The sequence below is a fragment of the Molothrus aeneus genome, chromosome 3, assembly GCF_037042795.1.
Source record: "Molothrus aeneus isolate 106 chromosome 3, BPBGC_Maene_1.0, whole genome shotgun sequence".
Classification (NCBI taxonomy): Eukaryota; Metazoa; Chordata; class Aves; order Passeriformes; family Icteridae; genus Molothrus; species Molothrus aeneus.
Window position 1 is genome coordinate 6,541,706 of NC_089648.1, and position 124,080 is coordinate 6,665,785.

The 124,080-nt window shown below is 48.3% G+C and overlaps 1 protein-coding gene across 1 annotated transcript; it reads right to left on the reverse strand.

The window, feature by feature from the left end:
• Positions 1-12,387: 12,387 nt before the first annotated feature.
• Positions 12,388-111,407, reverse strand: GALNT14 (polypeptide N-acetylgalactosaminyltransferase 14). Its single transcript, XM_066546184.1, has 15 exons — positions 111,245-111,407; positions 77,493-77,662; positions 56,418-56,516; positions 47,685-47,752; positions 45,126-45,191; positions 43,153-43,274; positions 38,729-38,816; positions 38,010-38,094; positions 36,534-36,637; positions 32,175-32,301; positions 29,094-29,186; positions 27,283-27,366; positions 26,030-26,174; positions 18,332-18,451; positions 12,388-17,374 (listed from the first exon to the last, which is right to left on the reverse strand). The coding sequence occupies exons 1-15, from the start codon at positions 111,371-111,373 to the stop codon at positions 17,216-17,218; spliced, it is 1,659 nt and encodes a 552-aa protein (XP_066402281.1). The 5' UTR covers positions 111,374-111,407; the 3' UTR covers positions 12,388-17,215.
• Between the last annotated feature and the right edge of the window lie 12,673 nt (positions 111,408-124,080).

The following is a 124,080-nucleotide window of genomic DNA, read 5'->3' on the forward strand; positions in this document are numbered from 1 at the left end:
ACAAAAGAATGATCGTGAAAATCTCATGACTCTCCAGAGCCTCAACACAGCTGGATGTGATTGGTCATTAAGTCAAAACAATTCACATGAAACCAGTCAATCAATGACCAGTTGGTGAACAACCTCCAGACCACATTCCAAAGCAGCAAACACAGGAAAAGCAACCAGGTAATTGTTGTTTCCATTTCTCTCTGAGGCTTCTCAGCTTCCCAGGAGAAGAAATCCTGGCAAGGGTTTTTTCAGAAAATATGACTGTGACAGAAAATTAATTCCCATTCATAATTCAAGAGTCCATCTCAGAAACACACCTGAAAAATCTTGTTTCTCTAACCAGGGATTGTCTCAAGACCTGGATCTCTGAATAAAACCATGCCCAGCTGGCTCCAGGATCTAACCCCAAGGCCACTGACTTGGACAGAATAATCCAATAACTTCAGTGCAGCCTAGAGCACACCTGAGACAAGGCAGCAGCACCCCAGCCCTGCCTGGGGGCAATGGCCACACCAGGAACCAGCCACAAACACCGAGTGCCATCCCTGCTGCTAAGCACCACAGGAGATGCTGAGGACCTGAGTCTGCCCCTGAGGCTGAGAGCCACTGTGCCCATACCACAAACTTCCTTTCTGCCCTAATGAAGGCATCTGATCCGGGCTGGAGGGGATGGGCACCTGCAAACTGCCACCTGGTAAAGAGATAACAGTGCTGCTTTGCAAAAAGCAACCTTTTGGGTTTACTTTCAGACTGAAGAAAAGCTCACATGCCTGGACATTTCCCTGTTTCCCCTCACCAGCATCTGTGTTGACAGCTTTAACACAAGATGCTGCATCACACCTGCACCTGTGCAAGGCCATTGATTTAAATTTGTGTCAGAAGCGCTTGAAGAGTAAATATTTGCAATGACCAGGTCCAGTGACTCTGCCTGCTGACTATTACCTGGGGCTGGGCTCCTCGTGGGCAGCAGGCTGGGTGTCACCAGGACACAGGGACACCATCTGTTGGCTGTGCTGCTGTCATTGTCTGAGGAAGGTGCTGGTTTGACCCACACACACATCTGTTTATCCTTGATCCAGTAAAACACCCACAAACACCCCTCATGGCACCTCCAGCCCAGGCAGCAGGGACACAGGAGTTGTGCCCCAGACCCACACTCAGCACCTTTGGTTTCACAGATCACACCAACTTCAACCCTTGCACAGAACCAGGCACCTCCCATTGATTTTTCTCTCTCTTCCCCCCATGATGCATAGAACTGATGCCCAGGAGGGTGGTGGCAGTCAGAGAGTGCCAGGGTAGCTCAGGAACATTTGTGTGTACATCCTCATTTCAGGTCACCAGGCTGGCATTCAGTGCAAGAGGCTTTTAATGTCTGCGTTGTTTTTCTGAGAAATTATTTTGCCCCTTTTTAAAAAGCTTTTATTCTGTTTTGTTTTTTTTTTTTCTTCCAGGTTCCTGCTAACTTCACGTTACTTTTCTACAAATGCACTCTAAATAATTTTCCTGGCAGTAATATATTCAAAAGTAGTACTCTGAGAAAAGATTTTAGTGGCAAAAAATAGTCACAGAAAACAGATTTCACACTGTGTAGCACGAGTCACTGAGAATAGATGGAGGTTCTATCATTTGGGCGAAAACTCACAAAATTTTCCCATCAACAGGCTAGTGCACTGTCCAGTCTGTAGCTAATGAAATGCAGAAAGCTTTGCTAGGAACAGTCCTTATTAGAGAAGGCATTCATACCAAAACAAATCATCCCCTTCCACCTGTGTCTTTTTCTGATATAATGGAAAAAAATAACAAAACAGATGGTGATAGCTTTACTCAGGGTTTTCCTGCAAGATACTCAGATATGGCAAGGAAAAGTACAGATCACAAAGCAATCCTGTCAAAAGAAGCTGGGGGAAAAGTTCACTGCTATCATTTGTCAATAAGCAGCCCACAGCTGTTCCTTCCCAGCTCTGGATAATGTTCCTAAGGCATAGGCCAACTACTAAGGAGTTTAATGGCTTATTATTTTTAGTAGTACAAAACATTTTAAGATCACGCTCATTTTAGTCACAAAATAGAAACACATCAAGTACCTCAATGCATTCAGACCAGCTAATCAACACATCAGCACAGGCAGGATTTTGAATCTCAAATACCTCACTTTGAGGTGCTCGCAGGCTGAAAAATTCATAAATCAGAAATGACTAATGGCTGCATTCAGCAAATCATTTCAGACAGCAACTGCATTGGAGAAGCCCTCAATCTGTCCCCACAAAGATCAGGAATGATAAAAGGAGGTGACTTTGGCTGTCCTTCTCTGACAAATGTGTTACCCATGGGGAGCCCCAGTTGTTTGGCCCCCCAAGAAACCAATCCTGAGGAGCTGGGCAAGCCTGTGTCCAGCTCAGGCTGTCCTCTTGGCATTAACAGCAGTTGCCCAGCAGGGACCCTCAGGGAAAAGTCTGCAGAAGTTATCAGATTTATTAAAAAAGAACTACAGATCTCTGACACTCCATCCCTGTGGTTGGCTCAGCCCTGCAGGAAAAGCAACATCTGCTCCTGTGCTGGCTGGCTGCTGGCTCCACTGAACGCACGTGGGGCTGTAACAAAGCATTGCGAGGATTTAAAATTAAATTTGCTGTGAGGGCAGACCTGCAGGGTGATCCCAAACCCTCTGTCCCACTTGCTGACCACACAGAAAGGCTCCCATTTGGGTGGGAGGAGGTGCTGCAGGCACGGGAGCAAAAAAGCCCCTTCCCCTGCCTGTCTCCTCTGCTCCCCCAAATCACTCAACAGGGAGAAACCCAAACCCCAGACATCACCAGCACTTTTCCCTGGCTCTCCAGAGGGGCTGCCAGGGAGGAAGGAAAGCCAGGGCACCCCTGGGAATCCCCCTTATGGCTTCCCCCACCATCCAGGGCTGTGCCACATCCCATCCTTGTGACAGCAAGCAGCTTTTTGTCTTCCCACCTAAGCCTGGCTCATGCAGCAGAGACCACACCTGAGGTGGAACACAGGTGACTGTGAACATTTAAATTCCACACACACAGAGCAAACACGTCCATCCATTCCTATCCCTTCCTATGGGGGACATCTCCTGTGAAAGAACACGGGGAGGCCAAAACGTGCAAAGAGCAATCCCAGAACAGGCACCAGTGCTGAATGAGAACACCTTGTGCCACGCTGAAGCACCTGCCAGATCCACCCCCTCTTCCCCCTCCTGCAGAGATGCAATTAAAATGAGCAGAAGCTGCAGCTCATGGCTGGCAGATCAGCCCCATCCAGCCATGCTGGGCATGGACTTTGGTGTCAGATACTCTCTCATCAGCTGAGCTGCTTTTCAGGAAAAAAGAAAAACAAAAAACAAACCCAAACTTTTTTTTTTCCCTTTCCTTTTTTGGGGTTGTTTTGTTCAGAGCTTTGCTCCACTGGTAGAATTCTGCCGGGCTCCAGGGCAAATCACTCACACCACAGGCAGAGGGTTTTCACTGGAGATCAATGTAATTGCTAGCATTTATCACTTTGATAGCCTAATGAAGGTGAGATGTAATTAGAAAGGGTGTCAATTGGAATATGGAGTTTGTTTTACAATTAACCATACAATGGGTAACCACTGGCACAGAACAGTGCAGTTTATAAAGCTGGTAATATATGGCATAAATGTTCATCACTGGGTGACTTAAAGTGACCTAAAGCCACCTTCTGCAATTGCTGCCTTTTTTTCCTAAGTGCTTGAAACAAACACGAAAAGGTTGAACTCCTCCCAAGGCAGCTTTTGCAGCCAATGAAGATGGTTTATGTCCGTGAAACTGAGCCCATATAACTGTCACCTCATCATCATTCCCACTTGCAGAGTGATCAGCAGTGATTTTGCTTGAGTGAGTTTTGTCTGTGTAAGCAAGCTCAAATGAATGCAACAATCATAAGAACTCCCAGCAGGGCCATTGCCAAAAAAAAAAAAAAAAAAAGAAAAAAAAGCTCCAAAAATCTCCAGAAGCACACATAAAAAGCTTTCTCATCACGCACACACACACACAAAAAAGGTAAAAATTCGCTAAGAATTAAAAGCAACTCATGAAGTTATTTTTCTCTCTGTTTTACTCAAAATAAGTGTTTGGGGTTTTATGCAGGATGGCTGACCCTTGTTTAAGGCAGAATGTCTTAAGGCAGAACACTTCTCCTGGATAAGGATCTCCTGCTGCTAAATAGACACCAGGGCTCGTTGCTTGATGGATATTGTGCAGTAATGAGGACTGATGGTGCTGTTAGCAGACAGCTTGACGCTGAATGGGAGACCTGAGAGCCACAGTCAGGAACCTCCCGAGCCCAGCAGCCACAGCACAAAGTATAGCTCTCCCTACAGAGCTAATCTTGCTTCTGAACGAGAAAACGCAGCTTTGATTTGTATAATCTCTCGAGGGTTGGTGGGGTTACTGGAAGAGTGATTGCTTCTGGGAAACCAGCCCTTCCCCCTCTGCACAGTGGAAACGCAGACTTTGGTACTTGCCTATTACCATGAGTGTACCCTAGCCCTGGCAGGCTTTTCCAGTGTTGTGGCTGTAGGATTAACAAATAACCTGCTGCGCTGCCACCCGTCTGACATTATCTCAAATGGAATTTAGTTTAGTGCAGGAGACTGACAAGAAGCAATGGTGAAAGTTTTACCTTAAAAAAGTCAGAAACAGCAGAGATGTGGCCTGGAGGTGTAACAATTTGTGCTGTGGATGCAAACAGAGGGTCTGTGAGGTGCTTCCATCTGGTTCATCCTAAGAGGATTCCCCAAGGTCCTACAAACCCACCAGTGGCTCTGCAGCAGGGGCTTAGATGGGGGTGCATTCCTAAAGCACTCCCAGATTGTCACAGACATATTTTATGAAAAATCCTTTCGTTAGGATCTTTTCTCCTGAGAAGCTGAGGGGCCTCAAAAGCGAAATGTAAACAATAATTATCTGCTGCTGTGGAATGCAACAGGTGCATCTGTGATTGGTCTCACGTGGTTGTTTCTAATTAATGGCCAATCACAGTCCAGCTGTCTCGGACTCTCTGGTCAGTTACAAGATTTTATTATCATTCCATTCCTTTCTATTCTTTGCTTCTGATGAAATCCTTTCTTCTATTCTTTTAGTATAGTTATAATATATAATTTTCTTTTAATATAATTTTCTTTTACATTTTCTTTTAGTATTTCTTTTAATAAATATAATTTTCTTTTAATATATACTTCTTTTAATATTAATAGATATGAAATAATATATATATTTAGATATATTTCAATATATATTTTTATATATTATAATTAATATTTATATAGTATTAATTTTATATTTTCATCTATATTTTATAATTAAAATTATTATATTATAATATTATAACTATTATAATTAATATCTATATATTAATTTTATAAATATATTCATTAATAAAATTATATTTTATATAATTTTATTATATAAATTATATATTTTTATATATTATTATAATTAACATTTCTATATTATTATAATTAACATTTATATATTATTAGTTTTATATATGTATATATTTTTCTATAGTATTGATATATATTTTATATAGATATATATATATGTTTCATATTATATATGAAATAATAAATCAGCCTTCTGAAACATGGAGTCAAGATTCTCATCTCTTCCCTTGTCCTGCGACCCCTGTGAACACCACCACACCAGATGACACCCCTGTCATTAGCTGACCATTCAACATTCTCACCAGATGGCAGGAAAGTCTCAGATCTTCCAGAAACATCACCCTGACAGCTCTGAGGGAATCCCTTTCTGCATGAGGTGAGCAGCTACGGTGCTTTTGAAGGGGGTGGTCACACCCTGGTCACTCTGGCTCCTGACACACAGTCCCAGCCTGGTCTCCATCTCCTAAACAAGGTGCCTGTCACCTCCAGGCGGCCCTTATTGTCATCAGGCTGTTTAAATTGAGTTTATGAAGCTCCTTAAGATTCAGTTTGAGACCTTATTCCTTATTTCCTGTACTTTGTGTAGCCATCTGAAGCAACAGAAAAAGGACATAAATAAAGAAATATTTCAGAGAGGCACCATTTTGCAGGTCAGCTTGCAGGGTTTTAGGTGCCTTCACAAAGAAGGGGTGTGAGCTCAGATACTCCCTTTCCTGTGGCCAGGTGAGCACAGCTTCTTGATATCATTACATGGACACCCCATACATCTGCACTGGGTGCCCCAACAGGTGGGACCCTGCCAAAATGTGGAGGCCACATGATGACAGTGATGGCTCAGAGAAAGTGATGCTGCTAATTGCAGCAATTAAACAGTAATGACATAATTAATGCAAAAATTATGCATGGCTCGAATCCAAGCTATTGCAGTGCAAGAGGAATTCATCACACCTAGATGAAAATCACTCCTGTGGAGATGGTATCATATCTGCTTTTATGACTTGATCAGGGATAATGGTTATGGGGAATTCAGGGAACAGTGGCAGCAGCAGAAGCAGCTGATGGGAATGGCAATGAAACACAAAAGGACTTTAAATGTGAATGGACAAATTGAACACTGAAGGTGAAGAGAACTGAAAAAGTTGTGTTACAGCAAGACCCATCCAGATCCATGCCCCAGACCAAAAAATATCTCACAGAGTGAGATGCAAAGACTGCCTTCAATTGCAAATAACATTCAAATGGACATTTGGTATTTCCCTTTCCAAGTGCAAGGCAATAATGAGGAAGAGAAAAGTCAACTGGTTCATTTTTCTTTTTACAAAGCAACTTTTGATGAAGAGAAGGTTTAAAGATCAGCATTAATTCTGTACAATCTACATCCTGCATTTCTAGTCTAGTATGTTCACAAATCCCTAATCTGAGAAATTAAAGAAAATAATTTAAAGTGACATAAAACGTTAAGAAATTTTGGTGATATTGTTTAAATCTCAGAAATCAGGTATTCCCAGATAGCTGATAAAAATAGGTGAAAAAATGAGTCTGATGTATTTGCTCCATCCCCGACTCAGCTCTCAGTTCATTCTGCAATTTGGCTTCTAAATTTTGAAAATCCACTTTGTCATTTTTCAAGGTATCTCCCAACAGGGCCATTAGGAGGCCTTGTTAAAAATAAGGCTGATTAGGCCTCATAAATTGCAAAGAAAAGATTTTTCTGGTGATGTTCAAAGCCAACTGTGGCAGCCCACAGTCAGACAGTCACATCACTCAGAGGGCTGTGCCCAGGAGCTCTTTCCCATGTTCAGACCAGAAGATGTTCTGTGATTGCTGTTTGACTGTGCAGCAGGAGCAGAGCCGCAAAATCCAAGAGTTCATGCTACAGGTTGAGAGCATCGTATGTTTGTTGGCCCAGAAATACTCTGGATTTGCAAAGTTGGACTGAAAACATGGCCAGCCCCCAGCCTTTGCCACAAATCCAGCCTGAAGTATTACTGCATTAAGTGGTGGTTTACTTGAACTGTATTATTTATGCTTCCATACTGGGTGTCTTAATGTGGTGATAAATAAAACCAAAATGTTCGTGGTGTGTTACCAGACATTTTACTGATGGATCTCCTTGTGGACAAAGGCATTGGGCTCCAGGAAAAGGGAAGGACTGAGCAGTCTCTGAGCTGAAAGCACACGCTGCAGAGTTGCTTTCAGAGGGTTTTGTACCACGGCCCATGAGCATCCACTTTTAACCAATCCTGTGCTGAACCCAGAATTCTTTCTCTGGTTTCTCCACTGGAATGAAGTCATTGGGGGTCGGTCTCTTTCTCCGGGCAACAACAGACAGAACAAGAGGACACAGTCTCGAGCTGTGCCAAGGGAGATACAGGCTAGAATTAAGGAGGAAGTTTTTCACAGAAAGAGTGGTCAAACACTGGAATCACCTACCCAGAGAGGTGGTGGAGCCACCATCCCTCGATGTGTTTAAAAAAAGTCTGGATGTGGCACTTGGTGCCATGATCTAGCTGAGGTGTTAGAACATGGGTTGGACTCGATGATCTTGAAGGTCTCTTCCAGCCTAGAAATTCTGTGATTGATTCATCAGGGAGTTTTGCGAGTAAAAATCAGCATGTGGTGTACAGCTTTGTCCTCCAGTAGCTTCAGACACTTTGGTTTGTTAGTCTGTAGCTAAACACAGAAAGCCCTGAGGTCCAGTAAAGCAGACTGAGGGTTTGTGCTCAGGCAATACAATGTATTGGCCACGGGGCTTTATGAACATACCTTGTTTGGTGTCAGAGGAGGACTGATGGTTTTCCATTTAGACTGTGGAGTCTACTGCTTAATAATAAATACACTCCTGACATTGCTAAATGATAGCCTGCTTCTAATAAACCCCATGCTGATCCCTGTGTTGGTTAGAGTGGGTAATTCATCTTGCTGGGCTGTTAAAACTTTAGCTGAGATTACAGAGACGACATGAATCAGACACGATCAGCACGTCCCCCGCTGTTTTGCTCATTTTCTCCCCATAACAAAATGCTGGCTGGTTTTCTCTTCACATTGCAGATCTTGTTATTAGTTGATTTTGTTATTAATGGCTCCTGAGGCTTGGGAGGCCTTTTCCAGGCACATCCATAAGGGATCCACATGGTCTACAGTGAAACACACCCCTGTACTTTCATGCTCAGGCTTCTCCCAGGCTACTTGATATCAAGTTGTAATCCCTTTGTGTTACTGAGTACAGCCTGCAGCCACACTCTGAACACACAAGAATGAGCTGAGAGCTCCAATTTTTCCCTTGATTTTCTACCAGAAAGAAAGAGAGAGGGAAAAAAAAATAGAAGAAAGGAAAAAAAAAACCCCACCCTTATTATCCTCAAATCTAATTACAGCCTCAATAGCTCCTGAGGATTTGGCTTCATGAAGTGGTTCATAAAACCTTCCTTGTCATTATGCCCACTAACGCCCTTTGGTCTCACACACTGATAAGGGCTTGTGTGAGTAATTTTAAATTAGCTGATAACATGCAGGACGCTCCAGGCACAGCCAGGTGTCCTAGAAAGAGCAGCCTCCAAGGAACAATTCCTGACTACCTGAACAGACCTTGCTTCCCACTCCCCTGGGTCCCACCAAAGGTAACTCCCTGTGCTGGGGCTGGCATGGGGCCCCAGGAGTGTCACACCAGCAAGGGAAGGGGGCACAGGACACCACCAGGGACCCCCCCAGGGGCAGCAGGGATGGAGCCCCCACAGCTCCCTGTGGGCCCAGCACAGCCCTGCACTCCTGAGCACACAGGACACCTGATAGAGCAAGCAGCTCTCAGCTCTGGGGCCACTGCCTCTCACTAAGGCAGCTCAGAGCTGCCCTTTCCAGTCACAGACTGGGGAGCACTCAGTCCCTTCCTGCACATCTGCCCACCCACAGCTCTGCCACCATCGTTATTCGCCAAAAAAAGTTGAAGTCAGGTTAAGAATACGTTCTTTTTCTTTCCCCAGTCCAGTGACTCCTTACAAAATCCATTTGAGGCACCACAGATTTTTCCTTTCCCTTCTGGATGCTTGCATTCTCAGGCACCTTTTGACAACTACCATTAATTACTGTGATAGATGGACATGGCACCTTCCATTTCCACAGCCAAACCAACAGAAGATTTGCTTTCTACCATCAAAAGCAACAAGCCCAGCTGTGAATGTCACCCTGTTCCCTGCAGAACAGCCAGAGCTTGCTCCAGGCTTGGTCAGCCACAGTCTTTCTCCTGTAGTCTCATGGACAACCTCAGCTGGCATCTCTTGCTAGGAACCCATTGCTCCTGTTTGGAGGAACTTCTCAGTGTTCCTGAGCCAACCTGAGGGAAAATGGCAATGTAGGACCCACAAAACACACCCAGTCTGAGAACTGGAGCTGACAAACTTGTGCTTAGGGAAGAGAAGGGATGGCCCCAGCCCAGAGCTGGACTGCAAATCCACCTGTAGCTTCAGCCCCACTGTGGTTTCCTAAGCCCTGATACCTCGAGATACCCTACAAATTAGATGCTGGTACACATCAGGGATACCTATTTACAGAAGGCCAAGAGACTGGGAGAAGGAAGGGAGGAAAAAGTGGTGGGTTTGTTGTGTTTAATCTTTTTTCCTCACTGCTTTTCCCTTTAAAGCATACTTCCTGTTTTGCTCTTTCTGTAGGTTGGCTACCACACTACCTAAACAAACAGGAACCAGCTGAGGACCTCACTGGGAGGACTGAATCACACAGAAGATACAAGACACCAAATCTATCCAGAAAGAAAAGAAAGCCACATAGGTGACCCTCCAGAGCCACTACTTACTCAGCACCAGCACAGGCAGAACCTCACAGGCCAACTTCCAGATCAGCTTCAGATCAGCAGGAGAAGTTCAGCATCTCATTTAGAAGGCCAGACCCTCAAAGGAGATAAAGCTGCCTCACTTGCCAGGGTTATATGCTCAGTGTTAACACCACCAGGCCTCCCTAGTGTCTGTAATGTGATTGGGAAATATGATACACCTGTCCTGAATTAGAGGAGATGGGTTTATCTCATTTCAGAGCCAGCTCACGGATGGGTGGAGATCGGATCAGCTGTGAGAAATTCCTTTTATTGTGCGACTTGTTACTCGCAGTAGGGTGAAAATGTCTTCTAAGGTGATCTCGTGCACTCTGAGGGATATCTTCTTATCTCTAATGCAGTTTATACAGACCAAATTGGTTTTTGCTTCCAACAGCTTTCCGTAGAAGAAAATCAATTTGAAGATGCAACGAGTGCGATCCTTCATGCTGAGGATCCATTGCAAACGCACCAATGCATGCTGTGGCAGCACACAGCTGCAGAGACAGCACAAGCAATGCCTCTTACCAACACGTGGCTCCTGTCCAAATCAAGGTTTCATGTCCAGGGCACTGAATAAGCCACTGCCACACTGTTGTTAACAGTTCCATTAACAGAAGTGAAAGTATGTTGTAACCAGATAAACAAACTCCTTTTAACCCCTTCAGCGTTCTGGGGCAGCCATTTCAAGCGCTGGATCACTCATCAGTCAAAATAAATCCCCCCCTGGAAGTGCAGGGTGTTGATCTGAGATCCACACAGACTCTCTGCACCCCTGGGTGTAGATGTTCTCATGCTCAAATAATTTGAATTGTCCTTGGTTACTCCCCAGCCTCCACATCTTGTAAACCCATTCACCCCTGCAGTGTCAGCCAGTGCTTCCCACCACTGCCAAACCTCCAGGAAACCTCCTTTTCACCTTGCCTTCTGCACAGATCCCCCACCCAGGTCAACTTCCCAAGGATTAGTAAGGAGGTGGCAGCCTCAGTATGAAGTTTAGAAGTGCTCTCTCCCTTGTTCTTCTTCTTTTGGTGAGATGATCATTGCTGCACATCCTTGTTGTCAGCGGCCTCAGGCAGCTGGAGTCCAGTAAAATTTGGAAAAGCCATCTAAATTGTGTGGGCTTGGGCCAAGAGGGTCAGAGCTGATGTTAGTAATACCCTTGGATCTGGTTGTGACTACACACAGAGAAAACAACCATCTCTGCTACATAACACAGGCTGGATGTCCATGGGGATGATCCAGGAATTGTCAGCAGGATCAGAATTCAGGAAAACTGCTCAAAGTGCTTGTAACGCTGATTCTTCTGAAAACATGCCAAATGCCAGCATACCATCACAGCAGCAGGATGCCAATCTCCATTAGAAGAGGCTCACACAACCTCTCCAGAGCTGTGAGGAGGCAGGGTTTTTATCTGCCTGCTGCAGAGACACAGACACATGGATCCATCAGGTGTCTCCATGGCCAGAGTTATTCAGGACCACCGAGTCCATGCTGAGCCCCTGGCACGAGCACAGCTGGGGCCACAGGAGCAGTGCAGAGCCTTGGGTTCCTTCACAAAACTGCACTGGGGGGACTTTGTTCAGGTGCTGTGTTATAAACCTGTCCCCATGGTGCAACTCTGAGTCACTAGGGCTCTTAAAAATGACCCTAAAGAGATTCCTACTGAGTTGCAGACTCCTAAGCCTTTCACCCCGGGAACAGTCCTAATTTTGCAATATCATTCTTTTATGACACCTATCAGGTTACATACAAACTTCCAGTGCTCCTTCTCCTTTATCTTCTCTTTGGTTGGTTGGATGTCTGGTTGGTTTTACAACTGAATTTAACCCTCTGCAGTAGCAATACCTTGTCTGGACACTTTTTTATGTAAATCACAGGAAAATGACAGACATCACTCATTGTGATGGAGAGTTAATTATAGATAATTATAAATGTGTGCTTATGCAAAACCCAGACTTGGCTTCTTTTGTACATCACACAGAACCAGTTTGGGTTTCTTTAGTGACCAAGCAGTATTAGGGAAAACAAAACAGCCCCCAGCTCCACAAAAGAAGCATTCTTACCTGCAAATTTATGTGTTGCTCTTTGTCAGCTTTGTGCTAAAATGCAGCTCCATTCAAAACTTAATTAGACTCAGTTGGAGAGGCAGTAGCTTGCAACAGGTTTTTATTCTTACAGGGTTCTGAAGGCACTTCCAGTGAGAAACAGAACAGTGGACATCAGGAAAACATCCATAAATCTGGAAAAATGCCACTGGATTTAAGCATGTAAGCCTCAACAAAAGCTGGACACCCATACCACAGGCTTCCTTTAACTCTGCAGCCACGTAAAACAGCTGCACATTAAAACTGGTGCTGGATCATTCAAAATTAATTTAGCCAGAACATTATTGAGCAGCAGAAGTTTCTCCCATTGCTTGTGTGAAACCTCTATCCTTTGACTTTGCTTCCTCTATCCCTTCTATAAACAATAGTAACTCCCAGCTTTTCACTGAAGCTTTTGAAATCTGAAATGAGCAGTGCAGATCACACTGCAGGGTTGCGATCAGAGCCTGAGCCAGGAGGAGCAGCAGCCTGACCCTGGTTTGCTTAGGGCACGGGGCTGGGCTGGCCCTGCCTGGCAGCTCTGCCCCTGCTCCCTCCCTCCCTGCCCAGCAGCATGGGAGAGAGACCCTGAAAGGCAAAAGGGAGAAACACTTGTGAGTCAAGATAAGGTCAGTCATGAAGGAAAATGAAATTAAATGACCCCAAAAACAACCAAGTGATGCAAAGGCAGCCAGTCACCCCTTGCAGCCTGATGCCCAGCCAGGCAGAGACCTGCTGTGGCAGAACTCCCCCCAGTTTCACCTCTGAGAGTCACATCATATGGTGTGAGACGTGTCTTTGGTCAGCCTGGGGGAGCTGTCCCAGCTGTCCCCCCTCCCAGTCCTTCCCCCCAGCCCCAGCCCGCTCACATGGGCAGCAGAGTGAGGGATGGAGAACACCTTGGTACTGTGCAGGCACAGCAGTAACTAAAACATTGTTGTGTGTTACCAACACTGTTTTGGGCACCAGTCTAAACCACAGGACCTTACAGGCTGTTATAAAGAAAATGAACTCCATCTGAACCTTTTTATCTGTAGGCAGATAAAAAGGGTCCATGGAGACTGCCAGCCCAGCACTGCTGGTGTTACATGCAACAAGAAATAATCCTTGGCTTTTTCTCTCTTCAAGACACCTGGTCTTCACTAAAATTTAGGGGAACTGTGGCAGGGAAATGAAGTAAGCCACCCCAAGCCACTCCTAGAAGCAGGAGAAGGGATTAGCACTCAGGGCTGTGCTTGTCTTGAACCACCACCAGTTCTCCAGTCTTCATCCACCAGCCTCATTTTGCTGTTGCATTGCTGGATAAACAAAGATCCTTCAATTCAGTTTCTACCTCTTAACCACTAGATAACCACCTCAACATGTTGTAACCTGAGGCTCTGTGCACAGGTGATTTGTGCTGTTACCTTATGGTACTGCACTGGTGCAGAGGGAAGATGAGCTTGACACACCTAGAAATCACACAAGCAGCAATGTAAGGACTGCAAGACTTCTCCAGCCCAACTAAAACCAGACAGATTTGTTCTGATGGGAACATGGATCTTTGAGATCCCTTTGAGAGGGAGAGGATGTGCTTTTTTTTACTTTTTTTGGCGTGTTTTGGGGGTTTTTTCAGATAGCATTAGTTGGCTCTTTAAAAGCCAGTAGTAGTTCCACCCTTGAGTTTCCTGCTCTGAATCTAAATTTCCCAAGGCACAAGAAGTGACTTACCTGGAGATCATAAAGGCTGTCACAAAGCTCAACAGCCTGGATTAGAATCATATTTTCTGCTTTATCTTATGTTCTTTCAAGTCAGTGCAAAATGTTACCAAAAAGCATTACCACCAAATGATGCTGGGGCTTAAGCAGCACTGGTGTGGGAGCCCATCTAGATCCCAATCAATCACATTGTGCCTGCTCACAGCATGGCAATCATTTGTCTAGGCATTGAAAAAACACAAAGCAAGAAAAGTTCATCTGTTTTCAGTGAATTTTAATAAAGGAAAGAAACCTGAAGGTAGGAGTTGGATTTGAGCAGCAAGTTAACCTTTTCCCTGACACCATGCAAGGTCTTTCTGCAGGGGTGTTAGGCAGATTTGCTAAATGCCACACTGGGTTAACTCTGGAGACTGCCAGACCATGGCCAGCTTTATATAAAGCTCCCCAAGAGTCAGGCTGATACTCTCAGGCTTCTCTGAAAACACTGCTGATCCATAGGGATAATCTCATTTCCTGGAGCATGAAATAAGCTGTAGCCTAAGGGTTACAGCTGATGGCTGTGTGAGACACAATCACCAGTCTGACAAGTGCTGCTGCTCCCCAGCTCTGTGAGGTATGTGGTGGCTTCTGGGCCTCCAAGAGACTTAGCTGAACTTGGCTGCTGCTCCCTGGTAAGGGACACCATGCCTGATGCTCCCCTCTCCACTGCCCCAGACACGTTCACAGTGACCACTGAACACACATTTTGGAATATAGGAGGGGTTTGCTATAGCATTTGTGCTTCCCAAAAGGCAAGAGAGCTGCAAAGCTGGTCAAACAACTCCTTCCTAGAACACATCCCTGCAGGTCCCATGGGTCCACGTGCCCAAGCACACACATGAGGTAGCTGTTTCTGCTAAGGCAAAGAGCAGTTTAGAGAGCTTTGGCTGTCAGGAGAATGGAGATTTTCAGCTTTGGTGGAAAACAGTAAAGCTAGATAGGTCTGAGGCCCTGCTCAGAGTGTATCTACCAGGTGCTGAGCTTCAAAACCCATGCCAAGCTGTTCAGAAATTGGGATTTTCAGAATTGAACTGCCAGCTGCTGGGCAGCGCCAGGCTGTGGGCACAGTACAGGTGTGAACGTGTTAAGCTTCAAGCTCTTGGGAGCTGCCTTCCCTTGTAAACACACTAGACAGGGAGTTACCACCCCTTGCCTGTCATCACCATTGTGAGAAGAACATGTGATATGTCCCTGTTCAATTAAAAAGGAGCCCAAGGTCACTGCCCTCCTTTGTGAAAGGGGTCCATTCCTTTTGAAGTGCTCCCCTTTGTTTCCTGGCAGAGTGGTGGCACAGAAACAATGCCACCTCCCACCACGAAATGACAGCTTGCTCCAGCCCTCTCAGAACAGAAGCCCTTGAGGCTGGCACCAAGGGAGCTTGATGAGGTTAGTAATCACTGCAGCACATGAAAAGCATTTTGCACCACTGACCTTTTGCACATAAAGAGCTATACTAGTTTTGCTTATAAAGCCGGGAAGATTTATACACACGGCTTTCTCCCAGCACTGAGGGAGGAGAAACTGAGGCAGTAAAATCCTGAAAGCCAGCAATTTATTCAAGAAGGGATGCTGAGAGCACTTGAAGGCTTAAAGCTTATGGTATTTCACCTGCAGTTTGCAGCACAGGAAACAAAAGATAGGATTTTCATTAAATCCTAGCATTTTTAGACAGAAACAATGTTTTTTTTTTTTTTTTAAGTCACATTGACAGTCCTGTGGAAGTTCTCTTTGAGGGTTGTTACTACACAAGAGCTGTGTGCACAGCTCTTGCTGTTACCTGTGGCTGTAGTGACAGCTGGCCTGAAAGGCAGGCTGGAAAGGACCTTCTATTCCTAAGATCCCTCCCTGAGGTTGTCTGTCCTTCTCTCCCCTCAGGCAGTCACCCCACTTCCACACAGAGGCAGCACCTGGCATGATCTCTGGTAAAAGACATCTCCAAAAGCTGGGAAATGATAATAAATAAAAATAAAGGAAATAATTTCTGCCTGGTCTGGCTATGCTAAGTGACTTGGAGACAGAGGTACATTGTGGCCCAGGCTACCCTGCTCACCGGTGTGAATGGGGAATCCCAAACCTTTTCTTCAGTACTTCACATGGTGGGCTACAAGGTAACTGGGAAGCAAACCCAGGTAATATCCCTCTTCCTTTCTTGGAGCAGTCTCCAATTTTAATTAAAAATTAAACCTTCACTGTTCCATCAGTAGCAGCATTTTATGGGAGTCCCTTCATCTGTAGTTTGGAAATTGGGAAACAGAAATATGACACAGTTACCTTCAATTACCAAAAATATTACTTTTATGAAAGAAAAGTGAAAATTTGAATTAGTCCAGATCTGAAGCAGAGCAGTGAGAGACACACAGCAAAATTTTAGGGGATTTTTCAGTGACCCACGGCCTTCAGAGAGGAGAAATAATCACGTTACTGCCTTTCCTCCCAGCTTGACAGAAATGTGTATCCTTTAATCTCACACAGTGAATCCTCTGTTTGCTTGGGCTTTGGAGATTCAACAAGCACCGTGTGCAGTTAGCACAGAGCAGGATTCCCCCATCACTCGCTGCTCTGATCCTGGCCACAGCCATCAAGGGCTGCCCTGCCTCTGGATACACAACAGGGACGTGCACCAGGTACCAATTCAGATGTGCAACACAGCTCCACCCATGTTGTCTGCAGAAGACAGAAACATTCACAGCAAAGTACAAAAATAATTCAGTGTTTTCCACTTGATCCCTGGCGATGTTTCTGAGCATCCCTTGGCACATCTCACCTTGTGCACCCACCTCAACCCCCAAGAGCTACTGAGATGCTTGTTTTGCTCAGCCCAAGTCTCCTTTAGGCATTAAAAGTTCTTCTACCCTGCGTTTCCAGGGAGATTAACCAATGCTCTGCACACTGAGGTTCTGTGCAGCCCATGGCAGGAGCCCTCTAAAACACTTCAGGCTGGTTTGTCTGCCATCCCTCCTCCTTGACCATCACCAGGCCAATACCAGCTGCACGCCTGGCGGTCAGCATCCGCTGTTCCACCTGCAGTGCAGTGTCCCATTTTTATTTGGATGCTTCTCCTGCTGTCCCACAGCACACAGGGTTTGGATCCGAGCCCCCCATCCGGTGCCGCCTCAGCCGCGCGTGGCCACGTCCCGGTGCCCGTCCTCCAGCAGGTCAAGACATCAGCATGTCCCAGCGCTGGCTCATGGCTGTGCTCTCACAGGGGTTGATCACCAGCTCTCGGATGCTCTCGTGGGTGTCCCCAATGGTCTCAGTGTCCAGGCAGAAGCGTGTCGCTATGTGCTCGATGTGCGACCCCACCTTGCCCCAGCGCTGCAGAGGGGAGACACACGACAGGAGAAACAGGTGAAGGAGCTCCCTGCCCAGCCTGCTTGCACTGCACTGCTCCAGCATCAAGGGGACAGCTGCCATCAAGCCCTTGTGGCCTGATGCTGTCAAGTACGAGGTCCCCAAACCCACACTGTCACCGTGGTATTTTCTGAAAAATCCCTTCGTCAGGATTTCTTCTCCTGGGAAGATGAGAAGCCTCAGCTTCTCTGTGTTGTGCTCCTCTGGAATGTGATCTGGAGAATTCTTTACCCAGCATGTGAATTGTTTTTACTTAATGACCAATCCCAGTCCAGCTGCGTCGGGCTCTCTGGTCAGTCATGGGTTTTTAGCATTCATTCTTGTCCAGCCTTCTGATGTCTCCTTTCTCTTTCTTTAGTATAATTTTAGTATATCATTTTCTTTTAATATAATATCTTAAAATAATAAATCAGCCTTCTGAGAACTTGGGAGTCAGATTCTCATCTCTCACCTTGTCCTGGGGACCCTCACAACACCACAGCACACACCAAGCAGAGCTCACTCATGCTGAGCATTTCTCCCATCAGAAGCACACTCATTTAACTCGGCCTCTGCCTGGCTTCAGGGAGATAATATATTACTAACAGCTTTTTCCCCAGGTCACTGGCTCAAATGCCAGCTCAGTGATTAACTGCAGGGAAATGTTAGCATCTGCTGCCTGACTGGCAGCCCATGTGAACTAAATTGCCAGTTTGGGTTTGACTTCTGCATTGAAGTGTCCAGATCACCACCCTCACTAATAGACATCCTTATCAACACACTCATTTAAGAGGCAAAGGGCTGAACAGGCCAGAGTCTCTACTCCCAAATTGACTGTGCTTCCCAGATGAAGTCAGAGCACAGGCCATTTAATGTGCAGTAACACTGTGATGAAAGAAAGGGAACTCCAAAGAAAATGGGGGATCAGTGAAAAGGGCTCACCTGCTTGTTGTCACCTTCTTTACAAGGTGACAGCAGCACCTGGGAACCAGGGAAGAGGGTGTACACAGACAAACAGAGCTGCTGCTGGCGGACGTGGTGGTTGTATGTGTATGTCCACTCCTGCACAGAGGAAGAAAAAGAAAAAAGTGGTGAGAGAGCAGTGTCGATTCTTTCTATTCTTTTACCTGGAAAACAAAACACTTTGGCTTGGATTCTGCCCCTTACAAAATCAAACACAAACCTCACTGACTTCAAGAGGCATCAAGAGAAGTCATTGGGATGTTTCAAGCCTCCCCAGAATTGCAGCTGTCATTGAGGGACTAAAGGTACTCCAGAAAATGTCTACAAAAGCTGCTGGAAGAACATGTTTCATGATACAAAAGATTCCACTGCCAGAACTGGGCTGTGGTTGGAGAACAAAAGGATGGGAAAAAAACCAGAAGAGAGGCAGGAACACTACCAACCACACAATGTGCAGTCCTATTTTTTCAGGGAAGAGCAGCAGAGATGCTTTGCAGCTGTCAGTGGGAGACAAGAGGTGATACACAGTAAATGCCTGCAACTCCTGGGGTTCTGTTCCCAAATATCACAAAAATAAGAGGAAAAGCTCTGCTTTCTATCAAGGCACTGGGACCAAATTTCAAAGGTTTGCTGAACTGGTTGGCTGTAACCATTGCTGCTCTCATTCCACTGGGCTGTGGTGGGTTTTTTTTTTTCTTTTGCTGCTTTTTCATGTTCACCAGAGTTTTATCGGCTTGTCAGCCTCAAAAATAAACTCTGGAGGAGCAGAGACTCTTTGTCCTGTGTGATGCTTACCAAACAACAGGAGATCTCTGGGATTACCATCTTTTTCACCAGTGGATGTTTTTGGGAGAAGAAGAGGAGCAGCTGATGAGGATTTGCAAATGTACTGGGCAAAGCACCATGGATGTACAGACACACTGCTTAGCCCAGGAGTGCTTCACAGAAGTTTACTCCAGCTGAACATTTTCTATCACTCACCTGTGCTCTTGTTACCCAAAAGCACCTCCTGAGAGGATCCCAGCCAAGGGATGTCTGTCTCCCTGTTATTTGTGTGTGTGCACAAGCAGACAAGAGCTGGTTTGGCTGATGGGAAACCACTAGCCATGCTTTTACAGAACCCTGGAGAGGGACTTCTGGACCAGGTGTTTTGCTTGTAACTTTCTGTGAGCATCAACTTTGAAATTGGAAAGAGCCGGGCTGGAAGGGTTTTCTGAGGGCTCCCATCCAGGGTGCAAAGCAGGATCAGCTCCTGCTGTGTAAATGGCTCTGAGCAGCAGTGGGAGCAGATGGAAAGCAGTTTCTGAGCTGTGGCAGGGCAGGTGAGCAGGGCTGGAGGACCAACAGCAGGCTGGCTTCACTATCAGAGTGCAATAACCCTGCCAGAGACAGCAAGGCCAGGGAGCACAAGGATTCCCACAAGAGACCCCAGGAGCCGTGGCAGATGTTTTAGCAGGGTACAGGCTATGAAAACTCCGAAACTGCTGGGAAGGAAAAGGTGCCAAGAGGAAGCAGAACAGTTGGGAGCTCAGCTATGGAGAAGTCAGAGCTCCATGAGAAGTGATGTGAGCAGCAGTGTGGGCAGTGGAGGGGAAGGCAGTGCTCAAACATATGGCTGTTAGGCTGGGGCTGGAAAAACGGGGCTCCTGGGAGACTTCAACCCTTTCTGAGTGCTGGAGGGGAATGTGAAGAATGGCTGCCCTACTCTCAGAATGCCTGCAGTGCCCCTGACTTTGAATGGTGGAGGTTTTGGGTTGCATTAGCATGAGTTATTAGAGCAGGGACACGCTTCTGGTCCTTTGCTATTTGTCACAGTCAGCAGCTCTAACTCCTCTCCTCAGCTTCCAAACAGACAGCAACAGGCATTTAGCTCCTGGGAATATAAATCCCACTTTCATTCAGGTTCTTAGCCACCTGAAAGGGAAAACATGCTTTTGCATAGCAGACCCAGCTCCACAAGGGCTTCACACTGTGATCCTCATACTCTGTGCTTCTCAGCCCACTATTCCCCACCAGCTCATGGAAATCAAGCCTGGCTTTCTGAACAGCCTGCCCACAGGCTCCTCGGCAAGAGCTGCCCAGGATCTGGGTACGTAACAAGCATTCATTTTCAAAGCTGTAATCCACACCCTTCTGGCAACCACTTTTCTTTGTCACATGGAGCAGGGTTTACCTGATCCCACAGTGAACACATCCCAGACATCCCAACCTGTCAGCTGCTGTGTAAACTACCAGCCTGGGAAATCAGGTGCCAAATTAGTCCAGCATCTGTGAAGAACCAAACCCTACAGGGCAAGCTCCAACATCTGTTCTTGGCACCCATGCTGCTACAAGCTGCTTTGAAAACCTGCTTTACATTTTTAACCAATTGTTGGTCATTTTAGCTCAGGACAGGGTTGAAGCTGCACCCATGAGGCTCCTCAGCAGCAGCCAGTTAATGCTGTAACGTGTGTGTATGCTGAATTCTCCAACTAACCCAGGCCATGGGACTTTTTTGTTTGTTTGTTTTACATCTTAACCTTCTTGCTTCACTGAGGTTATCTCACAGAAGACTGCTCCTACCAGAGGTTCCCCATTATTTTTTTTTCCAGGCCAGGCTATGTTCAAACCTTCAGAATATTCACATCCTCTCAAGGCAGAGCCATCCTCATCCAGCAGGGGACCATGGGACAGGAAGGGTGGTGATACCCATTTTCCCTAAGCTGTTGTTCATCATAAAAACTGAGGGCTCCGGAGCTGGATGTTCCACATCCAGCAGCAGTTCCACAGCTGACACTGGATCCTACCCTCCTGCCCCCAGGCTGTCCTTCCACTGTCTTTATCTCAGCTGACAGATTTTCACACAGCTCATCTATCTCGGCAGAATGGCTTTTTATGGAAGCCAGCCCTGTTGAAAATGTTTTATCCAGCTCTAATCATGTCTTCTTCCCTTTCAGCCCTAGATGAAAGCCAAGAAAAATTATGCAGAAAATGAAGAAATTTGAAGGGGAAGGAGGAAGGAAGTCAGTTGAACACCACAGAATCCATGAAGGACTTTGAGTTAAAATACATCCCATGGCCACACAATTTTTTATCTTACCCCTTCTCCTCCCTTATTTTTATGAGTTGGGATTACATTTTTTTTCTTTTTTTTTTCCATGAGGAACTACTTTATCTCCTAATCCCTGGCACACCGACGTGGCCAGCACAGCAGAGGTTGCGGTGGATGGGGCAGCCCATGGTACTCCTAAGGAGCCCTGCAAGGAGCTAGCCTGGCTTCAGGGCTGCAGAATTGCCTGAGCAGATGCCATCAGGGTTTAGAGCTGACCCAGAGCCAAAGAAAAACAGATCTATGAGGTAAAACAAGATTTCCTGCCTTTTCAAAGGCACAGATGGAGGGGTGGTGGAGCCAGGAGGAAGAGGGTGGACTTGGTGAAGACAGCATGACCAGCTGCCCAGCACAACCAGCAACCCCCTTCCTTCAAAGCCTCAGATAACACCAACCCCTCATCTGGGGCTTGTGACTGTTTCTCAAGGCTTTAGCATCATCTGAGCCGGCACCTGTCACTGTTACTCAGCATTATTGTGAACTGAGGAAATTATTTTCCAGAGTGACCTTTGGCTTGGCATAGCCTGGCTGGCAGATGGAGCAAGGAGCCCCTCAGCCCAGAAGGAGCAATCCCATGGGAGCCCAGCATTCCATGACAGCGAGGCCTGTGCTGCCCAGAGAGAGGTCAGCCGTGCCCTAAAGCAGGGGTAGGAGCAAGAGAAAAGCTTTTCTGAAGAAGGTGGAACAATCTGATTATCCAATCATCTTCTTAACAATCCCAGGGAAGGACTTCCCAAGGCACGAGTCACCAAAGGACACCGAAGTGCTGCCCTCATCAAAGACCCTGGGATACAACTGGCACTTCCACACATCTCAGCAGAGGGAAAGCAAAGTACACCAGGTGCCCAGGACTGTCTCCCTGTTCTTCTGAGCCTTCTGATGTTTACATTTTTGTAATGGAGTTTCTCACATACTTTTCATGTAAATAATGATTGTTTTGCATTCCTTTCTGGAGGAAGAGAGATTTGATGGACTGTCGGTTTGACCAGTGTAGTTAGAGAGGCGGCAATTTCATCCTCCAATCCACAGTCACTTTTAGAATCCTGTAAATACCAAGGTCCAAAAGGAAATGTGCCTTTTTTTTATCTTGGACATCTCAGCGTGCCAGTGTCATTCATTTCATGTTGTATTGTGACACAGGACAACCTGGGTGCAGAGATGACACTGCTGCCCCCTGCTCTGCTCACTCAGCCTGGCTCCCACAGCCCCAGCCAGCCTACAGCTGGGGCAGGTCATGCCCATGGAGGAGAAGAACGAAGGCTTTTGAAGGGAGGAGGGTCAGAAGAGAATGATTATGGTTGAGATGTCTCAGGAGGGTCACTTCGTTTGGACAGATGCTAAATGCTCTCCAGAAAAAGGGCAGATCTACTCAGCACACAGAGGACCTCAAGCCAACTGGGATGAGCATCAAAGCCACACCAGGCAGGTCATCACACTGCCTTTCTTTCCATCACACTGCCTTTCTTTCCATCACACTGCCTTTCTTTCCATCACACTGCCTTTCCTTCCCAAGAAGAGCCAAGGTCATGCCACTCGAATGCAATGGCAGCCACTCAGCTGCCGAGCCCAGGTATTTTGGGGTGCAGGCTCAGGAAATGGATGCTGCAGCCTTTCCCCTGTTTCCTTGCTTGTCTAAAAGATGCCTGAGCTTTCCATTCCTCTTGCAGCAACTGCTTACACGTGTGTTATATCCAGGTCAAAGCATCTTCAGATTTTTTATCTGAAGTGTGTCAGGTTTCCTGAAGCTGCTAATGACTTAAATAAATCCCAGTCAGATGTCTTTTCCAAACTCTATGAACTAATACCAACTGACACTTGGTTTGAAAAAAAAAAAACCCAACTATTCATATCTTCATTAGATAGATGAGGACAAAATTATGATCAATTATTTTCCCTCAGATGCATTTCTCTTGTGAAAAACTAAATCAATCTGTTCATTTAGCAAATGAGACGCAACAAGGCATGGAATGCTCCAGTGGGCAGGAGCACAGGCAGAGCCTGCTGTGCCCTGGGCATGGGCACTGCACAAACATCTCTGCCTGTCACTAACTCAGGAGCCCCCTGACAGCCACCCTGAGCTCCCTCTGAGAGCCACCTCAGGGACAGAGCCCAACCTGACTGCTGCCTGGCCTTCTGCAGAGGAAGGAAAGGGCCAAGTGGATCCCCAGGATGAGAAGACAGAGCTCTCTCCTCCACGAAGATGAGGGGTCTTCTTGTGCCTCAGTGCCCCTGTCAGTAATTCAGGACCAACACCAGACACCACCAGGGAGGTATTTTGAGACCTGCTAAGGGTGTAAGTCTGATTTTACCACAGAGTACTTGCCTCAATTTACCCCAACTATGGATGTTGTGAGCCAGAGGGCTCACAACACCCTTCCCTTACACTACAGCTAGAAAAACTGAAAATAAAGAGCAGCTGATTGCCATCTGACAGCTCCTGTGCCTCTCTCCTCAAACCATGACAGCCCAGATCTTCTCACACCCAGTCTCAAGACTTCATGCATATAATGCTGGTAAAGGGCTGGGGCAGCCCAGCAGGGAGACAGCTACAGAAAGGCAATCAAAGCAACCAAATTACTGCTACTATAATAGTGATAATAAAGAATTTGGACAGCCAGGATATTTTCACGGTACTTACTGAGTGCCAAGGAAGCACAGCTTTGATTTAGCTAAGCCTATTTTTCACAAAATGAAGCTTAGGGTAAACAAGACGTGACTTCAGCGTGTTAAAAGTGAAGATTATTGCTCTATTCTGGTATATCAAATGCAAAACCAAGTAGCATTCAGGACTGCTGCATAATCAATCCTACACAGCCTGGTGACTGTAACAGCCACGTCATCCACAAGTTCAGGTGGTCTTGTGGCAACTGAGTCATTAAAATATAAGTTTCCATTCACAATAAAAGTTTAAATATCCTGCTTTAATCTGAACGATTCTCCATGGGTACAAGTAACAAAGAACTATCCTAGAAAGACAGAGAAAGATAAAAAGGAAAAGGCTTTTCTCTGTTCCTGCTGTGTACTGAGTGCAGTCATTCTGCAATCTGTTTGTAGTGCATTTTTCTGTTCCTTTGCAAAGTTAGTCCTGGATGTGCACAAGAAATAGAGTTGCCATCCAGTGGGAAGTGTTGACCTATTGCAAACTGCTGCAGAATCAGAACAGGAAGATGAAAAGTTCGTGGAGTGAAAAATTCCGAAAATTTACTGCACAGAAATGTCAAAACAAAATGTGTTTGATAGGAATGAAACAATCCAACTTGCTGGCATGACATTTCTCATTTTAAAATACCACATCAAATTGGTATTTCAGAAAGACCAATACCATTTCATTACACTGACTTGCAGCAGCATTTTTCATTCTGATTTTCCCAGATTTTTTTTTTTAGAACAGCAGATTCACTGGACATTGCTATTGTTGTTAGAACACTTTTCCTTTCTTCTGCAGAGCTAGCCCTGAAAAACATGATGACCTGCTCTCACCAGCTTTCTGTTTGTGTGAAAAGTCCATACAGCAGTGGAAGAAAAAAACCCCCTATTCGGGAACATGGAAACCAGTGAAACTGTAAGAAGTGCTACTGTGTGGCACTTGCAATTATATTAACTACATTTTCTGAACTGAACTAATATTCAAGTAGTCATTGTTGATTTTGCCATGCTGTGAAACAGATATTAATTTCCTGCCTACAGACAGGCATGCAACTGCATTTGAAAGAGATGCACATAATGACATGCTTTGTTTGCACACACAAATCAGGGGTGTTTTAAGCAATCTCCCCAAGCTGGGCTTTTTATATGCACAGCTACCTGGTTTGAATATGTAACCATGAGGGTTAAGGATGTACAGTTGAGAGGAAGCATGCACACCACACCATTTTCTACTGAATTATTTCATGGCAACCATGGAGAAGCAAGGGATTGTTATCCTCCCTGTTTTATAGATAGGAACACAGAAATTACTGACATGCCCAAAATCACAAAGGTGAGTTTTGAAGCTGTGTGTATCTTCAGGGTCTTGCTCCAGAAACCCTCCTGCAAGGCACATGTGCCTGCTCTTGGCTCTAAAATCTCCCAGGGAGTGCTTTTGAGAACATCAATTCATACAGCTTTTTCTCATCTCAGTGAGACTGAAAAAACTGAGATCATCCTCATTAAATCCTCGCTAGTTTAATGGGCAATCCAATACTGAGAGAATGCAGACTATGAAGTTACAAATGCCACTGCAACTCAGTCCATTCTGAGAGAAAGAAGGCTGAGAGATGAGAGGAAGTTATAATTCTCTTTGCCTTTGATCTGTGCAGATCAGCAGCACGTGGTGTTCCTGGGCAGTGGGAAGAGCTCAGCACAGGCTCCCACGGAGATGAGTGGGACACGCTGTCCTGTGGCTCCTGCACCAGGTCCTGCTGCTGCCCAGGGCCTCCACCAAGGTCAGGTGGAGTTGCCAGGGTTTAATGACAGGCTGCCTAAGGAAAGACACTGGCAGAATGGCTAAATCCTCCAACAGAGCTTTAGCAACCTTAAGAAAATCATCTTGAAGCTGCCCCCACAGCTTCTTCCCATCCAGCACCACAGGGATACACAACACATCTTACCTGTGCCTTTGGCACTGTGCCCTTGGTGCTGTTACAAGGATTTAAGCTCAGGATGGGGAACTCCTGCTCTTCAGACTTGTGTGACTCCAGGCAGCTCTGCCTTTGCCTGATGATCCCAGTCTGATAGAGCGATTCCTCGGGAATCCTGCGGGAACAGCGTGAAAACCACATCGTACTGCCCCATGCACAGCTGCCCCATGCACAGCTGCCCCATGCACAGGGAGGCATCTGTGGGGTAAGGCTGAACCATTTCACCTCCAGAAAATGAGGGGTGGCAAGGTCTACCACAACACTGAAGCACTGAGAGCAGCACGTGGACAGGGACGCTGCAGAAGCAGCGCTCAGAGACGGATGGCTGACCTTTAGAAGAGGAAAAAATAAATAACTGCACCAGGCAACAGAGGAGCCAGAGTTAGGCTGTGAGCAGCCTTCAGGAGAGGGGAACTTTATAACAAACTGTCACAGAGCCCTGGCATTGCCTGTGAATGCTGCTGTGCAACGCCACACATGGCAAAAAAAAAAAAAAAAGTAAGAAAATGGCTAAAATGGCTATAAATCATCATTTTCACACAGTGATTCTGCACTCAGCTATTGCACCAGCAGGTCCCTGAAGGTATCTCTAGAACTTTACCATCCTTTCTGAGGATGGCTCCTGATAGGGACCAGGGGAATGAATGCAATGGTTTCTGGAGTAAATTGGTAGCTAAAAGATGTCTGTGCAAAAGCAACAACATTCATCAAAAAGCATTGGGCTAGGAGCAAGGCAGAGCCAACTGAATACAAGTCATAAAATCCTAGGGTGAATGGTTTCACAACAGAGAAGCCTTGAGTGCCACAGAACAGTGTGAAAGGACTGGAAATTAGGTGCTTCTTTAAGTACTAGGAGTCATTCAGTACTGAAACACCCCAGCAGAAGCTATGGTGGATTTTCTGCCTTGGGATACTTATGTAAGGAAAACTCTCTTATTTCCCTACACAACCTGTTCCACAACAAGGGCAGAAGGACACCTAATGCATTCCTAGGAACAAATTGGAACAACTGATGCTTTGTCCCTCACCAGCCCTGCAGCAAAGAGCTTGGAAGAAGCAGATATCACAGAATGTCACCCTGTGGGCAAGCTGTGCAGCACAAAATTCCCTCTGCCCTTCTGTGAAGCCCAAGGGAGGGGGTGCCCATGTCTCTGGGGGGCAGGAGGGAGGGATGGAGCATCCCACTGGCCTGATGGATGCATGTGGAGGTGGCACATCCGTACCGAAGTTCGGGATAAACGTTTTCCAGGTACCACTTGAAGCTGTGGCATTTCAACTTCTTCCTCAGCTCCACTCTGCTCTGGATGCTGTGGGAAGAAAATACATCACAGAGATACAGTGGAAATGATGAAGGTGAGACCCAATACACCACAAAGGGAGGATGAGAGAAACCCATCAGAAATGCACAGGCAGCAAACGCAGGAGCATCAGCAGCTCTGGTTTCTCTCTGTGTGAGCTTGAGCAGTTGTTCTGATCTCTGTCTCTTTGGAGGTCTCACTTGGTAAAATGGCATGATGACATATTGTCATTTTAACAAGGAGTCTGGAGCTGAGAAGGTTCAGGGAAGAGCACAGTCATTTAAAAACTATTAGTAAAAAATGTATGCTACTATGCAATAACCCTTACCTGAGCACATTAACATATTAGGAAATCAAAATATGCTGTTTGCTATTCTAAGTTACTCTTGGTTTGCAGGACTACAGGAGGCCTTGATTTGCAAGAGCACCTGAACAGGCTGGTAAGCCAGCAGAAGTTAATCACACAGTGAAACACCTTTTTCTTTTATTAATCAGGACAACATTTCTGTTGAGGAAATTTGCTGCACAGTGACGTTTTCAAAACTCCAGCTCTTCCCTGGGCCAGCCTCCACCTGTGGAGCTGTTATGAGCTGGCTTTTATGGAATAGTCAGAAGCCTCCAGTACCTCCTTTTTACATAGGTCAACTTCTCTATACCCTAAGCAGAGGACAGAGCTGCTGCTTCATTCTGTGCTGATGGATGGGAGGAGGATATTAATTCAGAGGAAACAGGGGAATCCCCAGGACTTCAAATTATTCATCATGGAGATTGAAGAGTGGCCACAAGGAATTCAAGTCTGGACTCAGAACTCCCTGGAGTCTGAAGAAACTTTCTAAGGCAAAGAAGAGCATGTGAAAATGAGAAATGCAACACAAATATTTACAGAACTCCTGAAAGGGAGGCATTTCTGACTCCTCACAGAATGAATGGCAAATTCCCTGCACACAAACACTTGATGCCTTCCAATAAAGCATCAGCAGGCCAAAAGCTTTATGATTTTCCTGCCTGTTAGCTGCCACCAACACCTCTGGACTCTGGGATCAGAAGTAGCTCTGATGTGTTTGGTTTTACAGTTCTATGTAATGCCAAGGACAGGACAGAGGGTTTTCCCCCACCTGGGTTTGGTTCACTCACTGGAATAAACCAGCACAGCATTTAAACTGGCACTTTATCCACCTCACTGCTGCAGCACATGCCTATCACCAGTATTTTACTGTCACTGCAGAAGTGATGTAGCCACATTTCTCCTCACAGAGAAAAGCAAGGCACAATTCTTCCCAAGAATATTTCTGGGTTTCACATTCTCTGAACATCAGCGAAAGGAAGAACAATTCTTATCTCCTTTGCTGTGCCTGTGTTTGTGCCAAAGTTGAATGCAACATGGAGATTGTTTACCCACAGTGGTGGTGTTTTGTTTCCTTGGCCTGTCAGGGCCAGGTGTGTATGTGTGGGGACTGTTGGGTGACAGTCACGAGTTCTGTGCAGTGTGAGCAGGGTGGAGTGCTTAGCAGATTCAGTTTAGGTGTAATGTAATATAGTATGGAATATTATAGTCTAATAAAGTAATTAATTAGCCTCCTGATATCGATGGAGTCCTCCTCATCATTCCTCCTTCCTGAGGGCCCTCTCAGCACAGCTATAAAGCAACACAGGTGGGTTTCCACAGCAGGGGATGCCTCTGTGAGCACCCACTGCAGCAGGCAGGGCACAGGCAGCAGAGGCAGAAGGATCCTTACTTCCCAAAAGGCCTCCCCTGGGCTGCAGGCCGGGCAGCGTAGTAGTACTGCTTGAACTCGTCCATCCACACCTCGGCCGTGCGCTTGGTGTTCCTGGGGAGGGCAAGGGGACACGCTGAAACCAAGGGGACATCTTCCAGAACTGATCCATCTTCTGCCCTCCTCCCGGCCTCAGCTTCACCCAAGCCCCCTCTGAGTCAGCCCATCCCTCACTGCTACTGAAGGTACTCCTTCCTTCCCATTGCCCCAAACACATCGGGCCAAATAAAGCTTGGATGAAGAATTCACCATTTCAAACCCAGCTGGCTGCTTTGCATCCACCAGACTCAGAACTGTAGGTTGTCTCAAGCATCATCTCCAAGGCAGGAGTGCCTGGGGTTTTATTTAGTGGATGGGAAGGAGCTCTGAAAAGTTTGCCAAAGATTTGCAACGATTTCCTTTGTTTCAATCCTGAATGGACTCTCCTGCTTTGTGCTCCTAGATTTCACTGAGGCATTCAAAACTTAAAGAGAAAGTGGCCCCACCACAGTGCTGCAGCATGAATGCCACTCTCCCACATCAGCCAGGTGTCTGCAGAAGGTTTCTGAACATCAGCAAATCTTCTGCTGGCTTCAGATGGCTCTAACTCCTCTTGCAAATGGATTTCCTGCTCCATGCCTATCTGCCTGTCCCTGCCCTGACCAGAGGAATTCTCCAGTCTCCTGCTCCAAGGCAGGCCAGTGCCTCCAAGCTATTGCTGCCACACCACTAAGCTGCAGGTGCTGTGGGCAGGCTCTGGACCCAGCCAAGTGCCAGGGGCCCAGAAAAGGATTATTCTGCACAAGAAGCCAGCACTGCACTGCGCTGGAGCCTGAGCTGTCTCTCACACTGAAGTAGGGGCTCTGTGGAAAAGCAATCAGTATCTGGCAGAAAGGTGGAGATATTTTTTGCTAACACCTCTATTTAAATAGAAGTGCTACAGAGCTTCAGGTTGCCAGGAGCTGCTTCTCCTCCCAGTCTATACACTGTAACATTAAGGCTGATAGATACCCTAAGGTTAATAACATCCCAGCTCCTAATGCCTACAGGTACATTTCTCCAGACTGAGTCTCAGCTCCTTGCTGATTCATGGGCTTCTTCCTTTCTCTCTCTCTCTCTCTCTAAGGCAATAGTCTAAGTGCTCTTGCTCAAGAGATGACTAAATCAGTGTCTACATCTGTACCTAACCTTGCCCAACGTGCAGGGCTCCTTTGTTTGGCTTCCTGATCTCATTTGAGTTTACAAGAAACACAGGGATAAGAGCCAAGGCTCACACCCAGGCATGACACAGCCATCCCCCAAGTCCCCAGGGGCCTGTGCCTGGCAGGGAGTCACAAGAGCTGCTCCCATCCAAGCTCCCCTTGCTCCTCCTGCAGGTGATGCAATGCAGGTGCCACCTTCTCACTCCGGTTTTGACAGGAGAGGTTTTGCCACATCCCAGGCCCCTCTGAAGTAGTCTTGCTTCACTACTGAAAGCAAGAGCCCTCCTAGTGATCCTCAAATTTGTGCTCTGCTCCGTGATGATGCCCTGTGCCTGTCACGGCCATCCCCTTCCTGCTCCACCCACTGTGTGGCTGGAAATCACAGGTGTTAGTGAGATGTTGTCACAGACATCTTTTATGAAAAATCCTTTCATTGGTATTTTTCTGCTGAGAAGCTGAGAGGCCTCAGAAACAAAATGTAAACAATAATTATCTGCTGCTGTGGAATGCAACAGGTGGATCTGTGATTGGTCTCATGTGGTTGTTTCTAATTAATGGCCAATCACAGTCCAGCTGGCTTGGACTCTCTGGTCAGTCACAAGATTTTATTATCATTTCTTTCCTTTCTTTTCTAGCTTTCTGATTAAATCCTTTCTTCTATCTTTTAGTATAGATATATCATTTTCTTTTAATATATCTAATATATCATTTTCTTTTAATATAATATATATCATAAAATAATAAATCAGCCTTCTGAAACATGGAGTCAAGATTCTCATCTCTTCCCTCGTCCTGGGACCCCTGTGAACAGCACCACAAGATGTGTCATTTGCACTCCTCTTGTCTCAAGCAAAGGCTGAGGAAGCTGCAGAGAGCCTGGGTCAGCAGTAGCCCTGTGGCAGATAGCTGGGTCTTCACAAATGCTGCTTTCTGACAGTGGGAAGCCCACACTAAAAGGAAAGCCTGCTGTGTAAGCACTCACAGCTGCAGGTTAGCTCAGAAACAACCCTGCATTTACTGTAAGTGCCTCCAGTGCTTTTCTCTGTCATTCACTTAAGCAACAATGTTCAGCCTCACACTCTAAAAATGGAGGAAATCCTTCCTGACCTCACTAGCTGATCATCATTCCCATGCCTATTCCCACTTCTGGATTCCCTCCTTCTTTGCCTGACGTTTCCAGGATCTTTGCCCATTCCAGGATCTTTGCCCATTCCAGGCAGCCCTTTCAGTGCTGATTCAGCCTGTGTTGCTGTGTGTGAGGAGAGGTGCCTGCCCTTCAGCTGGTATGCCCTGGCAGTCCCTTTGGTCCATGGGGCAGCCCTCTGCTGACTCTGCTCAGGAGAGAGCACCAGCCTGGAGACAGAACCACCCTCTCCAGCAAGATGTCTGGCTCCCATCCCACAGAGGCACTGGGAACCAAATTTTCTGGTTCAGCTGAGCCACACTGAGCCCTCAGCTAAGGTCACTGGCTACTGACAGACATTGCTGGCAGCCTCATTTCAGGTCATTACAAATGTGTTCTGGTGACCTCAAGGTCCAAACCATTTGGTGTCCCAGCAGCCAGCACTCAGGGATGTGCTGGGGCCACCCCTCCATTTCTGTGCTGATGAAATCTACCACATGAATGTCCTATTTCTGTCATATTCTCAACACTGGAGAAATCCTATGGGACACTTGTATTGACTTACATTTTCTTCAACTCAAGAAATTCCTGCCCAAGGATATTTCAAAGTTTTCCTAACAAACTTTCCTGCCTGTCTTCTCTGCTCCCCTCTCTCTCTACAAAGCTAATTCACAAAAAAAAAAACAAACCAAAAACAAAAAAAAACAAAACAAAACAAAGTAAGTACAAACCACTTACTTGATGTATGTATTGGCATTTCCCTCTGGAAAGACGTAGGGATGTTTCTTCCTAAAGACGTGCCCAACACGGCTGCAGGGGATGATTTCCAGGCTCCCTCCACACATCCACACACGGAAAGAGATTTCTGTAAGAGAAGCAGCTTCAGCACTTTGTCTTTCTGTCCTAGAGCAGTCTGAATCCTGATGTTAGCTCTTACTTCATCCTCTGCAACATTAAACTGGGGTAAATCAATTACCAGACTGGCTTTCCTAGGCACAACGGCCTTAAAAGCACATTTCAAAGCTTCTTTGCAAGCTGTTTGAAGTCAGTGCACTTGAAACCTGCCTCCAGCACAGCAGGTGCAATCACAATGCTCTCACAATGTGGGACCATAAGCAGGTCCCTTTTCATACACTGCAGAATCCTCTCGCCAGTTTTGTGCCTCCCTCATTACTCCTGCACTGCCTGTTTCAGAGTCACTTCCCTCCAAAGGGCTCTCAAGTTCACCAGGAGGAGCTATGAATTCTCTCCATTAATGACTACTCCTGTCATTATCTTTATGAGCCCACCACTGACTCTGCAAAGTGGACAGAGAGCTGTGCATCCACTGCCTGTCCCAAAATGGACGGGAGCTCACCCTGCCCAGGTACTCTGGGCCTTGAGTGCCAATGCTGCAATCAAGTAAGGCACACACCTTCACACAAGCAAAGGTCAGCGGTGGGAGGCATTATCCCAAAAATCTGGGTAAGTTGTCAGTATGGGAAATGTCTCCCAGTCACTCCAAGCCACTCTGTGGCTGGCCCACAGGGCCCTTCTCAAGGAAAATGAGCCTGTGGCACAACTGACAGCAGAAGTTATAAAGCTCTTGGCAGGGAGCTGGATGAGGTAGGAAGGGTAAGCAGCATGGCTGTTCTAATGGGTCCATCTGCTCCTGATGCTTATGAAGCTATGAATCTGTAGCTCTATTGTCAGACAGTACCAGCGTGGAAAAGAAATGAAATTAAAATGAAAAGGCTTCTGCAGTTCTCCGAGTCCTATTTTATCATCTGTTGACAGTGCAGAGCTATATGTAGCATGTATCTACTGCAAAACTAGTAATTCCTTTTCACACACGCCCTCCCCCATTTAACTACAGAAATAAGACAGGAGAACACCCATTGTCTTTGTCCCAGCAGTCCCCTCATGTATGCCAGCACAAGGATGACTTGTCCCCAGGTCGGATGCTGGCAAGACAAGCACCTGTGGCAGGAATGGGGCAGTGCCAACAGGCCTCCTCCTCCTCCAAGGGTTCAGAAAGCTTCCATCCCTCCAAGAACAGCTGACAGCTTCAGGGAGGCAAAGGCCAATTGGAGCCTGGACATCCAAAGCCCTCTGAACACACAGGGCTCAGCCCTGAGCTGCTGCAGAGGTGGGAGCCAGGTCCACGTTGCTCCCATCCCGCTCCCAGCACACCCGCCTGCTCCTGAGCTGAAGGAAAGGGAAGGCTGACACAGCTGCAAAGCCTTCTTGCCTCGATGCCTGGATCCAAAATTCAAGGCTTTGGTCCCGTCCCCAGCAGCTGGCCCTGGCAGCAGGGACAAGCAATGGCAGGGGTGGGAAAGCACAGCAGGGAGCAGTATTCCTTCCCAGAAACTCCCTCCCCTTCCCTTTACTGCCGTGTTTACATGCAAGAGCTGCCAACAGCAGCTGGAGCCTCACCACTTTCCCCAGTGCTGGGTATTAAGAGGCCAATAAAATGTGCCCTTGTGCCATGTCCTGGTGCTATACTGGGAGCAGGCTTCATCACAGCTGCAGGGAAATGAGATTATGGCAGGATATGGCCACTCTCTAAGCTGCTGCTGCTGCTCTCAGTTCTCCTCACTGCTGTCACTTGTCTGTGTGTCACAGCACTGGCCTGCTGCTGTCACTTGTCTGTGTGTCACAGCACTGGCCACTCTGCTGGCTCTGCTGTGTCAGTCACAAGGGCACCCAATACAAGGGGACAACCAGCTGAGCAGCTGTGGAGCACAGAGTGGCTGCTGCAAGCTGCCTTCCCCTCCTCTGCTCCTTCTGCTCAGCCTGGGAGAAGAGCAGCTCCCTGGTGTGCTGAAAGACTCACACCATTCAGTCCTTGCCTGGCTTTTCAAAGCCTAGTGAAGAGGCCATCCCTGCGTATTGTGAACTGGAATGAGGACACAGCACACAGGAGATGCTGAGGAGTCTGAGCTCTCTGCACCCTGCAGAGCCTGCTCCAGGTACAGCAGAAACAATAAAAACTCAGATTTCCACAGGGAGGGATCACCCATGGAGCCATCGATGGCAGGTCACAAACAAGATCTCCAGACAGGCAGCCAAGACCCAAGTGTCCCAAGGGAAAGCAGAGTGAAGCACCAACTAAAGCATGGTAGAGGGTCAGCTCAGAGGAGCCAGGGGAGCAGGAACCAACAGCATGCTTCCCCTGACCCTCAGGAGATGCTGCCAGTGCACATGGCCACTCCAGGTGACCCCCAGGAGGGGGTGTGAGCAGTACATGTTGGGGTGTGCTGGACTTGGCCTTCATTCAGCAAAATACCTCTAGCACTTCTTGCTGGCCTGCAAGTCCTTCTTGCCCTTACTCATCTACAGAGAATTCAGTAAATTGAAGATACAAAACACCTATGGGGTCCTCCTTCAAAGGCAAACACATTCACTTTTGTTCTGCCTGATGGGACACTCTGCCCTCCACTGCTGCACCTGCAGGAGGTGGAGCTGTGAGCCAGGCATTCTTGGGCTTCTTGCCCATTTCCTGGGCTTCTGCTCCCAGGAAAATGGGCAAGATGGGATCTGCCCTGCTGCTAAGCAGACCTGCACTTTGCTGTCACAATGTTAACCTTGATTTTGCTTTCCTCTGTCACAGGAGGCCGTGGTACCCCTGCAGCACTGCCAGTGCATGTTTGGTCAGGACCAGCCTGCTAGGGCATAGCACCAGCAAGGGAAACCTCTCCTCTGCAGGATGGGTCACAAGAGCACAATGCCTGCTGTTAGAGGGCACGGGACAAGCTGCCAGGATGGAGCTTCTCCCAGGAGCAGGCTGTCCTGCCACTGCTCATCTCCCAGGAGCAGCTCCTGCTGGCTGCTGTCACAGACAAATGATGGGCACAGACAGGCAGCAGGTCAGGCACAGCATGGCAGCTCCTCTCCTGCTCTTCTCCTGTCCAGTTCCCTTCCTGAATGCTTTGTTTGGGCTATTGATCCAGCAGGGAAGGTGGAAGGGCTGCCACTCCCTTCCCAGGTTTCCTCACAGCCACCCCACTCAGATACTTTGGGCCACTTCAAAGACAAGACAGAGAGAAAGCAGCAAACAGGTGGCAGAAAGAGTGAGATTCCTACTGCATAACAAGATAGAAATAAATAAAATATATCCAGAGGGACAAGGCATGTGAAGGAAACACCAGTGCCAGGCAGTGGATGGATTACTGCAAGGCAGCAGCATCTGCTCCCCTGGATGAGTGACAGCATGGCTGTGTGTGTGGAGACACAAGAGCCTTCCTTCCTGGCTAGCCCCACTCCCCAGAGGTGCAAAGCTATTAAAGCCAGGTTCTGATCTGTCTGCCTGACACTGAGTGCCTCCCCCTTCTTTCCTGGGTACAGTCTGTTGTTCTGATCCACAGCATCACTGCAGCTTCAAAGAGAGAACAGCACAGCCCCATCCAGCTCTGCTGGACAAGGAGACAAGGGACAGGCTGTTACCTCTTTCATGTGCCCTCTCAAGTGTGCTTGCAGATTTCTTTATGTCCCTCTTGTCCCATGATAAGGGCCAGAGATCACGGAATTTAAGTGAGCTCAACCCTTTTTTTTTGGTGCAGGAAAAGTGACAGGATCAGAGAGAGCTGGGCAGCTCTCAGCCACCCAGGGATACAGGAATGGATAAGCAGCCCTGGTACTCTGCCACCTGTTTGCTGCATGCTGATGGAGCTACAGTTTCAGGTACTCTGCCAATTCAAGGAAGGACTGATACCTCAGTTCATAGCTTAGAAATGCAGTCATTAATGGATTAAGACAAATTCTTTGCTCTATTAAGGAGAAAATAAGACCAGGAAGGAATAGAAGGCTGCATGTAGTGTTCTCTCATCTGTTGGTATCACCAAAGCTGCCAGCTGTGTGGTTGAAGGTATTTACCTACAGGAAATCAAAGCAGCATGGAAGGCAGGCAGTCCCAAGTGCCAACAATTGCTCACTTCCCATCATTCGTGGCTGCTGGATCTCTCACTCTCCTAAGACCACAACCTATGAATGTGAATGAGGAAAACCACCCAGAACATTCAAAGTGAAGCCTGAAATGAAACCTTGTATCCATCTGGCATGTCTCAGAAAGGAAAGCCAATACAGCAAGGCATAGGAGGATGAAGAACAACTCACCAAAGTTCTCTCCACCCCAGATGTCCATGGCACTGTCATACTTCCCCAGGTGGTTGAACCAGGCCTTGTCGATCACAAACAGCCCCCCAGCAATGATGGGTGTCCTGAAGAGTGCACAAGGAGAAGAGGACACACTCTCAAGCACTGCTGCAGCACCTGGATGCACAGAAGAAGCCCTTCCCTTTGCCTCCCTTTCCATGACCAGGACATCACCTTCTCACCAAGAAAAGGACAAAACACCCCAAAATGCATCTGAGCCTTTCTTTCAGCCACCTCGGCGTTCTGCTGCCAATCATAAATTGCCTGGCACTTAATGACTGGCTAATGCACCCGTCAGCACAACTCCTACAAGCCCAAAGTTGACAGCCCTGATTGTAGGCTTCAGCATCAAAAATGCACTTAGCACTCGGGGGTTATTCACTCAGAAGGGCTTTTTGCCTGGAGCCAGCCTATTAAGAGCACCATTCCACTGGGGAGAGGAAGGCAGAGCCAATTCAGAAGGGCTTTTTAAAAGCCATCACTAGCTGTGTGATCTTTATTTCAAACCAGGGTTATTTTTTTTTTCCTTTGGGTTAGCTAAGAAAACTGCACAGAGAAGGCCCATGGAGGAGGGGAGGGCAGACCCAGAAGAGAGCTTGAGGAGACTTGCTGCTTGCTGGGACAAGTCCCATCAGCTGGAGACAGTGTGGATGCTTCAGTAGAGGCTTGGGAGGAACTGGGGTGATTGCTGTGCCCAGGCTAATCTCCACAGTCCCCTACACTGTAGAGTGATCAGGAATGCCAGGCCAGCCTTTGGGAAGCCAGTGAGAGCTCCGGTTAACAGCAGGATCCTAAGGAGAAGCAGTGCTCTTATCCCCTGGGAGCCTTCTGAGTCCCTGAGCTTCTCCAGCACCTGGGGTCCTCCACACCTCACACCTCACACCTGGCTGGGGCTGCAGACACCAGCAGCAGGCCTGCTGCCAGCAGAGATTTCCAGCAGAATGAAGGACCCCTCCATCCCATGGCATGAGGACAGATGGCACCTCCTCTCCTGCTCAGCTTTGCTCCCTGCCCTGCACATCCCCATTTCTGAGGAGTCTTCAGTGAGGTACAGAAGAGCAGTGCTGGGAAGGCTAGACTAGACACCAAGTTTATCTTGAGGACACTGCCTTATTTTTAGGTGGTAGCTGAACTGAGAGAGGCAGTTGTCCACAGCACTGGGCTTTTCCCCTAACCATAATCCTTAGCACTACCAAAACCCCCAGTAACCATAAACACACCCCCCCCTTCCATCTTTGTGGCATTCTCAGGCTTCACTGTCGGAAGGTGAAGCTGTACTGCAAAACCCAGGCTAGCCAGGAGCTCGCTGGAGGTACTATAAGTTCAGAGCTGTCCTGGAAGAGATTCCACACTGCTGTGGAGCATGGGGACACATGTGAGGGTCACATGAGAAGCCTGTCCTGCCCCTGGGGTGCTTCCTTCCCCCTCCTGACTTACTTAATGGGCTCGGTGGGATCAAGTCGTTTGGCCTTCTGCTCCGGGGAGAGCTGCTCCCATTTGAAATGCAGACTCCAGTCAAAACCTAAAACCAGAGTAGAGAAGTGCCATGGGGAAATTAGAAATTGATATGGATTAGGAGGCAATGCAGGCTGCAGAAGCTCTGTTTGATGGAACATTTTCCCCACTTTCAAATTACTTCAGCCACAGAGATGCAGCTCTTGAGAGTAAAGTCCAATGCCTAACATATTTCACTACTACATATGAACAAGAAACAGCACATTGCATTACAATTTCAAAGTCAAGTGCTCCAAAGGCAGGAAAAGTCAGAATTAAAGCTGCTGCTGAAACCTAGTCCCCCTGTGCACACTCTGATGGACACTGTGTGCTCCAAATAGCACAGGCATACTAATCAGCACTACACTTGCATCCTCCAGCTGCTGCCTGGACATCTCCCATCTCCTCCTGTCGTTTCCAGGGCTGCCCAGGGTGGCTTTGACGTGACCCTTCTTTCCTGCTTGACCACCTCACCCACTGTAGCAAGCACACTGCTCACAGCAGGCCCCCCTGTGTGTGGAGCAGCCTGGGAGCAGCAGCACCGAGCAGCGTTCATGTGCTTTTCTGTGAGGCAGCAGGAGACAGAGGCGTGGTGCAAAGGCCAGTGCACATTCCCACCACGGAATGGATGCCCACAGGACGTGCACAAAGCTTGGACTCACCTCCCCTGAGGTCTGAGGAAGCTGCCACGTAGGCAAAAGTGTCCAGGTTGATGATGTCAATAACGGGACTGACCACCCGGGTGGGATCCTGCAGAGCAGAAGCGAAAGCACCCGTGACTTCAGGTGACACCACTCAAACTGGGCAAGGGGCTCCAAACTCCTGGAGACACCAAGGGCCTGCAAACATTGGTGTCATTCAGTTTTGCCTGGGACAAGTGTCCCTCACTGCCTCCTCCTCCTCAGACTGTGCCTGTACTTGGCAGCCAGCTGGGCTGGATGCAAAGCTCCTTCTGCCTTTTACAAATCCACCAAAATATTCCCCTTTCACCTCCCTTTAAATACTTTTAACTGGATTTCAGAAGTCAAGTGACAAACAGGCAATTGAAATGACAGAGGATAAACACAGCCAAATAGCTTAAATATGGGTATGTTTTTAAATGCACCAACTGTGGCAGTACAGTTAGTTTTGCCAAAGTTGTGAAAGGGTTAAAAAAGAAAGACCTGATTTATTCAAAATAGTTGGTGGTGATTTAATTAACATCTTGTTATGGGCAAAGAGATTATACAAACAGTTATGAACAAAAATATCTACAGGAGGAAGAGACTCTGACAGCTTTGACTGGTCTCTTATCTCCCTTTTTCTTTTCAAAAATCCCAAACTCCAATTATAGCTCAAACTTCAAGGTTTTACCCTCACCAGATCAAATTGTTTTTCACAGCTATACAAAGCAAAGCATCTGAGCACACTCGGGCTTGCTCTCTCACTGGGGAAGGACTTTGTTTTAGAAATTAGTCCTGACAAAGAAGCATTCAAATGCAGCTGTAGGAAGAAGCAACCAAAGGCCATGAGCTGGGAGCTGGACTAGAGCTGATTTTCCAATTGAGCATGACAAATACTTGGTATTTCCATAACAGGGTCAAGCCAGGGGTCTCACTATCACTTTTTGTGAGTCAAACATCTCACTGAAAAGGGCAAAGTCTGCTGCACCTCTGTACTGCACAGGGAAACACAAGCCACATCCAAGCAGCGTGAGCCTTTCAAACCCTCCAAAGCTATCCTGGCTGCTGCACAGTGTCCCCCAGCCTGCCACAGCTCAGCACAGCCAAGCATGCTTTAATTAGGGGGAAGGTTTTAAGCAATGCAAAACCTTCTGCTTTGTGTGCTGAGCAGTGCAGGGAAAGGATTGCATCCACTCATTTAAAACCTGTCCCTCAAGCATCTTACTGGGGAGCACTTCTAGCTGGCTGACACCCACCCCCAGTTTCAATTCCACTCTGCTCACTGCACGCCACAACTTCTTGTAGGAAAATCCCCTTCACATCAGGGCTGAGAGCACTACTGCAAGATGCTAACCTTGAGCAAGCAGTGCTGTCCTCTCCCTGCCTCACTTTCCCTGCCATGTCCTGGGAACATATATATTTGCTCAGCTTTCATGAAGGTCTCTCTGACCCTCAAAAGAAAAGCACGGCATGCTCAAGAGCACAGTGCTGTTGCTATGATTTATTTTGGGCTGAGCACCAGATCTTATTATAGGCAGCTTCATCTTTCTGGTTTTTTTTTTGCTACCCACCCATACCAGGGCACGTTAATATTAACAACAGCCAAACCTTCAATTCTCTCTCACAAACCTGAGCATTAATTTCTGCAATGCTGTTCTCAAACACACTGATGTATGGATCTAAACCAACAGGAAAAACCTCTGAAAATGCTCCTGAAGATAACAGATATATTTCAGCCTTAGAGAAGGGCAGTGTGTGGCTCTCAGCCTCTACATCCTGACCTTGTAATGGACAACAAAAAGGGCCACAGTTGCTCCTCTGGCCCCATAGCAGGATTAGGCAAAGATTAGGCAGGCTGCCCTTCATATGTCTCCTTTTTCCCTGGAAAGCACCAGAGTGGGGGTATTTGAGCTGGGAGTGGGGGGTCACCATTCATTGGTTCATCCCATTTGCAAACCCAGTTTTGGGATGAGCTTGTTGAGTCATACTGTAAAAATACCTTGGGATGGATAACTACATTTTTAGAAAAGTTACTCGGTTGAAATGCACCATTAATGACTTTAGAGATATTTGTTCCATAAGCAAAAATAAGAGCCCAGGCCCACACTCTCAGCATGCTGGTGTGAGGCACTGGCCATCACTGCTGCTCCCTGAGACAGGCACAGGGCGCTGAGACCCTCCAGACCCTCTCTCTTTCCCCCAGTCTCCATCACTTGCTCTTCCTGCTGGTTTCCAAATCCATGTGCTGGCTGTGTGCTGCCCACACCCACCAGTGGGGGGGAAACCATCAGCTGCTGGGAAAGCTCGAGGTGGAGCTCGAGGAGCACCTCCACATGGGTTCATGGTGGCACACATGGGCTCTGGCACTTCTCACCATGGAAAGGGGCAGGAATAGCTGCTCTGGCTGAGAAAATAAGAGAAGCCAAGAGTGGGGTGGCTGAGCTGTGGTGGCAACAGTGATGGGTGTGCCTTCAGGCACTCGCCGCTCGTTTGCTTGGAACTTAAAGCACATCAGCTCAAAACAGGCTGTTCCTGGGAGCAACAGAGTGAGGAAAATGCTCCTCCTAGGCAGCTGATCCTCATGGAGCAGTTGGCCAGGGAGCCCATCTCTAGAGCACAGCCTGAAGGTGGCAGCAGTAACATTTCATACACTTCACTGATCAATACCTTAACCCTGCTGGCAAGGATGGGTACGGTGGGCCTGGAAGGAGATGGAGAACTCTGCCCTTATCCTGCAGCTTCTGTGAGCAGTTAAAAAGCAGGCATGCAGGACCTCTCTGGCTTTGCAGGTTCCTCAACACTCTTTGTAGTACATCTCCCCTGCTGCCTGAGGCTGCAAGATGCTGGGCAAGGTCAGGGCAGCATGAGCAGCACTGCAAGCTCACAGACTGCCTTACTTCCAGCTGGGGAAGGATTCAATCCAGAAGAGTTTACAGAGGTGATGTGTGTGTTTGATGCTGCATTCAGACCACAAGACACTGGAACTCCTCTGGTGATGCTGCACATGGCACTCACATTCACCCATCCTGTGGATGCTGGACATGGGGCACTGTCTTGGAGCTGTGCGGGAAAGCAGATCTGCCAACCCCCTTCCTGCTGCCTTCACTGCCCTTCTCCTGACAAAACACATCAAAAGCTCTGCCTGGGAAAGAGGCAATTGCTCTGGATACTCCTTACTGAAGTACAAGCAGGGCTTTGGCACAAAGCAAGGAATGCCTGCCTTTAAAAAGCCCAGAGGAACAAGTGATGCTGTAAAGCTTTGTAGTAAATCCCAGCCTGGACAGGCGAGCCATGAGGCTCCAGTGGGATATCACAGCATGTGCTCTCATAACTCTACCAGAGCCACGATCAATGATATGAACAGCCCATTTCCATCACATTTCCATCTATCAGCAGCTCTGTGGCCCAGCCTGCAAACTGAGGCTGGGACCTCTCCAGTGCTGGTTGTGCTACAAGTGCCAGCAGCAGCGACTGCCCTCACCCGTGTGGAGGGAGCTGACCTGGTGCTGTGCCCCCCTGCCCCTGGTCCCATTGCTGACACACAGAGGGGATGCCCAGCCCAGCCGTCACAGCTGTCACATCTGCAGGTGTGAAAAGCAGGATGCCTTAGGTGAGGGGCACTGTGAACACCAGGCAGGCAGGTTTTTCCATGACCCACCACCTCAGCTGCCCTTATGTCAATGCAACTCAGGAGTTATAAAATTGCTGAGTAATTAGCAGCGGCCATCAGGAGCCAGAGGTGTAGCAGAGGTGCAGCAAGGGTGAAGGGAAAGGATGGGGCATCCACACCCTGGATGCTGGTGCATCAATCCCTGCACCCTGCTGCCAGCAGGTCATGGGCACAGAGCTCCCCTGACTCGAGTGACAAGGCGCCAGCAGCCTCTGTGTGCACGTCTGGCAGGACAGTCGCTGCCAGAGAAAGGGGAATGTCATTGTCTGCTCCGAAATCAGCAGAATTTAAATCCTATTAAATCAATTTATTAGCGCTTAATTTGCATGAAATTAAATTCGGCCCCTATTCAAGGAGCCGTCACTCCCTTAAATCATCATCACTGAGCACTTTACATGAGCCTAATTAAAATCTCTGCTGGAGCACTGCCCACGTATTCCCCTATCACCACTCAACCTGTGCTTGCCCGTTAAGAGTCCCACTGCCCCAGGAGACACCTCATCCCACCCACCCACGTGCCCCCCCAGTCACACTGACACCCCACCTGCCTGCTGGGTGGAGGAAGACCAGAAAAGGCCACTTTGTACCCCAAAAAGGCCACTTTGTACCCCAAAAGGCCTCTCTGTACCCCTTACTTGGATGCTTGCATGCAGCTGGTTATGGTTGGATGGTCCCACCCACTGGGAGGAGGAAGAGGAGGGGGACAAGGGGATGCATCCCCCGAGGGTGACTCTGGTGTCTCAGGAGCACTCACCTCCTTGATCCTCTGCAGCAGAGGGAGCAGCCAGTCCTTATTCACCTCGCAGTGGCTGTCCAGGAAGGTCAGGACACCTGCTTTGGCCACGTCTGCCCCTCGGATTCGGGATCGGATCAGACCTGTTCAGGGACACACCGCGTCAGCTGCTCCCCACGCGGCTGGGTAACATCTCCCCCACTCGTGCTTCTCCTGGGTTTTAACCTGCCTAAATCCCACCCAGATAAAGCATGGGCCAGGTTCATTGTCTTCTTTCTGGTGCTGCAAGGTATGCCAAGCATTTCTTGAGATCCTCAAAGAAATAAATGGCTCCACCAAGGTTACTGATTTATAGCATTTATGCCAATATGTACTTTGCACAATTAATTCTGCTGTCACCTTCTGGGACAAAACATGACTCAAAATGCTTTCATGTCCCTCTGCAGGCAACAAATCTAACACAGATGTGAGGCAGTGGGGAATGGGACAGAGGGTGGGAACACCTCAGAATTAAGCTTTTCCCAGACTACTAATTTTTCCTGCTGCAACCCCTTCTGTTTCCCAGTGATCCCCAGATCTCTCTCCCACCCTGAAGGCACTGCTGATCTGCAGCTCAATGGGAAGACATCTTCCATCAAGGAAAGAGGGTTGGCTTTTCAAAGTGCCTGACTTATCAGGGTCATCATGGTGAATTTGGAATCATTTGAAGATGGGAATGGATTGCTGCACACATCAAACAAGAGGGGAAACAGGTGACTCAAGGGGAGCAGAACTTCTTTATGAAGGAGAAACAGTGGCAATACAAGGGGACATATGGGCAGATAAAAAGAGACAGGATTTCAGGGAACAGCCATACATCAGGTTCATGCAGGAGGTCACTGATTTTCAAACTAAAATTCCCCTAGGGGAAAGGGCTTAAGCAACAGCCTCTGAGCCGGAGAGGGAACATGTGAACAAAGCCTGGAGCATCAGGAATTTGCCAAGGTCTCCTCCTGCAATGCAGACTTGTATCTCCCTGTATCTCTCTCTGTGACTCCTAAGATCCTGCATGTAGGTACGCTCTCCTTCACCCACCCCTGCCCTTCCCAAACCCTGGCAGCCCCTGGGGGACACAGTTTAAGTGATGTACTCAGCAAGGTAAGGTTGAGTTCCCACACTGTGACTGATTTATAGAGCACCAATAACTGCCGGTCCCTCAGGTGCTGGAGATGAGCACACATGTACCCCCATAAGGCAGGGGAGAAAGGTGAGGAGGAGGTGCAGGTTTATGGAGATCTCCCTTAATCTCCTGCCAAAGCAAGAATGTCTCTTACACCCATGGGACCTGATGCCACCCTGTCACCAGGCCTGCAGAGCTGAAACCCTCTGCAGAAAGAATCCTCAGAGAAAAGAACCTTTTCCACTCCTCAGTCTCCTCAACCCAACACTGACCTGGATGCACACCTTGGACTTGCAGCATCAGAAAACTTCTTTGTTTTTAGTTATCCTAATACTGCAAACCAGGATTTGAAACACACACTCAGGCTATGGGGAATGGGGAGATGTCTCCAAAGGTTGCCAGCAGCAGTCCAGTAGGACATGCATTCATCCTCCATACAGCCCTTCTTAATCTCTCAAATATAATTAATTATTACCAAAAAAAAAAAAATCCCACAGAAGCAGCAGGAGCAGATCTTCTCTTTTTCATTAGAGCTAACATCTTTACAAATAAGACCCGGGGCTTTGTTTTGCCTGTTCTAATTTTCTGGCTAATAAGCTACAGCTGAGCCTCACTGGAAATTCTTAATAGCCCCATCTTTTTCAGCAAGAGAGGGGAGATCCATTTCAAATCCCAGCTCTTTATCACATTTTCTTTACTCAGGCTCCCCCTTATTCCCAGGAGCCACTGACCTCCTTGCTGACCACTGCATGGAGGGGGTTCCCCATGGCCCCATGAGTGTCCCACCTCCCAAAATCTGTGTTTCCCACGTGGGCTGAGGGCAGGCAGCTCTTACCTTCCCGCCGGCCGTTCCGCAGGCACTTCACCTTGGGCAGCTGGCCCAGCAAGCGGCAGTCATCAGCTGGGGACACACAAAGGGAGGACAAAGTCACCCCCACAGTGCCTCTGGCAGCAGAAATGGGGACTCCCAGGAGAGACTGGGAGTGGGGAGAGGACCCTGTCCTGTTCTGGTTGATGGTTTGTTAGGGCAATGGCGCTGCTGGGTCACAACAGCCCTGCCCCTCAGCTCGTGAAGCATAAATTTGGCCTGGCAGAGCAGCAGTTTTCATAGAACTAGTGTAAATTCAGCAGATTTACACTGAGAGCAGCTGAATTATGCTCTAAAATCAGCATAGAAAAGTTGTGGTTCAGGTCAGAATCTAAATTTTTGCACATTAATGCAAATGACTATTTTTGGTAGCTGCAAAGCAACGCGCAAGCTGTTGATGCGTGTCTGCCTGGCGGGGCAGGAGCTTCCTGTGGTGGCCTGGAGCCTTCAGCATGGAGAAAGGGATGCTCAGAGAGAGCCCTGTGGAGCAGCTGGGGGCTCCTCACGCCCTGGACAAGAGCTCCATGGGGCAGAAAGGCCTGACAGCCACTTGCAACTGAGCTAGGGAGGTCCTGCAACCTTACACGCAGCCCCGGGATCCATCCTCACCCGGATTTCTCCCAGCAAAATGGAGGATGTCAGGTGTAACCATCACAGCCCCCTCCACCTCTACACACCCACACTATGACCTCCACAACCTGTTCATGGCTCTCACTCCTCTGACTCTCCTTCCTCAGCACTATAAACACAGAGGTGAGTGCCCCATCCCCTCTGCCCCAACCCCTGAACCCACCCTGAGCACTTTCACCCCCTCCAGAAATCTCTGTCAGCAAGAGATCACTGTACCCACACCCCTAACAATTCAGGGACAGAGCTGGAACAGGGGAGCAGAAGTGACAGGGCTTGGCTGTGGACTCACAGTGAAAATCTGCTGGGGATAGTGGGAACTCACGTGCTGAAGAACTGCATCCCAGTGAATAACAGGTCAGCAGGCAGAGGGAGGTGAGAAATGAGACACAACTGGGCACGAGATAAAAGCACTAATTGCTTGGGGTGGGCTGCAGGGAAAAAACTGACCATGTGTGTGTAGTGCATTATGCAAATGCATGTATTTTATGTAAATGCATGCAGAGCAGATGCCAGCAGGCTCAGACTATCACACCAAAGATGTCAGATAGCTGAGAAGTGCCGAGTAGCTGAGGGGCTGCCCTAAGTCACACAGGAAACAGGCTCCCCTCTGGTGCCCTGGGATGAGTTAAAACCCAGCCCTGCTCCTTCTCCCTTGGCTCCCTTGCTGGGACAGGGGAGCTGTGCTCCAACAAACCTGCCTCCTTCCAGGAAGGCAAATGCTTTGCCTAATTTAGCCAAATACCTGCCATTTACTTCCTCCACCCTCCAAAAATCCTGCTCTGCTGTTCTGCAGGGCAGCTCAGTTCCCTGCACCTGTTCCTCTTCCCCATCACAGCCATTCTGCCAGATCCCAGACTTGCCCAGCCTGCCTGCCCCGTGTGCTGGAGCTGCTCCAGGGCTCACCATAGTCACAGCAGCTCCTTCCCCTAGCTTCAGCAACTTCCCAGGGAGGTGCCAGTGCCAAGAAGTGGGTCTTGTGTGAAATCTGTCCCTAATGCTCTCCAAGGCAGTGCCTATTTATAACATCCAAGAGCAAAGCCTGGATCCGTTTCTTAAAAGAAACCTATCTGGCTTTGTTTTCACGTTTCCAAGTAAACAGCTTTATTTTGCAGCTCCTTGAAACATAAGTGCCACAGACCACTCGGCCAGCTTATCATCCTTTTTATGCCTGAGACAGTGTTTTTGAGCACTTAGATCTTCAACTCTCCCATTGAACTAGGCAAGGTCTTTAGCAGGGGTGGTTCCCTGGGAGCCCCTGGGGCTTCAGCTCTCTTCTACTGGAGACCAGAGCTATTGATTTCCCTTGAGTCACACTATTAACTGGGAGGGGACAGCAGGAGGATGTGGGCTGTTTGTGTGGTGCACAATGCTATTTATGGTGCACCTCAGAAAGGGGAAAACCCATGCAGGGAGTCCTCTTTCCAGGAGCGAAAAAAAAAAAAAAAATCAAGAATTGCTGACAACCTACATAAATGTATGCAGAATGTACACATAGGGTCAAGAGGGTCAGACTGTCATTGTCCTGTGGAATTCCAGCGGTGCCAACCCAGAACTGCTCCTGGCTGCAGCTGAAAGCCATGGCTGTGGTGGGATACAGCCCTGTAAGGATTGGATTCATAAGGATTTTATGCCCAGCAGATTCATATCTGCTGGGCATAAAAATGATTTGCCAAGAGCTTTTCTTGCATTATTTTCGCGAGAAGAGGTTGGATCATCTGGAATTTGAATTCTACACGTGGCGATGCAAACCCAGCACAGCGGGGTTTGCTCTTCACAGCTACAGAGCTTTAAATTTCCTTCCACTCCAGCAAACTAACTCTCCCCTGTCTCAGTGGTAATCCCAGTCTCTCCCAGGCTTTTGGGCCCTTTGCTTTTAACAGGGAAAGGGTCACTTACGGTCATCACTGAAGTCATCCACGAGTATGATTTCATGGACGAGATGCACTGGGGTGCGGTTCAGCACGCTGAGGGATGAAGAGAGAAAATCCATGACAGTGCTTGACCAACTTAACAACCCAGCAAATGGAGTGGAAAAGCCAAGGAACTGAGCCCCTGCCAAAGCACAGAAGACCAGGCTTGGACTTCCAGAAAGGATATACTAGATAAGAACCCAGAAACTACCCCCCAGTAATCTACAGTGCCTGGATATCAACTCCTGGTAGCCTGATCTAGGAGCTAAGTGCTCTGTATTCCTAGGAAATAGTGAGATTCACCCTTCTCACCTTTTTGAGCAAAAGCAGAGCCCCACATAAAGCCAGAAAAACCTGGATTTTTTTTTTTTTTCCCCAAATTGCACCAAGATTCCTAACTGGACTTACAGCAAAGCTGCCATCACCTCTCCACCTCCTCTGGGGCTAATGATATGGTGTCCAGCCACAGCAGGGCCAACACAGAGAAAATTACCCAGCTCAAACCCATCTTTACACAGCTCACAGCTGTGGCAGGACAACTCCTGTTTTTATCCATGGGCTGATTGTGTTGCAGAGGCTGCTGAGAGGATAAGAGCGGGGCTGGAGCCCACCCAGGTAATGAAAGAGAGGCTGGAGGATGTGGTTCACAGCTCCCTCCGTGTAGACAGGCACTGAAACATGGCTCAAAGCTAAAATCTTCCCTTAATTAAGCCACCAAAGATTGTTATTGTTATTATTAAAAAATCTAGATCGGTTCTTTCCCTTTCTCTCATGGTGCAGAGGTCATGGATTGGTTGCACTGGCTCCAGCAATTTCATCTCAAATAAACAGCAGTGCAGCAGTCACCCTGACACGCAGGACATGGAGTTGCAGTTGCTATTACACATGCTTAAAATCCTGCCCCAGCAAAGGGTCAAGGCTGTCTGCTTGAAGCAGAAGCCCCAGAGCACCCCAAAAGCCTCCTAAGTGCTTGAGTTGGGCTTTGATAATGCCAGTCAGATTGTACAGGCTTTCACAGCATTTAAACTTCTTTGCCTTCAACCTGAGCATGGCTCCTTTTCCACAAAGCATTTAAAATCCCCCCAAATTTCAGATCTTCAGACCTCCCACTGGCACAGGAGGGCAGTCACCCAACCACCTAACAATCCTGCAGCCCCTGATCCCCTGCCAGATCCTTATTAACAGGTTCTCTCAAGCTCCCAAAACTCTCACAAAAAAAAAAAAAAAAAAAGAAAAAAAAAAAAGAAAAGCACCTGAAAGTCTGGAAAAACCACATCCCTGACCCAGACCACAGTAAGGAGAGCTACTTATGGGAAGCCCTAGGGAACTTGGGAGCCACCCAACAAGCTGGCAAAAAATGCAGCCCACCCCACACAGGGGGTTCCCCCTTTGCCAGGTGCCTTCTGCCTGCACTGGAGTACTCCCTCCCCTCCAGGTGCTGGAATCACAACCCTGCAGAGAGAAACAGTCGAACCAGTTTTTATTTTTTGGAAGGCATACAGGACATCCCAAGGCAGATGCATGACACAGAATCATAGAATCAGAAAATGGCTTGAGTTGAAGGGAGATCATCCAGTTCTAATCCCAGTACCACAGGGAAGGGACAACTTCCACTAGACCAGGGTGCTCAATGCCCCATCCCACCTGGTCTTGAAGACTTCAAGTAAATGGGCATGTACAACTTCTCTGAGCAACTCACAGGAAATAATTTCTTCCATATATAATCAATACTTACTCCATGCTGAGGTTTGGGGTGTTTTTTTTTTGTTTGGTTTGTTTTTTTTTTTTGGTTTTTTTTTGTTTTGTTTTTTGTTTTTGTTTTTTTTTTTTCCCCTGGGGAGAAATCCTCTGAAAAAAGGAGTTTTCCTCTCAGACCAGAGTAGGTAAGCCTAGCACCTCCCTTGTGGAGCACCTCAAAAACCACTTCCAAGAATTACTTTCTCTGGAAAGACAAAAATCCCAGGATCTTGTCAAAAGCCATTCTTTCCCCCCACTTCAGATGCCTTGCATGCTAAGGTTTGAAGGAAGAGAAAGCCACTGTCCCCTCAGCAACAGCCTGGAGCTACTGTGGCCACCCCGACACTTTGGCTTGTGCCAAGCAGAGTTAAACAACACCTCTCCAACATCCACAGCCTGAATGGAGCACTGGGAAAAAGTGGCTCAGCGCCCCTCCTCCCACTGGGGCACACAGAACAATTTAGATGTGCTGTTTCCACCTGTCAAGTGTTTTTTAATTATTGTTATTAATAGGCTTGTTATTTTTTAGAAATCCCCGTACGCCAGAGCTGAGTTCAGCAAATTACTGTAGCCGAGCATCGGTAGACAGAGACAGGAGGGCAATATCATGCTCAGTGGAATATTTAACAAGTGTTGATTGCCTGGAAACCTAACTCTGTGCAACCTGCAGGAAAGAAGCAGGCTTGTAAAAAAAGCCAGCAAAATAAATAAATAACCCACCTAGAGCGGAAGGGGACAAGGCAGCAGGAAACTTGGAACATTCAAGGCCTGCCTCTGCCTGCTCTCCCCTCTAGATCTGGCTGCCAGAAATGCAGTGCAGGGCTTAACTCTGTGGGAAGGGGGCTGCAAAGGGGCTGATTCTGCTGCTTTTGCTGGTACCAGCCATTAGAACTCAACCAAAGCATTGGGCTGTGTAGGCTCAGGCCTGGGCTCTAAGCAGTACTCAGTGCCTTAAAGGATCTCCTGCCAGAGAAAATCTATGGAAGAAAAGAAACCATTTCCATTCCAATGGACCATTTCCATTCCAATGGACCACTTCCATTCCAATGGACCACCTCCATTCCAATGGACCACTTCCAAGGCCCTGGGCTGGGGAGAGGTGCAGCCCAGTCCCAGCTCAGCTGCAGGTTCCCGCTGTCCCCAGATTTGCTGCCAGCTCTGTGCCTGGGCTTGCCACCCCACAAATCAGGGAAGATGACCCCTAAGTGCCGACAGTGGCCATCTGTGGGGCTGACCAGAGCAAGGGGGAAAAGGCCAGCACGCTGACCCATGAGGGAAGGACATCTCCATGAACTGTCACCCTTCCATGGGGTTAGTGACAGACACCACTGTGGGTGGCACACACCTGTACCCCCTCTCCCAGCAAATCCCTTGTGGGACTCACTCACCACACAACACCTTTCCCAAATTCGAGTGAACAACTCACCCTGGTGAGGGCAGTCCAGAGGCTCTATGGGACCTGCTGTCCACTGGTTTCAGCACACTTCCAGCTCATTATTGCCCTGCAAGTCAGAGCACTGACCCCAGCAAGCCCCAGAACTGCTGCTAAGCCAGGGGCCACTTGATGCATGCACAGAGAGATGCCCAGCAGAGCCAAATTTGTGTCTCCAGTGCATTTTCTGCCTGGTGCTCTATTAACCACATAATACCACATGATGCTGTGAACACACAATATAAGCACCCCTCCTGCAGCGCTCTTCAGGGAGGATGGGAAAAAGAGGCATCAAATCCTCCACGTTTTCAACATTACAGTTTTTGGTTTGGTTTTTTTTTTTTTTTTTCAGCTAGACCATAAAAGCACTTTTAAAAATTCAAAGCCGGCTTTTCTATTATTTGTGCCTCTGCTCAGCTTTGATATTTTTTTTTTTAATACTTTCCTTTCTTTATGTCTGGGCATGGCTTTTTTTTCCCTTTTATATGGGAAAAATCAGAAGACAATATTACAGTGCTTTGAAGTCCCTCTGTTATTATAGATTTTCTTTCCCTGAAATCAAACATAGGTAGATATATACTGCAGTGATGGATATATTTGAACAAATCAAAACAGTTTTTAAGTTCTGCTGTGCCAAAGATCACAACATTTTCTCCCTTAAATTGCCAAAAGACCTGTTACCATCAAAATGAAAGCTCATGCCTCTAGTCCAGAAAGTGTTTACTCACCCTAATAAGAACAGGTTTGCAGCTGAATTATCTTTTGACAATGCTGAAACTTTCTTTGCTCTGATTTATTTACCTTATGCAGACACAGACATGGAGAATTTCACCTTAAATTTTCATTGTAAAGTCCCTCTTCCATCATCCTCAAGAATTTGTTGGGATCCTTTTCCACCTACCCAGAGGTAAGCACTGGACTCAGAAATTTCATCTCCAAATAAATACCAGTGCAAAAATCACCCAGGCCACGTAAGATGTGGAAAATGTTTGCAGGAAGGAATTCTGACCTTCTGACCAAGTCAGGGTGGTTTTGGTCATCACCCACTTGCTATAGGGAGGTGACTGTGGACACCCATCCTTGAGAACTCATGAACCTGCTAATTCTCTCCATGGCAACATATTAGGACTTGTTGGAAAAGAAAAAAAACACCTTTGGGAGGATAATGAAGTATGAAAAGGGCCAAGGGTCACAATTATCAAAATCAGGCAGAGTATGGAGAGAAAATACCCACCAAAATGAACTGCTTCAACAACCCCAAATGGCTAATTATGTAGGAAGAAAGACATCACACCAAGAATAACCATAATGAGCTTTGATTACACTGCAGCTTTTGCATTTTATTCTTTCAAATACCCACCAAGCTCTTTGAAATTCAAGAGTTCTCTTATGTTAACATCAAAAGGTAAGAGCGCACGGAGGGCTGTGTACTCAGTCACCGCGAGAGATGATTAGCAAATTAAGAGAGAAAAAAAAAGTCCAGGGTTTAAGCAAAAAGCAGAAAAGAAAAGAAGAAATGAAAAAATAGTCAGCACAAAGTGCTAATTATACAGTTTCTGTGCAACACCTGGCTTGTTTTTGCTTCTTTAATCAGGCTCATTTCAGTTATGGCACAGACTCCATATGGTGCCTAAGCAAGGAGGCTTTGTCACCTCCCTGTCTCAGATGTGTCTGGATGCAGACAAGGCAGTGGCACAAGGCGTAGGTGAGAGGTGTTGGCTGCCCAGGACACCACTTTTTTCACCTATGAGCACTGGAAAATGAAAGGCATGATATTCACTCTGCTAATTAATGATCTAAATATTTGATGTGATATTCACAGCGCTTGCATCAGGACTCCTGCCAAAGGATGTGTTTTGGTTTGTCAGCAAGAGGTAAATAATTTAAGTTTTCTTATTCCTGCCCTGAGCTCCCCAGCTGCAAGTTTGAAGAATAAATAAATAAAAACCACTCAGCAGAGTAAACGGGACTGTTTCACCATCTGCCCAGCAGGTCATCCACATGACAGGATTAGGATTCCCTTGCTAAATCCAGGCTAGCATAGGATGGAAAGACAGGAAAGAAGAAATAGTTGTTTTGGTGGGGTTTTACTTTTTATTTTAAATGCCTCTGTAGTGCTTATTTTCACTCTTGCTCCTGCCTTCCCACCTTGGATTTACTCACATGGTCCCATCTCATGCACTGTTGGAGATTCACACCATTTTTAGGGACTGAAAGACACAAAACTGAACCACAGAGGGAAAAGGAACTTGTTAAAAAGTCAGTGGTTGAAACAACCCAATGAGACTTTCTTCACCATCTGCACAGTAAAAAAAAAACCTTAAAAAAACTCTCCAGAGCTATTTTGCTATTGACCATCTCCTCCTTTCTGTCCTCTTCTCCTATTTTCCATTTCCCCTTCTCATGACACCCATCCCCTACTCCCTGGACAGCTGCACACATTCACAAGCACCGTTGCACATACATTTATAAATGCTGACCTCACCATTTCCAGAGATGTGGGCCTTCAATAAATTTACTTTTTCTTCTTTTTTTTTCCCCCTTGCTTTACTTCCAGCTGGCAAATGGTCAGAGAAAAGATCATGAAACTTTTAAATGAATTCATTATTCAACACAATCCACCAGCTTCTCTCAATAACTCTGACAACACAAAATGTCCATAAATGAACTGTCCCAAGCGCCCCCAACGTGACCTGAGTAAGGGGTGCCAGGGAGGCCGTGTGTTGCTGCTTCCTACCAAGAGCCTGAAGCACACTGAGCCTGCAGCACAGCACTTGGGGAGCACTGAGGCTCTCAAGCACCCAGGACAACTGCAGGAATAGCAAAATCCCCCTGCTCAGTGGGTGCGTGGTCATTTCTGCAAGAGGCATTCCCTCCCCTGCTGCCTTCAGCAGCGCTTCCCTCTGGCTCTCCTCTGTGTTTACATAGGGAGTGCCCCTTTTGTAGGGACAGTGCCCCATCACCCATGGCTTTGGACAAGCCAAGCAATGTCCCTTTGTCCTATCTCTTGCTCCTGACAGGGTGATTGACATTGAGAATCGCAATTGACATGAGAACATTGATTCTGCAATGAGGCTGGAAAATCCAACGTACTGGAATTCAGGAAACCAGGTCTGCAACTCAGAATCTTCCACCAGCTACAGAAAAATCACCTCTCCGTTCCCCAGCCTGTCCATCTGTCACCTGGGTTATACCACTGTAGACATGTACTAGGGAGAATAGGGTAGAAGAGGTGACAAATTTACCCACCACGATGCTAAAAGCAGTTGGCCACAAACTGTCCCAAAAGGCACAAAGCACTGTCAGGAGGACAGAGTTTGTTTTGAATGGCCAAGGAAAATGATCCATGTTGTTACAGCCACTGTGGGATGGAGTCATCTGGAAGATCTAATTAAACCGAGTATTTGGCGAGCAAGAGGGAAAAAGCCCCAAGCAGTCAGAAGGCACAGCAAATTAACCCACAGAGGCTAAAGAGGCAGATGAGCCCTCAGCTGGGGTCCAAAAAGAGGCAGGGAGGTGGCAATATGTACACAACCACATCTAGAGAGAACAGAGCAGGAGCCACATCACCAGCTTGCCACCAAGGATTGGCATCCCTAGGCTTGGCTGCATCAAAGCAAGCCTCTAGGCACTACATCCTGAGGAAATCGGTGAACCCTGATGCCAAAAGGCCACCTCCAAACCATGGGGACCAGGAAAAAAGAGGGTCAGCCGAGGAGAGCTCAGGATCCGGCCCAGGGACAAGCAGAGGAGATGGGGAGCCAAGGCTGTCACCCCACTGCCTGGGCTTGCCTCTGGGGTGCAGCTCAGTGGGATGCTCTGTGGGGCTCTGGAACTGTTGGGGGATGAACCTACAAGAAAGGGCTCAGAAGGGTCCCCAGAGCTGGGGAAAACCTCCCCACAGATTAAACATGAGCACTGGAATTGCCAGGGCCCATAAGAAAGAAGGAGCAGTGCAAAGGGGCAAAGCTGTGGTGAAAATCACACATGACCAGGTAAGGAAGGCAGTAAAGCCAATTAATCAAGTCAAGCAAATTGAAAAAAGAGGAACAAGGAAGAAAGTCTATGCTGGAAATAAGAAACTTCAAAGGACAATCACCTCAAGGAAGAAGTAAAAATTCAATGTACCTGTACTTCTAACCTTGCCATCACTACAATGAACAGTTCTCTAATGAAGCCAGATATGGGGGATCCAGGCCTAAGAGCTGTACCATGGGTCTAACATTCCTCATGTGACAACACCACTCATGACCACACCTGGCAGGACAGTCAGGTGCTGAGTTATGGGGAGAAATGAGGTTAAAATCCATCTCTGCACTTCACATGTTATAAGCCCCCTATATTTTGGGAGCTAGAGGACTGCACTTGCCACCTCTGCTACAAATACAACTGGTTCTGGAGAATGGCAAACTTATGTAAGGCACTGTAAAGATGAAAAGGGAAGGTCCAGGATTGAGGAGGTGGTACACAGCACCAAGCATCAGTGTCACCCAAAATTCACACATGCCAGAGAGAGAAAGCAGTGACAGATTACTGAGTGTGAAGCAGGGAGACAGGATTGGGCATGAAACCATAAAGCAGAGCAGGAATTCAATTTCAGGACTGTCAAACTCACTTGTGGCCCTGGATACGCTCACCTGAAGAAGGATGCTGAGAGAAAAGCTCAGCAAAGACATGACAGAGAACAGGGCACAGCTGAAGCCTCACCCTAACCAGCAACCTCAGTCTGACCAGCACCAGCAATGGCAAGGGGTCCCTGGGGATGCCAGGGCTTAAATTTAAAAGCCAAGACTTGCAGCAGGGTACAGACCTTCACTAAGTGCACGTGAGATGTGCACTACTGGCACAGAGCACAGCACACCCAGGCTTGCTAAAGAGCAACCCACCAGCCCAGACCTGGACACAACCTTCCCACAAGAGAACCTGCAGATTCAAGGCACACCTTGGGACTGAACACAGATTTCAAAAGCCTGCAGTGAAAATGAAGCCTTCAGTCTATCCACGACAGCAAAACACAGCCAAGAACAAACCGACAAATGAAGGGATGGCTACATGCCCAGAGTGCTGCACTGTGTCGCTGCAGGAGGACAGAAACCATCCCTGAAAATCTGGTCTGCATGTGTGCCATTAGGGCTTCTCAATTAGCAAGCCTTTCTGGCACTGGATAAGCTCAGAGAGCAGCACAGGAGCAGATATCCACAGAATGATAGCTGTCCCTAGAGAGCTGGGCCAAAATACAGCTGAGCACTCCTACCCAGCTGGATAGAAAAGCTCTTAGCCCAGACTCTGTCTAATCTGCTGATGAGCCCTCAAGAGCTTCCCATGCTAGGCCCTGCAAAGGGAGCACAGCTCCTCACTTTCCTGAGCATCCCACTGCAAAACCTACTTCTCAGAGAGCAACTTTCAGGCTAATTTCTCTCAGTCTCCATTTGAGACCACAGCTGGCAGGTCTGCTCCTGTTGCTGTGGTGAGTGCCAACAGATTCTGCCTTTATTTGTGATGACCACTGGCCCACTGACCCTCTTTTAAGAGGCTCCCAGGAGCTCTTACCTCCGAATTGTCCTCAGCAGGGTGGACCTGGCCTCGTTGTGGAAGGTGATGACCACGCTGGTGGGCGGGAGGTCCTGGCTGTAGTGCAAAGTCGTACACCTGGGGAGGGAGAAGGCAGAAAAGGCTGTTCAGGTGCTGGAATTCAAAGCCAGAGCTCACTTCATCAAGACAGGCAGCACAGTCCAACAGTAAATGGTCTCCAGACATTATTACAAAAAAAAAAAAAAAAAAAAAAAAAATCGGACTTTTTCTGTGTGAATCATTTCTAGAGGAGTCCAGGAACTGCCAAGTAAGCCACTGAGGATTAAAGCAGCAAAGAACTTAACTGTCATTAATGGGAAGGGGTGAGAAGGGAGGCACACAGCTGGGAGTCCTTTCCTCCAATGCTTCCCAGCTACCCACCAGGGCTTCTCTCATGCCCCTGGGTCATGTCACCATCAGAGGTAAGAGCATCCCTGCAGCTCCATCTCCCATCCACCTCACTCTCAGCCTCCTGAGGAAGCAATTCCCACCAGCCAGCTGCAAGGTAAGCCAAGCCCTGTTTCTAAATTGATTGTTTCCTTATTAATTCTGCCTTAATTACATAACCAGACTACAGGGAAGATTGGGATTTCAAACTTTCCAAGCCAGCCTTCAGAAGGTGAAAACCCACAGCTGCAGCCACAGTCCCTGCTGCCTCCTTCCCAGGAGGAAATGTCACAGACTCTGTAATTACTTTGACCTTTAGCTGATTAAATTTGTGGCTTTTATAGACCGACACCAATATATTCCCAGCTCAGAAAATCCAGATACCCCTTACATCCATGCTGCCCTTTCCAGGGCCCTATCAGTCCCTTAAGATGGTCTCAACTTGACACAACAGTAGCTCTCCATCACAGCCATCCTGTCCCTTGCCATACTCATGCCACTTGTCTGCTCCTGTGTCACTGCCCAGGTGCTACCACTACCATCCCTCAAATGCATCAGGAAAGAGCACTGAGCAACCACTCTTCCAAAAAACCATCATCTCACCTCCCCAAAAAATTCTGGACCACAGAACTTGCAAGGTGAAGTAAAAACAGATGGAAAAATTAAATTGGATATGGAGAGGAGAAAGCACGTAAGAGCAGCCAGATATTGCTGGTTTATGCTATTCAGAACAGCATGTTGCACCTCTCAAATGCCAAAATGCTCTATTTTAAACGAGGTTTTACATATTTTAATTTTGAAACTGTATTTCTGATTATTTACAAAGTGAACAAGTGTGCACAACGGGAGAAACAATTCCAAAGATAAAGACAAAAATGGTATCTTGGGTGGGACAAAATATTTGCAAGCTCACGCTAAATTGGTTGCTGCTTTCTCTCATTGTTTCACTCAAAACTCTTTCCAAATCCTGCTTGAACTTGACCAAAAGCAGGTTTCTCATTACTCCCCTGTTCTTTCAGCACAGTCATCCACACCAGGAATTCACCTTCGAGCCAATTCTAATTCTGGGTCCATCCCCAAAGGACGCCGAGGCCGCGCAGCTATTCCATATGCAGGAGAAAGTTCAGCAACACTGCCCCGCGCGACAACACCCTCATCCATCAAAGCTGCATCTCAGGGATGCTGGAAACAGAGGCTTTCTGAATTATGAAACAGCACTGGGTCGTGCCCTGAGCTGCTCCTCTGGGTCACTGCAGCATCACCTGCACCACCCAGTGTCCCGCTCCAGCCGAGCCATCCCAAGCTGATGCTGCTGAGCTTGGCCGTGGCTCAGGCTCAGCTCCCGTTTGCTCTGCGGAGCTGCAGGGACAGGCGATGGCAGCTGCTCTGCCTGTGCTATTTATACACGGCTCCCAGATGCGTGTCCTTCCACCCACTTCCAGCAGGGCTCTGTGGAGCCAACAAGGGAAGCTATTTCTGGCAAAGAACGAGCGGGAGTGGAAAATACAAAGTCATCAATACTTTACTTACGCTGTTACAACAGCCCAGGAGCTGGTAAAGAAAGCAGGAGCTGGGAGTGTCTGTGCCTCCCACGGGTGGGAGTGCTGGGGCTGCTGCAGGCTGGCTCAGGCTCCTCCTGAGCAACAACCTGCTTCTAAAATCCCAGGTGCTGACACACCAGACCGGCCCAACCAGGCAATGTGCGTGTGGGAGAAGCTGGAATGTCACACACGGGCACCTCCAGAGCTGCAATTCACCTCTGGCTCGTGTCTCGTGAGGCTTGTCACATCCCAAGGACAGGAACGATGCTGCTATGGACCTCCAGCCTCGCTTCGCCTCTGTGACCAGCACTACACCACAGCTGGGACTTGCCTCTCCAAACCCTGCCTGCAAAGGGTGAGGCAGAGCTGCTGATCTTCCTCCCAGGGCTCCTCCTCCTGGGTGCTTTATGGCTCTGACTCTCTCCTTGCCCAGGATTTTACCCCTGGGTTCTTCTTTCAGGAGCCCTCCCAAAGTTTCCTCCACTTGGTCCCTTTTTTTCCCCCCCCCATTCCTCCCCCAGTGTAACTGCAGCTAAACATCCTGGGTCCCCAGAAGGCAGATTTCACTTTAAGTTGTTGACTACAAGTGTCTTTTTTTGGCACTTACTTGGGTAATAAAAACCACAGCTTGGAAAAGCATTAAATCCAGCATGTCCAGAATTATTTTGTGTGACAATTACATCTGGGGTAATTTCAATTTAATACCTCACTGCAAGTGAAAATTGCAGCATGCAGCCCTAAAATTGCTGTAATAATGAAAATAAACCTGCTAAAAGCTGCCTGTGCTACCTCAGGCTGTCACTGGATAAACGTTTTGTGCTGTTGATGGTATTTCATAGGTCACCCATTTGCCAGCAAAAAAAAAAACAAAACAAAACCAACACCCACAACATTTTCAGGAAACCAATGAAAGCTTGAGAGTTTTTTTAGATTGTTAAAAAAAAAAAAAAAAGAAAAGAAGAAAAAGAAGAAAAGGAAAAAAAAAAGTAGTAACTGCACTGCCTGTATTTGCAGTGTGTTGAAACTCACTGGCTAAAACCATTTAAAGTTTGATGCTTTGAAACCTTGCAGCAGGACTGGAGAGCAATCCTAGCACAGCAAGTGCAAGCAAGAAAGCTGCCAGGCAGCTCTGCAGGTTCCCAGCATCTGGGTGGGGTGAAAGGAGACAGAAACCAGGCTGGCCTGCCCTAAAAACCCCAGGGAGAGCACCCAGATAGAGAACAATTCTTATTTTCTCATGCAAGAAGTCAAACTTCATTTGATGGGAAGAGTCACTTTTTGACTGAAGTTTTTTTTTTTTTTCCATTCAAAACGGAAATAATTTCACAATCAGGAAGCTCTGAAAGGGGTAGTCTGGCTACAAACACCTTAGGAATCACTTGGAAAATCCCAGGCTGGACTGGTTGCCTGTTATACTTCCTCCAGGTTGGACAGTTGCAGCACAACTGTCCCCACATTCCCAACGTGCTGTTAACTAAATAAAAAATGCAGTGCCTGTTTGTGGGGACATGGAGCAGACAGCCAGAGCCCTGCACTCACTGCAGGAATTGCAAAAGCTCTCCTGAAAAGTCCCAAACTTTGGACACTCCAGCATGGCTCCCAAAGTCCCTTTCTCAAGATATTTTTCTTGAGCTTCTTCAGCCCTTGTGCTGCTGGTGAGCAGAGGGGTCTCACAAGCTGGTAGCCTCCACACACAGCTGCCCCTGCATCCTTAGAGATCCTCCTGACAGGGCAGCACATGCCCATTCCCAGGGAATCTGAACCCATTTTACATTTAAAAATGGCAAACTTCACTCTCAGTGCCCCTCACCAAACCAAAGCCCACCTTGCCACCACAGCTGCACAGCACAATGGTAAAGATTAACAGTGTGAACAGAGATAGACCTGATGCCAATAGTTTTAACTTTCTTATTTTTTAAATTCTGTACTGTCTTAGTGTGTGACTCTGAACTCCATATAAAGTGTTAGCAAATTCTCTTCACAGTTTAGTTAGACAAAAAAATTCTTTTCCAGTCTGAGAACCAAGGACACCATTGCAGCTTTAGGCTCAAGAAGTACCAACAACAGCAAATTGAGGAGAGCAATCTGGGAGGATGGGACTTCTTAACCTGAAGCTGTAATTGGACAATTGATCCCAATATGTAAATGGGCCAAAACCTATAAAAGTGCGAAAATGTGTGACTGGTCATCCATCCTGCATCCATCTTGGGTAGAGCCACAGCCAGGCTCTTGTACTGCCCAAGGTGTATCCTTTGAAGGCCTTTTCATAAATACCTACTTTATTCCTTCAACTGTGTCTAGCCTCTGCTCCAGATCAGCCTCTTTAGGCATCAGACCCTGTTCCAGATCAGCCTCTTCTGGTGCCCCCAGGCTCATCCAACATCACATGTCCACAGTGCAGTGCTGTGTCTCTCAAAACCCACCTCTCCTGAGCCTCATTAATTTCCTTCAATAAATTATCATCCTCATCCCACTCCCCTAGATTCCCCCTGCCAGGCTTCTGCTCATTCCTCTGCTCTACTTCAACAGCCATCACTTGCCAACAGCTCTGCTCTGAATTTTTAACGTTTTCCATGAAGTCCAAACTCTCCCTCAACTCAGCTCACCACTTCCAAAGCACCCTCTGCATATTTATTTCAAACAGCAGCTGCATCAGGCAGAGCTACACCATCCTTCACCTCCCTGCTGGCTCCTTTCTTCTCCTTGGAAACACATGGGGAGAACACAGTCTTGTCACCACGCATCCAAAATAAGGGTATTTGGGTTTGTGTGCCCTCTGCTGCCACAGGACTCTCACATCAGCCCAGAGGATCTCACATTACCAACAGCATGGGTTCACACCAGCCCTGATGGACAAACCACACTGATTTCAGATGACATTCCCCAAGGAATGTTTAAAAATTGTTCCCATGGGAAGAAAATGAAAATTATGGCCCTGGTGAGAAAGGAAGCCACTTACCCACCATAGGTAAGAAAGAGTTGTCAGTGGAAAGGCAAAGATTGCTATGCAGGCTCTGCACACCTGTAGGGACGGGTGGCAGGACATGCAGGCACCTTGGTCACACCTCTCAGGACAACCTCTCAGGGTAGCTTCCACAACAGTGGAAAACTATTGTGCCTAAGCCCTGTCTTTGAGCTGAAGCAAAATTCATAAATCATAAAAACATAGAATATTTTTATGTTGGGTTAGAAGGGACCTTAGAAATCATCTAATTCCAACTCCCTGCCTTGGGAAGGGACACCTTGCACTAGAACACGTTCCTCTAAATCTCATGCAACAATTGAACACCTCCAGGGATGTGGCATTCCACAGCCTCTCTTGGCAACCTATTCCAGTGCCTCATTCCCCTCAGAGCAAAGAATTTCTTCCCAATAACTAACCTAGGAGACATCCATGAAAATACTCTAAAAATTGGAACCCTGGATATGGTTTGATATAGAGCTATAAAACAATGTATGTGCCAACTCATATGGAATCTAGGAAGTTCACAGAGCTTACTGCTGGGCAGGACTGTGCACCACCTCACCTGACCTCTGGGCAACACAACCTCTGGCATTTCTCCCAGTTATTTCTGCATTTTGCAGTTATCCATGCATTAAGTCCAGTGACTTGTGCCTGACTGCAGAGTACCTTTCAAAAAATCATTACTTGATGACCTCCAGAGATGGCAAATTCAAGAAGTGCTGCTCACGACACAGTCAATACATCAGTCTCATACAAGAGTAAAAATGGGGCACAACAATTCAGAATTTGCTTGAGCAGAGCACACAGAGGGGTCAAGTGATCTCCATGGCATTCACTTCTCATCAATACCCTTGCTTCTTGGCTCTCCCCAAGCCACCCTTCCTGCATCTTGCCTCGAAGTATTTTTCATTCAGCTTTGAGAGACCTCCAAAATGCTCCTTTCCATCCAAGTTATGCCAGCATCTCCTGCTCCTTTCTCTGGGTATGTTTTGCCCCTCCTCAGTCAGGAAGAAGCTGCCAAACAGAGGGCTGGCCATGGTCTGTGCATCTCCAGCACCACCACAGCACCCAGGGCCTCTCCGAGGCACAGCTGTGAGCAGTGAGACAATTGCTGCTGGCTCATCCTGCATGTGGGGTCAGGTTTGGCACAAGGACCTGCTGAGAAAGCGCTGGGATTCCCTCTGGTGCTGCCTCTCAGCTCCACCAGGACACAACCTGAGTGTGGAGGTGGCAGCTCAGAGCACGGGTGCGACTGTCACAGCACAACAGGAAAAGCAGCGGCGACAGGAATCGCCACCAGCTCCAGACCCTCTGGCCCCTGCAGGTCCACCTTGGGCTGGCCATGGCTGTGGGCAGGTTGGTGCTACTGAAACACCAGAGCAAAGGCCTAGAGCAAAGAGAGCCTGGAAACACAGCTGGAAGGCTCAGCAGTCCAGAAAGCAGCCGTGCCAGAAGGAAAGAAGAAAGGACGCGGAGTCAGATGTCAGCTGGCAGTGCCACATGATTGCAGGGAATGCCAGCTCAAGTTTGGCTTGCCAAAGTGAAAAAATACCCTTGAGAAAGGTCAGAAGGATTTCTCTGTGCTGGAATGGCATGTGCCTCAGGTTTGCATTCCCAAAAAGGGGCTGAAAAATCCCTAGGGCGGCGTGAAACAGACGCTGTCGGGGCTGGGAGAAACAATGGTGATCCAAAGAGAGGAATCCCTGGTTGAGCAGATGACTTCAGGGTGTCCAAGGGCTTCAGCAAGGGTAGGGAGGCACATCTGCAACAAATACTCACTGGTGGTTCCTCACAAGGAATTATTCAGCAGGTTTGAACTAGATGTAATTTGATAAAATTGCAAAGAAGGCCCTGAGGAAAAATCTGCTGGGGCTGTGAACCAGCTCTGGCTGTAGATTAGATGTTCAGAGGAACCTGTCCAAGTCTGCTCCTTCCCCACAAAAATACTAGAAAATGCACAAAAGAGTGGAGTCCTGCAAATTGGTGCAACTTAACCACTGGCTGACCTGAGATCAGTCTCCTTGGGTTGACCAAGAAATACATTTTTCTACACAGCTTCTGGAATCTCAAGCAGTTCTGGATTTGGTTGGCATGCAATTAATATTTCCTCTAACTCACTCCCTCTTTCAGTCTCTTTCTTTCTTCTCCCTGCAAGACAGATATCTAAAAAATTAATCAAACGACTAAATTTGAAGAAAAGGGGAAATACAAGAAGGCAAAAATAACCTTCTCTGCACATGACGTGCTGCTGCCTGTGAACCTCAAAACTGATGAGAAGATGCATTTATAATTCATTAAAAATTTGCTGGGTTTTTGTCTTCAGAAAAGGAGAGGGGAAAAGAAAGAGAATTTACTAAGAAAGAAGGAAAGAATAGCACGGCTGCCTTTAAAAACAAGTTAAACCAGATTCTGTGTCTGGATTTTCAAAGCAGCTCATGAATAATTCAGACTTCTAGGGCCCTCCACACAGACTCAGGGTCTGTCTTGCTTCTTGACTCCCTCCATCCTTCCTTGCTCAGAACTGAGGCAAAAAGAAAAATGGAGCCAACAAAAGTGAAAAGAAGAAAGCAAAACCAGTACAATTCAGTAGAATTTTAAACTGATGCCAGTTTTACTGGAATACCAGAGCTGACGGCAGAGCTTTTCACTTGGTGGAAGTAAAAGCAAAATCTGGTACATTGCACCTTCATCGACAACCACCAATCCATTATTAAAGATCTTTAGAAGCCAGGAAAACCTGAAAGTACATTTCAGACGGTTGGAACCCTGGATGTAAAGATTCCTTAGGGAGGATGCTTTCTGACCAGAGAGCTTCCTGGCATCACGTGGCAAATCAAAGCAGAGAAAGTCCCCATCCTCACAACACCTCCACAGTCACAGCTGGGGAAGCACAAACCCAGCTCCATGCTGTGACAGCTCAAAAACACTTCCAACATGTAGGGATCTGCAGTGCTCAAAGCAGAAATACACCCAAATGGCCCCAAACCAAAATGCCCTTTTGCTGCAGCTGATGGAGTAGGAATTTAAGGTGCTGGCTAGAAGAAAAAACCAAACAAGAGCTTGATGGAAGAAACTGTCTCATGGCCTAAATTATCATCAGGAGCGAGTCTTGGAGAATTAGTTCCATTATTTACTAATACTTGACTTTGATTTCAGCCTACATAAACATATTAGGTCAATAGAAATAGCGAGACAAGCACGAGAGTTAAACAAACAACTTCATTCTGTCAGAATTACTCGGAGCAAGTTATCAAAGTAATCGATGGCACATAATAACCATAAGACAAGTGGTCAATATGTTACAGCAGTCAAAGGCAGAGGATGGTTCTAGCAGAGGGTGATCAATGGCACCCTGGGAATGCTGAGGCACTTGGTGATGAAGGAATGGCCACCACAAAATCATCTCTGGGCCCTGGTGTGGTTCAGGTGGGTGCACCCCCTGAAGGCCACTGAGACAGGCAAGGGTTTATCTTCCCTATAAAAACCCCAGGATCCTTTCAATCCTTTGCAGGGAAGGAGGCACCTGGAGTTTAAAAAGGAAATCCTGTGCCCCCATGGACTGACTGATGTCACCGTCATATTTTCTGAAAAATCCCTTCGCCAGGATTTCTTCCCCTGGGAAGCTGAGAAGCCTCAGAGAAAAAGGAAAATAATTATCTGATTTGCTTCTCCTGTGTTTTTCTGCTTTGGAATGTGGTTTGGACATTGTTTACAAACTGGTCATTGTTTCATTGGTTTCATGTGAATTGTTTTGACTTAATGACCAATCACGGTCAGGCTGTGTCGAAACTCTGAGGAGAGAGTGACGAGTTTTTATTATTATCTTTTAGGATACAGACAGAAGGCTTTCTCTATTCTTTAGTATAGTTTTAGTATAGTATTCTTTAATATAATATACATAATAAAATAACAAATTAGCCTTCTAAGAACATGGAGTCAGATTCATCATTTCCTCCCTACAACGGGGACCCAGAAAATACCACAGCTGATGCTGGCACAGCCACCCCGAGGGCCATGGCTGGGTCTGCAGTCAGTCCTGGTGTGTCAGAGACCCCCATCCCTCCCTTCCCTCCATCCCCTGGGAAGAAGCCTCTCCCTGGTGCAGCGACTGCCTCCCACCAGTGGTTCCTGCACCCACCAACGCGCGGTGCAGCATCACTTCCACTCCAGCACATCGTTTGTTCCTCAGGAGCCCAGTGTGTACTTTTCATCTGATACTCAAAATCACTTGCTTTTAAATACAGCTTGTCATTTTTAGATGACTCAAGTGTCAAAAACATTTGAGATCTAAATGAAATTTTTCCCTTTTCAGGATGAGAAAAACAGATCTCTCTGGCTCTAAGTTTTCCTGCCTTTTTACTTTTAGATTCACCAACAGCTTTGCTTTGGGTTTATCCTGAAATTGCCATCTCCTGGCTTTTCTTTCTCTTAAATAGCCAAAGAACTGAAACACTGTTATTCACTCAGCTCTACTGAGCCCTACCTACCCACGTAGCCCCCAGACTCAAGCTCCAGAGATGTGGCACTGACAACACAGACACAGCCCAGGTGTAGGCAGAGAGGTGGATCCCACCACCCACTCTGTCTCTGTTTCCAGCTCCAGGCTCTTGAAGAAAAGCAGCAGTGCCTCTCCCCAGGCATTGCTCACCTTGAAATGGAGCAGTTTGTCCTCAGGGCGCAGTGACTGGCAGGTCACTGTCTTTTATTAAATTCCCAGCTCTCACTCCTCCACTCCTCTGTGTCCCCCATGGTGACAGGGACATGCAGAAAGATCACTGCTCCACAGACAGATATCTGGGGAATGAGCTTTTATCTCTGGGTGAGTGTGTCACAAAAGTGGAGCTAATTAACTGGGGCTCTGTTTTTGAAAAAGGTTAATATTTTATCAAATGTCTTCTGTCTTGAGGAATAATTAGCCCTGGCAGCAGTAGCTCTGCCATTTCCCAAGGGATTGAGCAAGAGGCTGGAGAGAGACACGTGGCATTGATGGATAGACAGCAGCTCAACTCTGGGCTAACAGTGCATCTCACCAGCAGGTACTCCTCAACACAAACCAACCTGCCACAGGACATTAACAGAGGCAAACCCCTCTCTTCAAAGGCTGTACACATTCTTCTGGTGCATTCCATGCCCTCTGGTACAAGGATGCTTTAAAAAAACCAAGGCACTGTGACTCAGCCAGGAGCACTGACACTGGAGCACCAGTCCCAATCCCTTCTCCCCAGGCACTCTCTCTTCCCCCATTGCTCCAGCACCGGCCTGCACAACAAAAGGGAAATCCCATGGGCTCTCCTAATTCTTCCATCCCAAAACCAAACCTGTTCTCATGGGGGAACCAGCAGCTGAAGTAAATTCCCACAGGGACTGTGCAGGAGGAGGTTCCCCCAGTGCCTGCACAGAAGTCCTCAGTACAATGCACATCTCTCCACAGGGCTGGGATGCAAGCAGGGAAAATGGAGGGACTGAAAAAGGACGAGGGAAGGGTCATTTCAAATCGACCCAGAGCTGGTTTGTATGTGCATTTTTTCTTGGCAAAATGCAGTGGGGATGGGTGAGTGGGGAATTTCCAAAATGAAATCAAAACTGTCTCATAGGGAAACAAAGCCAAAATGACTTAGGGGAAAGAAATACATCACTGTGTGGGGGGGAGGGAGGGGAGAGGAAGTTCTCAGCTTTTTTTCCCCTCTCTGAAACCGCAGTTTTTGGCAAGGAACAGAAAATAAAGGTATTCTTCAGGGAAGGAATAGCTGGGATGGAAGCTGTGCATGCTCCCCCTCCTCAGATTCTCTTTGGGAGGATGCCTGTCCATGCAGATGCTTTTCCCACCCAGCAAGGCACCGAGGGGCTCGGAGGAGGGACAACTTGGATAAACAAAACTCAGCAGTAAGAAATGTAGTATTTTACCAGGATATTTGCTGGAACAGTCCAGTCATCCCCACTGCCTGCAGCCAGACTCCATGACACTGAGTCCCTACAGATTCCCCCAGGACCCACCCTGCCAGTCCCCTTGGGCCTGCAGACATCTTTTAGCCAAGAATACAGCTCAGGAGTAGTTTTTGCTCGCTGTGCAGACAAGTGCCATAACTCACACTCCTTGCACAGCCCATTCAGATGGAAGTAGCTTTGCCCTCCAGAAAAAAAAAAAAAGAGTAACACAACCATTTAACTGGCACATCCTCCTGCATCCCAAACACCTGCCTATACACTTCCATCAGCTCCTCAGAGAGCCTGGCTCACTCCTCAGCTGATTCTCAAGTTACCCTCATCCTTCTCATGAAGAGGGGACAAATAGCACTGAAAATCCACCACTGCAGGATAAATGCTGTCACATCTGCCACCTCCCTACAGCAGACACAACCAAAACACAACCAACCCTGCTCCTGGAGAAACACCAGCTTCCCCCAGCCCCAGCATTCCTTCCCAGAACCATTTTTAATGAAAGCTCCTCAGCCTGCCTTTTCTCTAGGCAGCCCCTCAAGACACAAAACTGCAGCATCTCACTTCACCTCAGCTCCTGCCCCTTGGTGACAGCCAACATCCAGAGCCCATGACTGCAGGGCATGATTTGCAGCCTGGGATCAGCTGAGCTGTGCTCCAAAAGCCTGAGCAGAGCCACCATACTGCCAGGGTGAGGAAGACATAGCACCTCTGAAACCAAGAGGGTGGCAGGAGCTCGTTTTCCTGGGGTGGTGACAATGACCCTGTGTCCCTGCCAAGGAGGCAGTGCTGAGTGAGCCAACCCAGCATCTCTAGCTCCAGGGAGTGATTAGGCAGGGCTTGGATGGCACAGAGCAGTACCATAGGCTGCCTCAGGCATCTGGGTTTGGATTGGGATCTCAGTGCCTGAAAGCCTCTCTCCATTCCACGGAAGTTTGTGCAAGTCCCACAGGGTGGTTTGGGTGTCCATGATGCCCAGGAAGCACAGCAACTCCCCTGGAAAGGCACAGGAACATCCAATGTGGGCAATGGCAGGAGCCCTGTCACATATGAGGAACGAAGAATGGCCTCTTCAGGACAAGAGAATGTTGGGATGATGGTCTAGCCAGGAGTGCTGGCCAAGCAGACATCCCAGCTCAAACACAGGCAGCCATCCCCAGGGAATGCAACTTCTCTCACTGCTCAAACCCACAATAATCCCATTTCATGCAGATCCTTCTCATCTACTCCCTTCTTCCCCTACCACATTCAAAAAAAAAAAAAACAACCCAAACCCAGAAGGCTTCAAAAGAGGACAGTATGTAGAAAGATATTTGAAAAAAGATCACTGCATTCATCTGTTTTTGTCCTCTGAGGCCACCAGTCCCTGCCTCAGAACCCATCAGGTCAGCTGAGCCCTCCACCAGAAGAAACGTGGGGCAGCAAACGTCACAGACACTGGGGTGGCCACAGGAACTCCCAGTATGGGGACCTGGACACTCCTCAGCTGTCTCCCAGGATTGTGCATGTCCAGCTCAGTTTGCAGCTGGTGAGTCCCCACAGAGACCCATCACTCTTCTGCATGAGCTCTCCAGGAACAGAAGGTGCAAATATCAGAAAGAGGCACCTCAGTGCAGGTACTCCCACACCTGTACCAGACACCAGCTCCAGCAGAAGCAGGAAAACACAAAATACTGGATTTCTGCAGGGCTAAAATGGTACAATGAATATTTTTGTCCACTTTCAAGCAACATAATGGAGTGGAGACTCCATGGGATTTTTGTCTTTGACCAAGTTTTCTCAAGCCTGTCTCAACCCCACTGCTGGCAAAGGCTTGCAGTGTTAAGCCAGAGAAGATCCATGAGCATGGTAGCTAAAATAACCCAAAAGTGATGAACACCAAAAGAGGAGATGACAGCACCTCAAGCAACTTCAAAGTTGTTTCACAAACACAGGTAGCTGGAGGGAAAGAACTACAAATTCTATGGGCTGCAACCAGGGTTTTTAAATTGCATCAGCTTTTACAAAATGCTGGGGCAAGCCTGAGAGGCAGGAGTCCCAGTGGGCTCATTCCTTTCTGCATTGAGACGAACCTGGGCTGATTACAGAGCTGACCCAACTCGGAGCAGGAGGCTGGATCTGTGGAGAGACCTCCTGTGGTCTCTTCCAGCCCAAATTATTCTATGATTTTATGAAGTGCCAGTTTCTGATTAATAGCTGTCTTGCTTTCCTTGCTTAGCTGCCAAGAATTGCCAACCTCAATACTCCTTGTTCTCAGTGCTACCTGAAAACAATCTCTCTGTGTTTTGATCACACAATGGTTCCTCAAACCCCCTTGCAGTTTCAAGTCCAAATTCACCCAGAAGAACAAGTGAAAATGCCACTATGAGAGGTGAGCACTCCACATAAACATGAAAGTTTCAGATTTAGGCCACAAAAGCCATCTGACCAAGGGCACAACCAAGACCTTGACCAATGCTGGCAGTTCTAGTTTATCCCAAAGGGAAAGGCCAACTCTACTTAAAGGATGGTTCTCCTATATTCATCCTGAGAGATCTCAGCCTAGGGAGATAATGGAAAAACACAGCACTGAGAGCTAACCTCTTGGGGTCTGGTGTCCAAGGGAAAAAAGCAATCACGTCGTTTCCTAACAGAAATACTTTTGTGTAAAATGTGTTTTCTGCCACTGATTTGTGTACCTGCTCACCTGCAGGGTCGTGCTCTGCTCCTGCTGTCACTAGAAATAAGGAGACCAAGACCAAAGGCAGGGGTATCCCAGATCTTCTCTTGCCCAGCTGTTTCAGCCCCAAAATGCTTTGCAGGCAAAAGATCTGCACAGCCCTCACACATACCGGATTTTGCTGAAATGTGATAAATCTTATTTTGCAATGAAATGACAAATATCCTGGCTCTGCCCAGAAAACAGAGTAACAGCTGGAATAATAAATCAAGTGACAGAAAAACTCCTCAGGACATTGCTGACAGCCACCAAGCAGCTAATAAAGAGCCCCAAAGGCAAGAAGAAACCTGGACCCTCTCACATCCAGCCACCCCAAGCTCACACAAGGTGCTGCCACTCTTCTCCCCTCAGGGCATCAGGCGCTTCTCATGGGGGAACATCCGCACAAGAGGGGACAGGACAGAGCAGAGCCAGCAGCACAGACACCTGGCCACAGCAGGACACCTCCTCCAGCTCTCACCACTGCCACCTCCAGAGATGTGGCAGCACGTGAGCACTCCCTCTCTCCCCATCCTCCTCACCTGGCTCCCTCCTTCATCCAAACCCATGGGCAGGGGTCTGTGGGAACTCAGCACATCCCTTCGGATGTCCAGAGCTGCCGAGAACCCCGTCAGGGGGCTCGGAGTCCCTGGTGTGCTTCCCAGAACACCTGGAGATTCGATTTTGACCCTTGCAGTGAGTTGCCAACTTTGTAAGAGGACGTGAAAGTCACACAGGTTTGAATAGTGTAATAATAAGATATTCACAGGGTGAAAATGTAGATTTTAGGATTTTTGGTATGGGGGTTATGGGGACAAGATGGAGGAATCAGGGCGTGTCTAGTCCTTCTTCTTTCTTCTTCTTGTTCTCCATTTTCTGCAGCGATGTTGGCACTTTGGGATTGGTTTAGAGTAGAAGTGCACTGTCTAACACAGGTGATAGGTATCGGGAATTAAGAGTAAATATGATACACGTAGTTTGTAGTATAAAAGGACAACAGCACCTTGGGGGCGGTCAGAGTGCCTGTGGCTGCCCTGCTGAGCAGATCTCAGCTGGGCAGAAAGAAAATTTTATAGATAAGAATTAATAAACAACCTCAAGACCAAAAAGCGAAGAGTCCAGACTCGTTCTTGAGTCGCGCGGGCCGAAGCAGAGACACCCTGCACATCTCGGGGCAGAGAACATCAACAGCTGACCCGAGACGGGCCCACCCATCTGCCCTGCACTCAAGGCTCCTCTGCTCACACCTGCCCCACCACCCCTGTGCCCCAGGGAGATGCACCCAGCAGCACCAGGCATAGGAAGACCATGAGCACATGCACCCCTGCCCACACCACCTCTTGCCCTGGTCTACACAGCACCCCCCGAGCCAGCAACTCATGAGACACTGCTTGAACAAGCACATTTTAAAAATAATAATCCCTCAGGACTTAGTCTGCATTACACAGGAAAGTGGATTAGCCCAGCTACAGTCCAGAGGCCAAAGTAAGAAATGTATGGAGTCAGCAAAGTGAAAGATAACAGGAGACCTCAAAAATCTGTTGGTTTGGTTTTGCTCTCAACTGTGCAAGGTCCATCTAGGTCCCTACAAACCCTCCCTCAAATTCAAAGTGGGTCTGGTCACCTGCTAGGGACCCTAGGACTCACCTGCTTCTGCAGGTCTGATGTTCAGGTATCACTGAGGACAGCAGAGCAGAGCCCCCACTCTGTCCTGCCTGGGCTTTTTCATACATATTGGCATCCAGACATTAAGTTCCTCCTTTGAGGACTCTCAAGAAACCAGGCAAGAAAGGTAAGATGCTTACATTCCTATGTGGGGCAAAACCCACATGTCTGGCTGCTGAGACCCATTGTTCACCTCACAAACAACCTCAAAGTGGTTTTGGTCTGGTGGGAGAGGAAGCTGGAAGAAGACAAGGCAATGTGAGAAGTCCAAGGGCATCATAAACATGCCAAACCAAAGGCATTGCTGCCAGCTTTTCTCCCCTTCGACTCCTCATTCCCAAGAAGACATCACCACATTCTCAGTGCTTGCCACTCCTGGGTGGCAATCATCACCTCACCCAAAACCAGAGCCACTGCTGGGTGGCAATCATCACCTCACCCAAAATCAGACCCGCTCCTGGGTGGCAATCATCACCTCACCCAAAATCAGAGCCACTGCTGGGTGGCAATCATCACCTCACCCAAAACCAGAGCCACTGCTGGGTGGCAATCATCACCTCACCCAAAACCAGAGCCACTCCAAAGCCTGCCCGTGCCACAGCTGCCCTCTTGCCATCTGCACAGGGATGCCAACATGCGCTCCCGCATGCCAGCCGTGCCCAAGAGGGAGACAGGGAAGGGCAGAGAGCCATGCTCAGCCCCAGGTGCCCGTGTCCACAGGTACCACACCCAGCAGAGGTGACCCTCAGGACCACCTGTTCTTTCCAGTCATGCCCACTCTCAGCACAGTCAGGTATTTTTGCCTACCCCAACCACAGCTGCTCCACCCTAATGTGAAATGTGCAAGCTCTGCACCCCTGGGATGTAAGCTGGAATTAATGGGTCAAAACAGCACTGCAGTGTGTAATGCTCCACTTGAGGGCTGAAATCCTGGCATTTCTGGACCTTGAGAATACAAGACAGCAGCTCTCTGCCTTAGGGAAACCTCACAGGCATCACCTGCATCTTCCCATCCCTCCAAAAACAGACCATATGAGCAGAGCAACCAGTCCTAAACTGCCTTCCTACCCAGGGGATACTCTCCAACTGGCTTAGCAAAGGGATTTAAGAGAAGAAACCTGGAGGAAATCTTAAGAGTGTGTGCTGTTGTTCTCAAAGAGAATAAGACTATAACACTATAACAGCAGAGGTTTTCTAGGGGGCACAAGTTGTCAGGACCTGGCTTCTGGGCTGCCAGGATGCTCTCACCTTCAGCAGACAATGCAACACCTGATCTTCGTGCCTGCAGCATCCCTGCCAGCCTCGTGCTTCAATCACAACTTGATCTTAGCAGCTGCTTTCTCTATCTCAGACACACATACACAAACACACCCCTAAGCAGCTGTAAAATTAAACTTCAGTTGGGTAGGTAGGACCTCTTGTAAAGCACTTGAGACTCAGGGAAGGAGGGAATTTCAAAAATGCAATCTTGTGCAAGAATTTGAGAGGGCTCCATCCTTGGCCTTCTTGCTTTATCAGCTCTTGAGACAGCACTACTAAACATGTACCAGCACTGCTGAAATAAGAAGCAAAACAAATAGAGGAAAACAGATGCTGGGAGATGCCTGAAGCTGGCTGACGTGATTTGCAGTGGCTGGAGAAGTCTGCTGGAGGCTCTCACCTCTCCTCCAGCCTCTCATCTCCTCTCCTTATCCCCAAATTCCCCCCTCAGCCAGCACAAACCCCCGCCCGGGCCGGTGCCGGGTCCCAGCCGAGCCTGGCAGCCACAACAGCATCCGCGCATCCATCAGAGCCAGCGGGGCACGGCGAGGCGGAGGGCAGCCCAAGCAGCATATGGAGCACTGGCGTGGTGAGCACCAGCCTCCCCAGGAGCTGTCTGCCACAGATGGAAAAAGCCCAGGAGCCATCACGACGAAATCTTCTGGCTGGGGGCGACACGTCCTGGCTCCTGCCGGCTTTCCGAGCTGCTGAGCAGTGCTGGAAAGCTCCGCTCCTCTCCTCCGGCACTGACTCATTCGCCGCCGCTTCGGTCCCGCAGTTTGCCGGTGGGAGTTGTGGGAGGTGGGGATGAGGTAATTCCCAGTGCATGTGGCTACCATGGTGGAGGGAGACTAGCCACCCACTCCGGAGGAATGAGCTGGCTGTGCACAGTCTGGATAACCACCAAGCTCCAGGTCCGGTCTGCTGATGCAATCACAGGGATGGTTCAACCTTGACTTTTGGGGAAGATGGGATGCACCACCACAGGAGCATCCGAGGTCTTCTCCATGGAGAAAGGCAGCCCTTTATGTGGTCCAAGGGCATAGTTCATGTGCAACCAGGAATGCGGTGAAACACAAGAAAGTCACCAGGAGCAACGCTCCAGCTGTGAGATCTCCCAGGCCAAGTGACACAAAGTAGTCCACAGAAAGCATGACAGCTCCCTGGCTGAAATCACCCACAAATCGAGCTGAAGTTCATAGCCCTGCACTAGCCAGAGGCAGACAAAGAGAGCCACCACGGTTTCTCCTGCTCTGATTTCTTGGAACACTGCAATTCCTCTCCATCTGAAACTATTCCACTGGCTGCAATTTAAAAACAAAATCAATCCAGCAAACATTGCTAAGCAACTGGCTGTCAGTGCCACATCCCATCCCATTGAAAGTATTTGCCCTCTCCATGACCTCCTGGCAAGGAGCTTGCTGCTCAGCCCTTGCCAGATTTTGTATATTCAGCTATCGCTGGCAAGTCCAGATGCTCGGCTGGATTAGCAGAGAAAACACCAGGAAACTTTCTGCAACCATCCTAATGAAAAATACCCCACAGAGAAGCTGTGAGGAGCAGCATTCCCACATCCCAGTGCCTAGGATTAGGATCCAATGTTTGGGTCTCTGGGCATTACCACGGTCTGAAGGTCCATCTCAGTGCTGTCACATATCATGCAGAGGCAAGAAGGATGGAGAGCCAACACACTGGAAACCTTGTCACAAAGCAGAGCACAACATCTCACCGAGAGGCTGAGGGAGAAGTTGTTTATCAATGGCAAGGAGCTGAAATGATGGATGAGACCCTCTCCAAAGCCTCCAAAACCCTTGCACATGCTCGCCAGGAGCCTCTTGGCACAGTGGCACCCCTTAGTGTGGGGTCCTGCATTGCCTCAAAGTCAGCTGGAATAGAATTGAGGCCCAACTCTCTGGGTTCACTCTGAGCAGCTTAATCCAAGTTTTCCATTGAAACCAAGCCTCTAAACACAGCCTCCAGTAGGACATGCAGCAGGAGCACTGCAGCTGTCCCTTCTCCCACAACAGCCTGCTCCACACAACCCTGCTCTCCTCTTCACAGGAGGGCATCTAATCAACCCCATGGTGCATTCCCTTTCTATGTTCTTGCACAGCCACCAGCAACTTCTCCCTGCTCCGAGAGCAGGCCATGCTTATCCATGCTTTCCCGCACATTTCTGCTGCACAGTTCAAGGCCAGCTTCCAGGCTGCACGGCAGGGCCTGACCATCACCTGCAGCAGCTCCCAGGACACCTGTGCTCTAAGTAAAGATTATTTTTCCAGAGAGGGCTCAGCTCTTCACTTTCCTCTCTCCCTCAACCACCAATCCTTGATCCTTCTCCCTCCTCCATCCTCTCCATCAGCGCCTGCCTCCCCCAGACCTGCCGGCAGCTCCATTTCCTCCGTGGCTACTCTAATGCTTGGCTAATGGTGCATCATCCGCAGCATTCCTCAGGCATATTCAATAAATCAGAATCCAATTACCGGCTTAAGGAAATTGGAAACAAATTAAATTAGCCCCAGCCCCTCCCACGTGCTGTGCCCTCTCTTCCTCCTTAATGAGAACTTTTCTTTCACAGGAGCACTCAGTGCCACATCTGCCTGCCCAGGAACAAGGTGGCTGCCACTGCACAGCCAGGGTAGGCAAGGGGCAACCAAGGCAATCTTCCCTTTTAATAGGGCAGATGGTTAATATCCCTGGCATTAATTCTCTCCAGGAATAGCACATTCACTCTCTGCTCAGCTATAACAGGCGTCCGTCAGGGCTGACAGCTCCTCTCCGGAGAAAGGAGCATCTGGTCCTTACAACAAAAAGAAGCTAAATAAATAAATAAGCACATGGTTTGCTACAGGGCTGGGGAGCTGGTGCTGTTTCAGCATTTCAGCCCAAGTGCTGCATTGGAACTGGAACGGGGGAAGTTCAGAGCTGGGTCAGATGCCAGGAGTGGAGTCACTCTGATCTGGGAGCAAGGTGCAGCACAGGCAGCGGGGTGCTATGGCTGGGTCCAGCACAGAGCTCCCACCAGAGCAGGACTTCCCCAAAAGGGCTCCCAGGACAAGGCAGTAGAGACAGCCGCTGCCAGCAATTTGGGACATAATGCCAGGCACAGCTCCATGGAAAGAGCTTGCACTGGCTGTGGACTGGTGACTGACAGCAGGGGCCAGGCATACACTGTGTCCTCAAGGAGGACAAGGAGGAAAACTGCATTGAGGGGACCTTGGGAGCTTTTCCCTCACCATTGGGACATCCTCGCATCACCCCATCCAGCAAACTAACAATTAACCCCACTGACCTTCAGCAGGAAGGGCAGCTCTTCCCTAGAGAGATTGGAAAAGGCAACCAGAGGGAGACTACAGCTGAGACCTCAGCAAGGAAGGGAGCACCAAAACTCCCACCCCAACTCTTCTCACACTGACAGGGGAGTGCAGCTCCATCTACAAGGCTGCAATCCTCCCTGCCTTTCCCAAGAGCTCCTTTGGGCACCAAATGATAGTTCTGACCTCAGTGGTGCTGGAGCAGCTCGTAATCCAACAAGTTCTTACCCTTCTCTCCTCCTCACTCAGCAATTACCCTTTATTCCCCACTCCTCTCTCTGCAGAGCAATTTCAGCACTCAGCAGTTATTTTATCCCCCTTTCATCACCTCAGTGCATCTGCAGAGCAGGAGTTCTCAGCACCTGTGAAGACTTTGCCCAACAGTGAGACTTGCTCTTGCAAACCCAATACTTTTCTAAAGGGAAAATAAAGGCCTTCCCTTTCTTTCCCTATGGGAATAATTTATACAGTTTCAATTAGCAGGTTTAAAACTTCCAGACATGCCAAGAAATCAAGCAAAGGGAAACACTCAATCCCAGAAATACAACCCAGACAGACCCAATCCCAAGAGCACCCGAAACCACATCCCTGGAGGGGAACAGGACTAGGCCCCTGTGAAAAATGCATGTATTTTATGATTGGCTTTTCGCAAATATTAAAATGAATATTATATGTGTTGTGTTAGAAAGTAATGCTCTATTAATTCTCTTAAGTACTGTGTTAAATATAGTTTTAGGTTATTAAAAAATGTTAAAATAGAAACTATGCTATGTAGGATACTTTTTTCAAAGAAAGGACTCACAGTGAGATAGCAGCCATAGGACACCTAAATCTTTCAGAGAAAAAGAATTTACTGCCCTCTTATCAGAAGAAACCAACTTCTTCCTGCCTCGAAGGCGCTGTTAGGATTCAAAGGAAGAAGCTGATGATGACCAAACAGAATCCTGTGTTTGAATGGAATTTATGCATCATGTATGAGGTGTATGAATATGCAACAGGCTGCTGCTTTTAAGGGTTAATCCTCTGTTAACGTGGGTCCTTTTTCCGGCTCGTGCTGCCCTGAAAAAGGTACCCGGACTGTCCGTAACTCTTTGTATTTATTGTCTCAGATTGTCCTCATTCAATTTGTCCAAATTACTATTACTCTAATTGTATTGCTATTTTTTATGACCATTTTACTACTACTAAACTTTTAAAAATTTTAAAAACAAGTAAGCGGTTGGCGTTTTTTTCCCAGCCGCCACGCCATGAAGTTTGGCGAGGAAGAGGAGGAGGAGGAGGCAGCACCTGTGGTGGCGGGTGTCGCGGACAGCGCGGTCACTGGGGATCCTCTCGCTCTCCCGCTGGTTGAAGGCGTGCAGCCGGTACGGGTCCTCGCCGCCCTTCCACCTCCGGGCGCTCAGGTACCTCCGCTCTTCGAACTGATCCCACAGGTCGTCCCAGTCCGCCTCCGATTCCTGCGCGCACAAAGCCAGCCCCCGTTAGACACAGCAGAGAGCGGAGCACGCCTGACCCCGCTCCAGAGCTCCTCCCAAGCCCCACTGGAGCTCCACCATCCCCGCAACTCGGGCAAGCGCTGCGAGAGCGGCCAGCGAGGAGTCCTGTGAGAGCAGCCTCTTCGAGCCCGCTCTCATAAGCTCTCCGAGGTCTGCAACACACCCAAGATGGCTCAGCTACCTTTGGAGGCATAAAAATCAGCAGGATGGCTTCTGCTGCAGTGTTGGAAACAAAAAGGCAAAGTAACAAACAGAGAAAAACCCAGCCAGGTGCCAGAGGTTCTTGCTCCTGGTGAAACACCTTACAAAAGCGATTGGTTTCTTCGGTCATTTCTTTTTCTAGTAAATTGCCCTAAAGGTGGGACTTTCTGGCTTCTTCTAATTAGCTATCCTTAAGTTTGAGGTGAAGTCCCCCAGGCCTATGAGGTGGCTTTTTCACCTAATCAAGAAGAGAAACTTCTGGGCTTCTTTCCTTTTTGAGGGGACAAAGGACAGTTTTGTCACTCCGTCAGCAAGAGGCACACTCCTATAGAGTCCCATGAGGTCTTCAGGGTTTATTTTTTGTCCTGAAACAATATGTAGAAGAGAGTCTGCCAATTTGAATTAAAATGACTAATCTGAACCCAAATTCAGGTCTCTGGTGGATGCCCCTTTCAAGCAGCACAAACATTTTGTAAGGGTTTTAATTTCTCTGCAGGCAAAAAACAAAGGTATTTTAAAACACATGGCCCATTGCCCCCATAACCTTTCAGGCAGGAAAGGAGTAATCCCACATTTCCACAGCCACATCCTAGCCTCAGCTCCAGCAACAGGACCCTGGAAGAAGGGGGCCATCATGCTCCCAGCCCAATTTCAGTCCATCTTTGCCACCACACGTCTCCCACTGAGGACTTCAGCCCCACTGAAGGGACAAGAGCAGGGAAGCACGTCCCCCCTGCTCCAGGATGGAAGAGCTGCATTTTGGGGTTACCCAGCAGCTTCAACAACCTTGGGGGGGTTTAAGCATTTCTTGGTGGCTCGGTGCTGTCGGGGTTGAAGCATCCCTGAGCAGCAGAAGCTGTCGGGGGTTTAAGCATCCTTTGGCAGTGTCTGAGGCAGCCAGCACAAAACAGCGCCGATAAGATCTCATCACTACAGCAGCACAACCTCTTTGATCTCAGCCTACCTGTAACACTGAGAGATGCAAACATTTACACACATCTCAGCCCTAAAGAAAATTGTGATCTTATCCAATAATTGATCTTTACTTCTGCTTTTCTTTTTTTTTTCCCCTCCTCAGTTCACACCATCTCAAAGTCGATTTTGCCTGCTAATAGCGCAAAATGAAGCTTTTGAAAAGGGCGATTTTTATCCCATAATTGATTTTACTCGCATCTGGCAGTGCATTTTTTGTAGTCACAGGAAGGGGAGGAGGGAGCACTGGCTCCTGCAAGTAAACCACCACAGGAGCAAGCCAGGCACCTCCAGCCAGAGGATGCCCCATATTGCTCTGGGTTATGGTGACGTGAGCATTCCCAAGCACTCCCAAGAGCCAAGAAATTCCAGGGATGCAAGGGTTTCCAGATACAGGGTTGTATTCACCCTCCCCTGGTGTGACCCCATGGCCTTCTCAGGACCTCCTCCAGCACCTTCCCCAGTGTGAGGAGATCAGAAGAAACCCCTGAATCACCAGCCACACTGAGAGGAAGTTATTCAGGACTGGAATAAAGTCATTCAAGGCTGGGAGAAAGTTACGAAACCAGTGAGGTCCCTGCAGGAGTTTTACGAGGAGGACGCACATAACCCAGCCGCGGACTTTGGGGAGGGCCGACGTGCACGGGGTGATAAATGCTGTTTATGTTGGGTTTTTTCTCAGGCATCTTGCAAAACATGATTTAGCACAGCAGTAAAAGATCAGGGAAGAGTGAGGCGATTGCATTGCGGAGCCAGCGAGAGCCTGATGTTTGTAAGATTTCACGATGACCCCAGGAGGCCTGGCGCTGCTGAAACAACCACCGGAGCTGCAGTCCCTAAATTTTAATGCTGTGAAGAAAAATAAAAGTTGGTTTTATCAAACTTAATAAGAAGAGAAATGGCTTTCGAAAGTGGCCACACAGCACTTAAGGCTGTAGGGTGTGGGTGTGTATGTTGTTTTGGTTTTTGTGATGTCAGTTATACCCAATAGCCTTGGATCAGCTAGAAAGGTACAGATAGGCAAGAATTTGACTGATGGCTCAGGTGGGAGGGCTGGTGGATTCCCTCAAGAAAACTGGAGCTTCTGCACCTGCTGTAAGTGCAGCAGTGCTCTGGTCAGGCAGCAGAAGCAGGGTTTGGCATGTGGCAGGGTCCTCCAGGGTCTGGGATAGCATTTTCCATCTAACTCCACTAATGTGCTGTTACCAGGGGTAGGGTCCCAGCAGGAAATGGACAAATACCAGCACCTCACCCCACAGTATTCACCTCTCATCCTGCTCAGGATATATACTGCATTCTAGGGTTGCATTCCTGGTTAACTCTGCAGTGACTAATTAATACTCCTGTGCAATCTCCACCTGAAAGACACCAGCCCACCTTGATTCACCCAGGTTCTTCTTTTTGGGCTGAGAAAAGCTATCTGTGGGATGGGTACTAAATAGTGGGTAATTAAATACACACCTGAGATCTACAGTAACTAGATGCCAGAGATTAAACAGTTATTTTAATCCCTATCTGGCCACACAACAAGACCAGGGATTGGGTTCACTTTTTCAGCCAGAGGTAGATTTTGGTCTGCATCACCTGCCCAAATCTTCTGGGTGTTCTTTCCATCCCAAGCCTCCCTAAAAGGGAACTGAAATTGGAGCAGAATGCTCAGCTCAGACACAGGTGCACACTGACCTCTGCAAAACACAGCTGCTCAAAGCAGGAGAGGAAAGCATGAGAAGCTCCCAGCTCTGCAAGCAGCAGGAGGCAGGAGACCTCACCAACCCACACACAGGGACTCACCTGTTTCTCACCTGCACCTGATCTGAGACAGGGAATGAGAGTTAAAGCACCAGGAGAAATCCCCTTTGCTTACCCAGGGACAGCACATTGGTTACAGGTTACCAGATAAGGTCTTCATTATAATATTTCCACAATGTATAATCACCTCTTCCTCACACCAGAATTCTGTCTTGGGAGTTATTTAACTGATGTGCAGAAATCTAAATTTAATTTATTATGATCTAAGTCACTTTAGAGGCCAAATTACCCTGCACTAGAAAAGGATCAAGTCAATACTCCACTTGCCTTTCTATTTATCTTCTACAGGGCTCATCTCTCCAAGTTTCCTAATCATTTTCTCTCACGTGCTAGTAATAAATTTTCTCTTTTTTTTTCCTTGGAATTAGGTAATTTCTCTTTCAACACTGCAGTTTAATGACTGGTATTAATTATAGGAAACACAGTCAACGCTTAAAAGAGTTTGAGAGACTCAATGAGCAGAAGGAAAGAGAAGAAAAATACATCCAAGGAGGGGCTGTCTGCTCTTGGCAAACAAGTGTTGCCTCTTCCAACACCACCCTGGGGAGTCCCCCAGGGGTGGTCAAGGACAGGGACACCCACAAAAAGACACTGACAAAACTTATTATGGAGAGAAGAGAAGCTTCCGTCTCACACCAGCATCCAGCCAAGAGCAGGGGTCACCAAGAGCGTTCTCTGCCATTTCACGAAAGCATCCCCCAAAAAATGACCCACTAAAGGCACCTCCTCCAAAACCACCCATCACCCTCGCTGGCTAAGGGCACACAGACCAGAGGCAGCTTTTCACTGTAACTGTACATTAAAGATTAAAAGCCTCTCAGTGCAAAGATGTAATTCGTCATTTGCCTCTTAAATCAGAGCTCAGAAACAAAACAAAACAACCAAAAAAAACCACCAAAGAAACAAAGAAGGGAAAAAATAATATTTAAGAAAAAAAACAAGTGGTGCTGCAGGGGGAAAATGGGTCATTAGCAGTAAAACTACAATTTCCTGGCAACTGCTAATGCCTTGTTTATGTGGATTTCTGCGAATATGACATTTTAACGGCATAATAATTGTGTGATTACAGTACAGCAGGGATTGCTGGAGCGGGAAGGAGGAACAGCAGCGGCGGCTGCTGCTGTGGGGCCATGGCGTCCCCTGGCAGGGCACGGGAGGCCAGGCCAGGCTGGACACTGGCAGGGAAAGGGCAGCTGGGACAGCACTTTGGCCACCCAGAGGCAGCCCAGCAGTGCAAGGGCATGTCAGGTGAAAAGCCTCCCCAGAGGAGCCAGCAGGGACAGGGATGGGCCGGTCACACCAGTCCCCAGGGCCAGCCTCCAGCTGCCCAGCAAGACAAGGAGTGGGCAGTGCGAGCCAAAGGGAGATTCTGACTCACTTTCTTCTTTTGTGGCACTGTTTTAACATAGAGAACTTAAGCCTTTACTAAAATAAAAACTGTTTTCCTTTCGGGTCTGCTAAGTTTTGCCTTCAGACCAGAGTGAATCAGACCAATGCCATGAGCTTATTGTAAATGCAGGGCCACCGACGAGGGGAGAGAATGATGCATCTGACTCCATCTTATCAAAAGGCTAATTTATTATTTTATGATACTATATTAAAGAATACTATACTATACTAAAGAATACAGAAAAGATACTTACTCAATGCTAAAAAGATAATAATGAAAACTCGTGACTCTTTCCAGAGTCCTGACACCGCTTGGCCCCAATTGGCCAATGAGTCAAAACAACTCACACCAGAATCCAATGAAACAATCACCTGTGGGTAAAACAATCTCCAAACACATTCCACATGAGTACAACACAGGAGAAGCAAATGAGATAAGAACTGTTTTTCTTTTCTCTTTTCTGTTCTCTTTTCTTTTGCTCTCTCTGCCTTTCAGCTTCCCAGGAGAAAAACCCTGGGCTAAGGCATTTTTTCAGAGAATGTGAATGACACACATGGCATTTCAGGAGGCAGTAAACCCAAGCCAGCCCAGGGGGCTGGCAGAGCTGACAGGGTTTTCCAGGGAAACCATTTGGCCAGAAAAAGGGTTTTTGCTTGTGCAGGTGTAAAGATGACCCCAAAGGAGTCTGGTAGCAGCCAAATGTGCCCCTACCTCGATTCCCCTCACACCCAGCTTTCCCTGGAAAATCTCATCCCTACAAAATACCTGACTGAGCACTTGTCACTGAGCCCATTCTCTGGGACTCAGGCATTAAAAAACCAGGAAGGGGCGGGGGGGGGAATTAAAAATTACATCAGCCTATCACAAGGTCCAATAAACAGGTGAAAGCTCTGGAAACTCAGATGCCATGCAGCACTCTGCTGCTGCCCAGTCACGCTCTGTCACTCCTCTGCCAGCGAGGACATCCTTGTGCTCAGCAGGCTCGGGGGCACTGGAGGCAGAGGGCAATCTTTCAGCAGGAACTGCAACCAGGCATTACACAAATGAGATTTAGAAGTCTCACTGAAGCGCAGGGCCCCTGCAAACAGGAGGTTCAATTATAGAGCTGCTGCTGGCCCAGGCACTAATGCCATCTGAAAGGATTATAATACTTCAAACAGGATAGGGCTCATCCCTCCTCGTCCCCCTGTGCCAGCACGTGCACTTAAGAGGGTCAGCAGCATCAGAGGGAAAAGAAGTGGGACAGTGTCAGACTGCCTTTGTCCTCATCCTTGAATAACCCAGATGGAGCACTGAGGTACAAGATCCTTCAGTTAAGTTTTGGTGTAGTTTCCTCAACCCCAGAGCCCGGTGCCTCAGCTTAGCCCTGAGCGAGCAGTGCTGTGCATCCCGATGGCCTCAGCCCCAGGATACGAGGGGGAGACAGGCAGCACCACAGCCAGTCTCTGTCCCATCCAAAGAGAATGTGGTGGTGCCAAAAGCAGGCTCTGGGTCTTTGGAAAACAGGCTTTGTATTCATCCTGCATCACATCCTCCAGTGCATCAGGTACCCTTCAGCATGAAATTCACAACAACTCTGGAAGTCACCTCTTTCCTCTTACCCTCCTTCCCCAAAGTGCACAATCCCTGAGCCAATCAAGCACTTAAATACAAACTAATGTGACTCCAGGCATTTGTAGGAACCAAGAGAAACCCCTGTTTAAATGCTTCAAGCTAAGTACTTGCTTAAGTGCTTCACTGGCTCAGTGGCCCTGCTTTGTGCTGACACAAACCACACACTGGGAATGGAGGCAGCTCTGGGCCCCGACTACGATCTGCCCTAATTACTTTTGTGACCCATGGAGATTTCAGCTCCAGTTCATTTATTTGAGGGCTGTGAAACTCCTCTTCCTCCTGCACTGGTACCTGGGCACAACATGCATGAGCACCTTGGTGGCAGCTCCTCTGCGGCCCCATGGGGACACACAGCAGATCCAGGATCCCACTCTGCTCCAAAGAGGACCAGCACCTCCCTCTGCTTGGAGGTGATTTTTTTTTTGTCTCTCAAGGAAAAGCTTCTGATCTGAGCCTGTTCTGACCCCACTTTGGAGGAAGTAAGAACAAAACCAAAGAAAAAAAAATCAAATAAAATATTAATACAGATACCTAATTAAAGCAAAGCACTTCTCCAACAAAGCCTGCCCTCCAGCTGGGGTCCCTGGAGAAGCTTTGAACATTCACCATCAAACTTCTCATTGCCACTGACCCTTTCCTGCTCATGCACATCCACAGGCATTCTGCTCCATCTTCAAAGGATGGAGCACCTCCTCCTCCTCTGCTGGCTCAGCAGGGAGCACGAGTCCTTGAGGACCTTTCAGTGTCCCACTTTCTCACTTGGCCCTGAGGCCAAGACCACACTGTCCCCACTTTCTCTGCCCTTGCTGCTCACACCTCCTGTGTGGGCAGAGCCTGGATCTCTCCTGTGGTGCACACACACATTTACACAACCAAGGCACCTGCTACATCAGGCAACAGGAGTGACAAAGGCTGGAAAGGGGCCAAGGAGGAAGATGTGACCTTCAAGAACTGGAAGAAAACTTGACTCTCACAAAGTACAGCTGCAACTCCAGCCTGGATGGAAACATCCCTCTCAAGGCCTTGGAGAAGGCTCTTCAGCATCTTCCTCCTGTCGTCCCTACACTCAGACAACAGTGTAGGGATGTCTGAGTTGTTGGCCACTGAGTCAGTGCAAGCAGCTCACCCAGGGGTAAGGAATCTGGGCCACCATTAAGTCAATCACAGATAGAACCAGCAATTTGTTTATCTTCTTGCCTGTATCTGTGGTAAACAATATACATGGTCTGAAACACCCTCCAGAGGCTTAAATCTGTTGAAGTCTCCAGCCAAATACAACAGCATGAAAAGCCAGTGGAGAATTACTGATGCTTTTCCCAGTAAGGGCACCAAAGCTTTAATTTTAAAATGGATGGCCAGGGCAGCCACCAAAATGGGGAATTTATTTGCAAATCAGGAGCAGGGGACTCCGAGCTGCACAGAGGGAAAGATGACAGATTCATTGCTTTGATGAAAAGCCAAATTTTGTTTCAAGGGCTTCTCTTAGGAGAAAACAAGTCAGCTCAGAGTTCACACCACACTTATCAGCAAGCAACTGCTGCACTGGCAGTGGTGCCAGGTTAAAATATATCCACATCTCCCACAGGCAGCCAGAGCCAGAGCTCCATACATGGACAATGCTCCTAGCTGCTGGCTGTAGTACCTGCCTCTACAGAGGGACAAAAAATGCTAGCAGCCAGCATCACACACCCCAGAGAGACCCCAGGAATTCCCATGGTGACCCTCACCATCTCCAGCATAGTGAAGAACCTCATACCACTCTGTGACAATGGAAAGGAATGCAGGGTCCAGGCCACCGACCTCTAAAAACAACATCCAGCAACAAAATTCCCTGCATTTCCACCTAGAAAAATGCTTTCATCTTGGACCCCCAAAATCAGGTGTGTTCATAAGAGTCTCACTGCATAAAGAACACAGATCTTAACTCTTTCAGAATTATAAATTAGCCCATAGGATAGCCTGACACATGGAGACAAATCCTGTGTAATTAAAAAGGAAAGGAAGCCGATTATATCCTCCTGGAGAATATTGCTGCCTCCTTCTGTTTTATTTATACGTTAGAGTGTATAATGAGCTGAATATTTAGGAGGTCAGCACAAACCAAGCTGCTGACTGGACAAAAGAGAAGACCCAGCTCTGTCTGTACTGAGAGTCAAGCAGAAGGATGGAGAGGATTTTTGGTCATTTCCTCCTACGCCTGCCCACAGCTCTCCTGGGATGCTGCAGGACTTAGCTCAGCTGCTTGTGCTTGGGCTGCATCAGTCTCCCCAGGTTTCTATTCAAAACTGGTCTTCTGGGTTTTCCCACAGCCCCAAGAAAAGGATGAGCAATGCCAGTCCAAGTTCACTGGCACCTGTGAACCCCTCTATAGGGGTTTACAAATGGTAATTCTGGACAGCAAACCAGACAAAATACGTTTTAAGAGTCTCTGCTTTCACTGAGATTTTCATTTTTTAAGATTTCAGGTTTTAAAAACCCAAAATAAGTGGAAAACATCTAGACTGGCAGCAGCCTCACAATGAGTTGAGAATCAATTCCCAAGCCAAGTCCTCTGAGCTGATGGGAGCTGCCCCCTACCAGTACTCCCACTGCCACTCCCATCAGCAGTGGGATGCCCACAGCACCCTTGGGCCCTCTCATTGTTCTCCACCTGCTAATTCCCAAAAATGCCTTTTCCCCCTGCCAAAGGGGATCCCCTCAGCAACCCTCTGGGCTCACCAGGGTGCCAGGAGATGCCAAGGAGCATCTTTGGGGCCATGGTACCACATTACCTGGTGCCCCACAGGCAGCCCCTCCCCATCCTCTGCTGGCTGCATGCCTGGTGTGTGGGTGAGTGCAAGAGCTGCTCCCCAAAGGTCATCACCAATTACAAAGGGCACTCAGAAATGAAGGCAGCATCCCATGTGTGCCCCCACACCACCCAGGTTCAGCACATTCCCAGCATCACAAGAGATCAAATATATTGAGAAGAGCCCAGAGCGATGGTGGGTAAATAAAGTAGCAAAAGGGAGTTCCTACATGGACAGACAGTGTTGTGTTTTCCTTCTGTGCCTTTCAGGACAGACATGAGCTGCTTCCCAGCCATGAAGGTCGAACCAGCCTTCCCAGGCTCCAGCAGGAGCAGCAGATGATTTAGTACTTAGGAGCCCATAGCTGTACTCAGTCTCCAGCTGAGATTTTGCTCCTCCTCCTGCAGAACAGCCAAAACTCCTACCAAACCACAGAGAGCTGGAGCACCTCAGAGGTCAGGGAAGGTCTTCCCCTTCCCCATGGAGCTGTGGCTCCCACGTGCCAGAGGACAGCCTGGGACAGGGCACATCAGGGGAAAGGAAAGGGAAAAGGGAACAGGGAGGGAAGAATAAAGGAGCCAGCCAGGCAGATCCCTGCTCTGAATGTCCTGCTTTGAACCCAGCCCTTTAAAAATCAGGAGGTTAATCCCAACCACTCCTCCCAAGAAGGAAGGGATCGTGCTGTTAATATAGTCAGCATCCTCGACCCAACATGGCCTTTTCACAGCAGCAAAGCCAGGGGTAATCCATCTGGTAATTGCTTCCATGAGGATCTTTACACTGCTTTAGAAACTAATGCTAGTATCCTTCCCTGAGCAGCCCCCCCTTCCAAGGCAGGCAGCAACAGGAGTGATGGTAACAGCAGCATATGAATGTGAAGTGTCTCCAAGGGAGGGAAAGGTTATAAAAAAAACACATATATCATAAAAATAGGTATTAAACAAAACCACAATAATTGCAAGCACACAGGACAGGTGCATCCGTGGCTTTAGCTGCCTTTAAGAAGCCACCAGCTTCACCCTTCCCCCTTCCTCTGACAGCTAACTGCTTTGGGGAGCAGAGATGTACCAAGGCACAGCCCGCTCCAAGGAAGGAGCTCAGCAAGGACAAGAAATGCTGTCAGACCAAACTCCCCACTTCTGCACTTGATTTCTGGTTCTGGAAAAGCCCTGGACTCCCTCCAGCCACGCTTCAGCTTCCCTGCTCCTACAGTTAAGTCACAAGGCTCCCACTGGGCAGGAGCATGGCTTAGCAGCTCCAGTACAAGGGCTTCTTCTCCCTTTTCCCACCTCTCACCTCTAGCAGAGTGAGAAGAGCAGAGGAAAACCCTTGCTGGTAACTAACCAAAATTCCCCAAGCCCTTGCAGAGAGCCTTCCTGCCCACTCTGCAGTGATGAGCTACAGCCCAGCCCAATCCATACCAAGCAGCTATGGTGGCAGCAGTGCACAAATTCCTGGACAAAGCTTGACTTCTCCAATAGATTTAAAAGCATCACTGGGAAACATGAGAGCTGCCCTAACACACATGTTGCAGGAGGATGCAGGGGCAGCAGAGGCTGTGGGGTACTGACCTATGGGGCAAACTCTCAGGGCTCAGTTGGAGCTCAGGACCTGCCAGTGCCTGCCTGTCAGACACCATGCCCCTGTCAAAAAGCACTGGTGACCCATGTCCTCATCTCAACACACACGTTTTGCAGAGGAAGGTGTTTCTGCAGCCCAGAGCTGGTCCTCAACACACAGGTGCAGGGAGATGAAGCTCAGGTCACAGCAACGATGCTCCAGGGTGTGTGTACTCCTCAGATGTACCAGCCCATCCTCCCCCCAACTCCCCTCAAGGAGAAACTAGATATAAAACATTTGTGACAGCAAGAACGGATCTAAACCTTTGATCCTCAGGTACCTGCTGCTGGAGTGTCTGCAAGATCCTCGGCCTGGGTACACCATGACTGACAGCACCGGAGATACAGCAGCATAATTTAGAGCACATGTGTCAGCCCAGCCTTCCTCTATCTCAGCTCAGTAATAGAAATTAAAAAAAACAGTGCTGGCTAGTGAGACATGCACCCTAGGAAGGGATGGCAAGTTTTAAAATAATCCAGCCTGCTGGGGAAGGACTGTGGGTCCTGGCCAGCCGTGAGCACAGGCACTGCAGGAGCCCCAAGTGCTGTGCCTGGGATTGATGCAGGCTTGGCTGGGAGTGGGGAAAAACAGAAGCAGGACATGGCTGGTGGGGCCTGGCCAGGCAGATCTCCAGGCTCTGGCCATCCTCCAGCAGCACAGCCCTGCTGCTTGCATGGGAAAACCCTGAGCAGAGCCACTTCTGGGCACGGAAGCCACAGCACGGGCATCATAAAAACCAAACCCATGCTAAGTCTCTTGATGCAGCAAACTCAAAACATCCAAGAGCATGGGGATCTGGAGGGAAACCAGGAACCAGCACTGAGTTTTGCTGTTATTATCATAAAAAAACCCAATCTGCATTTGGCACTGATTCTCTCTCTCACATACAAACACACATTTCACTGCAATAAGGAAAAGAGCATTTTTGAAGTACTCAGTCACGAAAACACAGTATGGAAGTCTTGGTGAGCATCTCCTGCTTGGGCTTGGACCAGTCCCCTTGTCTGATACAGGAAGAGATTTCCTCCACCCAGGCAGTATAGCTCATGGCACACACACATTAAGCTCCACAATTCCACACACTGTGGGGGCAGCAAGCCCTGCCACATATCTTAGTGCCTCAAACCTCATCCCCCTTCCATGCAGCCAGCAGAGCAGTCCCATAGATGACATTCTGTCACAAGATGCACGTGGACAAGCAGAGCAATCACACTACAAGCCAGCAGCAAAGCTCAAATCCAGGCAGAAATAAGCTGCCCTGAATCTCTTGGCTTTTCATGCTTTGGCAGCATCAGGCTTGGACAGTGGCAATGGTCCTGGGCACAGTTCAGCTTGTTGCAGCACAGCTGGGTGGCAAGACAACACACATTCCACTTACTGGCCTAGGCAGCACAAAGGGGTCACCACACAAGGCCTGTACACCCAACACCAGAAACAAGCTGCCAGGCAACACCTCCAGGATCTCTGAACCCAAAGAGTCAGCTCTGGAACAGCCCCACGCTCTCTTCCATGGGGAGCATCTCATGCTGGGTGGACACATCAGCTCCACTGTGCACTATCTGCTGAAGGCAAAGCTCCCTGCCCTCAGAAAGCTGTGGGATGGGAGGGAAGTCCCCTGTGTGACACAAGGAGTGCAGAGCAGAGGCTGGATCCACATTTAGGCAGTCCCATCACCCATCTGGGCCACATCCCAGCCCACATGCCTTTGATCCCTCTTGCTCCAGCAGCAACACACTGCCCTTGCCTGCAGAGCTGCATTAAGGATTAGGTGGGATCAGACACGGGATAATACAAATCAGGTCGTGTTTGCTGCTGGCAGTAGCTGCAAGGAAATGAGGAGCCAGTCTTTCCAGCCAGAGAGAAACAAGATGCTGGTAGACTCTGGCCAGGCAGGCAAGGAAAGGAGGGATATGGCTGAGACCTGGTTAATGCATGCAGGTTCAGACATACTGTGCCTGATGGGCCACAGCTACATGGGAAGGGAATCTCCTTGCTGAGGAGCCATGCCTCCTTAGCTGAGCTTCCTGCTGGAAACCAGGGCAGTAGAAATTGCAAAGGAGGTTCATGCTGCTGGAGGGAAGTGTCTGACACCACCCCTGCTGGGCCTGTGTAACCAGAGATGAAACACAACCTTCTGTTGTCTGGATGGTCCTGAAAGCACAAGGCAAGTCCCAAGTTGGTGATGCTGCTTCTCTTAATGTTAGGGCTTGTTTCTTCTCATAGACCTTTTTCCATCCTTACCCTCTCCCACACACTCCAGCAGCTCTTCTCTTCCAGCTCCAGGCCTGTCTCTATCTTCCCTCACTACCACAACCCTTGGCACCAGTCACAGTGTGGCTTCAAACATAAGGGAGAAGATGCCTGGGGGTACATTCAGGCTTTGAGAGGCATGCTGGAGCAAGCAAAAGCCACACCACCTCAGGGAAGAGCAGAAACCATGTGGGATAGAGAACATGTGCCAAGCAGCAGACATGCTACTCCATGATCTTGCCCAAAAACACAGCAGCCAGTGCAGAGGTCCTATCAGCTGTGCATAAGGCTCCAGCACTGGTCCTGATGGCTGTAAAAAACCCTTACCTCACTCCTTTTATATTTGATTTACTGTTGTAAAAGCACCTTCAGAGCACAAAGCTCCAGCTGAGAGCTTTCATAATCTTTATACCCTCGCTAGAGCCCCAAGAAGAAAAAATTCCTGAGATGTGAAGAGCTCTGGGCACAGCACCACAGGCTCCCAGCTCTGAGCTGGATAACCTGCCCCTGGCTCATGCACAGCCCTGGGAAGGAAAGGCAGGGGCACAGAGCCCCAGCAGCAATGCTTGCCACTGCCCCAGCAAGCCTGCACACAGATGGTGACAGCACTGGTCCCTGCATAGCCAGCAGCATATGCTGCTGCTGCTGCCCACATCAAGGCAGATGCCTGGAGAGATGCATCAGAAATAACTGGTTACACAAGCCAAGACTTTTCATCTATGCAGTCAAAGAGAGTTTTAATTCCAAACTACTGGGTACAGCTCAGCATCTGAATTCATCCCCCCCCGATTTTTTTTTTTTGCAGCAAAAGGAACAACATCTCAAGGGCAACAAAATGGACCTAAAAAAGTGCTGAGACAAAAGAAGGCCAGTGGGATGTACTGGTGTCTGCAGACAGCCAGGCTGGTGAACATCTGTGTGGCAGAGAGTTTCTGCTCCTGCTCTGCCAGCAACCTTTATGTCTGCTTTAACACGGGGCAATAATGCTCACTTAAGAGTTTCATGCTGAATTAATCATTGCAAAGTGCTCTATGGTTCAGCCAGGAGAGATAGGAAGGCAGTGCTAAGCACAATCATAGCTGTACTCAGCAAGACTAATGGTCTGTGCTGTGCTCTGGCCCTGGGAAGCACTGCTTTGAGCTCCTGAGCAGGATGCAGAGCAGCCCCAGCAGGGATGCAGCCTCCTCCCTGTCCTAGCTAGGCACAGAAACATCTGCCCAGCTGCCTGCACTGGCAGGGGCTCAGCTGGATCCAGCTGGACCACCCAGCTCTGAAACTGCTGAGCTGAGGAAGGCGGTGTTCAGAGGAGCAGGGGAAAAAGAAGATCTCATTTAACACTTGTCCAGACCTTTTCCCCATGCTTCTTGTCCAGCCACTGCTGAACCCAGCCAGACTTTCAGCACCTAGAAAAAGCAGTTGTCTGGGGCTCCACAAGCAGCTTGTGTCCCAGCACACTGAACCTGCCCCTGCCAGCTTTCTTTGACAATCCCAGATTTTTGTCCAGGAAGAGATGGGAGCTATTTCCTACCCACCACTTGTCTGCCATTAATGACTTCACAGACCTCCAGCACAACCCCTGTCCTCCATCCCAGACTGAGCAGCCTGAGGCTACTTCTTACAGAGAAGCCATCACCTTATGTCCCCCCCCTGCACCATTTCCAGCTCTCCAAGATGGCAGGGAGCAAAAGCAGGCAGGATTTGCTGTCAATTCACATGGCAGTCCTGTCCTCTGTCTCCCTACTTAAATGGGACTACAAAAAGAAAAGCAGCAACAGCCTCCTCATTCTAAAATACGAATCCAGGCTGCTAAAAGGCACCAGGATCCTGGTACACCAGGACAAGATGGTTTTCCCCTCCACAGGGCATTTGGCAGGGGCTCTGCTATTTCACATGTCACAGCTGAGCTCCAGCAGGCTCACTGTGGCTTATCCCTCACTCCTGCCCAGCTCCAGCAATGCCAAACAGGAACAGGCAGCCAGCACTACTGGAGCAGGGCTCAGCTGCCAGCACCAGGCTAAACTCACCAGCCTTTTATTTCCCAAGTGGTGAAGATGAGGAATAAAATTAAAATTCTTCGTTGTGTTTTGATTTAACATTTTATCTGCACTGGTAGCAGCAGGGAAAATGTGGGAAATGTGGAGCAAGTAACCACTCCATAGCAGAAGCAGCCAGAAGGGACACTAGGGCATTCAGGGCAAGTTCTGAGAAGCTCATTTTAAAATGTTCCCTCCGCCAACACAGATAAATATTGGAGAAAAAAAAAAACCCATGAAAATTCAGTTGACTCACGAAGAGCAAGCACGTTAAATATAGAAAATAAATTAAATAATTAAAGGGCAAAAGAAATGGGATTTTAGCCCTGCTTTGAGCATAACTTTCATTACAGCCTTACCCAGGGAGCTGCTTTTCACTATCAGACTGGGTGAAGCAAAGTGAGCTTTTGCCATGCTTCTAGGCCACATTCCCAGGCTTCCCCCTGAGGAAGGGAAGCCCTGAGCAGTGACCTGAGTGCAGGGTGTCCTGCTCTGTGCCCCCAGAGCACAGCACAGCCTCACCCAGGCCTCCCCATCCTTCCTCCATGTCCTGATGGGACAGCTGAAGTGTGGAACAGTGACTGCTCGGCCCACAGAGACCCCGAAATTCCCCATGGGGTGAAAACCCACTGGGAATATGCTATAAGCTGTTAGCCCAGATGCTGTGCTATCCCAGAGCTGCAGGTGTATGTGGCAGCTCTTTGGGTACAATCCAATTCCAGCATAAAAGAATAAAATTAAATTAAATTTTAAAAATCCAGCTCCAGCTAGTCTCAGAAGCCTTGGGACAGGATGAAATTTAGGCTACAGATGTTACAGCCAAATCCTATTATTGCCAGGAACTCAGCCCTGCAATTTAAAGGTGCCCTGGCACAAACCCACACCAAAAACGGCTCCCAGCATCTGCTGCACTCAGAAATTACACATCTCAAAAAGGGCAAGCTTTTGCATCACTTTTGAAGCATCTGCAGCACTTTTGGGAGCTCAGAGCTGAGCTGGCTCCCCACAAGTCTCAGCAGCCCCCGGGCAGAGCTCACTCTGCTGGGGAAGCCCAAGGCTGCCCAGGGAGGAAAGAGCCCCGTGCTCTTCCAACCCTAGAAACCATTCCCCAGCACTGAGGCAGGAAAACACACCTGGCAAGGCTGTGCTGGCAGGTGCCTGCCATGGGCAGGGGAACAGCAGGGATTTGGGGCACCAGTGTCCATCCTGACAGCTCTCTACTTCCACAAGTATCTGCTGCAAGATACAGCAGACCAAGGATGTGAGCAGCAGCCTAACAGCCAGGGAGAGGATGAGCTCAGGGTCAGGCTCTTTTATTAACATCCTTCTCTTTCTTCTGACCCTCAAAAAGGTCCTTTTCTCTTTCTGAAGTGACATCCTCCGAGTCTCCACTGCAACAGCAGCACCAGCACAGGGGTGACCTGGTCAGCCCACAGAGGTAAAACAGGAGAAACAACTCCAAAGCACATTTTTGTGTCTGTGATCAGATGGCTGAGAACCAGCAGCATCAACTCCCTAAATAGCACATGGCATCTGAGGCTACACCACTGATCTTGGCAACAACCCCTTCCCTCTCAGCTGCAGAAAACCTATATATAGGAAAATACACATATGGATATATACATGTATGACTTCCACATTACTCTGCTTTTTCCAAGCAGTCCAGTAAGGCACCACAGATTTGCCCAAGCAGGAGACTGGCATGGCCATGGCTAAGCAATGTCCCCCACTTGCTGTGCCACACTCAAAGTGCCAGCCTCTTGCTCTTCCTGCCTTGCTTCAATGTGTGTGGCTCAGTTTTGGTTTTAATTGCAAAGTCCCCACATTCTGCAAACCAAATGCAGCTGGAATTGAAATCAAAGTGTAAAACCACCCACCAACAAAAATCAAAGCATCACACTGCCAAAAATCAAGTGGGATGCACAAAGCAGAGAGCTTAAAGAGGGAGGGGGGAAATGGAAATTACACTAATAGCATGTTTTCATTTGTAATAATCTGAGAGCTGGGTAATGACACTGGAAGGTGAGCTACCCTTGGCCCAAAGAGAGGTGGCTGTTTATGAAACCATCCTGCTGTCAGCAGCTCAAACATCACGTGAAGGAAGAGTGTAAAATGGGCAGGTAGAGCTGGGCTGTCAGCAGCCCTCCGGGTTGGGAGAGAATGTTCTGTCCTCTACCTGACAGAGGGGGAGGAAAAAAAAATCTGGGAGTTGTCTGCATTTTGGGGCAGAGTAGCAGTCTGTGGTTTATGGGGTTGGGGGTCTTTTTCATTGTATCTAACTTGTTTTTTTAAGAGGAGCATTATAAATCATTCTTTTCTCAAAAGCAGCACCATGAACAGCTACAGGAGAGTATTTATTCCTTTGCTTTTAAGAAAGCATTGCACAAAAATGATCAGATCTATTCAATGGGCTGTTGAACCAGTGTAATGCCAGCCTCTTACCTTATTGTGGCTTCTAATGATTTTACAAAACAAAGAGCTGGAAAAGATCGACTTGGCATTCCTGCCCTCTGCCATTACATTCTGCTCAGACACAAGCAGCACAGCTGAACAGCAACAGGTGGGATGATATTTAATGCCCACCTCTCTATCTTGACATTGTCTGGTTTGAAATAGAGTCCTCATGCCATTTACTGGCAGTGAAACTAATAGGATTCTGTAAAAATCAATCCATAAATGCACAGACACTAAAATGAATGGTTTCCTCTCTGTTCCATTTACGGGAGGGCCCTTTTATGGATATCTATATGCCAGCATAAAAATTGCAGGAACAACTTTCTAAGTCTTCATTAAATTCAAGGGGACTTTGGTAGAGAAGATTGCTTTAAAAGAAACTGCTATTTCCCATGGCAGCTCATTATTACCCACAAACCCAAAAAAGCTCCACTGGCTTGTGAGAGCTGTCCCAGCTGCCCCACATTCTGCTGAGCACACTGGAGCTGCAGGAGGAAAACTGAGATCAAGGTTAGGAAGGGACACAAGCCCACCCTGCCCAGCACAGTGCCAGTGAACTGAAACTGTGTGTGTCACGTTCACCCACGTGCTGAACACTGCCAAACCCTCTGCTAGGGCCTGCCCCGCCCGCACAGCTTTCCAGAGAGGAGAAATAAATTCCTAAACTAAACAATGCTTCCTGATAACATATTTGATGAAGTGAATGAAACAGAGAGATGTATTTCTTCCTTGCACTACCCACCACGTTAAATGGTAGGGTGTTGGTTTTTGGGATTTAGGGGTTGTTTTTTTTCTGGAGGAAGCCCAAAAACTGCATGACTGGTTTGTCACTCCTGCAGGCATCAGTTTATCAGAACAGTCTGCAAACTGAGAGATTACTTGTATTTCTGCCTCTACGTATTTCTCCCAAGACCACTTTCCTGAAAACCTCACAGTAATTCCTGTCCCAGAAGCCAACTAGGAATGCTGAGCAAACCCCTGCACCACTCTGCACAGCTCTGCATTTCCTTCTCATCCCTCCCAGGAGTGCAGGCTCTGGGGTTTGCCTTAGTCCCACTCTGTGGTCCCCAGCCCCACTGCTGCAGGCAGAGATGCTTCCACACGTGCCCTCCTGACTCTGCACCACTCAAAAAATGACTGGGGTAAAACAACTCTGCCCGCTCTAAGGGCTGAAAACAGCTGGGCAGAGAAGAGCCAGCTCAAGCACAGTCCACAAAACCACAACTCCAGCCCCTCCTGATCCATAAGCTTTCGAGCTAATGGAGGAGGAGATGGGGACCCCATGGACTGGCTTCACCACTGCTGGGCAGTAACACTGACACCCTTGGTCAGTCCACTGGAATTGTCTCTGGGAAAAGCCAAAAGCCAGAAAGCCACTAGCACATCACCAGATCCTCTACCAGGGATAATTTTCCATGGGGCTTACAACTATCTCAAACATAAATTGGGATAAAGGGAAAAATGTACATCCAAGCCCTTTGTACTTCTGCAACAATCCATCTTGTTTCTGTCAACTTAACATCTGCAGAAAGATGTAGCTCTGCTGGAGGAAAAATAGCTCCTAAGTGCTCCTGGTCGTGACAGATCCCGAGGCACACAGCAGAAGTTCACCACATCCTCCTGGCCAACAGCCAGGCTCACAGAATTGGATTTCATCTTACTCTCTTTCACCTCCTCCTTCAGCCACTTCAGAGGCTTTTCTTCAGCTCTCCTTCCTCGTATTTCACTTCCAAGGGCACAAGACTACAATAGCCCTGTTTTTTCTCCACACCCAACCTCAGAAAATGAATCATTCCTGACCCATCCAACCAGGCACCTTGCCTCCAGCACAGGGCAGGAAGGTGCAGACCTCTCTGCACTGACAGCTACATACAGCTCCCCGAGGAGTGATGCTTTGCCCCATTTTTCTGCCCTCCAGATACCATCCTGAGTCATGAGACACTTTTTTCCCCCCATGTCTTTTTCCTCTTACAAAAGCTGTGGCTGAGGGTGACCGTGAAGGCATCAAACCCTCCTGCTGCCAGCCATCAAGTGCTTCAAGCCACAAAAGCCTGGCAGCAGTGAGGTCCACCAGACAATTACTCTCATCTCCCTGCAACTAACTTCCCATCATCCACCTTAATTTTTTTCCAACCCATGATCCATCCCAATGAGACATCCCAAAACTCAGCAGCATCCCCAAGGCAGAGGCACGTTCCTGAACTACCAACTGGTGTTACAACTTCATCAGTGCTACTAAAGCCTCAATTTCCCCTTCAATTTCTGCTTTTCCTCCATCCAGACTGACAATTCTCCAATGATTTTCGCTGAATTTAGCTCATTTTTAGTTAATTTGGCTAAGATTTTGCTAAAGTTAGCTAAGTAGCTAATTTTACAGAGCGTCTGCCATTAAATCTTCCCGTGCCTCAAAGTCCCTCTCTATAAAAAGAGACTCATTATCATTGATTTGTCTCTAAATGACGGAGACTTTAAATCACTGCCACACAACATCTGGTTTGTGGCCCATGGGGAGCTGCCAGGCTCTGTTCAGCTGGATAACAACCCACAGGTGGAGATGCCACTGACTCAGCTCCAAACCTCCTTCTACATCCCCAAAACTCAGGGACAGAGCACAGCCAGCTCAAAGACCTAGAAACTGCTGAAATCAGTAGAAGGCTTAAGCCTTGGGGGCTTTCAGCCTTTCACCAGCAGGAAAGTGCTTTAAAACTCAAAAAGAAAAAAAAAAAAAAAAAAAAAAAAAAAACCCAGTTAAGGCAGAAAGCAAATGAAGGGGTTGCAACCTTAAGAGCTGCAGAGACATTCAAACAATAGTATCTCAAACCTTCCCTGCAGCTGTAGCCAGCAAGACTATAAATTGGCCTCTGATTTAGCTCCATTTGGTGCCCTCTATACAGCCCTGTGATGCAGCCCACGCGGCAGATACCAGCTTCCATCCCTATCTCCACCATCCATTAGCTGCTGTCAGCAAGTGTGGGGGCAAGCTGGGGTGCCAGCACAGCTCTGCATGCTCAGGAACCCCCTTTTCTTCCCCCAGCAGGTCCTCCTGCAGCACCTCCAGACATTGCTAGGACTATGGCTGAGGGGCCTTGGCTGCGGTAGATATTTCATCTCATAGCCTATCCATTGTTGAGTATGCTGTTTTCTTCCCCATTTTTCCTTCTGTTTCCCCCTCCTTTTTTTTTTTCCTCTTCTCCCCCTTGGTTCATTACATCCATCATTTATACCCACAGCACCAGCCAGCTGATTTACTGCCTCGATCAATGCAGCTCCAGCATGAAAAAGAGACACAGCAAGCTCAGCACGCAACAGGGACCCAGCTGTGGGAACCTGGAAGGACAAGAGGGAGGGACAGGGAGCAAAATCATCCCACAAGCAAAAGCACCAGCAGCACAACTTGCTCTACTGAGAGGGAGTGCAGAAAGTCTGCAAGGACAGGGCAGTGCCAGGGGAGATCCTGCTGGACACTCCTGGAAGACAGGAGGTTGGAGGCTGAACACTCTACGAGCAGAAGAGACTTGGGCAAGAATTATTATTTTTTTTTTTTGCCCCTAACCAGGCAGCAGAGAAACACACTCCATCAGGATCGACTTGGAGCACTTCTGCTAAGCACCTCGTTTGCTCTCCCTCTCCTAATGAACAGCGTGACAAGCTCAGAAATCAATGGAGGCTCTGAGTGCAGCTCCTGCCGGCGCCCAGCCAGGCGTCCCCGGCCCCTGCTCTCCCTAACTCGAACCGACGGGAGCGATTGCCCGACAGCTCCGCTAATGGCCACCCTGTCAGGCCTCCTCACCCACACCCCGCAGGCCAGGCCAGGCCAGGCAAACAAGGCATTTGTGGAAGTGCCAGCCTCCTCCCCGGCAATACTTAGGCAGAAAAGGGGGGGATGCTGCAGTGCCACCGGGAGCCGGCCTTGGGGAAGTCCCCAGCACTTCCCTGCAGCTGAGGATGCTCGGCTCGGTAGTTCTCTCCCAAACAACCACTGAAGTTTCTAGACCCCTGGCCCCAAAAGGAAAATCCAAGTCTTTATGGCTGGATGGTCACTGCACATTTTGGGCCAAATAGGAAGTGTGGGGACACCTCCAGGTGTCCCCCACACCCTGCTAGAGATACCTGCGGCTGAGCAGGAGGGCACACAAGGAAGTGTGAACACAGCCCTGGGGGACAGAGAGGGGTGCAGAAGAGACCAACAAGCGGAACAGGGTGCCAAGAATCTGCTTTTGGCTCTTTTCCCTCAAATACCTGGCATACTGAAGATGGTCTGAGGCAGCTGAGGCTGCACATGAGGGACACAGCTTTGCTGGAGAAACAGCAGCATCCCAGTGCCAGACAAGGAAACACAGGAGCTGTGGCGGTGGCTCAGGCATGATGGGGTACAAAGAAGAGGTTAGGATGCAACAGGGCTCTCTCACAAAAAACAGCCCCTAGCTTCAGTTCCAAAAGCCTCCCCACACCACAATCATAGCACCCCCTGCTCTGCTGCACCACCAAGTACGTACCACTGTATACACACAAATATGTATTACTCAGTTTTGCTGCTTCTCCCATCTATGCCTGAAAAGAGGATGAGGAGAAGAACCATGCAAAACACTGCTGCATCAAGCATGGGCTGCCCTGAGCCCTCCAGCTCCTTCCCCTCACAGTTCCTGTGCTCTGTTCTCTTAACCTCTCTGCAAGGGGCTCATTTCCCATCTTGTTTCACGGCTCCAAACTGTTCCGCTGTGCTTTGTTTGCTTCAAAAAAATGCTGTTAAGAGACAGCAAAAAAATAAAAGAAGTGGACAAACAGGAGGGATTTAACTCTGCCTTTGCATCTCCTGCCTGGAGGGGCTTCACACGCTACTCACTGTGGCATTGGTGATTTAATCATCAATGCGATGCTACTGCAAACAGCAGCAGACAGCAGAGCTGGCAGGAGTAATGCTCCCTCCAACAGCGTGAATATTAAGGGCGTTTAACAGCCCTTGTAATCACACTGTGGCTCCTTGCAAGAACACAGCCAGGCGGCACAAGGGAAGGCACTGAACCATGCTGCTGGGTTATCAAACTTCCCCGTGCTCCTTACGGGACTGAAATCAGCCCTGCTTACAGAAAAGCGAGCGCTGCCTTCCCCGAACGTTCTCCCCAAACCAAATCCCACGTGGCAAAAGCCCTTAAGCACACACCACTGGGATGAACTGGGTGGCTTGAGAGCCTCCCTCAGTGCAAGTCAGCCTCTTGTGCAATTTGGGTCCTTGTAATATGATGCAAACATTAAGAGCTTCAGCAAATCAATCTCCTGTACCTGTCTGATGCACTGGGAAAGGATTACTGGGGGAAGAGAAGAAATCCTGAGCATGGCATGAGTTTAGCTGTGCCTCAGGACTTGAGATAGATCACACTTTTTAGGTCAAGCATTAGTTTGTTCTCAAAGAAGAAATGTCCCCAGCTTTTACACTTTGGAAGTTTTTACTCTTTCATTGGATTAATACAATTCTGAAAAGCTCCCTGTGATTTTGAGGCAAAAATAGCCTGTTATCAATGGCATCCTACTATAATGAAACACCTGTGAAACACAGCCACTCCTGGCCTACAGACTTGAGACACAGCTTCTGGAAACAAGGGAAAAAAGTGCAAATTTATCTGCTTTATCTCTCAGATGCAGTAATGGCTGCTGGTTCTGCCTGAAGATGGGGAGAACATCCTGAGAGCCAAGCCTGCATTCAGAGAAATGCTGGGTTGCCCAAAGCCACACACACACAGCTGGTGCCAATGCACAAACCAAGATCAATACGAGGAGATCAGCAGCAAAAAAATAGCTGATCCCAGTTGATATTTACATATAGAAACTCAGGACTGTTTGGCTTTTTTGGCTGGACTAACATCTGCATTGCCAGAAACTCCCTCTTCCAGGTTATCTCAGTGCAGCCTGTGCGCCAGAGGGAAGGGAATTAGCTACCTGGCCTTCCATTCACACCTTTAATTATTCAGCTTATATTGATATAAAATTAATTGAAGCAGAATAAGCTCTTCTCCTAAATACAGGTGCCCACGCACAGGAATCAGTGAGATTAAAAGGTGCAAATTACTTTATTTAATGAGTTAATTTCCAGCTATCACATGGGCAAATCCCCGTGCTGGGCCTGTACCTGCTGCTGCACCAGCTCTGCCCCAGTGCTACGGCTGCTGTCCCAGCACAGTGCTCTGGGTAAACAGAAGATGTGCAAAGGTTTGGTTACACAGCAGAGATGTGCTTCACTCCTGTGAATGAAACTTCTCTTTCATTCACAGAGCCAGGATTTAGCCACGATGATGGCAGCAGGAGCTGTGGTCCCAAGGATGCGGAAAGGCACCAAGAGCAAGGAAATGCCACTTTCCAGAACAGCCCTTTGTGCCTGTTGGGGAAAGCTGATTGCCCTCCAGCTCCCAGTAGCTGGTGCCCTAAAGAAAGCACCAACACCATTTCCTGCTGTTTCCCCCATGAGAGCACAGCTTCTGCCTGCAAAAGCCAAACTGAAACTGCCTTTCCTTTGCTGACATTGCCTTCAGGAGGGAAGGTGTCCTCACCTTGCTGAAGAACAGCATCTGAATGACCTTCCCCAGCATTCAGATGCCTGCTGGAGCTCACTCTCACCTCTCAAGGCAGATTGTGTTTATATTTTATGTCTGATTTTTGTTTCCTGAGCACGCAGGTGCATCCAGGAGGTCCCTGCTGAAGAGACACATCCCTGCCCGGGTGCAGTAACAAAGGCCATGTCACCAGGCAACATAACACTTTTCTCATCATTCCATTCCCTTTCTCACTACTTGCAAATCTAATTTCAATTTTCAGATATTTCACATTCTCACCGTTTCTAATGCTCCTGACCAAACCCTTCACACATCACCTCTGCCAAGGGGTCTGCACCCCAAAATCAGCTCCTCCCATGCCATGGCCAGCAGACATGGCTGCCAGCACATTGCTGGGCTGAGGGCACACCCCCAAGGGCTGCACAGGGGTTGGTTCTTTTTTCTCTGAAGAGTCTTAAAGCAGAGATCTTCCTGCAGGATGGGAGGGCAGGACAGGAGGTTCTTCTTCACAAAGTGTTTTGCTGTACCACCGAGAGCAAACCATATGCAGCCTACACATCGTACACGGTTTAATCCGAGCGCTATGTGTATATTCATCCATTTGGATCCCAGTGGCAGCAGCAGATGGCTGGGTAATGCATGTTTGAGTCTGCCTCTCTCCAAATTACACTGTATTGTGGCACCGGGAAAATGCAATGGGCATTATGAATGCCACAATTCCTCCCCGCTCCATTCCTGTGGACCATGCTACACAAGTCTCCTTTCCGCCTTGGCTCCCACAGTGCCAGAGCTCCAGCAGCTCCCAGTGCCTTCCCACTGTTCACCTCACCAGAAAATGTGATGTGCCTACCACCCCAACCAGACCCCGAGCTTCGCATTTCGTCTAGGCGAGGTCAAAGTGCAAAGGGCTGCATGCCAAACATCCCCCAAGGCAGATCCCAAAGGATATCAGAGGATATGATTCCATCCTGAATGATCCTGAATCAACCCACCAGGTAAAGCAGATTACCTAGACCCAGCTGAAAAAAACCCATTATTTAAATAAAAGTATATTCTTTTTAAATCACTGTTTTGTAAGAAGAACCAAGCCAGCCATTGAAAGCGAGTCTGCCCACACCTGTAACTCCTCCCTCTTATTTTTCTCCATCTCACCTAAAAACAAGCAACTAAAAATTCAATGCACAAGCAAAAAAAGATGTGCAGGAACTCCATCCAGCCGGGGGGGGGGGGGGGGCTGCAGCCAAGGCACCACTGAACATATTCATGTCTTATTTGCGAGCCATGTGTCTCCATAATGGGTTATGAGGTGTGGTTGTAACTGGCGGATGCCGACGGTGGTCCTTCAGGAGGAAATGGTGTGTGTCTAAATGCAGGCAAAGCTATTTGGAAAGCCAGGACAAAGCAGCCTTTCTCTCCTGGCATGGGCCAAATCACATCCTTTGGACTTGCTCCTTCAGTGGCTTCAAAAGAAAAAGAATCATCCGTCTCAATTTTCCTGGCTCTGTGAATAATGTTTGGAGAATAGAGGGTGATTTCATAGCTCATTTGTTTTTGCACCGCATGAACCCTGCTCTCCTCGTATCACTTTCCAATCAGGTTTATTGCTGATGTTTCCACAAGAAAACCAAAGAGGGAAAGGCTAAGACCCTCAGTCTCACTAGAGATTGAGGGGAAAAAACAAAAGTTAAAAAAAAAAATAGGGAAAAAAAAAAAAGGAGAATCTCTCTTTCCCTTGTCTTTCAGCCTGATCTGAAAATGAACCTGTTTTGCTTCTGAATCAATTCTCTCCTGGCACTGCACTTCCCGCAGTACTTTCTGAGATGAGATGCAATCATTAGCTCACTTGCTCCTCCAAATAATATCACAAAGCTGGAGCTCGAGCTGCTGTGCAGTAAATCATCACTAATTTCTTCCTGTGTGTGGCAAGGCAGGGTTTGGCCAGGGGACACAAGCCCTGCCACACCCTCCCAGTGCCACCACCCATCTGTGCACCTGCTGACTGGGGACAGCACAGCATCCAGCATGTCACCTTGTCCCCCCATGGAGAAGTGACACTGGCACATTGTCCCTTATTCAAACACCTCTCCAATGACCCACAAAGGAGCACCACACCTCTCACTCCCTCGGGCTGCACGAACGGCTAACCAAGGTGCTTAAGGGGTTTCCAAACAGCAGGACTGGGGCAAACTATCAGAACAACTAGTGCTACCTCCATGAACAAAGGGGTGAACTCCTGCTGAACCTCTCACCACTGATCATTTTCACCAAAGGCACATGTTAAAGACAAGAAATCCTCCTGATGCTCCTCCCAGCAGCTCTGTGCCGCTGGCACCCAGAGCCCCAGGCACCCCAGGGCACCCAGTGCCCATCCCACAGCAGGAGGCCTTTCAGGTACCCTACAGACTGATCCAGCCTGACCTAGAGCTGCCCTTCCCACCCCAGCAGCAGCTATATGGGAAACCCTATACTTAGGCAGCCTCACTCTCCCAGCTCCTCTGGAAATACATAGCAAGAGTGGAGTAATACCGAGTTAGATGAGCAGAAGATGGGGAGCAAGATCTCCTCCTTGGCTTACTCTTCCTGTAACACTGATTCCTGCTGAGATTCTGGAACCAAAAAGGGTAAAGAGGGTGGGAAATCAATTTAATTGCAGCTTAGTAAGCAACTGCACTAAGCGTCGCTGGCAAAATCGGAACATTTTGCTGTGAGAGAAAGGGGGAGAAATGGCTTTTTCATTGCATGGGAAAGTGGATTGAGAGAAAACTCCCCCCCATCATCTGCTCCTCACCCCTTCCTTCTTTAAACAGGAGGAAGCCAGCAAGAAACACAGAGCTAATGCCAGCAATCTCCCGCTCCTGCTACTCCAATTAATAGTCAATCCGCTGCACCCTTTGTCGTTAGGCTGCACGTAATTACTCCTTCACGCAAACGTCTTCCTTAAACAGATCCTACTTCTGCTTTCTCGCAGATACATTCCCCTTAATTGGTTTTATTGCACCAAATGCTGGCCTGCCCTCACAGATGAGGCTCTCCCAGGCGGAGTACGCTGCTTTTGCGTCTCCACAACTTCTTCCAAGCTTGCTTTTCCCACTGGCAAAGAGATTACAGCACAGAGAAGCACAGCCAGAGGTACCAAAGTGGCATCCCAGCTGTGCATACACATCCATGGACCCAAGGAAAACAGTGGGCACACAAAACCCCAGTATTCAGTTTCACGGGGATTTGTCAGCTTGGGACAATAACACTGCACCTGCGTTCATGAGGGATCACAAGACAGTTTTATTTGCAAGGCTGAATCTCCTGGCAGTGCCCTTCCCATGCTGGAGCTCGCCCAGCTCACACCTGAGGAGCCACAGCAGCTCAGCAGTGTGCCCTCCACACTCAGCCCTGGTCTCTACACATACAGCCAACCTCTCAGCTTCAGGAGGCACAAAAAAAATCTCTAATCACAGTACCATAAAATGCTCCCTGGACCTGCCTTCCCCAGGCACAACATTCCCATTTATAGCTCTCACCCTGCAGCCATCCCATGTGCAGAGTCCCCAGCCTGTGGGGAGGCACAGGTCACATGGCAGAGCCAGGGACAAGAGATGTCTCAGCAGAGCAAGCAATAAACCCAGCCAAGACAGGCCCTGGGCCATGAGCCCATCAAAATAAATCAGGATGATGCCTTCTTATCCAGGAAAGGAAAAGCAAGGAGAAAACAGTGAGTTTTTGAGTAAACAGTCCAACTCTGTGCATATCTGAGGTGGTGAAAGGATAAATAGGACAAAACATCTTCCCTGATAGTCAACATCTTTCTCAAGCACAGAGACACTTCAACATATGTGCTGTGTCTCTGAAGCCTTGGCATCCAGACACAGAGCTGATTTTGGAGACTTCCCCACTCAAAAGTAAGAAGACTTTTGTCAAGCCTAGCCCTAAAGGTCACCAAGGGTTGCAGGCTGTGAGCCAGAGCTGAGTCCTCCAAAAAACCCAGCAGCAAGGGCTCAAGCCCTTCTCTGTTACCTAGGAAAGGATGATGCCACATCGTGTCACATCAGCTGAAGAAGGATGCTGCAGCCCGCAGCAATTCCACGTGCAGGGTGCTCTACGGGGACCTCGGCAGGAGAAGCAATTTACAAGAGAAACCATGACACTCCTGAGCTCAACCCGCCCTCAGAGCATCACCACCTCCAACACCCCTTCAGAGTGAAGCAGCAGGACTCTTTCAACTCCTTCTTTCCTTTCAGAGCACAATAAAAAGTATTTTTCTTCTTCTGGTGCTCAACAGTTCTTGTCAACAAAACACGTACCACCTGCACAGAAATTTATTTATACTCTTACCAGAAGAGAAGCAGAATCCTTGCCTCCTTTCCTTCCCTCCCTGATATTTCTTTTAAAAGTGCCAAGCTGAGAAAGGCACCTGTACATTCCAATGCTCACTGTTTTGCAAAGCAAACAGGTCTTGTTCAATCAATATTTATGCCCCCATCAGTCACAGCTGCAACACAGAGCTCCACCACAGTGTAATGGAGGCAAAATTCATTCATTGCAATTACCAGTGAAAAATTAGGAGGGTTTTCATTGACTGGTTTTTGTTCCACAGGTATCCCAGGGAGCACTGTAATGCACAGCAGGCAGGTTAATTAATCGAGGTGCACCAGGCAGGCTGCTCACCATTTGTCCACAGCTGGTTTAGCCACTGAGGAGACTTCCTCACCTCACCCCCGCTCCACCAGACCTGTCCTGCCTGATCCCACAGATGAGGGCTGCTTGGGCATGGCTTCCTGTTTTATCCAGCACTAAACACACAAGCAGGAGAGAGAGGAACTGGATTCCATCACAGCTCCTTCACAAGCAAAACTCCGCACATCCTAGAAAGCCTGGTTTTGCTCCTAGAGATTTCAGAGTGGGATTTCACCAACAAAGCAGGAAATAAGTTTCCTCTTCTCTCACATCCTAGACCTATCCATGTCCCCAGCCAAGTCCCAGTCAATACAAGCTTCCTGGGTATTAAACACTCTGCCTGGCTTTTTTGGTTTTTTTGTTCCCAACAGCCTTGCCACTTCAATCCCTTAATTGTCAAGATCTGAATTTTTGCAGGATACACAGTTATTTTAATCTGTTAAGTGGCTCTGCTGCTATAAAACTGACAGGAATTTAATATCTGGAGACTGTCAGCTGAGCTCCAGGTGCTGAGGCTTTCTAGATGGCGATGATGCAGAAAGAAGCACAGGCTGGTGCAAGGCACACAAGCACAAAGCTGGCAACAGTTCCTTTGCACTGAGGTCTGACCCTGCAGGGTGCTGAGCAGTGGGGCAGGCAGTGAGGCTGCTGGGCTCCTCCACATCTCCCAGGAGCCATTCCCCAGCTGCATTTGAGCACACTCAGAAGGGAGATGTTGCATTGCAAACACCAGTACAAGTCAAGTAGAACAGGTCATTCTTTTTAATAAAGGAAACTTTCCCTCTGTAGCTTTTCTCCTGCAGTCAAGCCCGTCACAGACCTGCTTTCCCCTCCAGAGGCTGTCAGCTGTGCTTCAGCCATTCATCAGAGGGAGCAAGCTAGCATGCAGGAAGGAATGAAGGGAAATAAAATCCCAAACCAAACAAAAACTAGATTTTTTTAGTCCTGCCTCTCCTGCACACATTGCTGGCCCTGTGTGTGGGAGCCCAGACCCCCGAAAACCCCTCCCTGCTGCAGGGCTCTGCCACACAGCCACTGTGGTCTGATACAGGTGCAGAAAAAGAGATGAGCAAGGGTTTATGACCCACCTACTCATTTCCTGCTCCCTCAAAGCATCCCCAGCCACAGCCTGGCACAGGACACAGGCGCCAGCACACCAGCAAAGCATTGCTGCAGAGCCAGCTACAAGTACTCCTCACAATTAATTTGGGATTTTGCTTGTAATTAATCCTGCGTATCAGTTCCCCTCATTATTCCTAATGTAATTAAGTTATTAGTTTATATGTCCCCCCCCCCCCCAAAAGCAGAGCAGGGGGATGGATCAGAGGGAGGCAGGGGAGATGCCAGGCAGCAGCACGGGGCCATGAGCCCAGGATTACTGGAGCTCATGCCAAGCCCCACCACTGCCTCCCTGGGTGACTTCAGGTGGGTCACTGGCAGCCTGATTTTCCAAGAGGACAAAATTATTCCAATTCCTCTGGAGTCCACCAGAGACAGAAGGATACAAAGTTCAATTAGCCTCTCTGGGTCCTGGTTTATCCAGCTGGAAAACTGCCGGGACAAGGAGACAGGCTGGAACTAATTAAAGCTTGCAAAGTGCTTGGAAACCCTCCGCCAAAAGGCAGGGAAGGAGGGAGGCCCAACGAGTCCCAGCTGATCCATGACCCCTGTGTCCTCACACCCCCATCCATCAGGCTGGGCTTCCCTGCAGGCTGAGCCCATGGCTGGGCTGGGTAAAGCTCCCTGGCAGAGGCAGGCACTCTGCCCCAGAGCTCCTCTTCCCAGCCAAGTCACAGGACTGCACAAAGGGCACCGAAAGGGCGAGTGTTCTAACAGGGCTTGATCTGTCCCCTGGAAAAGAGAGAAAGTACAACCCCCAAACCCCGAGCAACAGCAGGAAAAACAGCACTGGAGGGACTGGTGAACTTATCCCAGGAACAACTTCATGGTCCTAAACATGGCCAGTTTTGTTCTTCCATACCCTACCAGCCCTGCAAGGTTGCTACACCTCACGGCCAGGAGGGAGTCCCACACCCTAAAATCCAGCCTCAACCTGCTGCTGCTGCCCTGGCATGTACCACCAGCAGCTGCAGGCAGCAGGGAGGAGGAGGAGGGAAAGGAGGTGGCAGGGATTGAGGGAAGCAAGGGCTGGAAAGAAGGGGGGGCCCTCTGCCTGCCTACCTGCCACTGGGCAGCAGCAAGAGATCCACAGAGATGGATTGCAGGGGAATACAAGGGAAAAAATTACAGGGCAAGGTGAAGCCAAGTTAATTACAACAGACTGCTGCACCCACCTCGTTGGGCATGAGCAGCTCAGGAAAGCTCAGCTACTGCTGCAAGACCTTCCCTGAACGCCTGCCTTCACCATGTTATAGGTAAAAGTTAAGACCCTTCTCCTAGAACATTCTAATAAGCCCCCCTCCCCTTAACATAATACAATTAACATAATTAATACAATATAATTGAACTATACCCTAATTTAACTTAACTTTTACCTATAACAACTAGGCCCTTAAGATGCCAAGCCAGCAGCATGTTTTGGGCGAAGGAAGGACTCAAATACTGCACTGCACCCCTCACACCAAGGTCCTGCCCCTTGGAGACCCTGCCAACCCCAGCACAGGACCGGAAGAAAAACATCACAAGCTTTCCTTTGGGAAGCTGAAGCCTGGACCTGGCTCAGGATTTGGGGTAAAGCAGAGGGCAGGGTGCAGACTAAAATAACAGTGATTGATGGGCATCCATGGAGCCAAGGAGCTACATGAGCTCTGTGAGCTCTCAGCAGGCCACCAAAGTGCCACAGCCAGCCAGGCAGCTCGGGCACATGGATGTGTGCTGGGATCCCTGGTGGGGACAGGCACGGGCAGGAGGCACCAATACCAGCTGGAGCTTAACTGGAAAGGTCTAAAGGTTAAACCTACACAAGGCACGATACACGGTGTGCCCACATCCACAGAAACACAGCCCAACTGGGAGAGAAGGGGGGAGGGAACAGCTTGGAAAATGCTGCCAGGAAAGTTTATGTGGATTTGCTCCATTTCCCTTCTGTAGCTGTCCTACAATGTTTGAGAGGCTGTTAGCAATCCATCACCTCCTCTGGTTTCCCGAGGAATTTGGGAGGACAACCCTTAACTGCTCAAGTTTTCATCAGTAGCAGCCAGTCCCACTGGCCAGGGCAATAGGACACAGCACCAGGCTCCTCTCTGGACCACAGCATTCCTGCTCTGGTAGCCCAGTCAGCTCCGCAGCCGTTCAGAAATGTTAACTGAAGGGACACCACATCCCCATGCTCATAAGCAGCTTATAAGTCATACTGCTCCAAAGGAGTTTGCAAAGCCAAAAAATTCAATGCATTAAAAAACTAAAAAAAACAATCTGCACTTCATGAATCTCAAGGGGATGAAACCGTCTGGATGGAAAATTCAGAAGAAATGAAGGAGAGGCAATTTAAGCAGTCAAATTGCTGGAGTTACAGCAACTTGGCGGTGGCAGCTTCAAAATGTGGGGACAGATCCTGCGTGGCAGAAGTTCCCTTCACCTGCTGCGGGAGCCAAGACCAGCCGGTACCAGCATCAGCAACCAACACCCCGAGCTGGGGGAGCCTTGAATGGGAGCAGAAAGTCAAAATGGGCTGCAAAATGGCAGCGATTCAGCGGCAGCTGGTGCTAAGCGAGAAGCAAGGTTCATTTCAAGGAGATTATGTAGCCCCTGTCAAACAGGGGAGGTCTTTTTTTGCCATCTTTACGAATACAGTTCCGACACCAAAGCACAGTTCTGGTTAAGAAAGCCCTCATCTCCTAACTCTGCTTTCAGTGACTTATTTATTGCCTTCCCCAGCTTAAATAAATAAGTGTATAGATAATTATGTCTTTTTGGGGCCTGAAGTCACATAGATTCATTCCCTTCTTCTAGGATTGAAAGATTTACAAAAGCCTGAAGAAACCTCCTCAATCATTTTTATTTAAAAAAAAAACATGGAAAACCAATAATTCCTCAGGATGAAAAAAATCAAAGTAAGCTTTATGAGTTCTTTTTTTTTTTTTCCAATCAGGTTGTTAATTCAGTTGCTGAGGTGACAGACATATTTGAGACTCTCCAAAGATGTAGCAAACACGTAAAGCTGTCATATATTGTGGGCCAAACACTGCTGGGTGTCACCAGTGCAAAAAAAAGGGGGTGAGGGCTCACACCCTTCCACTGCCACAATAACCCCAATCTCGGTGTATTTTCAGGAACTGGGCTCTAACCCGGATTAATTAATTCAAGATTTACAACAGTACAACTAAGCAGCATCTAATCTACGTCCTTTGGAAAGTTAACCCTCAGCTAAGCCCCAGCCGCTCTCGGCGAGGAGGAGAGGACACGGGAGCCGGAGAGGACCCGGGACCTCGTTCAGCCGAAGCTGCTCGCAGCTCCCCTGCCCTTCGTTTGGGCAGTGAAACTCCTCCGGTTCCCTCCCTGTGCGCAGCGAGATGCTCCTCGCGTCTCTGCCGCGCTGTCACTCCGGGGACTCAGGCACGACACGGAAAGGCGCGACTGAATGCACGGGCACCCTCGTCCCAGCCCGGCCGGGGCTCCCAGGGCAGCGGCGCTGCCCGACCCTGCTCTCCCACCACAGCCAGCAGCGAAAGCGGGGCCCCCGCTTTAACCGGGCTCGCCCAGCCCGCGTACGCCAAACACGGACCATGCAAAGTGTGCTCCCCTCCGGTCCTGTCAGCCCGGGCAGGACCGAGCCCTCCTCCTTTAGGGCAGAGCCGGGGAGCACGGCGTGACCCAGGGGGAAAGGAGCCGCCGGTCCCCCACCCGTGACACGAACCACGCGTTTGGTTCCCTTGGGGAGCACCGCTCCCCCCGCTCCCCGGAGCCTGGGATGCTCCAAGTTGGCGGCGGGACAAAGGGCCGGTACCGCCGGCAGCACCCGCGGCCGGGGCACTCCCGGTGAAGCGGGGCCGGGGGGGCAGCTGGGGCTGCCGCTGTCCGAGACCCAGCGGAGGGAGGGGAGGGGGAAAACCAAGCCCGGGGGGTACGGAAAGGGCTCCAGTGCCCCCCTCAAAGGCACAGGGCCGGTACCAAACTTGAAGGGGAACGCGATGGGTGGGGGTCCCGAAAACCGCCGGGAACTTCTTCCCCGGGCGGCGGCGGCGGCATCGCGCCCAAGTCCCGCCGGAGCAGCCGCGGCCCCGCCGCCCCTTCCTCACCTCAGGCGTGTGTCCCTCGGGCTCCGGCACCTCCAACTTCCTCCGCGCCCCGAAGAAGAAGAGGAGGAGGGCGGCGAGCCAGAGCACCCCCAGCAGAGACAGCGCCAGCCGCCGCGTCGGCCGCCTCATCCTCGGCAGAAGCGAAAAGTCCGGCGGGGGCAGCGGGAGGCGCTGAGGGGGAGCCGCGGGCGGCTCGGGGGGCAGCGGCAGCGGGGCTGGCGGGGAGCACGGTCTCGCCCGCCCGCCCGCCTCGGAGCCGGCGATGCGAGTCCCGGGCTGTGCATGCTCTGCAGGGGAGGGGAGGGGAGGAGGAACGGGAGGAGGAGGAGGCGCCGGGAGGAGGGGGGCTGGAGCCGCTCGCCGGGAAAGGTGCAGCGCGCAGGCAGCCGGGCTAGTCCCCGGGGAGCTGCTGCTCTGCTCGCTCCGCGCCGGCGGGGAGGCAGCCCTGGGGACGGGGACAGCGAGGGGTTCCGGGGTGCCCGTGTGTAACCGGGGACGCCCATCCCTCTGCCCTGCCTCCCTGAGTGAGCCCGGGCCGCTTGCACGCCAAGGGATGCCGGGGCTGGGCAGCGCCGCTGCGAGTTTGGCCCGGGTCGGTCCCGGTCCCCGTCCCCGCCCGACTCCGGGGCGAGAGGAGGCCACCGTTCAACAACACACAGAGGAGGCTCAGACATGATGGGAAGATTAATTTAACCAATTGAAACAGCAGGGGGAATTCAGGTAGGTGGAATTTAATTACTGGATTTGGAAGAGAAGATGTGTGTCTCCAGAGCTGTCAAGAACACTTAAAAAATAAAATCATAATCATCAGCTGTTGGTATTCCGGCAACAGCTTAGTGCTGGGCCACGGTCCTGCAAGGACAGCCCTCAGCTGTCATCCCTGTCCCATGGGGTGTTCCTTGCTGGCTCCATACACGGCCCCAGCACAGCAGGCCTGCCCACACAGGGCAGCCAAAGTGGGAATTACAGTGGTAAAAAACCCCACCTAACACAACTACAGAGTAGGACTCCAGAAAAGAGCTGTCTCACCCAGCTATCCCTGCTCACCTCCTGAAGCTGCTCTTCCGATCTGGCCACTGACAAGTATTACATGAGCTGAGCAAACCTTTGCAGAAGACATTAGAGAATAAATTAAGTATTGGAGCAGATGTGAGTCATTCATGTTAGTGCAAAAACTATAGAACAAACCCCATAAAAACAGGAATCCATGCATAAAGTAACATATGGAATGAAATAGAGATAAGATGTCAAATGCTGGAAAGTCCAATGCACATGTTGTAAACAACCTCCCCTATGCATTTCCCACACACTTCTCCTGGCTTTATTATTTCCTGCAGTTGTTTTCTGTCACTTGCTAATTTATCATTTGCGATCTTCATCCTCTGTCCTCCTCTGATTTATTTCCAGGGCTCAATAAGCCCTTCTCCCTAACATAATCCATGCCTCTCAGGCCCAACATTCACAGAAAGATGCCCAGATAAAAATTTCATTAGCATCCACAAAAAGGGACATTTCTCTTTCTTTGTTTTAAAGCTGTGTGACTTTGAAACACCTTTACCAGAAGGAGGAAATCCAGGTCCATTAGGCAGTGAATTTGAACTTTGCTTTACAGCCAAGCGAGAGAAGAACTAACCAGGGTGGGAAGAGGGCAGAAAGCTCTCATGCCCTGGTGAGCCACCAACCTGATGTCACATGGGAAGCCCACACCAACCTGAAAACGCAACCTGTTCCCACGGCGTGCACCGTTTCTCATGCCAATTAACCTTCCTCAGCCCCACGTTCAGGGTAGCTGGACCATCACACTTCACCTCTGCCACCAGGAGACATCTCTGCCCAACCTAGCTGGGACCTACAGGTGCTGCTCTCTCCCCAAACTGCTGCCTTATGCTTCTTCCTGACAGCCAAGGTAAAACACCTGGGCAGCTTTCAGCAGCTGAGGCACATCAGTGATAGTTTTTATATGGCTTATAGATGTTTCCTTGCCTTCCTGCTGTTGGGACAGACTGGTTTCTACCTTTCACATACCTCCTTTGGATCAGGAATGGCTTTCTGACCAAAAAGATTGCCTTGCCACAAGTAGAAAATAGCCACAAGTATTTTCCTGCGTGGGACAAAGTGACCTTGGCTGCTGGTAAACAGTGTTCCCCCAACACATTTTTAGAGGGTGCTGAGTTTTTCCTACCAGACCTCCCTCTGTGCAAGGAGAGTTTTTCCAGATAAAGGCACCTGGAGGGTATTATCATTCAAAGCTGGATTAAAAACCTTGTCTTTTTTGTATGTCAGGCTTTCAGGGGAAGCTATTACAAAATACAGAGGGGAAGTATAGAAAATATCAAGGAAATACATTACAAATTAGATTACAGGTAAGGTAATAAATAGGACACACCTGACAAAAATGCAATCAGATAATGCTTTCTTATTACCTTGAGAAACAACTCCCTCTGCTGAGGGAAAGCTTCACTGGCAGGGCTCGGTGCCGTGATGGATCACTCGCTGTTATCCCGGCAGAGAACGGGCAAAGGGCCGATGCTTCCCTGCTGGCATTGCCACCACTGCAGCCAGGGGGGGGATGCTCTGCAAATCCCAGCTGTGTGCAGCTGTCCCAGGTGGAGGCAGGGGACCCCAGGAGCTCTGGCAATGCGGAATTCTCGAGGAAGTATTTTCCTCCTGACGGTGTGCCTGTGTGCTGGAACAGACAATATGTCAAGCAGATGATGGTAACAGCTATTTAAACAAGAATAAGGCAAGAATACAAATCTGGAGGTTCAGAGTTATTTGAGACTTGTATAAAAAATAATAATAAAAAATCTTCTGTTGTACTATTGACCCATATCTTTCCCATTTCTCTAATTTTTTTTTATCTGCCAATCTCAGCTGCTTCACAAGAGAGGTCCATAACGTATTACCTGTTTCCAACACAAGAAAATTTACAGGCAGTATAGCCAGAGACAGAAAAAAAATCTAGGAAATGGGTGGCTGGCATTTGTTGGTATCAGCATTGAAAAGCTGATGAAAATGATTGTTTTGTGAAAGGAAAGATAGAACATGATTTCTGAGTGGGAGGGGGACTCTTCACAATCACACTTCAGACAATGGCCCTTCAGGTCCTTTGAGAAATGGGTGGAAGGGGAAAGTAGCTTTCCTTGCTCTTTCAAGGACATCTGTAAAGCTTATTTCAAGGGAATCTAACCTCACTGGGTCTACAAACTAGCTGGACACTGCTTCAGTGCAGTTTTTACTAGGAGTACTCTGGGGTTTGAGTTCAGTTCACATCTGAGATTCCATTCACAGAATGTTTCTTTTCCAAAAGGATCACAAATGCTTTGCAGTTTTTTTTCTCAGAAAGCTGAAAGGGGCTCAAACAGATGCAGTCGAGAAGTGATCAGAGGAAAGGATGAAAATCCACCCCCAACTTGGGGATACTGAGGAGTCTCAGCTGAACGTGGGAGGTTATTGTAAGATGGAGAAGCCCCACTGAGCTCTGGATTGAAAGGGGCTTCTAGGACAGAGAGCTCCACTGCCAGGGGAGGATCTGGTTCAGGCAGGGGTAGCTTTAACCAGGAGTCTGGTTCAACTTGGTGTAGCCCAGCACTCAGTGCTGTTCATGGCACTGCACCATCCCCATGAAGAAGTGCTGCTTGCAGTAGCACATACATCAGAAAGACTCTGTTTGCAAAAAAATAAGAGATCAGCTTTTGAAAGGGTCAGCATGGTGATAGGTGGTTACACAGGGGGCTGGATTTCATTCAGTGGTGCCTCTGTGGCTCCTCCAGGCTCAGGGGAAGATGCTCATTCAGAAGTTTCTCTCCCCACCCTGGCAGAGGGTGTGCTGCTGTGCTCCCAAATTGCTGTTTTGGCAGGTGCTGAGCACTGGCCTGCTTCAGCAGGAGCCCAGCTGTCCCTTGTCACCAGCAGCAGAGGTGCCAGCCTGGGTGCAGAAGCTCCAGGACAACAAGCCAGCACATGCCCTGGCCCAGCAGCACCCCACAGCCCCAGCCTGCTCCCCGAGATGACTCAGAACCATTTGATACCCCTCTGCGGGTGGAGCTGTGCTTCAGATGTGAACAGTCATGTCAGTGACTTCCAGGTTTGTACTTAATACGGGAACAAAGTTCCCTTTTCCGACCTGTAGCTGCTCAAAAAGCCTCTGGGTCCCTTGGTCAGTGTGAGGAGAGGAAGGGCAGAAGTCCTTTGCAGAGCAGCAAGGAGGTTGTTGCTTTGCTGTGGGGGTCCCCAGCTCTGCAGCACTTGACACCACCGTGCTGTGGCCCTGTGGAAAGCTGCTGCAGGGGTGCAAGTGTGTGCTGAGCTGATGGTTCCTACCCACAGCTAAATCTCACACAGCCCTCAGCATTGTGAGAGCAGCCAAGGCTCTCTGCCACCTCAGGCAGTACTCTGCCACCTCAAAAAACAGCTTTCATGATGGCTGTTGAAGATAATGTGAACAGTATTCCACATTTTTTTTGTGGCAGGAAAGATCTGCCTTTGTTTTGTAACAGAAGCCAAAAAAAAAAAAAAAATCAGACCAGTGCTTATATGAAAAATGTTCTCTCTGTGTGCCCTTGGAGAATACCAAAAATGTTAGAGAGAGAGCTCTGGCCTAATACCAGGGGAATTGTAAGTTAAAAGTATTAAAAAACAAAACCAAAACTTTTTATTGGCTGTCTCCTCTCCCTTGCTGAGGTAACAGAATTGTAGCTTGTCCTACATCTGCAGCTTAAATGGGAGGGTCAAACGTGAAGCTGTGAAGCACTCACCTTCTCCTCCCGGGTGATGATATTGCTGTGCACCTCCTCACCTACTGCTGCACTCAGAAAGGGAAATGCAGGAGTTCCTGCAGGCTTTTTGCCACTATCAGTGTTGCAAGCAGATCTCTTCCAGTACCTCTGAAGGATTTTTTTTTCCTTTTAATTAAACCGCAAGCATTCTTCTCCAGCAAACTTTCCACGATGGCATCTCCAGTTAATTAAACGTTTAAGCTGTCAGGAAATGCTATGCATTAAAAAAAAAATAAAATAAAGAGGAGAGCTACTTTAATGGCATTTGTTAATTGAAACACTCATCAAGTCAGCTGCAGCAACAGAAGCTGCTTCCCAAGTTGATGGGCAAGAGCACACACCCAGACATTTGCCTGCAGTTCCTACACGTCAGACTCCCACCTCCAGGCTAGTGTCTGTGGCACTGATGGATGAGGCAGCACTGAGCTCCCTCACCACTGGAACAACTGCAAAGACTTCTCTGTAGTAAAATTGAAGGCAGGCTGGGGGAATTCTTGCTTACCTCAAGGTGTTTTCCACTCCCAGCAACTGCAATCAAATGGGCACCCACTTGTACTTGTGTTTCATTCCCATGATCCCCAGTCCTTGTCTGCATTTGCTGGAGCACAGGTTTTTCTGGACTAGATGTAGCCTTTACTCACAGCATTTCCAGGTGCTCAATGATGCCAATTCAAGCAGGTGTGGGAACAAGGGGAAGAGCAACTGGAGATTTGAAGGGAGACACATTCACTTCAGTGTCTGACTGAGGGACATTTTAGCAAAGAACAGTACCCTTGACCTGCCCTGCCTCTGGGCTTTATTGCTACAGTAAAGCTTTCTGGATCCTATCTGTCCCCAAATTTCTCTGGTGCTTGTTATTCTCTCCTGATGCTCCTATTTTCTGGAAAAAGCTCCTGGATAAGCAGTGGCTGCTGATGCCCAACCTGTTTTCTCTTTGTTTTGGTGGGGTAAGCTGCCTAGCTCCAGGTCACTGCACCACCATCAGTGGCTGGCACTGCAAATGGCCACAAAGGAGTATTTGAGACCATAGGCAGCAGAGGGTTTTATGGGCCAAGCTGCAGCACACAATCAATAAGCAGAGCACAGGGCAGGTGAATCTTTACCAGCAGCAGCTGAACCTGTGAGGTCCTGGGCACCCTGCAGCTCTCAGCACAGCTCTGGTAAAACACATGCTCCCAGTGTTGCTGGGACTTCCAGGGGAAGCAAAGCTGCTCACCTGGCTCCCAAGGAGCTGTGCTCCTGTGTGCATTCACACACATGCACACACCCCCTCACCCCCACATCCGTCTCTAAAAGCAGAGAACCCTGCCAGAATTCAGACCAAACCCTTTTGTTGCTTTGAATGTGCTAAATCAGTCCCTTTTAGCCATCTGCAGGACTGTGTCTCTCAGACACATTGAAGCCCATAATTGTGGTTTGGACAGGTGACACTCAACAGAATAAAGAACAAGTCATGTGATGGGTGAGAGAACACATTAGCTAAAATAAAGCTTTGTCCTTAAAGCACCTTTAATGCCTCTGTCCTTTTGTGTGCAGGTGTTAAGCAGACTTCAGAATTAAATCTCTATTTCTGGGATATGTAAGCGTGGCCCAATGCCAGCTGGGATCTAGGCATCTATTAACACAGCTGGGAATATGCAATATTGCACCAGGCACTTCTGGGGAAGGAGGGTTTTCACAGCTGGGTGGAAAGTTTTACCCTCTTCCCCCTATAAAATTTTCCCAGAAAAAAATCCTGACTGTTTATCTCGCCCTTCTCTTGGGGGACACAAAAACTGGAGACAGTGAGCCACACATCACCTTACTTCTTAAGATTTTAATCCCATTATTTAGGTGAGGTGTCTAGGAATAGACATCTTCATACAATCCAATGCTTTAAGCATAAAGACAGGGATTTCTATTTGATCAGGCAACCTCCCTCTCTCACAGTACAAAAGTTCCAAGGGGCTGACAACTACTAACCCCACAGCTCCCTGACAAATAGTTAAAAAGCAGTTACTCTGTACTAAAAGACTGAGTAATGTCAATGGCTGTGCTTGCTCCACGTTGATCTTTTCATAGGATCCACTGTGATCTCCTACACAAAAACACACACAGTGCTAGAAATCCTGCCTACCTACAAGGGAATGGTATTCTACCCTGAACGTGCTCAGGTGGATTAACATCTCCTTTTCCATCACCAAATCATTGGTGTTGGTCAGACAGCAAAGCAGCAGCTTGATTCCCCCACTAGGAGGACAAAATTTCAAGGCTGCTGTTTAGAAAACAAAGTAATGTTTAATTGCACACATTTGTTTTGCTGTTATTGAGCAAGAACAAGTCAGAAGCCCAACAGCGTTATTTTTCTTTCCCCGCATAGAACCTCATGAATGCATTCAAACCTGTTAGCGTTTGTTAGTCCCAGAGGGTCTTGTTGAACCAGAACGATCAATAGATGCAAACGGAGCAGGTAAAGAGGCAATCAGGGCCCTAGAAACTTGAAATATTTTCCCTTAGGACACCTTAATAACTTCCCCTGAACAAGTATTTCAATGGCTGGTGCTACAAGCAAGGAGACATACCAGGTAGGAGCAGTCTGGGTGAGACACTGGAGGGATGAAACCCATCTTGATTTTACCACCCAGAGCAAAATGTGCTCTGGACAGCAAGATGTTCTCCAAACACCTTGGGCCATCCCATGCAGGAGAGATATTTCACAGGAACTTCTGCATCTGGAAGATAATTGGAGGGAACTGCTCCAACGTTCGGGGTTCTGATCTCCTCGCAGTAATGAGCACACAAGCAGGGGATGCATATGCATGAGAACATAATTAGGAGTGGTAAAACCTGGAAGATTTTCAAACTCTGTGGCAATTACCAACTTAAACACACAAAAAATTAAGATAGCCTTATACCCAAAGGAAAGTTATTATTCAAAGTGCCTTGCCTCATTATAGTTAGCTGGAGCTCAAACAGCAGGCTGGTGAGCAGGGGAGAGCTGCCTTCCATTAGCAGCAGGTGCTCTCCCTGGGATGGAGGCAGGATGCTGGCATCCTTCTGTTCTCTCCCAGACATCTCAAACGGTCCCAGAATGCTTCATGGGAACAAAAATAGAAAGCACAGGGCACACATGACTGGCAGCTTGGCCTCCCCTGTTGCTCTTTGGGCTTCTCTGGTGAAGAGCGTTCATGGACAGAGAGAGCTATCCTGTGTAAATAGATTCACTAAATAAATGTGGTAATTATACTGAATATTATTCTCAGTAGAAATAGCAGCAGGCAAATGATTTGCATAAGAAATGTGGATTATTCATGTAAATGAATGTGTTATTTGTTTATAGAAAAGATTAAGTCTTGTCTAAAGACCTAGAACTCAGCTATACATAAAAGCAAACACTTAACCAGCCTTTCATGCCTCCACTGTGCTTTGCCCACCTTTATCAAATTCATCTTTGCAGTACTACCTATGTTTTCCTCATCAGTCCATTTTGCTAAAGCTCAAGCTCAAACAGTGCAGGGGATAGTTAATCTTCTCTAGGGAGCTTGTTTAGGCTGCCACTGAAGAATCTTTAGTGGAATCCAGGCTTTTAATCTTTGTTTCAGCAAGCTGAGCCTAGTGCCAGGAGAAAAAGGAGTGGTTTCTAGGTTTGAAGAGCTGTACAAAAAGCCTGACTTGGAAGGATGACTCCTTTAATTACCCTCCTCCATGTGCTGAATGCAGGGAGGGGCTTGGGTCCCAGGCTGGCTGTCCCTTCACAGTCCAGAACCAGTCAGGAGGAGCCTCAATTTGGGAGGAACAGGGCAGGTGAGCATATTCTGGGCAGCCCCCAAGAGCTGGGCTACTGATGGAGACACTGTGTGCCCACCCACCATGCTGCTCACCCATGGAGTCCTTCCACCCTGCTACCCAAGCAATGCAGAAGGAGTTGATCCTGCAGCCACCTCCTGTTGACATCAGAGCAGCCTCATCCCTCGCTGCAGGAATGCCCAGGGTTATTCACCAAAGGAAAACACTGGCTTCACACAAAGCCTCAGCTGATGCTGCAAGGCCCTCACCCTGCCATTCAGCCCTGCAAAGCAGGGCTCAGCTCCTGGACCCAGCCTGGGAAGGGCACAACACCCAGCACAGCCTCTGAGGAAAGCAGCTTTACCAACAATCAGGAGACCTTCTCTCTGGGCTTTGTTAACTAAAGGCAGCTCTTCACATATTGCCAACCACATCCTGGGCTGCATCAAAGGAAGCAAAGCCACCAAGTCCAGGGAGAGGTATTCTCTCCCTCTACTTGTGAGACTCTGCTCTTGTGAGACTCCACCTGGAGTACTGAACCAGTTCTGGGACTCCCAACAAAAGATGGATGTGGACTTGTCAGAGTGAGTCCAGAGGAGGCCATGAAGATGCTCAGAGAGCTGGAGCACCTCAACTGCAAAGACAGGCTGGGAGAGCTGGGACTGTTCAGCCTGGTCCATGGAGACCTTAGAGAACCTTCCAGTACCTTAAGGGGGCACACAAGAAATCTGGAGAGGGATTTTTTATGTGAGCAGGTAGTGGTAAGACAAGAGGGAATGAGGGTAAGATTTAGACTAGATATAAGAAGACAATGTTTTCCAATGAAGATGGTGAATCACTGGAACATGTTGCCCAGAGAGGTGGCAGATGACCTGTCCCTGGAAACATTCAAAGCCAGGTTGGATGAGGCTCTGAGTAATCTGGTCTAGTTGAAGATATCCCTTCTTACTGCAGAAGGGTTGGGCTGGATGACCTTTAAAAGTCCTTTCCAACACAAATTATTCTATGATTCTATATGCCAGGTCATTGAGGAGAAATATTCTCAGCTGATCTTAACTTTCAGGCATATGTAGCAGCATGGGCCACCAGAGGGTCTGTTGCCTCTGGTTGTTTTAAATAATTTGAGAAAGGAAGAATGTCTGCCTTGCATCAGGAAGGGCTTATTTCCTGTCACAGTAAGCTCTCCAGTGACAGCTGTGTCTATCTAGCTCAGGTTCTGGCACCTTAATTCAGCAAAGTAATGTGGACTTCTCAGCTTCCTTCAGCTCCATCAGGTGGTCAGAGCTGACAGAAGTTCTTTGATGTTCTACAGATTTAAAGCAACATTTTTCATAATTTAAAAAGCAGTGTTGAGGAATGGCACCTCCACACGGCCTTACCACCAAACTCCTCTCGCCATTTTGTATTTCCAAGTACTTGTAAACCATAAAAATAAAAATAAAAATGAAGAATAAATGGGAGTTCCTTGTACTGGACTCAGCAGTTTATTCCTGCAGCATATGAATTATTTTCTGGTAATTCATCCCCTAAATTCTTTATGTGCTTAGCTATGTGTTGGTTTGATAGAGTATCCCTTTCTTTTTTGCATTTGATACAATTAAAGTTCTGCAAAACTCAGCGGTTTAAACTCTTGGAAACTTGTGCACATTGGAAAATATTGATCCATATCGGGGAGGCTGTGAAGTGCCCAAGCCTTGCTCCCACGCTCTGCCCTGCACAAGTAGAAAAGCAAGCTGAAATGGAAATTGAGTTCTCAGTAATGTTCAACTCAGCTGTTCAAAAATAATGAGCCCTTCAGATCAAACTATTTTGGAGATGCTCAGGGTTATTCCTCCTGTCTGGATTTGCCTGGTGAGTGTTGGGAGGCTGGGAGTCAGAGTCCCTGAGGATGAGCATCTTAACATCAGGCTGACATTTCCCCAGCCTCACTGAAAGGCAGAAGTTGTGCACAAGGGATGCATCCAGCATGGACAGTACCTGGGTTTCAGAAAAGGGCTCTGAGACAAGCATGGCTCCAAGATAAAATGAGACCTCCAGTGGTCTGTGCCACCCCTCTCCCGGGTACAGTCACACCCCGGTTCTGGGACACGTGGTCCCACGTGAGCCAGTTCCTGCAGGACTTCAGACATCAGTTTGCAGAGCTGGGGCTGATGGACAGCTGGAGTTAATGTTGGCCAGAGGATCAGGGGAACACCTCAGCCATCTGTGATAGTCTTTTGCTACATGCATTCCTATGCTCTAAGAGTAGGAGACTGAAGGAGGAGACAGTTTTTAAGACTAGGGTTATGACCCTGCTGAGCTCTGAGATCAAGGAGCAGCTAGGAAGAGTGGGTGATGTTGATATTGTTTTCTTTTTTCATTTTAAAAGGAAACACAGTAAATTACAATAAACCCCCAAGCTGCAGAGAAGGGTCAACAAGGCTGGATGCTCTAAAGGAGCACAAAAAGCACCTACTCCATTAATGGGGGGGAGCTGTACCCAAAAATTCACAGAGCAAGCATGGCCCCGGTTTCTGGAGCAGTGTTCCAAACTAACTCCTTGGTTTTGAAGAGGGCTGTGGAAAGGGAGAGACTGTGGTAATGGGCCACCCAGAGACATAATCACACTCCTGCATCCTCTGGAAGCTCAGCATGGAGCTGCAGAGGCAGAAGCCCTCAGCAGCCTCAGCCCAGGCAAAAAGCAGCATTGCTGCTGCCAGCAGCCAGGCTGAAAGCACCCACTCAGGCTAGCTTAAGACCAAATTTCTCACTCTTATGCTCCAGCTCTTCAGCAGCGCAGAGCTGCTTTCAAGCAATAAGTCATTTATGTCTAGCTGCAGCATATTTATGAGAAAGAAATCCTGCTTTTACCTGAAGAAAAAAAGCTACTTTAGAGCAACTACCTCTTTCATTTCACCTCGCTTAATGAGCACCAGCTATAGACATCCTTCTCGTAGCCACATTTCCAGGAGCATGAAGTGCTCTGCATGGTTCTGCAGGGTGCTTAGCTCTTAACCCTTCCCTCCACATTTGATGTGTGCATGACAAGTTAGGGAAGGAAAAAGAAAAAAAAAAAGGTCTTTAAAAAATGTAACACTTCATAGCAATCACATTTTGGGGCTTTTGAATCTGAAAACACAATTCCCACATTTGTATGTGGCTCATTGCAAATATTTCATCAAAATGTGCTGCAAGAGAAAACTGGATTTATAATTGCTGCTCTCTTAATGGAGATTCCCTGTGCTAGATTATGAGTGAAAATTTTCCTCTTCAACAGCAGTAGCAAAGTCCATTTTTCTTGTCTCACACAACAGCTGAAAATTTGTACAAAAAACAAGTTCGTTTTCAACCTGACTCTTACTGTGGATTTGAGTTCCAAGGATCAACAAAATGGTCCAGCTAGAATATTAATAGTGATAATGGGGACATGTAATTCACCCTAGAATAATTTTCTAGGACACTTATGGCATTAAACACTTATTCAGTAACAAAAAAGTAGCAGATAAGCCCAGGTAGAGAGCACTTCTGCCTGGTATCTGCAGCCACCACAATGCCAAGCGTGTCCTTCGCAAGTGGCATCACTCTCTGGCCCTGCCAGGCTGGGTAGAATTAGTCAGGATTTTGTAGGCTTTTTCCTTTATCTGTGGAATGTCAGCTTCCTACATTACATGGCTGATGTGAGCAAAACAAAGGTCTGCCTGCACTGGAAGGGAGCGCGATGGAGACATTCATTTCCCCAGAATAGGTAGTGTAACAAATCAATCCTGACTGCACTGATAAATTGAACTTCAAGCTTGGTGATACTGCTTTTCAGGTCTAATTCAGTGTAAGACACAGCAGGAAGGAAAGGCAAAGGCACTCGTTAGCATTTCATTCTGCTAGGAGCTGCTCCCTGAGCAAGGGAAGGAAAAAAATAATTTTTTTCGTCTTCGTTTTCACCACAGCATTGCAACAGTTTTTAAGGAAGGTGGCATGAGGTTCACAGGAATATGTGGGGGTGTATGTGCAGAGAGAGGTGCAAAAGAACTACTCAGAGAGCACTGGCTTCTTGCCAAGCCCCAAACCTTGCGGAGGGGGTCATAATTTGAGCTCCTGGATGCCAACAAGAATGAAGCGTTTCTTATGGGGAAAAATCCAGTTCCCAGCAGCAGGAGGATTACAGAGCAGCCATGCTGGGGTATGCAGAGGGAGGAGGACCTCAGGAGGCTCAGGTCAGGTCAAATCTTATCTCTTAACAGAGCCCCAGGCTGAATACAGATCACTCCCACTGGGAAACTGCAGAAGTACTTATTTTCTAAGTAAATAGCAAGTCCT

Bases quoted from the DNA above. Each gene is read 5' to 3' on its own strand.
- GALNT14 (XM_066546184.1), bottom strand. From the start codon at position 111,373: ATGAGGCGGCCGACGCGGCGGCTGGCGCTGTCTCTGCTGGGGGTGCTC. The intron at 38,095-38,728 runs GTGAGTCCAAGC...CTCTGGTTTTAG, and splicing joins TTCCTCAGACCTCAGGGGAG to GTTTTGACTGGAGTCTGCAT. The intron at 17,375-18,331 runs GTGAGCCCTTTT...TCCCCTCTGCAG, and splicing joins AAGAAGGTGACAACAAGCAG to CGCTGGGGCAAGGTGGGGTC.